Source organism: Brassica napus, chromosome A2 (genome assembly GCF_020379485.1).
Source record: "Brassica napus cultivar Da-Ae chromosome A2, Da-Ae, whole genome shotgun sequence".
NCBI classification, from domain to species: domain Eukaryota; kingdom Viridiplantae; phylum Streptophyta; class Magnoliopsida; order Brassicales; family Brassicaceae; genus Brassica; species Brassica napus.
This window is the reverse complement of record NC_063435.1, coordinates 8,877,513-9,005,704: the sequence shown is the minus strand read 5'-3', so window position 1 is coordinate 9,005,704 and position 128,192 is coordinate 8,877,513. Positions and strand designations below refer to the sequence as shown.

The following is a 128,192-nucleotide window of genomic DNA, read 5'->3' as shown; positions in this document are numbered from 1 at the left end:
AAACCCACCATTTACTAATCAAAAAGAGACTGTTTAAAATCACATATAAAAAATATATAATTATGTCTAAGAACTTGTATCATCATGTTTAAAATTAGCTAAATATATTATAAAAATATTAAATTGTATTTAAAACTAGGTTTCGCGTAATCTCCGAATACTCTCAAATTTTTCGGTGACTCGCTAGGCCCGGAGTTACTGTCCGGCTAGCACCTAACAGGGGCTAAAACAATAATTGTTAGCGACATCATGTAGCAACATGGCATCCTTTCACTTTCACGTTTTGTTTGCAGTCTAGGAGAAGAGTACATTATATGGTTACTTACTACAGTTGGCATCCCACTTGGATTAGATTTACTTACGAGAGATAGTAGATACAGTAGAAATTATTGGCATGATATGCTTAAATTATTCATTTAAACTACTCCGCAATTTCAGAGATATTTCTATAATATTATTTGAGAAGTCGGTTTCTAATGTGTCGCTCTCACATTAATTCTCACGATGGTTGATAACATAGATCCTTTTAATGAACTAAAAATATTATATTATGATTTATATTAATAATGTATTTTCTTTTTTCATAATAAGATTTTAGTTAACTTTTAAATTTAATTTTCCTTTTTAAAAAACACATAAATAAAAAAGGAAATATTTATAAAATATAAACATATAAAGTTTGATATATAATGAACTTTAATTTTTTTTTTCTAAATTTTCCTAAAACAGCATAAATAAAAAGGAAAATATATAATCTTTTAATACATATATATATATATAACGAAGCTTCATAAAAATTGTAAACATAAATTATTTAAATAATCTTCTTCTAAAAGACAATAATATTTTTTACTTTGAAATAAATAAATATTTATAAAATATAAAAATAGAAATTTTTATATACAAAGAAATTTTATTATATTTTTTTTTCTAAGTTTTCTCAAAAACCATTAAAAAATTAAAATATATAAACTTTACTACATGTGTATATATAACGTAGTTTCACAAAAAAAAAATTGAAAATATAAATTCGGTTAGAAATCTACTTATAACATATTATTCCCCTTTTTCATTTCATAAACTGTATTGTTAATTTGCTACCATCATGATAAATCTGATAATAATTTTAATTTAAATATAATAACTTCAATATATTTTATTGTTATTTCCTTTTTTCAATTAAAAATTTAATAAGCTCTTTTAACATAAATTTCCTTTTTACAAAAACACTTAAATAATAAAAAGGTAAATATATATAATAGAAACTATATAGATTCTATATATAACCAAAATTTTATTCTTTGTATTCGTTAAAAACATAAAGAAAAAATAAATATATATAAGCTTAAATATGGGGGAAATTACATGTTTACCACTTTTATGATACCACTTTTCATTTTTACCACCACTAATGAGACATTTTCAAAAATAACTTCTTCATTAAGTAACAAAAGACTCTTATGTCCTTGTTATTTATATATAATAAATTATTATTTAAATAAAAAAATAAAAAATAAAAAATAAAAAATAAATAATAAAAAAATAAATAATAAATAATTTTTTTTTATTTTTCGAAATATACTTTTTCAAATTCGATTTTTTTTATAAAACTTTTTTTTTTGAACTTTTTTTTTTGAATTTTTTTTTTCAAATTTCTTTTTGAAAAACGAAAATTATGTTTGAAACTATTTTTTAAAATTTTTTTATATATTTTTTAAGTATTTATATATTTATTGGAAATATAAATTTCACATTCCAAAAACCCTACCCCACCCCTCAACTCTAAACCCTAAGTCTAGATTAGTTAACCCTAAGGGTATAATTGTATTTTACCCTTCATTAAAAGTGAGGGTAAAAGTGGTTAGTGTAAACATGAAAAGTGGTACTATAAATGTGGTATTTGTGGCAATTTCCCTTAAATATATACTATACAAAATAAATTGAAAAATAAAATAATATAGATATCCTTATTCAAAAATAATAATTTTATTATAAATATATTTTATATAAAATGATTAAAAATAATTTTTGACAACAAAAACTGATTATATAAAATATTGTTTTTTCAAAAACCAAACAATTATATATTTGACTATGTTAAGGTATTTTAAAACCAAATACATATATTAAAATGCATGGCTAATAAACAATAAAAATAACATTTTTACGATGAATATTAGTTTGACTAAATGATTATAATTTCCAATAAAAAAATAATCATATAATATCATATTTTCTTTTATTTTATTTTAATAATTACTAACTTAAAACTGAATAAACAATTCAAACAATGTTGGAATGAAAATTAAACTTATTAATTTTGCTTGATCTAAACTGAATATAAAAACAACTTATGAGTTTTTGGTATAACTATCTTATGAATCAATAATCAGTACTAACAAGGTTATTCTTATTTTAGTCTAATTGTAATAAAATCTTTTGATTCATTTAAAATAAATAGAATACAATATACCAAAATATGAATAATCAAATCAACCAATTGTTATGATTTAATTATTTTATATATCCATAAATGTGCCTGAATTTTTAGAATATTACAAGTTATGTTTATTAATGGAATCTTGATTCAATATATTTTTTCCTATTTTTTTCTGAAACAACATATATCAAATATATAAATTTTACAAAATATATGTGCAAATAAAAGTTTATACCCGTGCATGAACACGAGAATATCACATAGTAGTAGAATATTTAGGGATCCAATTCATAAAACTCTAGAATTACACCGTAGATTTTTGTTTTAGAATTAAACTAAACAATAGAAATTATAATGAAGAAATGACAGTAAAAGAAAGATGTTTGTAAATTTCAAAGACGAGAGGCGCTAGATTTAGAAAAATTCACGGGTAAATCAAAATCACAGACAAGAAAGATTATTAGAGATTTAATTAAGAATCGTTATAGAAGTCAAAGCACAAAATTATAATCATTCATTTTTCTCTACAAAGATTACATATATCTAACTTCTATAATTTCAAATCTCTCAAATTCTAATAATTCAGATAAGCATTAAGAACATTTATTATTAGTTCACTAAATTCCTAAACTATTAATTTTTGTAATATTTCTAAGATTTTTAACAATATTTTTTTAATTTTACCGATTTGGATACAAATTTGAATACTTGTGGATATTACAATATATAGACGGATATCCGAAACACGAAAATCCAAAAATTACGAATACAAATACTAAAATCATGAATTCGACGGATCTAGATCCAAATATCCTAAAATTTCTAGATATCCGGATCCCTCCAACCTCAACCAATCAAACTTACTCTCTCTCTCTCTCTCTCTCTCTCTCTCTCTCTCTCTCTCTCTCTCTCTCTCTCTCTCTCTCTCTCTCTCTCTCTCTCTCTCTCTCTCTCTCTCTCTCTCTCTCTCTCTCTCTCTCTCTCTCTCTCATCAAACACATGGTGAATAAAGGGCATTTTTCATTCTATTTAACCTAGTTTGAATTGTAATATAATTTCATCTATATTTCATTTTTATTTTGCTATTGGATACAATTATATAGATATATATATCTAGGGATACACATATCTGGTCAGAAAAACAAAGTGACACATTATTATTTTCTTATCAACGCATGATGAATGAAGAGCATAACTGCATAAACTATTTTTTATTTATGGTTATTTCTTAATTTCATATGCTTTCTTATGTTAATTGATCTTAAATTAATTAAGTTTTATGTCTCGTAAACTAATATTAATTTACGATATAATAATAAATTTATGTAAAAGTACTTATTATTCTATCAAATTATATTGTATTTTGAATTATTAAAAGGGAAACCAAATTCCAACAGATCTTAAAAAGTTATTTTGATCAAAAGCCTACATTAAGTAAAATGACCAAAAACATTTTATTAAAGAGATAAATGACAGTTATATCTTCAAACACATGGTGAATAAAGGGCATTTTTCATTCTATTTAACCCAGTTTGAATTGTAATATAATTTCATCTATATTTCATTTTTATTTTGCTGTTGGATACAATATATATATATATATATATTAATACACAGATCTGGTCAGAAAAACAAAGTGACACATTATTATTTTCTTATCAACGCATGGTGAATGAAGAGCATAACTGCATAAACTATTTTTATTTATGGTTATTTCTTAATTTCATATGCTTTCTTATGTTAATTGATCTTAAATTATTTGAGTTTTATGTCTCGTAAACTAATATTAATTTACGATATAATAATAAATATGTAAAATTACTTATTATTCTATCAAATTATATTGTATTTTGAATTATTAAAAGGGAAAACAAAGTCCAACAGATCTTAAAAAGTTATTTTGATCAAAAGCATACATTAAGTAAAATGACCAAAAACATTTTATTAAAGAAATAAATGATAATTTTATCTTCATTTTATATCTATAAAAGTATAAATAAACATATAAATTTTAAAAAAAAAAATTAAAAAAAAAACTTAATAAAAATTGAAAATCACTTTTTTGAAAATGTTTTAAAATATTATTTTAAATCTTAATTATTGTATTTTTAAATCCTAACTCTACTTCCAACCCAAAACACCATGCACTCCTTTCAAAATTTCACCGCCTCAAATCTAAACTCTTAATCTAGATTAGTTAATCTAGAAATATAAATAGTTTTTTCCTTTTTAATAAAGCATATTTTAATCATTGTAATTAGGTTTGGGCGAAAAAACAAATAGAAAAATCTGAACCAAACCCGACCCGGTAAAAATGTATCTGAGCGGATCCAACCAGACATGAATACCAAATGGATCTTGTTTTACGGTACTTCAAATTATGAATTTTACCCGAACAGAAACCAAATGGATATTCGAAAAACCTAGAATTCAAAATCCAAAAAAAAACTTTTACCAAACATGATCTCAATTATTAATATGTATAAAAAACATTAAGCTATTATTGAGTATATAAACTAATTATCTATTATATGAATGATTAACTCAAATATCTAATATACATATATATTATTTGGTTAATATTAATATTTTTATGTTTTGACAATTGATTTTGAAGTTCAGTTATGAATATATTTGCTTTTGAAGTTTAAATAATTTTTTTTGTTTTTTTTTAAATATTTAAATAGTTTTTTTTTCTTATGTTTATAGAGTGTCTAGATGTTAACCCTAATTTATTTACGCTTCATTATGTATGATTCTTGTTCGTAGAAGGTTTTGGTTTTTCATGAAACATGATTTTTCTGGTGTTATCACGTGTAGTTCAGTGACGAGTCTCGTATTGTTGATAGGAGAGTCTTCCAAAATTAGTTTGAAGGACAACAATATGGTTTGAGAAAGCCAAGTATACAAATTTATTGATAAGATGGGAATATATTGAATTTAGTCAAATGTAGATGGGAATATATTGAATTTAGTCAAATGTAAATTAATATTTTTAGATGATAACCCGACTAATATCCAAAACCAAAACTATTTCGGATTCAATAGGATCTTGGAAATGTAATTTAACATAAACCAAACCAGACTAAATCTGTATCGCATCCAACCCAAACTTTTTTGACATTCGACTAGGACGAAACTAATGAATTCAAAAATTCAAAATCAGAATGAACCTTTACCGAAACCTTCCCTACTCTTAATTTTAATTCTAGATTTGTGGTAAAAGCATTTTTAGGGTATCTTAAGGTATTTATCTTAATAAACTCAAAAGCAATTTTATTACTTATCATATTTATTCGTTTTATTATAAAGTTAGCACATAATTCATTTTGGTATTTTTTTTTTTTGAGTGATGCAGTCAGACATGTATTCTCATATGATGATAGAATTATCAGCTGTAGAATTATCTATGTAATATTTCTCATCGTTGTAATAACATACTTAATCAGACGCTAAAAATTAAAACTAATGTATAATACTCAAATATAATATAACAAAGAGAAAGAAGTATTAAGTAATTTAAAGATAACTAAAAAGTACCATTATCATCCTTTCTACCATCTCCTACCGTCCCCTCCCTTCTCTCTCTCTCTCACTCTCAAAAGGGAAAAAGAAATCTAAAAGATCGATTTCACCATCCTCGGTAAGTTTCCTCTCTCCACCATCCATAAAATATTTCGTATTTGTACTCTTTGCCTCCTCTCTTTCTCCATTGTCGACGTATCTCTCTGTGCTTATATATTTATATATATATTTTTATTAGATCCCTCTGTTCCATATGCTTTGCTCTGCTCCTGGGAAAAAAAATGTTCAATTGCGAAACCCTAATAAAACATATTAACGAATCTAACGAAAATCTGTGGTCTTTTCTTGTTCAAATCCTTAAATCTGATTTTGGCTTTTTAGATTCACCTAAGCCCTTTTCACAAAATTGTGTTCTTGACAAAAAAAAAATTGGAATGTGTTTGAAACTAATCTTAGATTTTGCGAATGTGACTCGAACCCATGTGAAAAGTAAAGATCTTTTACCAAAAAAAAAAATTGTGGGTTTTGTTTGCAGAAGTTTCTTATAATGGATGAAGATGGGTTGAGCAACCGGAACTGGGGTTATTACGACCAGTCTCAGTTCAGACCAAGTTTAGGTTTTCAACTAATACCAAGTATTGTTGACCGTAACGAGAAGCAGTTTCTCTTCCCTCAGAACCCAAACTTCATAACCACCAATAATGGCTACTGTGGTGGTGGTAGTAGCAGCAGCAATGTCATGTCGTTTCCGCGCGATTACACTGCCTCTGATGCACCGTTCATGAGCTACAGCTGGTTAAACCAGCACAGAGATAGCAAGTTCTTTAACAACTTACCTAATAACCCTTCAAACCATCACACCCTTCTAGATCCCAGGGCTCAGCCAATGCAGCTTCTGCAGTTTCCTAAACCCGAGGCGGGCGAGGTTGATGAGTCTCTTAAGAGAAGGCAATGCGGTGGTGGTCAGAGAGCTGATCCCAAGGCAAAGAAAGAGAGGAAGCTGAAGGATAATATTGTTCCGAGAATGCAGAGGGAGAGAAGTCCTTTGAGGAAGAGCATAGAGATGGTGATAAATGGTGTTACAATAGATATTGGTTGTCTACCGGTTCCGGTTTGCTCGTGTACCGGGTTGTCTCAACAGTGTTACAGGTGGGGTTGTGGGGGATGGCAGTCTGCGTGTTGTACAACCAATGTGTCCATGTACCCTTTGCCAATGAACACTAAAAAGCGCGGTGCTCGAATCGCCGGAAGGAAAATGAGCCAAGGTGCATTTAAGAAAGTTCTTGAGAAACTCTCTGCTGATGGTTTTGATTTCTCAGGCCCTATTGATTTGAAGTCTCATTGGGCAAAACATGGAACCAACAAGTTTGTCACCATCAGATAGAGACCAAACCTCTGTCCTTTTTTTTTTGTTTTTTTCTTTAGATTCGGAATCAAGTTTTGTTTGTTTCCTAAGGCTATGTTGTAGAACTCAGAATCAAACTCGGCATGTAACTCAAAAACGTACCTCTTTTCTTGAATTTTTACTGGTAAAAAAATTGTATTATGTACAGAACCAGAACCAAGTGAAAAGAATCAATCTCATCCAGATTTGCTGCACGTTCTCTAGAACGTAATCAAATCTGGCATTGTGTAACAAACTGGCCGGTTCGATACTACAAGAGGCAGAGGATCTTGATGATATTCTTGAATCGCTTTTTCGCTGAAACAATACTCGTCGTCTTCGAAAGTCTCCCATTTGTCTGTTATGATCGTCTGCAATCTCGGTTTCTCCAACAGTACAATGGCTTTCTCTTCCTCCTCCACTACTTCTTCTTCATCTTTTTCGACGCGTTTGACCATTTTCTCCATTGCTTCTACTTCGGCCATCGGTATAGTAACAAACTGAGGCGTATCCCGCGCGTTTGAGACGCCAAAGCCTTTGCAGAATTCAAAGTACATAGCTAGGTCTTCTCCCTGAGACGTCGCCTTGTTGACGATCTTTAAACTCCTGGCGGCGTCTGTTTTGCCGGCCGCCGGGAGGATTTTGATGATTCCGCTGCATATTCTACCGTAAATGTTGATGCTCTCGAGGACGATGCAATCCATGGCTTCTAGGATCAACGCTCTCTTCATGTTATCGGCAATAGGACGTATCTGGAGAATCAAATCGAGAAGAGACTGCAGTTTTTGTATCCTATCAAGCTGTTGCTTCACGGAATCGACTTTGTCAGATCGTAGATTCGCGCGGGTGCGGATGATCTGATCGGATGTGAAGGAAGAGTAGCTGTTAAGGAAAGCGAAGTAAGCGCGAACGAAGATGTTGAACCCCCAGGTTCTGCTGAGAGATGAATGTCCGTCGGAGAAATCAGAGAGATCGAAAGGAAGACGACGAATCTCTCCTACGACGGAAGGGACTTTGCAGCTGACTACACCGTGGAGAAGCATCAGGGATTTGAGCGCGACGATCCAGCTTCGCGTGTGGTTGACGCGGGAGGATAGAGCGTGGTTTAGAGTTTTGAGGTTGAGAGGAGAGGCTTTGATCCATTTGTAGACGCGTTGAGCGTTCGAATAGTCGACGGAGGAGTCGTCGTGGGAGGTGGCTTTGATGATGGCTGCTTCGAGATCCGTGTTCCGGTATGAAGCTCGCCGTGAGAATCCGACGGCTATTAAGCTCTTCTGGTCTTTGATCGCAGCAGCAGCTCGTTTCCAGAGCTTCATCGTCGAGCCCCCTCCCTCCTCTCTCGTCGTATTCTCTGTATCTTTAGTCTTCCCCAAGAACAAAAAGTCATCTCTGTAAATCTTCTTTTTCCTATTTTGAGTTCTTTGGTCTCTGTATTATCCGTTATAACCGTTGAAGCCGCTCATTTAGAAAAGAAAAAACATTTTTAAATAGAAAAATAAAAGCTGGCATATGTGACCGGTTTGATTATGTTTAAACCAAACCAAAATCGCATAAATCATGATTTGGTTTTGTCTTTTTATATCCAGCTTGCAAATAGTAAACAGGGATCTCGGATTGCTAGTTTGGCTCTTCCATTTACACTTCATCGTCCAGTATAGTGTTATACAGGCTGCATGCCATCCAACGTTCATCTTTGCTGTGGCAGATATCTTCTCACACACTCAGGAGCGAATCTAGAACAAAATTTCATGGGGGACGTTTGTTACAAAACAAGAAAATGACACAGGAGAGAATCGAGATTAAGAAAGTTATGGGTGCCCAACACAACATTTACCATCACATCCAATAAAATCTTAATGGTTCTATTCACAAAAGCTTACATATTCATAAAACTATGGGTGCATGTGCCCCCATTCCGACTAAGCTGGCTACGTCACTGCACAGAGTGCACACACTAGCTTTAGAAATTTGTGAGCTTGGATCTGGTCTCTTTCATCTTATTTATGCGCTTAATTCCTACGTCAGGGAAATGTATAATATGATGTGGTATTACAATAGCCCTGTTCTTTTGATAGATGCTGAATCTAGCATCAGCGGCTCCGAATAATTCATCCTCAAGAATCTAGCGTCAACTGCAATAGATGCTGAATCAAACCGTAACCGTAAAAATAGTCGCCTCTGTGAGTCGTAACTGCCGCTAAAATTTTTAACGATCAATTAACATCCGAAATCTAATGCTGCTTCTCTTATAATTAAATATCGGTTCAATGGTTTCTCTGCAATCTTGCTTTTAAAGCAACGGAAATACAGTTAAAAAGAGACGTGAACGCTAGAGGCGGCGTTTGATAAACGAACAGGGGAATTATATTGGTTGACACCGAAACTACAACTACTAGTTGAACGGTGGTTAGGCGCCCGCATTTTTTACACAGGAAAATAGGAATGAGATGTGAATTTAGCTAGTGGTAGTGGATTTCAATATTACAAAACAAATAATAAAAGAATTTGAAATTGGACCCATACAATAATGATGCCAGACATAGCATGGTCAAAACATTAGTTAATATACGAGGATCGATCTGGATTGCATGGAAACTCTGTTTCCTGTTTCAGAAATGTTTCAGAGACAAAATCTCTTGAAAATCTATGGAAACGCATTGGAAACGCATTGGAAACACCTTTTCTAAAAATCTTATTTTGAAAACACGATTTTAGAAATTCGCAATTCTGATTTAGAAACATGAAATAATGACTATTTGTCATTTGATGTTAGTGATTACTTGTTTAATAAAGCTTACTATATTGTTTTATCGAAGGATAACATGTTTTTGTTTTCTAATTTTTGATTAAAAAGTTTATAAAATGTACAAAGAAAACAATATTTACTTTGGTTTTCTTTCTTAGAAAAATTAAACAAATAAAAAGAAGAAGCTCACATGTTGATTAATTGTATTTACATATACTAGATTTTTTTACCGCGCTACGCGCGGATAAGATATTATATGTATTTCTCAATTCTAAAAAATAATGTATAATATTGTATTATATTATTTAAAAAATATAAAATATGACTACATAACATAAATATATTTTTTAAATTTTCTTTGTGGAAATCATTATGTTGTTTGATTGTTGTACTTGATTCACATATTTGCATAGATATTTGTGATAGATGAATAACTATATTTTTATTATCAGTAAATAATATATATTTATTATATAATATAAGAAAAATAAAATTATTTACTTTTTAAACAAACTTGTCTCATGTTGGGGACTCGGTTATAGACATATCATATACGAATGAGACATTTTTACAGTTATCAATCTTCTTAACATTGAAAAAACAAATCTACATATCAAAACAATATCTCATACGATCTATTTGTGGAATAATTACTCTGAAGAAATTGAATTTAGGCATCAAAAAAGACTGAAAATGTATGTGCATATATGTTATCTAAGTCTGCTTCACAAAGTACTATTCATAGTTCATATATCATTAATGTCCATCCTATTTTTTTGTCCACCATTTCTTAAACATCTTGAAATAACTGATGATAGTTAATAATAAACTTTTTGCTGGAAAAAAAATCAAATTTGTCTAATTATCGCTTAAATATTTTATTAATATGGTCTAAGAAGCTTTTAAGTGATATCATAGTTTAATTTATTAGTTTTTTTGTTAATTTTTAGAGGTTTTTGTATTTAAGATTTTTTTCCATATTAAGCTTCTATTTCTTTCACAGAATTGATATATATATATATATATATATATATATCATAAAAATTACCATCAAATCAGTTTTACTTATTTATTATTTTGTTTTAACGAAAATACACTTTTTAAATAATTTAATTTAAAATAAAATTATATATTAATTTGCTGTATTTTAACAATTTCATTGATTTAATTAATTTGCTTTGGTGGATAACTTAAAAAGTTTTCATATGAATCGGGGAAAGTAAATTTATGTTGTTATATTATATTTATTTTGTGTATATAGAATCTATATATAATGCTAGTGTAATAAAGAAAGAACATTATTTTTTTGTAACTTCAAAAAGATACATTATTACAATTTAAAATGAATCAAAATTGAATAAAATGGTAATTAAATATTTGTAAATCTAATTGTTTAGTTGGATTCTCATGAAAAAATAATCGATTGGTTAAACAAATGTTTCAAAATTTGTTGTGGTATTGTTTTGTCTATAAATTATAAAATTTATTGAATTAGTATATTTAATTATTGCATCCTTAAATAATATTTTATTAAGACATTAGAAAAATATGTTTTGAGTTGTTTTGTCAAATTGTACAAAAATCTATGCTTTTTCATATTTGTAACTTCAAAAAGATACATTATGATAATTTGAAATTAATAAAAATTGAATAAAATGGTAATTAAATATTTGTAAATCTAATTATTATTTTTATCTTGTTTAGTTGGATTCTCATGAAAAAAAAATCGATAGGTTAAACAAATGTTTCAAAATTTGTTGTGTTATTGTTTTGTCTATAAATTACAAAATTTATTGAATTAATATATTTAATTATTGCACCCTTAAATAATATTTTATTAAGATATTAGAGAAGTATGTTATGAGTTCTTTTGTCAAAATTTTACAAAACTCTATGTTTTTTTCATATTTGTCACGAAAATTTATATGTTAAACTTACTTTTACAAAATTCTTAACTTTGTCACGAAAACAAAAATCTATGCTTTTTCATATTTGTCAACGTTCTCACACTTTCTAAGAATATATTAGCTTAGTCACTTATTTATTTTTTTTTTACAAAACAAAGTATCGGAGTCTTGAAAGTTGAATTCATATTATTGTAAATGTACATAAGAGTTTGTGATTATATACTTAGTGATTCTTGTATATGTTTCCAAGAAAGTTTCAATGGCTTAGTGGTAACTATCCTATATATATATCATACTAACCCGGGTTTGATTCTCACCTTCGCATTGTTTTTTTATTTTTTACGAAAAAAAATGAGATGACATGGCAATTTCGGGTTCTCTGATTGGTTGATTTTTCTATTCTATGTGGACACCCTCTCTATGGCTTATATCCCCCTTTTAGTATAGTATAGATATATATATTATAGACGCTTCTAAAACATTTTTATTTCTATTTTTTTAAATCATGTTTCAATGTTATGAAACGTTTAGTTTTCACATATCCGGTTTCCTAGATTCCATGCAATCTAGCAGTGGATATACTACACCAGTTTGTAAAGTAAATCATTTAACTGGTATTAAATGGCATTATACACGCTGTCTATTATCTTCTATTTGACCTCAATATATTTGACCTCTTTAAGATGATAGATATGACAATATAAGCAATAAAGTTTTTATTAAATGGCATTATATATGTTGTGTATTATATTCTATTTGACTTCAATATATTTAACCTCTTTAAGATCATATATGAAAATATTTAGTAACATGTTTTTATATCTTTTTCTTTTAAATAAAATATATTTTACCTCTTTAAGATGACAGAATAACACTATATATATGGTGAACTGACGATAAAACACACATAAAATACTATAAGAAAATAAGAATAAAAAGATCAGACACATCTAAGACAAACAAAATATGATTTCAAAGGCAACTTTCATATGCATATTGATGTTCTCCCTCTTTTCTCTACATCAATGTATGCATATATAGTTTTCTTCATACATATGTAACAACTTTCTCTTTATTTTTGACATCTTTAATATTTGGTAAATAATGTGTGGTTTCAAATGTGTAGGCGGGCAGATGGATGTTGGAGAAATAGATAGTTCGACCAAGTTCTATGTTCCAAAGTGTGTTAAACGGAAATGTGGATTTGGTGCAGAAATAGATTGTTGGTGCTGTCACAGAGATTCATCGCTATGTTATTACAACGTAGATGATTGCGTTGACGACAACAATTGTCCTCTTTAAGACTAAATTTTTAGAAATTAATATACCGCAATGTTTTTTTCAAATTTAAAAGGTTTTACTTCTTTTGGTAACAACCATATCAATGTATGACCTATTTTAAATAAATACTAGATTTTTCACTCGCACATCCGTGCGGGTAGATTTTCATTTTATAAGTATATAACAGATACCATCGCAAAACTTTCAAAGATACAATTTACATTTTAGTGTTATATATTGTGTAAATCTATATTGTTATTGATTAGGTTTCTTAGTCGATATTATTAATGTATCATGATTTGTTTTATACATTTACTTTATTATTATTTGTTATTATATATTAATATATTTTCGAGTTTGGTAAAATAATTCATAGTATGAAATAAACAAATTGAGAATCTCCTTCATTTTTTTTCTAATTTTTACAGACTGAATACAATACATTTTAAAATTTTATTTAGTTATACTATAGAACTGATATTTTCTTAGCATAATTTATATTTATATTTCTATGTTATTCATTTTAGTATATTGTGGGATTTTATAAGTAAATAGATTATAATAATACTATATTATTAATTATGAAATCAATTGGTGCATTAATTTAAAAATATTTTAAAATTTTATTAAGATTTTGTTAGATTTTTTCCAACATATTTTGTTATAAGTAAAAATAAAATTTAAATTTACAGTTAAGAATTATTTATTAATATCTATATAATTTATAAGTTTTTTTTAGAAATGTTATATATTAAATAGATTAACTTAAATAATCAAATAGATGTAATTGATGAAATGGACCTAGTATGCATTTTTATGGTATTTCTTTTAATAAAGAAGATATAGAATATAATTATAAAATTTGAAAAATAGCATACACTTTTATTTTATTTTGTTTTATAATAAAATCTTATTTAAATTAATGTATAATAGTATATATTATTAATTACGAAATTAATCAATGCTATTAATTTAAATAAAATATTTTAAATTTTTAGAAAGATTTTGTTACATTTTTTCTCAACATTTTGTTATAACTAAAAATAAAATTTAAATTTACAGTTAAAATTGATGTATTATTAATATCTTTATATATTTAATAGATTAATATAAATAATTAAATAAATGTAATTAATGAAATGGATCTAATAAAGCTAGTATGATATTTTTATGGTAGATAAAAATGGTATTTCTCTTTTAATAGAGAAGATTTCGGCTAATCAATCCAAAAATCCACAAATTTGTTTTCGCATCTAAATTAGATATGAATTTGGTCAACTTTCACTGCTCTTTAATTAGTTAAAAGTAAGCAAAACGAGCCCATTTGTAAGCATCAAAACATAAAAGTTCCCCGATTTTCATTTTTAAATCCCTAATTTGTTCTCTTAAATTTTGTCATTCCTCAGTCGTTTGTTGCAACAAATAACAGATTGTTCTTATGTTTCATTCTCGGGTTGTTTTCATTTTTTATTTTATTTTTGTACGTACAGTCGGGTTGTTTTCATAAGAACAGAATCCCATGTATTTTTTGATGATCGAACAGTCTTGGAAGTAGGTCGATCACATGACGTCTTAATGGAAACTCCAGCAGATACAAACTTTCAAATTTTGTCCTAGCTAGTAGAACAGAAAGACGCCTTCCAGTGGAGTTACTAAAGCACTTCTCCTTTACTGCCATAGAAATATTGATCTTTCGTGATCAAATTTTTTTGTAATGAAGGGAATTTGTTAAATTCATGTTTACTATGAGCTTTCAACTCAAAACTAATTGGCAATTAGTAGATTGATCACAACTTTTTATATATTACTTAATGTCCCATTGATTTTCAATGTGGGATACATATCCCTTAATACCCTCCTCGAGATGATGGTTTTTATCGGCCAGAAATCTTGGAAACTTTTTAAGACAGTTATACTCGGTCGAGCGAATCAATTACGACCTATATACCCGGTCGGGTACGGTTAATATTAATTAGGGGTTTAACTTACTAGGATCTGGGCTCTGATACCATGTTAGATTCGAGTTTATTATGGGCTTCCAACTCAAAACCAATTGACAGTTAGTGGATTGACCTTAACCCTTTATATATTACTTAATGTTCCATTGATTTTCTAATATGGGATACATATCCCTTAATAGAATTGATCGTTTTCCCAAAGATTTATCCTACTCATGACTCAACGTTATGACCTTGTCAAGCCAGTTTGTTCGTGTTATCCATTTGGTTCTTATCAGTTTGATACGAAAAGATGTAGCTACCTATATGATCTAATTATAAGTAACGTTAGTATTTATAAATATGAATTAATGTGGTATAAAAGAACACATATATAATTAGATGAGGTATAATGACAAAATCATTATATTTATTCTGTTAAAAAAAATATAATGCAAGATTTAATATGTGGTATACACAGAGGATTAATGAAAATGTAAAAATATAGAACATATGAATCTAAGATATGAATGGTTTATGTAATACTCCCTTCGTTTTATAATACATGACGTTTTAGAGAATTTTATTTCCAAATTATATGACATTTTTTGTTTAAAATATATAAGAAACTAAATGTGTGCACAAGACTAAAAATTCATGTATTAGGGCATTTCCAACCCAATTCTATTTTTCACTTTAAAATAGAGTTTATAATAAAAATGTTCTAATGTTACATTATTTCTCACTCTATAATAGAGTAAAGGTTTACTCTAAATATAGAGTAACTTGTTTTTTTTTCATCACTCTATCTTATACTCAAAAATAAAATACCATTGAATCAAACTTAAATTATATTATAGAGTTATTCTAATTTAGAGTAAAAAATAAAGTAAACAATTGATGGTCTGGAGAAAGTGCATGTAACTTTTACAAATAAAGTTCATATCTTGTTTTGCATGTCAATTAATATACAGATCATATACGTCAGTTTGGTAAAGTAATCATTTGACTAGTATTAAATGAAATTATATACGTTATCTATTATTTTCTATTTGACTTCAATTTTGTTTAAATTTGTAACTTTTTTTTTTTTGAGAAAGGGATTTTAATTTTTTTTAACTCTTTAAGATTATATATGACAATATAAGCAAGCAATTGTTTAATAACATAACCGCATTTTAAAGGTGATATATTAAAATGTAATATATTTTTCCTCCTTTTGGTCAAATATATTTTACCTCTTTAAGGTGACAATATCTGAGTTTTGATTTCAGTATAACACTATATATAGGCAATTTGACCAATAGAACAAACATTACATCTTAACTAAGATCGTCTAAGATAAACGAAAGATGATTTCTAAGACCATTTTCGTATGCATATTCGTCTTCTCCTTCTTTGCTCTACATCAATGTATGCATAGGTTTCTTCATATCTTTATTTTATTTTTTCATTGTCATGTCAGTGTTGTGTAAATGATGTGTGGTTTCAAATATATAGGCAACCAAATGGATGTTGGAGAAATAGAGAGCAAGCTCGTTATTCCAAAATGTATCCATAGAAGATGTTCAGATCAAGGCTTTTTCCAAAGAGATTGTTGGTGCTGTATGAAAGATCGAACGCTCCCTTGTTTCAAAGAACAAATTGATTGCGATTCAGATAGGCGTTGTCCTCCTATACAATTAAGACTTTAGAAAATCAATGTAATATTATTATTTTTTCAAATCTATATAAATGCCATTGTCCAAACAATAAACCAATATAAATGCAACTAACAAACTATGATTTTAGTCTATTTGAAATCATGAAACATTTGCGGTTCATTTGAGATGAATAAAGGCAATTTGTTCTAAAACGCGGCTGCCGTGACCGGCTTTGTGGCGTTTAAGGGCTCGATGGTTCCCGGACCTCTCGATTTGGTCCAAATTGGTGAACTAGGCGGAGTTAATAGAAAAAATCGTTTTTTGTCATTCTAAGGCTCCGAATGGTAACTGCGGTTTGAGCGGTGCGGAACAAGCGGTTTAACTGCGGTGCGGTTCTAACAGTTATAATAACGTGTAGATATATGATATATATAGAGATATTTGTTACTGTTAACTGCGGTGCAGGGCGGAACGGTTCGTAACATTCGAAGCCTAAGGCTTAAAATCTATTCATATATGAATAATATATGAGTTTAGAGGGTAAATTTTGATTGAAATGCAAAAAAATTAAGATAATGTGAATAATATCAATGGCGGCCATGGAGAATATTTGTAGAAACCCTAATCTATCAATGGGGAAGAGGAATATTTTATGGAAATGTCCTCCATTTAATAAATCATAAAAAAAGAGAAAATGTGCCGAGGGAGTAAAATATGAACTCGTGGACGCAAATCAGGGTACTTACCATTAGGGTTGGGATCAGGATATCCGGAAAATTTTGGATATTCAGATTCGGATTTGCATCCGTCAAATCTGTGATTTTGGTATTCAGATCCGGATATCCGCGAGTATCTAGATCCGGCTTCGGATCCGTAAAAAAATATTTTTTTCTAAAATACTAAATTTTTAAAACTAATATGTAAATTAAATATTTCTACAAAATTTATAAAAATGTAAATAAAATTATAAAAATTTAAAATATAATAATATAAGACTTATTTTATGTATAAAATATTAATATATCAACTATAATTATTTATAAAATTTAAAATTTAATATATTTAAAAAATTTGGATACGGGTCCAGATATCCGGATCTAGATTCGGCGAATCTGATATTTTACTATCTGGATCTGAATCCGGGCACTCTGGATATTCTATTTTTGGAGCGGATCTGGATCTGGATCGGATCCCGGATAATAAGTCTCAGCCCTACTTACCGCCAAACCATGTTTATATCATTGTTATGTATTACAAATACTTTAATTATATATACGTTTATTTAAAAATAAAAATAGACATAAAATTAATTTCTAAGTAATTCCCGATTAAACGACAACTTTTACATTAGGTGCTATTAGGGCTGTCCAATATGGTAAAACCGAACCGAACCGAACCGAAATAGACAATATGGTTTGGTTTTGGTATATACCATATAAACCGAATGGATATAATTTTATAAAAACCGTAGGATTTGGATATGGTTTGGTATATAATCGATTAAACCGAATAAACCGAACAAAACCGATTAAAAGTAGAAACATGTAAATATGTATCTATTTTATAACACTACATTAAAATCTATTTGTTACATAAGTTAAATTTGTGTTAATAACTATTACCTTAATTTTATAGTAATAAAAAACCTTAATTTGTAAAATACTTGAAATATAACTAAATAACAATACATCACAATTCAGACATCTTATTTTCTAAGTCTTTTTTTTTTGATATTTTTGTTTTATTTTAGTCTTTACTAAATTAATACGAAGATTATAAATTTGAGGGACAATAATTAATAGAAAATTTTCAATTGAAAAAACATGACTTTAATTAACACTAAATATAGAAGAGTGAAAAAACTTTTCTTTCATGTTTCTGTTTTGTTTCATATTTTTATTTTCAAATTTTCAAATTTTGATTTTAGTTATAGATTTGATTATTTTATTTGATGGTAGAAGCATTTTTACTTTTTTGTTCATTTATTTGAACATGTAATATATTTTTAATAAATGATTGTGTTGAGACTATGACTCTAAAATTCATATAATATGATCTCAAACAAAATAATTATGTTTTTTGGTATAAAACCGAATAAACCGAAAACCGACGGTATATATACCGAACCGAACTGAAGTAAATATGGATTTAGAATGATAGTCATATTTTACTAACCGAAATACCGAAAACCGAAAAAACCGAACCGAAACCAAACCGATATCCGGATTGAACACCCCTAGGTGCTATACCCAACCGGAGTGTAAGAATTAACGCCTAACGTATTTCCGAACGAGGATCTCATATATAACTAAAAATTTAGTGATCGATCAAAAAAGTTATAAGCAAAATCTTATATATTTTAAATTTTTCTATTTGTTGTCCATTCATATAAATTATAAAATGACTTGAAACTAATAAAAATGAAATAATATATTAATTAAATATGAACTTATATACTTATGAATATTTATACATGTGCAAGGGCACGTAAAAACTACCTAGTTACCTAGTAAATATATAAGAAATATAACATATTATTATACTTTTTAATTATAAAACGTTTTGTGGGAATTGTTTATATTGAAGCATCCATCGTCACATTTAACTGAACGAAACAGAGAATTCAACTCCTGAAACCAAGGTCCAATGTCCATTTCCTTGGCATATTTCATATTTGGCAAAACACATTTTCCCTAAACTATTCAACATCCACAAATCACCACCACCACCAACAAACAAAATCCAAAACAAGATCAAAGAAATACAAAAAAAAAATCAAGAAATTAAGAAGAAGAAAATCTTATAACTATCTTGTTTTGAATCTTATTGAAGACGAAAGAGAAAAAATGGCAACAATGAAAATACCAATGACGGTACCTTCTCCTCGAGTCGATGCCGAGCAGCTCTTTAAGGCCTTCAAAGGTATTATCTTTAATGGTTATAAACAAGGTTTCTTCCATCACATTTTAAATTATAATCTTGTGCAAATTTTCAGGAAGAGGTTGCGATGCTTCGGTAATAATCAACATCTTAGCTCACCGCAATGCAATGCAACGAGCTCTCATCGAACAAGAATACGAAACAAAGTTCTCAGACGACCTTCGCAAACGTCTCCAATCCGAGCTTCACGGTCATCTCAAGGTATGCCTTACAAGAAACGTTATTCATCTAGACATATGATTTAAACCATGCTCGTTTTTTTTTTGTATATGGATTACATGCTATTGTATCAAGATATTACATTCAAATATTATTCGGTTTTTATTTTATAATAGATTGAAAAGTAAAATATACTAGTATATATTAATAATGAATTAATTATTATATAGATGCTTTTTCTTGGTTTCAGAAAGCCCTTCTTCTGTGGATGCCTGAAGCAGTAGAGCGAGACGCTTCAATACTGAAACAAGCACTGAGAGGAGCCGTGACTGATCACAAAGCGGTCGCTGAGATTATATGTACACGCTCTGGCTCTCAGCTTCGTCAGATCAAACAGGTTTACTTAAACACTTTTGGTGTCAGGGTCGAACAAGACGTTGAATCTGAAGCTTCTGGAAATCACAAAAGAGTATGTATATGATCTGATGAATCCTTTTCACTGAGATAATGTTAGAGTTGACATGTATATAAATAGGTTTTGCTCGCTTATTTGAACACTACACGGTATGAAGGACCAGAGATCGATGACAAGATCGTAGAGAATGACGCTAGGGTTCTCAAGAAGGCGGTTGCGAGGAAGCACAAGTCTGATGACCAGACACTGATTCAGATTTTCACAGACCGAAGCAGGACTCACCTGGTCGCTCTTAGATCTACCTACCGTTCGATGTTCGGCAAAGAACTTGGAAAGGTAGTAATAATAATCAAGAACCAGAAACTTGTTTAAGACATTATCAAAAAAAAAAAGAACCAGAAACTTGTTACTCAAGAAACCCTTTATAGTTTAAGACATTATTTGATCTTGATAGGCCATTAGGGATGAGACACGTGGGAACTTCGAGCATGTCCTTCTGACGATCTTACAGTGTGCTGAAAACTCTTCTTTCTATTTCGCAAAGGTAAACCTAATCTCATGTTTCTTGAACCACAAGGCACAGTTTTTTTTAGAGGTTAGAGCAGTATGACAAATGAAACTCTGCAGGCGCTGAGAAAATCGGTGAAAGGGTTAGGAACAGATGACACGGCGTTGATTAGAATGGTGGTGACAAGAGCAGAGGTTGATATGCATTACATTGTTTCAGAGTATCGCAAGAGATACAAGAAGACTTTGTACAATGCTGTTCAGTCTGATACAAGTGGTCACTACAAAACTTTTCTCCTCTCTCTTCTTGGCCCCAACGTTTGATCTTATGTATCTATATATATATACCCAAACCTTCACATTCATTCTTGGAGTATTTTTTTATATATCTATATATCATTCAATAATTCTTGTAAAAATATCTTGAAAGGAAGATATAATATGTTCAACAAAGAGCAATTGAAAAGCTATGTTTTGCAGAATAGAGTAATCACTTCAAGGTTGGTTGTTAACTGTCTGATACATTTTCCATTGAGGCAAGGATGATAAGAGCTCCTTGAGTAGCTTACAAGTATAGTCTTCCCAAGAGGTAATCGCGGCTGATATATCCCTCAAGTCAAGCCGAGAAGTCTCTTCCAGTTCGAACTTTTTGGTTGATTCCTGTTCCAAATTCAGACCGATTCGTGTTTGAAATTTAGATTTGGTTTTAATTTGGATTTTCTGATCAGTTTCCAGATAAAGAAAGACTCTAAACCAAGCGGTTCAGCAAGTGCCGAAACTAAAAATTTCTACCAACTAGTCCAATCGTTGACTATCCAAATCTCTCTAACTCTATGATCCAACACATTCGTTTAAAATCAATTAAACAATTAACAACACTTCCCAATGAATCACCGATTCACCAAATCTTTTTTTTTTTCCAAAACAAAGCAGCTCCTCGCCATGTTGACCTTCAGGTCCTTTTTTTTTTTTTGAAACACACCTTCAGGTCCTAAAAGCTCATTTTGAGGGTTGTGTACGAACAAAACAAACCCCCAGATTCACTTACCATGTCTTCCTCTTCACCAACCATGTCCGATTCCACCTCACCTCTTCTCCGCTCCCGCCAATCCCCCCGGCGCCGCCAGCCCTTACTCGCGTCGCTCATAGGCCGAGCTTCGGGTCGGCGAGGAGCTTCGATGGTTGTGAGAGAGACGGCTGCACAGGAGCTCGAAGACAGACGAGCCGATTGGGGCTACTCCAAACCCGTCGTGGCTCTCGATATGCTCTGGAACACTTCCTTTGTAGTTGTCGCGGTGGTGATGCTTTTGATCTCAAAGGAGGAGGAGCCTAACGTCCCGGTTAGGCTTTGGATCTGTGGCTACGCGGTTCAGTGTCTTGCGCATGTGGTGCTTGTGTGGTTGGAGTTTAGGAAGAGGAGCATGCGCGGTGGGGATTTGGAAGCTGGTGAAGGTTCTGGTCGTGATAGTGATGATGAAGGTGGTGATGAGAGGATCCTCAGGTTAGAAACTCAATTTTACATTAGATGAATGCAAAAAGTTAGATACTTTACGACATTTATCCAGACCCGACAATGCTTCTTGTCTTTCTTATGACATGATTATATTGAAGAATACTTTTTAGCTTGTGTAAGAGAATTAAAAAAACATTAGTCTATAACTCTATATTGTCAAAGTTGTATACTGTGTTTGATCATGGAAGCTAAGAGCAAGCCGTTTCCGTGTCTTTTGTTATTCTTTAAAAAAATTATTTACTAATGGATTTTTCATTATCATATTTCTCAGCGCTAAGACTTGCGAATCAATGAACACCATTGGGTCATTTGTATGGTGGATTGTTGGCTTCTACTGGCTTGTATCTGGTGGTGAAATCCTTCTGGAGAATGCTTCGCATTTGTACTGGTATGGGTTTAATATTTTAAAAGTTTCTTTATGAAAAGTAAAAACTCTTTCAGCTTCTTTCGATCTCATGTTTCCTTTGTTTAGCTGATTGGTAATGACTTAATGCTTTGCAGGTTGACTTTTGTTTTCCTGTCATTTGATGTGTTCTTCGCCGTCTTTTGCGTTGTGCTGGCATGTCTTATCGGAATCGCCTTATGTTGCTGCCTCCCTTGTATTATTGCTCTTCTTTATGCTGTTGCCGGGCAGGTAGAGACTAGAACAGCAACCCTTCAAATCACAAATTAACTTTCCTAGCAATGGACAGCCCTTTGTGTGTGTTTTCAGGACGGTGCATCAGAAGCAGATCTTAGCATCCTTCCCAAGTACAAGTTTGAGATGATGAACGATGGAGAAAAGCAAAGTGACGGTGGAGGGAAAATGATACCCATGGAGGCAGGCACTGAGTATTCAGGAAACGAACGAGTCCTTTTGGCGGAAGATGCTGTAAGTTGTTATTTTAGAAAGTTATCTCGTGAAACTTCTTTTCAGAGCTTTCCTTTAACGGGGTTTTTGTTTGTTTGTTTGTAGGACTGTTGTATATGTCTGAGTTCATATGAAGATGGAATAGAGCTAGTGACACTTCCTTGTAACCACCACTTTCATTCGACGTGTATTGTGAAATGGCTGAAAATGAATGCGACATGTCCATTGTGTAAGTTCAATATTGTCAAAGGCAATGAACAAGACTGAAGTAAAAGACAGTGACTGTCTCATCTACTAAGTTCTCTTTAATCCGTGTTTTTTTTTGTATAGATTAGAGATACAGAAAAATGATCTTGTCATGCGTAAGTTGTAAAATAAATGTAACTTTGTTGTCTATCCCTTCATTTATCAAATATAGATAGATATATGTTTATGCCCAGTGAAACATTAGTTCGGTTTTTACATTTTAAAAAAAAAATTAATAAGATAACCGTATAACCTCTACATTCTTAAAAGTTAAATTTATTGTTTTTATTAAATTGTTTATATATACTATTAAAACATGATCATTTCTGTTTTTCTCTTTTTAATGAAAAATTGATTTACCTAAAATATCTTATTTTCTAAAGAAAATTTAATTCTCAATAATGATATTTTCATCTTTTGGTTTTGGTCTATGACTACAAGCTAGATTTTTAATCAGGATTTTCAAAACATGGAATATTTTACATTGTGAAAATCAAGTAAAAACGTATCAAATGTTTGCTAGAGATGTTAAAATTAGTAAACCGCCTCATTTAACCACTTATGTAGTTGCTTTGAAGACACTGCTCATTTCTACACACTAGAAAAGCACACCTGAGTACGCTTCCCCCTTTAAACTTGGCTTACCCATTTGTAACACTAATAACATCTATATTATTAAAACTGAAATACAAATAAAAATAATTTTCTTTTCAACAAGTTATTATATTAATTATTATTTCATTTTAACTCAATTTAACGGTTTCATTAATAATATTACCTTAATAATACATCACATCATTATTTATATTACCATCAAAATGTAAAATAACCAGATTTTGCATATGGTTAAAAGTATGATTTATTCTTATTTACTATTGTTTATCTTACTTTCAATCGGTGAAAAGCTACATAGCTGAACACATAATTTAAAAATATAGTTTATATGAACAAATTAATAACTTAAATAAAAATAATAAAAATGTATTACATACATTATTACTTTATTTTCCACACCATATAACTATTTTACTAAATAAAATACTCTTTTTTATTTCAGTTAATTTAGCTAAATACTTAGAAAGAAGTTTTTCTTTTTTACTGAATCAGTAGGCATAGACATTCGGCAACCCATTTAGGTACCGGATGTTTCTTTTGGGTATTGGATTTTTTTTTTTGGTTTTTGATATTATAAATTTATGTGTGGATTTCGATTTGGGTCCTCTCGGATTTAGATAGTTCGGTTCTGATATATATGAACCTAAAAATATCCAAATAACAAACGTATCTGAAATGGGTTCGGAATACTTGTACCAAAAAATAACTAGATTATCCGATTCAGTCCGGATCTTTCGAATACAATTAGTTATATGGCGATACATCTAAAACATATAACACTAATCATGAAAAATAAATATAAATTTATAAAAACGTAAGAATCAATATCCGTGCGGACGCACAGATTAAGTTTTAGTACACATTAAGTTTAAACACTAAACAGACAACAAAAAATCACCTTCATAAGAAAATTGAGTGAAAGATAGGTTGATGTACATTCATTTTCAACATACGTTATTATTTTTCTTTATATGTTGAATAGAAAAATATATGTTAGAAGCATATCCCCATTTTTGAAGATTTAATTCGTGTTCAATTATTATTGTTTGAAAGTTGTGAAAATCTTTGAGTAAATTGAAAATTAATGATATTAGTATGCTTAAATAAATTCATATCGTAAATATAATTATGAAAACTGAACTATTAATTATGTTATCATTTCAATAGTTAAAATCTCTACATAATCTAGTTACTATTCAATTATTATATTACAACTGAATATTGTATATTTTATTTCTATGAAAAAATTAATTGTTCTCATATTATTTTTGGGTGCAAATCTCCTAATAATAGGAAGGGGATTTGTTATAATGGATATATCTCTTTCTGATAATATTTCAAAACAGGTCTCAAAATAGATGCATTCTTAAGTTTATTATCTCGTTATTATGATTTATCAAAATATTTTTTAATTTTATAATAACTAAAACTATGTATATTTTGTTTTACATATTTATCTTATAAAAAGAAAGCATAAACCTATTATGTAGCATATGATTAGCGATCTTTAAAGGGATATCTTCTGTGGGAACGTTGCAAAGTTGTTTATATATGATTTACTTTGTGTATAATGTATCGTAGGGAATTTCAGCGATTTATCTTCTTACATATATATATATATATATATATATTTTCACGACAAAATATCTATTTTATTACTCAATTTTAATGTAGTCTGGATAATTACACCGAAATAGAACAACCAACAAAACAAAAAAATCCTATAAAAAGATTGAGCGGTTCTAGATAAGTGCATGATCTGCAGTTTTATTTTATCCCCGATGAATATAGAATATCATGAAATCTAGAAATCTTCTATTCAGTTTTTGTATCTCCTTCAACTCTGTCGAGGGATCAAGTCTTTGTTGTCCCTCTCAAAAATATATATTTGGGTCAAATATCAATTTTACATATATATTACATACATGTTATAGTGATTTGTCCCTTTTAAGGAATCTTGTCCCCATAAATCAAAACAGGCAAAAAAGTAAAACTAAAAAGCACATTCAAAACAAAAAAAGAATAATATACTTACATATAATTTTGTAAATGATACCGGATATATAAATAAATAAAATCGAAAAGTGACCCCAAAAATAAGTGTCACAGGATCGATGCCTAGGAGGCTAGGATGTATAGTGAATAATTGATCCTCACGGCTTCTTAGTCTAATCTGTCATTCACATGTTCATCTTCTACAGGATAATTCAAATGGAAACATATATGTCTTGACTTTTTTTGTTAATGGTTTTAACTAAATATGCTGTTTAAACTAAATATTGTCCTTTTATTTCACCCAATAGCCATTTATAATTATGCTTGGGATTTTCCTTTAGTTAATGGTAATAAGGGGTTTTTCCTTTAGGTAAAGGTATATTTTATGCTGTTTAAACTAAATATTGTCCTTATATTTCACCCAATAGCCATTTATTAACTAATTGTTAAAGTAAGTATGATGCATAACTATTCTCCACACTTCTGTTTGAACCAAAAACTGTCCTTATATTTCACCTAATAGCCATTTATTGACTTATTGCTTAAGTAACTATGATGCATAACTATTCTCCACACTTTTGTTTTTATTTGTTTATATTAATTTTTATAGGTCTATTAAAATATGGTTATTTATAATGTAGGTCAATTATAAATATATTCGGGACCACCTTCTTTATTTTGCCACAGGACCACATTTGTTGTTGTTGTTGGCAATTGGCATTCACAACTCATACAAACCTATAATTGAGTTCCGACCAAGTTATGATACTGACTAGACTATAAGTTTTTATCAGTCACCTAACTAATTGGTAATTTATCCACCAAATGCATTACGTCAAACTTTTGGTAGAAAATCACGTTAATCTGCTTCAGTTTGAATTCATTACGTCAATTTTTTGTTGTTTTATCAAAAAACGATTGATTATTATTAAAATAAAATTTTGTGTGTAAATGACCATGAAATTATCATAGTTTAGTTTAAGAAATAAAACGTTATAAATCAATGCTATTGGAATTGAATTACACAAATGCAAATACTTAGAAAAACAAACATTTCATATTAGCGAAACACACAACTGTATACCCAATATCTGACCCCTCTTCCGGATTAAACCAATCAAACCATTAAACAAAACACACACATACAAAAAAAAACTTGTCAAATAAAAATTCATTTTCTTTTCAACGCAAAGAATAACATGACTTTCTCACGGTAACTAGATTCAACCTTCTCGGTGAGTCCGACGAGCTTGGTGGTGAGACGGTCGAAGATGTCATCGAGGAGATGGTCACCGAAATGATTGATGAAGAGAGATCCCATTGTGGCCTTTATGCAAACAATCCATTGCCTCACATCCTCCACGTCCATTGGCCGTTTTAGCCAGGCCGTGGGGTCCATCAGCTCCATAAATTCGACAGTGAAGCAGCCATTTTTCTCTACCAAGACTGCTACCTCCTCAGGCGACGCCGAGTAGATCGGTACGTTGAACGTATCCACTTGCTCTTCGCTGATTAAACCCTACATGGCCATCTCATTAAACTCGATATACAAACCCATTATTGGTAATAGACTAAAGAGATAAAATATATATGTTAAAAGTTTCAAAATTAGCTTTTATTCATGTAGTAGCACAAAAATCAAAATAAAAAAATTGTACAAGTTTTTGTAGGACTGTTTCGGTTTATATACATGCATACGTCATGTGAAATCTATGTTTTGTCAAAAGAAAAAAAATTCTTCCCTTTTTTAAATACGGATTCCAGTTATATTAACAAGAAAATTGTTTTTTTGGTGTTTGAATTGAAACTATATTTACTTACACATGTTAAAAACGATATTGTGTCATATCCAGGAACCGGTTGCTTGGAATACTTCTTTGCAGAATAATCAACACTTTGTTTTGTATGGTGCATTAAGTAAATCTAGTTATGCATCACCTTTTTTTTACAATAATACACGAATGTCATTTATAGAGACTTTCTACATATGTTTGAGATTGTTTATAAAGAATACCTGGGATTGCATTTGAATGAGAACATCAGCCATGGAATTATACATGATACTGTCGGCAAGATTGGAGAAAGGCATTCCTAGAGGAATTCCACACATTCCAACAACCAAAAGACCTCCACTCACGATTTCTTTAGCCCTAGCTTCTAGAAACCTTTCCATGTCCCGACCAAACTGCTCTTCATAAGCCTTGACCACTTCCTCCGAAGCATTTGAGTAGTGAACCTTTCCTTTATTCCACGCCTTGGAGCTTTTGTCCAAGACCTCCTTAGGAACACTTGAAAGCCAGTGTGTGGCCCCCACCGTCAGTACAATATGAACGGAGGATTGAGGAAGAATACGGCTATAGAACGAACCGGGGACACCGACCGCAAAGTAACTCCGGTCTGGAGGAAGAGAGGTGAAGAGAGTGTTGAAGTCGTTACTTGGGAGGTCGTTAAAGAAGACGAGGAAGTCTGGTTTTGTGGAGTTTGATTGTAAGCTGGTGTCAACGGATTTGATGATGTCTTCTACGAGAAAGAATGTGTTTGGTCCAGTTGCACAACCAAGATCGGCTATGTGGAACGTGTTGGTGCATGAGATTAGGGTTCTTGCATCAATTTTTTCCATTATCAGTTTGTCTATTGTCTCTCTCAACAAACTCGCTGATCTTCTCTATGCACATTGAAAGCAAACAATATGATTTTAGTTTGATAAAATTTCGTATTTAATTAAAATGTTGCATTCCAATTGAGAACCTAAGTGAATCACACTTTATGTCCGAAGAAAAAATGCGTACGTCACTGGAAAACAGAATACCGTAAACCAAAAACATTTTTTAAGTCATTTACTTAATTGATATTAGTTTTGTCGAAAAGAATATAATTTGAAACAAGTTTTTCATTAGAATTGGAACCAAACCTTTTCAGACTAATAAGCTATAAAAGTATTTTGCTACACGGATGAGATGAGATCCAAACCAATAAAAACCGATGAATAAAAAATAAAAAGTCATATTTTTCCTAATAACATAATGGTACCCTCGAGCCTAGATTTAGTAAAACTAATATAGTTTCCTTCATAGTTAGCCAATTAACGATTACACCTCTTCGTAGGACAATGAAGCCTCATAGAAATGTTTTTTTTTTGTGGCTCGCTGAGTTCTGGATATTTTAAAATCTTTCTTTAAGTTTCTCTAACAAAGTACATCTTTTGATTAGAAAATGTCATGCAAGATATTATGAAAATGAAGTCAAATTTTAATTTTTCCCTTGAAGTAATGGCCCTCCAAGTGATCCGAATAGCCAGCCAAGTAATATTTCTATTTAAAATTGACTGAATTTCTAAAATATTAATTCCAACATTTGAAATGATTTTATATTAAATTAAATAATTAGTAGAGCTAAAAAAACTTTCAACTCTTTTATTTTGTTTTGGGGGAGGGGGGGGGGGGGGGGGGGGGGGGGGGTTTCCTACTAGCTAAATCACTATATAATTGTAAAGCATGATAGATTGATAGGCCACACATTCATTTTATAAATCTATGAAAATCTCATAGTTATTCTTCGAAAGTTTTCCTCAGCAAGAATATTTTAATCAATAATTCTGCTATTTCCTTAAATTAACTGACAGACCAATCAAATCTAGTGATAAAAGTAACAAACCAATTAAGAGTATAAAATACGAAGAAGAGCAAAAATTAAGTGAAAAGAAACCTGCAGATGGGAATTCTTAGAGTAGCTGTCAGGGCCATCTCCTCCACTCATAGGAAGTGAATTAAGAACAATCTCTACTTGCCCCATTATAATTTTTGGTCCTTTTCTTCTATACTTTGGGTGTAGACTCGCTGCTGCCTATCAGTTATATAGGCAATGCACTTAACACCCAGTGCTTACATTGTATCCTTTTTTAACAATAACTGGAATACTACATAAGAATATAAGTTCCCACATAGGAACTGGAACATAAATAATACTTTTTAAAAAAACTGTACCAATTCACTTATCGACAATTGATTTTAAATTGAAAGTCTATAAAATATCTAAATTTAAAACGGTATCAGAATCCGGGAATACTCTGCCCAACTGTACTGAAATCAATATGACCCATCGAAAGAAGCCTGATCAATCTTAAACCAGCATGGTTCAAATGGTCCGACGGTCTGGCCAAATTGAATCCTACACTAAGATATTGTCGAGATTAACAGTTATAAGAACTATCATCTCGAGAGAAGATGCGAAAATATAAACTCCCACATCGAAAATTTATTAAATGAGACATAAGTAATATTTACAATTCAATCAATTTATCACGAGTTAGTTTTAAATTGGAAGTCCATCACAAACCGAAATTTAACATACTAACACTTTATTTATTATTAGTTTAGTGTCAACCTCATTCTTCCATAGGGAGAGAATTAATTTACTTTAGTCTTGATTTACATCTTGAAAAGATTATATTCCTAAGACCGAAAACACTTTTTGTCTAAACAAATCACTCCCTTTTTGTGGTCATAATACAATGTTTCATTTTCTATTAATTTTCCTGTATATATAACTGCAACAGCAACATAACATTAACACTAATTTTTGTTTTAAGTTTCTAAATGGAGATCATTGACATATAAGAGATAAACTAAGAGATTGAAATTACAGATAGAAAGAATTAAAAAATGAGAAACCCTCTAAAACTGAATAAACCACATATAAACAATTTTTATCAACGACGTATATAATGTGGATTTAATCAAATAAGTGATATCTAGATGATAATAACACAGACCACTATGTTATATGTTCTGGTCATCATCCAAAAAAACATAATTGGTAAGTTTGTAACCAATTTTAGATGTAAAAATCAATTAAATTTCTTCTCAAACCACAATGGTCATATTTCTAAGAAATGGGAATCTGAGTATATATTATGAGATTCAGACTAGGCAGCATCTTCACTGTAGTGAAATAAAATAACTTTTTTTGGTAATTATAAATACCCGATGGTTTTTAAACTAATTCAACTCAGTAACAAACTAACCTCTCTACTACAATCAATCATTCAATCTCACTCACTGAGCAGCAGCTGAGCTCAAACACTTCCGTTTTACCATATTCAATATTCAATGGACATCTACTACATATATGTTTTATAAATATTATAAGCTAATAATGAATATCAGTGATTATTATTACAGTGGTCCTAGTAGGCTATCTACTACTTTTAGAAAACTACAATACATGTGGTACTTTCTTTTTAAAAGTATACTAATTCAACTCAGTAACAAACTAACCTCTCTACTACAATCAACCGCGCGGGTGTTTGTTTTCACTTTTCTATACAAAAATTATTGTTTTTAAACATTAGTGGTATATATTTTTAACGTTAATCATATACTTAAATGTTTATATAACTATTTCAAATACAATAGTTTTATAATTTACATATTATAATTAATCAATTGTTTAAAATTGTATGTATTTTAACTTCTTATTATATATTTATCTTATTGTATTTGCATTTAGTTAATAAGCATATTAATATATTCATGAGAAAATATATTTGAAAATTATTTTGTATTTAATTTATACTAAATTCTAACCCGTGATTCAAAGCTGTATTTCTTTTTACTAATATTTTTTTATGCTTATTTGTTTTAGATAATATATTATTGTTTATACAAAAATTTAAGATATGTTATTTTTTAAGACATGTATTATATGGTTTGCTAATTTTAAGCCGTTCTATCATCATATTATATTTTTAAAATAAATAATTTATATTTATGAAAATAAAATTTATAAATCTATCAATTGAATATAATTTTATCATAATTATTTAAGTATAATAATTGTATTTTAACATGATCATGACTATAAAGTAGATAAAATAGGATATAATTTATTTATTTTTCATTTTATAAACGATAAATTATAATACATTAAATTATTGTTAAAATATTCTTACGCTGATTTATTAGAATTTTTATATTATATTTAAAATGAAAATATATTATGATTAAAGTAGTTACAAAGATTCTATATTATAAGCTTTAAAGAAATACAAATTAATTTTTATACATGTATTATATAGTTTGCTAATGTTAACTCATCTTACCAATGTATTATATTTTGTTTTTGAACATAAATATTTTATATTTACGAAAATAAAATATATATAGTTTATAAATTTAATACAATTTTATTATATTTAGCTCAATATAATAATTTTTTAATATGATTGATTATGATTATATAATATATAAAATATTACAGAATTTTTTTATTTTTCATTTTATAAACGATTAATGAATTTATTAATGTATAATAATATTTCAAACTAATTTCGAAATTAGTAAAAATATTTAAATATAATTTCAAAAATAAAGATCTTGTAAAAATTTCTTAAAACAGATTTGTTAGAATTTTAAAATAAATATATTTATATTTAAAATGAAAAGATATCAAAAGATATTATGATTAAAATATTTTAAATATTTCATGTATTATTAGTCTTAATAAAATACATTTAATAAGATTTCTAAGTGATGATCCAAATTAAAAAAAAAAATCACACATGAAGGAGGTCATAACTTCTATTTATAAATAGACAAACACCATAGATTAATATAACACAAATCGATAAAATAATAACATAATAATTTTTTTAGAAACTTTTATGTAAATCTATGGTCCCATTAAAATTATAAATTAATAATTTATGTGTATATACATTTTATATAAGTACAACTCAATAATTATATTATTTTTTATATTCACAATGAAATTATATTTATATTTTCTTAACATTTAATATATTTTGATGAGATTTAGTAAAATTATATCTAAAAAATATTTAAATTCTAAGAAAAATATTTTATATACACCAAGTAATATAATAAAATTTATATAAATGTTGAATTTTGAAAATTTAATTAATGTATATACACTAAAATAAAATAAAAATCTTATTTTAGAAATAAATTTATCTTAAAATAGAAAAATCTAAAATGAATTTTTTTTACAAATTAATAGCCCTATAAATAATAAAATACCAAAGTCCTAACATTATTAATTTATAGAGTTTGTACTAATATCCAAGAATAAATCAAAAGATGCCAAAATATATAATAAAAATTTTAAAATTAGTTTGTTTATATCTCAATCAATGTGCATCTACTACTGATTCCTTTTTTTTTGCTTATATTTCTGTCAATGCCTCTAATGGAATTTAAGGATAGAAGATAGCTACTAAAATAGTAGAACTAAATGAGCACATAAAATGAATTTTTTATTGACAAAAGTTAAAGAATTTTATAATTTTAATTTAACAAAATCATTAAAATATATTTACATATATTTTGTTATTATTTCCAAAATATTTTTAAAGAAACGTCTATTTACTTAACAATTATTTAAGAAAATGTTTTATTCCACTCAGGGCGGTTTATGTTTGTACACTTGTCTTGTTTGATCAGCTTATTGAAACATCCAGTGAGAATAACCTTGTAAGGGGCAAGAAGGTATGCGAATTGATTGCAAAGACACTGATCAAGTTACATCACAAATGGCTGATCCAGAACCCAGTTGGTCATGGCCCTTAAGATGAAGCTGATGAGATAAGTAGACCCCAGTCGTCTCTTGAAAGAAGAGACTAGAGATTTCAAAATGGAAGTGATGGTCATGTGTCAAGTCCCTCAGAGAATAGATACCGATGCATTCAATTCAAAGAGAGTGAGATCCAGTCATGGTTCATCAGACCTGTGTTGTGGATTCACCGCCTGTTTATGATGATTATGCTGGAAATTTCAAAGTTGTTATCTAAAACCAAAGATAAGGAATCACGGGATTATAGGTTACAGGGGAGCAGATCAGAGCTTCCCAATATCAATTGGTTTAATGATATATCAAGAACTCTGTCCAGTCGAGCCAGTTAAACATAAGAGAAACTGACCTACAAGCTTTTGTTTTAACTGAGATATTCGAGTTCTTGTAGATTCTTCAACTATTTACTTGCTGAATCACAATGTATACAAGTATACTCAGAGACTTACATCAGTAAGAATATACAAAAAATGAGCTGAAGTGATTTTAAGCAAATACACTTTTTGCTGAGGCCATGAAAACATCCATAAGGTGGATCCATACTCCGCACCAAGAACAATAGAAGCACATAAGTACAAGAATGCCTATCAGCCCAGCAACATAAATGGAAGACCATCATGTCAATGTCAGCTTCTTCATCATCTTATCATGTATTTAAGAAATAGATGATAAGATGTGAAGCAAAATAGAAAGAGTTGGTGAAATATATCTCACAACACTAGCTTTTCTACTATCTTATTTTTAAGAAAGTCAACTTTGTCTGCATTTAAGATTTTAGTTAAACGAAACAGACATCTTATTGTTGTGAACAAGTAAATAATGATGAGATCCAAGAGCATTGTTTTTCTCCATTACAAATGCAAAATGCTAATTGGGAAATAGGAGATATATAATAATAAGGAATAGAGAAGAAACAAAGTAGAGATTTTAAAATAGAGTTTTGAGTTCAGAGATTGAGGGTTAGAGCATGCAAAATTTTACAGTGATGCTGATGCTCAGGTAGAGGATGAGGAGGATCGATACTCGTGACTACTTCAGACCACTCAACCTTCCCCCAAATCTCTCCTTTCTCTTTGCGCCTTTGTAAAGATATCTCAGCACACCAAATCTCCAATTTCCCAGGAGCAAGCACATCCCAGAAAAGTAACATGTTGGGACCAGAGTTGCTCAGTTTGTGACCCGGAAGCAAATCCTCAAGTTTTTCTTCCGGCAATCCCCAACCATAGTTGACCAGTTTGGAGGCACATAGAGTGTCCTTTAAATCCTTCAATCCCATCACCTCTCTCCACTTTATCGCATTCGGCTCGTGCAACTCCGATTCGCTTGCCTGACACCACAGTATCCTCCCACCAGTTACACAACAGTACATGACATTCTCTATCACATGCCAACCCCTTCTAGGACTGTACGCATCAGACTTCCCTTTTTTCCATATGCCTTCACTCGGAACGTAGAGCAAACCATTACCTTTCTCATTCAAAGCCAAAACAGTCTTCTCCTCCCTCACAACGCTTTCGTGAATAACGGAAGAGTAAGGTTCCTTCGGCCGCTTTGGCAGTACATCCCAAGTCTGCGTCGTTGGATCGAAAACCTCTCCCCATTTGTCCGAATACGGTTCCTGGCACCCTCCAAAAACGTATATCTTCCCATCCACCACTCCCGTGGCAGCATAAGCTCGGGGTACACCCATGCATGGGAGATTGCTCCACGTATGAAACCGACAATCAAGGAATAAGACCCTTGACGATGGCCTCCCGCCAATCCTCCCACCAATTATATAGATCCCGCAACCATAGGCCACCACGGAGGATGCTTCCTGAGGGTGGTACAAGTGTGGCCGGATTGGAACCAACCGATTATTTAGAGCTTTTGGGTAGAAGGCGAACCAGCGTACGAACGGGTCTGAAGGGATGCTTAAACATAGGAAGATGCAGTTTTCGGTACGTCCCATTAGTGATCGTTCTTCGTAGAGCTCAGGGGAAAGCAGTAGAGAACGTAGCCACTTGTTGACGAGAGATAAGGACGCGTGGTCAGATCTTGAGACAGTGGCGAAGCAATTCAGAAGGATGTCGTCTGGTAATAACGATAACGCACAAGACGGAGAAGAAGACTTTTTCCACTTATTCGTACAATTCCACCACATCGTGTTTTGTTTTGCTTTGTTTTGTCTATGTCTTTGATCCCGTAGCACTTTGCTGGAAATCGACATCGTGTGATGTTTCCTTTATGGGTTTAAGAGAGAATAAAAGAAGCACTAGCTTCCACAACTCCTATGTTATATATATACACAAAAATCTCGGGATCTTATTCCTAATCTAAAGTCGATCCGAGTAAGGTGTAAGGAACAAATCTACAACATATTTTTTACCAAAAAAAAAGGAAAAATTGGAAAAAAAAAATAGCATGGTTGTCTTTTTGGTATAAAACCAGTTTTTGTCCATTTTGTCTTTCTTTTACTTTTTTTTATTTCTGAAACTTAATAAAATAAATAATTTCATGAATCAAAAAAATTATTAAAAATATAAACAATTAATAAAACACTTATATACACAAAATAGTATTTTTGTTTAGTTGAAAAACTTAATAAATAAATTTTTTAAATTAGGTTCTACAAAAAGTAGATTTTGTCTTCTACAGAAAATTGGTTAGTAGAAAATGATTTCTAGATTATACAAGTTCGTCTACTTTTTTTAGAATGAACAATCAATTTTTGATTAAAAATCTAAATATAGAGAATGCGAATTCTACTAATTGTAAATATATTTACTTTTTTCCACATTTATGCCTCTTTGTTAGTAAAACTGACAGTGCTTAGTTTTGATCTCTAGGATGTAAGGAGTTTGATTTCCTTGTTTGCATCAAAAATATGTTTTTGTCATGACGTTTGATATGTTTATGTATGATCATCACTTATAAACTTATTAATTGTTCCAAAAAGTTATAAATTATTACTGTTTTTTATACTTTCAATAAAATTATTATATGTAGATTTATATAAATTTTGGCTCAAATATTCTTAGAAATTAAGAAATAACTTACACAATCATAATTTAAAAATCAATCTGCCTTATGAAGTTAATTTTATCAAATTATGTGAAGTATAGTTCTAAGATATATATATATATATATAAATATATATATATATATTATTGAGACTCGAGACAAAAGAAATGATTCAGTTGGCAACCTTGAAAGCAGAAGCAATGTGAGGAACAACAATGGCGTTCTTCATATCAGCAAGCCTGGTTTCATGAAAGACTCTTCCTGAAATAAAGTTATTTAACAAACACTTGTAACAATAATGATTATGTGTTAGGTTAATCATGATATGAGCACACCTCAAACACATCAAGACCAATTCGGAACATTTGGCGCTCTCGTAGATGATCACCCTCTACTGCATTTCACAAGAACTGCTTCCTGAAAGCTACTAAATTCAACCAGAACAGAGTTCAATAATAAGAGGGATCAAGAGAAACAGAAACCAATGTCACCTTTTTCATCATGGCAAGCCTCTCTTTGTTAACAAGATGGTAAGTGGTTTTGTCCAACACAGGGTGAAGACATATCTGTTTTTTTTTTTCAGACACAGACAGTTCAGTTTCTAGCTTACACTAACAAAGTAACAATGTTGCCAAAAGAAGTTCAGTTGCCAGATCAGCCTCTCGTAACACCTTTTCCATAGACGAAGCTCGTTTCCATGCCTCTGATTGTTCCCCGTTTTCTTTCAAAAAATTGTCCATAAGCTGCAAATGACCATTTCCTTTTGTTTTGTTTTCGGTAAGAGTTGAGGGTTTCAGTGGCTAACAATTGTTGATCAGTGACAAGAACTGCTTTGTATTATGTTATCTGAGTTTGGACCTTATGTTTCTTGAAAACGATGCGATTATGTCAAAAGGCAATTCAATATAACATAAGATTAAACATGTAATCTGATTATATTTACAAACAGAAATTATGTCAAAAACGCAAATCAATATTCTTTCATCTTGTTTTAAACACAGGAGCGCATGTTTCTACACTGGAAAAAAAACTAGAGTTGCAAGTTCAGAAAAAAGGGAAAGGAAGATCAAGGTTTCTTCTGCTGCTTCTCTATATCATACAGTACACAGACATCTGCAGCTGTTTTCATCTGTAAGAATCCGCAAATCCAATTAGATACCAAAAAAAAAAAACAGCTTTCAATGTAGGGGTTAGTGGGCAGATTTGGGAAAGAAGCTTTACCTGAATGATATTGACTGTTTGTTTCATGGACCAACCGAATATTGTCAAAGCCAAAAGAAGAGAAAGTGGTGAAATCTGAGTCAAAGTGGAAACTACGACCTGTAATGAGAGGAGCCATGCTTAGTAGTTGAGTAGGAAGTAAGAGCTAAGTGAACAAAAGGGAAAGAGGAGACTACATTCAGGAGGTTCTCGGTTTGGTTCTTTGCAATGAGAAGAAGGATGATATACAGAACCTGCAGGTTTGAAAACATTTTGCTCCTAAGAAGGACATCATTCAAAGGAGTATTAGCATGGAATTAAATAGAGACAAATTTCAATCACCTCGCAAGACACACAGCAGTAACACATAAAGATCCGGTTTCCATAGTAGAGTCTGAAAAGCCAGCTTGTGCTGTCTTTCACATCCTTATGGCTGCTCTTCCCTGCTAGAAACGTACTGCAGAGTAGGCAGTATTCAGGTTTAAAAAAAACTGCGAGTTTAGAGAAGATTTCAAGGTGCAAACAAGAAAAGAATGTACCTGTACATCTGCAGCCAGTGACTAGCAATATCTAAAGCCAGTAATGAAAGGAAGACCAAGCTAGGCCTGTTTTTTAAGATGGTAAGAAGAAATTAGTCTACTCCTTCCTAACTCCAGAGATGCTATGAGAAATAAAATATCCTCACCTGTAGACTTGAGAGAGAACCACGAGTAGACAGGCCGTGCTAACTCTATAATAAAGCACATCCCCCAAAATTGTCAGAATTTATTAAACACACAAGTAGATACATGTAGAAGAAGAAGATTCACCTATCTGTGACCATGTCGAGAACAGCTCCAAACGTTGAAACTGAGTAAGAAACAAAGAAACAGAAGCGAGTCAAGTTCTACCTTCCTACATAGTATAGTAATGGCATGTCTTGTCTTACAGAATCACAATGAAAAAAAAGGAGTCTACTACATTGAATCTAAACACTAGCAACGATACAGTCCCAATCTTGATCAGTGGTAGGATCTTTTTGCAAAAGAAAAGTTGAAAAATGAGTTTACAGTAACAGGGAAGAAGTTGTTAAACCTTGGTTGAATCTACGAGCGCACCAGCCATCAACAGCATCACAACAAAAGCTGTATGTAGATCCACATTGATCAAAAAGAAGACACCATAAAAACCATTACTGAAAACATGAACAATCCTTGATTAAAAAAAATAAAACAAAGTTGACCTGAAGAAATAGAGGAGGGAGAAGAGTGTTTTGTTAGAGAAACAGACAGCAAAGGCAACACAGTTCAAGAGAACTCTCATGTACCCTGTAGCAATTCAACAATCATCACTCTCACACTAAATTAAAGAAAAAAAAGACAGAAGCTTTTGTCTAAATCTCGAAAGACCCACCAACAATGTTAGGTATATAAAGGTAAACAGACAACTTCTGTGGTCTAGGTCTCTCCTTCTTCGTCATTTTTGACTTGATACACAATCAATCTCTCTACCCGATTCAACGATCCACCCTACACAGAGCAAAAGGATTAATCTTTCTCATCCGAAAATGCACGGAGACTCGAACCCATCTCCGGTAAAACCCAAAAATCTGAAAAATGGGTACAAAACAAAACCAAATCAAAGTCGAGATCGTAACAATCCTCTTACTTGGAAACAGGTTAGAGTTGTGGCGATCTTCAAGTGAGAGAAGAAGAGATCTGTAGAGAAAGAGAGAGAGGGAGTCAAAAAGAGGCTCTCAAGTTCTTCAATGCAAATCGAATCGAATCAGATTCGAAGGTATTTCTCAGTTTTGTCAGCTTTCGACATTCAAAAAAGTGGAATTTTTCTGATTTGGAATTGTCAAATAAACCCTCATATTTTTAACATTCTCAATTTTATTCCACAAAGATATCAATATATATATATATATATATTTGTAATTATTTTCTTGATATATTCTTGATGTTTCGCCGCAATAATTAATCTTGAACCGGCAATTTTTTGGTCAATATATAATTTGAGACTCACACAAGTATTTGTTTTACTGTAAATATATAACTGATATGTTGAAATATTTTAAAAAATATTTGTTTTCTAAATTATAGACTTCAGTTTATATGCATAATCACAATTTTCTTTTAATATTTTTTTTTTTAAAAATTTGCGGCTTTATTAGAATTTTGTAGTTACAAATACGCCTGATAGACTGGATCCAACAATAATAAGATTAATAGCAAGAACAATAAGAAGCGTTACGCAGTTATCTTCAGGCAACGCAAGAACGGTGGTAAGAAAACACTACAAGAATTAAGGTTTAACGAGCTTGAGAGTGTTTATAATCTTTAAAAGCATCGATATATAGAAAATAAGAAACGTACATCCAATTCATCACATAAGTAGATAAATAAAAAAATGCAAACAATACTAGTTCTAGTGCGCATTCAGGGATCGAACCACGCATCATCTATTTCTTGTGACCCTTAATCTCACCCGCTTTACGTCCCCAACACCTTGGGAGCTTCCACTACAAGCAGAAGCATCGCCAACATCTTGTAAGCTTCCGCTTCTGTAGATAGGTTTTTCTCCAGTTGCTAGGCTTTTCCAAATCCACACTTCACTTACATTACAAAGTAGCGGCCTTGATGCTTCATGCCTTCATCAACAGGGTGTGGTAAGTTCTCAGGCTGTGCTAAGAGGATATTGGTATTTAACGATCTCAAAATAGCCAAGAAACTTGACGTAAAGTTTGTCTCCTGTTTTTGTTCCTGAGATGAGCATCACATTCGCTCGTCTCTCCTCTTTTTTTCTGGCGTATTCCCCAGAAAGTAAGGTCCTTCAAGATCTTGTTTACCCTTGTCTGTTCTTCTCCTGTGAATACGCACTTGATTCCGCCCGTTTCAATATCTTTTGGGTTATGATATTCTCATCACCGTAAGTAAATATTGACAACTTACCATAGTAACCCATATTCTTAAGGACTAGTTTGATATTCTGATAAAAATTTCTGGACCGAGACCACCAGGGATGGGACAATAAGCAATGTCCCAGAACACACCTGTATCAGCCACGACGAACTCGCTGATCGGGTAAGATACAGGCATGGTTTTGGACGGAGAACGAAAAAAATAGAAAGTGATCTAGTCTCAAGTTTTTGGATGGTTACTATCAAAATCGATATTAGTCCCCTTTTATAAGCAAACTAGATAATAATCTGCGCTTTACGCGGAATATAATTATTAGTTTCGTTATTTTTAATAAAAAGACATTAAATCTATATAATCTGGATATCGGTTCGGTTTTAAGTTTTTTTTAGTCTCCTAAAATATAACTATTATTTTAAATTAATATTTATTTTGTTTTTTGGTTTAAATACAAAAAATGTTTGATTTTTTTGTTTTTTTCTGGTAAAAACCAAAAATTACTATTATTTATTTATTTTCATGTTATGAATTTTAGATAGTCATCATACCGAACCAATAGTTTTATATTATAGTTTCTAAACAAATAATAGTTCAAAGAAAAAGAAAAAAAATTATTAAGACAAATCATTTCACTATAATTTGGTCGGTAGTTAAAGAAGCATTAAGAAAAAAAATATTTTCAACCTCTAAAAAAATTAGATACTTCAGTTGTGGTGAATACTTAGTTACAAAGTGCTCACATCAAGGTGCACATGTATATGTATGTAAAAGTATATAAAAATAGTTGACAAATATAGAAAGATAGTGTTAATTAATATTAATGACATTTTTGTTCAAAATAATATATGAAAGATAAAATTAAAATTACTTAAAAATAAAAAGGCCTTGACATTAGTGAAATTTTTTCATATAAAGAAAATAAAATTGTATCTGTAAATAGGGGTGGACACAGATCGAATATCTGGGTATTTGGAGACATTCGTGTTAATTCGATTTTTAGCCACCTGGATATTCGGTGACTTGGATATCCAATTTGATCCGTAAATAAAACAAAATTTTAAAAATAATTGAAAAATTTACTAATAACATTTTATTACAAAATAAAACATTATTTAACTTTTAAAATTCTAGTACCTAATATAATAAATTTAGTTCATAACAATATTGTAAAACTTATATAAACTATAATATATATATAATGTATATATATAACTCTTTACATATATGTATATATATATGCATATAACGGATCGAATTAGATATATATGTTCCTAAAAATATTGGTATTTGTGATTTGTTTCCTTTTTTAATATTGTATTTTAGTATTTGATTTATTTCGTAGAATTATGGATATCAAGCTTTTTTTGTTAAAATCAAAACGAATAATAAATCAGATCAAAACGGATAATGGATCGAATTAGGCTTTTGATTTGTTATCTGTTTTGATTCGAATCCAAAAATCTAGAGTTTAAAAGAAGAAATTTTATTAAAAATACATATATTTATAAATATACTGTATATATATAAAGACATATTTTCTCATTTTAATACGCCAACGGTAAGCCGTTTGATGGGGAAAAAAAAACTCCAGCGGTGGATCCGCAAGCGGGACTATTCTTCTAATTTAAAAACTGGTTATGGGAAGAAGATGTTGGGTGATCATCAATCAAACACACTATTACAACCAAATTTCATATCAGAAAAACAAACGACGATAAGTAATTATTGAAGCATCTAACAGTTTTATTCCTAACTTTGGTCTTAATATTTAAATAGTCTTTTGCTCACACAAGGCGTCTGCATAGAGTGACACCATCTCCAACGGAGATCTGAGAGATTTCCACTCGAGGATCCAAAGCCAATTTCTTATTAAATTCTATTAGAGCCGCTCTTGATTCCCTCATAAACTCAGGAACGCTCTCTTCTTCCTCAACCACAAAACTAAACCACAAGGTGTTGTCGAATGCAATGATTCCTCCAACCTTCACCAATTTCAGAAATCTCTCAAGGAAGTTGATGTAGTTTGGCTTGTCAGCATCAGCAAATATGAAATCAAACTCCTGATTCTTCTTTTGTCAATGTGGGGGAATTAATATGTATGATCATTAGCCAAACAATAGTTAAGCTTAAGGAGTAAATTATAGGAACACATGTTTTTCACTTACGTCGTTAACCAATTTGTCTAAGACCTCCATACCATCGCAATAGATGAAATTGATCTTGTGATCAACACCTGCTTTCTTCATAAACTCTAATCCCACTTCATAGGCTTCCTTGTCAATATCAATTGCAGTAATCTGCATCCAAATTTCATTTAACCTTAACCAGGACCGTTGTTCAATCTTAAACAATTTGTTGAGCGCCTACCCAAATTTTGTTTTTCTTTTTTTTTTTAAGAATGTTAAATTTATTCAAATCAAAAAAAAAATTTACATCAAGTGTGGCTATGTTTCAGAGTTTGTGTAAGAGTAAACTGAATTTAGAAAACAACTTAACCCCTCACTCTGACAAAAAAAAAAAAAAAACTTAACCCCTCACTAGCTTCTTGTATCAAACCAGACCTCTAAAGCTCTGGAGAATTTCGACACCCTCCCATTCTCAAAGAAGATATGCGATTTCTTACTCCTTTATCAATGAATTCTAGCAAAAAATTTTAGGAATTTTTTTTTTTCAAATGTAGTTAATCCTGAAACCATTTTCTTGAAAAGAATTACATGTCTCAATTTCTAATTTTATTTAAAACTTGCTTCAATTTATATTGAGGTAAGTTTAATAAACAAAATAAATAAATAAATATATATATATAGTTGCACATGCTAAAGTATGAAAGATGCCAACAATATGATTATTAGCAAGAAGAAGAAACATTACGCGACCATCTTCAGGCAAAGCAAGGGCCGTGGTGAGAAGAGAGTAACCAGTGAAAACACCGAGCTCAAGAGTGTTCTTAGCGTTTATGATCTTTAAAAGCATCGATAGAAAAATGCCCTCATCCACTGGAATCACCATTTCGATTCTGCGTTTTTTCATTAAAACAAGAAAAATGAAAGTATAAATACAACTACTTGTTGACAAAAAAAAATACAACTACTTAGTTATATCTATCTAAAATGGAAAAACTTTTATTATTTGTATTAAAAAAATAAGAATATTTTTTATTCAATTCTCACGCTATTTAAATAAAATTTAACAAACAGGTTATACAGTAAATCTATTAATTAATACAATTAGTTAATCAATACAGTAAATTAATAAAAAAATATCCGTAACATGTCGGAACACTATACAATATGACATAACACGATAACATAATAAGATAATAATATTTAAAATATTATTAAAAAATATATGGTCTCAATAAAATCATAAATTGATTATTATTAGATATATATTTTTGTCAACAATTATCATTATCATGTATACAAATATTATATAAACATAAAAAAAATATTTTATAATTTATTTTTATTTAGAATGAACTTCTTATATACTTTTAGTTTTTATTTTAATATTTACTGCTATTTTCTTGAATAAAACATGTATAAAATATATTATATAATCGAATAAAAATTAAATTTATAAAATTTAATCATTATATATAATATCATAAAGTATATTTTAAAAATAATTTATTTTATATTTATCTAAATTGAAATTTTAATAAAATTAATAATTCTATAACTTATAATTTTCTATAGTCCTAATACTATTAATTTATAAAGATTTTGTTGTATGATCCTATTGGTTAAAAAGACGTACAAGTTCCCAAATTTCTCTTCTGTTACTTTCCTAAGCTCCTTGAGCAGCGCATGCTCTCTTGGATACGCTGACGTCTCCATGATGTACTGTGTCAATCGAGCACAACCACAACCACATATATCAAAGATCTTCTTTTATCCAGACAACCAAACTTTGCTGATCAACAAAACTGTTATGAAATATTTTTGAAAGAAATTATAGGATTAAAACAAACTTGTCTCAGAGCTTCGCTCTTGAGGATCCCTTTCGGAGGTATTTCATCCGACATCTCAGTCTCGTGATTGTGAGGAGTCTTCTTATAGGTGTCTTTGTAATAAAGAAAAATGTTACGCTTTGGTCATTGGCTGGTGTGCATATGCATGTGTTTTATAAAGAAAGATTTGAAAACACTTGTGTCATATCCTTTGTGTGGATATGTAATTTAGGCAGAAAATACTGAGCTGAAACACGCTAATATGCATATATTCTATATAAAAAATGTGAAACACACAAATTACACATGACCTCGAAAAGCTGAAGAAAATAAAATCTATTGGTACATGATCTTCCTTTTTTTGTGCACGTTGGTACATGATCTTCCATAATGGACCCTGTGAACCCTAGTGACGAATTTCTCGGAAGCCCATCTCCACAAACGTAAGAAGATTTATTGAGCTTGTAATAGTCAAAAGATCAATGATGTTTAATAATATTCAACGTTCATATTCATTATTTAGGTTACTTCACCAATTAATAACTACGAATGGGAAATTAAGGGAGGAGAAGACTTTACATGATGAAATATTCGAAGGAAAGAAAACAAATATAAAAGGAAAGAGAGGTCATCAATGGAGGGGTAACTCCATAGAAACACACAATTACTACACATTTACTATGTTCTACCAGTTCATTATACAAAAAGAATTTCCGCTCAAACTTGATTCTAAAATGGATGCATAGACAGTTCGAATCCCAAATACAACTATCAAATATATTTATATTTATTAGACTAAATTTTTAAATGCATCATGTATTCTACTCTAGATCAAATATATTTATATTTATTATTTATATTTATTTTCTCCAAGCTAAGATAATGTGCATATTTCTACTGTATTTTACTCTCGATTTGATACAATTCATACACATTTTCATATTTTTGCTTCTAAATATCTATCTTTTATTTTTTTTTCCACAAGCAAATTCAAATCTTTTTATTTTATTTTATATACCAATATTTCGGTTGGTTAAATTTTTAGTTCAACACAAAATTAAAAGTTTGTTTTCTAACGATCATTGTTCAACAGATGACAGATGAGTATGCGAAGAAGATGTGGTGTGATCATCAATCAAACACACCATTAAATGAAAATCAGTGATAAAATGACGAAAAGTGATTATTGAAGTATCTAACACACCATTAATTTATTCCAAACTCTCAAACTTTAATCTTTATTCTTAAGTAGTCTTTTGATCATATAAGGCGTCTGCAGAGCGTGACACCATCCCCAATGGAAATCTGAGAGACTTCGACACGAGTATCCAAAGCCAATTTCTTATTGAACTCTATAAGAGCCTCTCTATATTCCCTCATATGATCAGGAACTCCCTCTTCGTCCTCAGCCACAAAACCAAACCACAAGGTGTTGTCAAACGCAATGATTCCTCCAACCTTCACCAATTTCAGAAGCCTCTCATGGAAGTTGGGGTAGTTTGACTTGTCAGCATCCGCAAATGCGAAATCGAACTCCTGATTCTGTTTTTTTTTTTTCAAATGTGGAATATGTACGTACGATCATTAGTCAGAAATAGTAAGTTCAGCTTAATTACTAAATAATAGGAACATATTTTTTTAACGTACATCATTCACCAATTGGTCTAGGGCCGTAATACCATCGGAATGAATGAAATTGATCTTGTGATCAACACCTGCCTTCTTGATAAACTCTAGTCCCACTTCGTAGGCTTCTTTGTCAATATCTATTGCAGTAATCTGCATCCAAAATATTGTTCTAGAATGTTGGACAATCTCAAACTATTTATGGAGCCTATGTAAATTTTGTTTATCAAATAGATAGTTGATCTGTCAAAAGAATTACTTAAAAAGGTTATGAGTCCCAATTTATATTTCTTATTTAAAACTTGCTAAAGATTTTTTTTTCATCGTTTTAGTTCCACATGCTAAAGTATATACTATGTAAATAATATAAACGATTATAGCAAGAAGCAGAAACATTACGCGGCCATCCTTTGGCAAAGCAAGGGCTGTGGTGAGAAGAGAGTAGCCGGTGAAAACACCGAGCTCGAGAGTGTTCTTAGCGTTCGTAATCTTTAAAAGCATCGAGAGAAAAAGGCCCTCATCAACCGGAACTTCCATCTCGCTTCTGCATTTTTATTAAAGAAAATTCAATTAAAAATCAATAAAAATATAACTGGTTTAATTAGGATCCTATTGATTAAAATAAGAAGACTTACAAATTGCCATATTTCTGCACTGTAGCTTTACGAAGTTCCCTGAGCAGCTCATGCTCTCTTGGATATGCTGACGTTTCTAAGATGTACTGTGACGGTCGAACACAACCAAACATATCAAAGATCTTTTCTTATATCCAGACAAAACCAAACTTTGCATATTAACAAAACGTATATGTCGATCATGTAAAGTTTTGAAAGAAAATTATAAAAAGAAACAAAAACCTGTTTCAGAGCTTCGCTCTTGAGGATCCCTTTGGAAGGTATTTCATCCGCCATCTCTCAGTCTCGTGATGGTGAGGATACGTTTGGAAGGTGTCTTAGTTATAAACAGACAGATTTACACTTTGGTCAGTACTGGCAACTTCTGGTCAAACTAATTGTGCAGCTAAGGGTAAAAGAGTCTAATGCGAGAATTAAGGACCAATAGCTATGGATCTTATCTGTTGTCAAAAAGAACAAAAATATGGATCTTATCGACGACCTTTCAATCAAGGCTTAGGTATAAAATTCAATTATTTGGTTCGTTTTCGATGCTAATATACTTACGTTTATTTATTTTTAAGCTAGAAGTGTTGAAAGATGTTGTGGGGTGGGGGGAGTACTAGTGGATGACCAATCCACAATGTATTATTCATTGACTAGTCTTATAAATTATTGGCTGTGATGCGTGACTTTTTTGTTTCCTTTTTTCTAGAAAAAGTTATATAGCAATGTCATTAATTTGAAGAATTCATCAATAGATAAAGCATTGTTTTCTGTAGATTATGTATTTATATTGTATGTACAGTACATCATTGTAAACTTTATCCTTATCTACAAGTAAGTAATAAAAAAAAACAGAAGCTTAATCTCGATATTAATCTGATGAGATGAAACCACAAATTTGGTCAAAGTATAGTTTATTCAAGCAAACTATTAAACTAACAAAACATATGTACATCAGAAGTAAGGGAAACACTTCATCTGTATAATACACATGCATAAACCCTAGCCATAACCAAAGTACGACCGCAAGTCTTTGTATTGTACTTATCACATTCCACGATGATGTCCAGTGCTGACGAGTTTCTTCAACCGACACAGAAACTTACTAGCAGTGGATATGTGGCGACGTATGTCTGCATTGGATTTGGCCTTCTTCAAACTGTAGCTCTTCAGATAGATGCTACGACGTCGTCTATAATCATCGTCTTCCTGACTAAATACAAAGTCGGCACTCAGTTTTTCTGAAGTTACTTCTTCATCACGTATTGAGTTCTTTGGGTTTCCTTCTTGATCCCAAGCTTTTCCGTAGATCCAATTCTCGGTTTCCATCATCGATAATATAGCAGATTTTTCTTCTAACTAGCTCTCTATGTAAAGAAAAAACTGACGGATAAATTAATTAGTGGTAGAGTATTAGGGTATATATATACACAGCCTTATTTTTTTTCCTTTTTTGAAATATCAAATATACTGGATAATCAGAGAATTTTATTTAAAAAGAAATATATATATATATATATATATATATATATATCCAATAACAAAAAAAGGAAAAAATAACTCATTAACATAAACCCTCACACAGAACAGTAGAGAGAGAGAACTCTACCAGCCGCCAGAGAAAAAAAAAGAAAGATTTCTGAGTTCCCCTCTCCGGCTTCCAGGAGTCTCGTAGGTGTCATAAGAATGCTTATAGGTCTTGTAGTAGGTTCATTTGGTCGATATGAAGCTTTTGTTGTTTTTTGGATGGTATCGAGAGGTAGTTTAGTTCCGTTGTAGTCCTGGTGGTGTGCTTGTTGTCTGAACAGATCCGGATCTTTTTCTGGTGTGCAGTATAGTACTAAGCTGGCTCTGATGTGGTATGTTAATTCTTCTGTCGGATTTGTTGAAGCGTTTCACAGGTATGTCTCTGTGGATCAGCGATTTCATCAATCAACCTCTTACCCTTCCTGTTCGGTTAGTCGAAGGTTCTATCAGTATAAATCTCATCCCTTGGTTCGTTATGTTTATGGTTTCTTGGGTCTGTGTGGCCTTCAGTTTCATGCCTCTAATTCTATGTTGCAATGTAAGCCTCTTAGTGGTTCTAAGTTAGTGACGGGTATTGGTTCAAGTCTTGACCCCGTGGTCTTTGTCATGTATCATTGGTGTATTTGTTTCTTTTGTTTTATCACTTCTTCGTCAGCTTTGGAGTCTTACTCTTGACATCGCGGTTTGTGTCACCAACTTCCTGTCGCTCCATCTGTGTATTCGATGGTTTCCCTTCAATGATTGAAGAGGTTCCGTGCGGTGCATTATTCCTCCTTTGGAATGGTTCTGGTTTGGGTAAGGGGTTCCCTGTGATCCCATGGGTTTGGATGCTCTTCTTTGATATCACTCAAGCTTTAACAGTATTGGTTGGTCCTCTTTTGAAGTCGTTTCCTCGGTCTTGATCCTAGCTTCCGGCTTCTTTAGAGTTCTATGAGGATGTGGCTCCTCTACGCTGAGCTGCAATGGCGGAATCGGTTTGGTTTCCGTTTCTAATGTGATGCTTAATGAAGGTGTCTCTTACTTTATGTTTATCTAAGTTTGGTTATGTTGGAACTATTTTTTGAGCATTAGGAAAAATGTATTCATATGCTAAAAATAGAGTTAATGTGAATAAAAAATAGAAGTTCAAAGTGGGTTGATTATAAATCTTAAAATGACATTTGTAAAATGTCCCACATTGAAAATATGAGGAAAAAATCTTTTATATTTAAAATGGAGAAATCACAACAAAGCTCAAAGCTTTAATATAGTTAGTACTAGGGTCGGTCCGACCTACGGGTGGGAAGTTAGAAAAAAATTATTTTATATGAATTTACATTAATTTTATAAAGCATTTTTTTAGGAAAAATATAGATTAAAAACAATATTATTAACAAAAATAAATAAATAGAATCAAGAGATCATGTTGTTATTTTTAATAAATATTTTTGGACTGAATTAAAGAGACAGTAACTTTCATTATTCTATGAAGAACAATCTAATATAATAAGATTAATGATGTCCGCATATAATTATGCAATGATCATGCGAGAAAAATATGTTAAGGAAAAGCTTATATTATCTAAACCAAAACAACATTTTGTTAGTGTGAGTAGCTTGGTCTGTGTATGTTTTAATTAAAACTAGATTTTGATCCGCACGGGCGTGCGGGTGTATTTTTTTAAAAAATATGATGTTATTTGCTGTTTATGTCACTATTTAGGGTTGGACAAAAAACTCGAACTCGAAGAATTGAACCGATCCCAATCCGAAGAAATAGTACTAAATCCGAACTGGAATTGATTAAATATCTGAATTATTCAAATTTTGGTATTTGAAGAACTGAAACCTAATCAGATCCGAAACGAAGTATTTTGGGTATCCAAAATAGATTTATATACTTATATATTTTAATTATTTTTACATTTAAAATATATAAAGACATCCAGAATATATATGATACTTTTAAGTTTGCATAAATGCTTGAAAATATATACAAATAATCAAACGTAAATATCTTAAATAGTTAAAAAATACTCAAAACTCCGAAAATACGTAAATAATTATTAATTCTCTATCCAAATATTTAAACCAAACCTATTTAAATTGGTTATCCAATTCCGAACCAAATCTTCAAAGATCTGAACTCGACACGAAATCCCAAAAGACCCGAAAATGAACCTGAACACCCACCCCTAATCACTATTGTATATATATATGTGTGTCATCATAGGTTACAAAATACGTGTTATCATATAATTAATCGTATTTTATATGTACTATCAAATAAGTTTTCTTATAATTAATAATATTTTATACGTATAATCATGTAAATAATCACATATATTATATTTTAAAATTTAATATGAAATATAAAAACCATAATCTAAGTTGGTGTTTGAAATTGGGCTTCGTATTGTATTTTTGTTATATATATTGAAAATATTTTTATAATAGTTATTGGAAAATATGTTAGTAAAAATCAAATTTTGAATATATGTATATTTTTGAATGAATTTTTGATATAAATTAATATTAAATTGTTATTTTGATTTGAATATATATATATATCAAGTAACATAGACCCATTATTTTTTAATATAATGTAATGGACTTTCAAATTTTTAGTAGCATAAGCCCATTATTCTTTTTCTTAACTTACTGCTATCCATGTTTCCAAACATAATTATTTTTTAACTACTATCCATATTGCCAAACAATCTCAATGTGTACTTCAACTTTAATAATATAGATGTGATAGTTTTCTCCTAATAAAAGTCATACTTCAACTTCCCTGTCACTCTTTAAATTGAGTACAATATATCGTTATTAAATAAGTTTAGAATTTATTAGATAGGTTTTACTATTAATTCAGAAATTATTAATACTGCAAACTTGCATTATAAATTAACAATATATTTAAATTAAATGATAATATTGCATGAATTTTTTTATAGCATACATGCTCGTATGTAATAAAGAGTTTATGCTGCAGATGTGTGTAATTATCTTGAAAAATATATTTTTGCATTGGTGTATTAATAGTTTGAAATAAAACCGTTCACCGTACAAAGGGAATCGTTCAAAATTTTCAAATATCAGTGTTCGTTTATTCAAAGAGCTAAGTAAGAGTAATATATAATAATATGGTTGCGCTATTGTATGAAAAAAAAAGAAGAAGTTAGGAGCACTATTTATCGTGAAATCATGAACCTTAAAAAATAAATTGATGTACATGGGTAAAGCAAATAATTATTCCTATGTTTTGTTTTGCTAAAACATTATTCATATGTTAAATGCTTAGTATATGTATATCAAATTAGTAAATTCAATTTTGTATTCACTATATAATGTTATTCATTTATATGTATGTTCACTAATATACTATAAACCTATTGGTTCATCTAGTTTTTTTTGTTTTTTACGGGCTATTTTACACATTAAAATAAATAAAAATATTTTATTGTATTTTCGACACATGTAAATTCAATTAAAATTATCGTACTCGGTTCGTCTGTTGATTTACATTAATTTTTCATACCAGTATGATCGGATTGAATATCAACAATATCATAAGAGCTGTTTTATGACGTATTCATAAGACGAAGAACACGACATTATTTGCTTACTAAAATATAAAATTATATTGTTAAAAGTATTATTTTTAATTTGATCTAAAGCCCACACGAAAATATTTTCGCATGTTTATGAGTTACACCAAAAGCCCACACGATCTCCAGCTCCAAGTTAATGAAACACCGTGTTTTGGACGCAGACACGTGTCGGCTTCTCAAGACTCGAATTCGTGACATGTCTGCCTAGGAGGAAAGCAAACCCAATTTTATATATACAGGTTTATAAAATGGGATATAATAGGTAGTGAAGGTAAAATTATAATGATTCTGAATTAGTGAAGGGAAGAATTCCCTTTTTAAGTTGCAAGTTAACCTTCCTAGTGAGGAAAAGATTTGAAGTGCCAAATATTCAGAGTTATAGTTCTGTTGTTGATTCTTGTTATGTTTGTGATGCACAGATTCTTGCTTGTGAAATATTGTTCTTATTCTTTGAATGTTATAAATATAATTATACATTAATGCAACAAATTATCTCTGACTATATTTGGCGAAGTATGAAGCTCATGTTTTTATTTTTCGTGGAACCGTAATGATTAAACAACATGTCACAAATACATCAATTTATTTAAACTTAAAAAAAAAATTTAAACATCGTCTGAACCAAACATAGCAAATCCAAAGGGATGGAACGAAAGAAAAAAAACTCGTTAAGCAACATAGATATGTTTGCATTATTCAAATAGGAAATACTGCGCTCAGAGTTCTCGTTATCTTCACTTGTGCCATTGTGCCATGCGTGCTTTCTCTGCCATCTTCAAAGATGCTCAAGCCGGAGGCTTCTTAGTGTCAAGATCACTTGGATCAGCTCATGTAGTTGGTGCTCCCTCAAGAGTACTACCGCCAACGTCCACCTTAGCAGAGACTGAGTTCATTGCAGGCATATCATCGTCATCATTGCCAGTCTGATCAAACCTAGTGTCTTAAATTATTTCATAACTAAGCAGGACGACTGTGACCAGAAAAAAAAAGAGTTGCCTCGAAAATAAAATAAAACAATAAAAAAAGATCAAAGTGAATCAAAAATCAGAAAATGGAACATCACATCGTTGGAAATCACAATTACCACTTATATGTGGAAGCATAATTACACTGCAGATGAAGACTTGAACATTAAATTTTTCTGTAATTAATTATCTTATGATCTTATATAAAACAATATATTCATCTCTCACCAGCAAGAATTGAAACGCAAAACACAACACAAACTTGAAAAAGATTAAATTTAATACCTTGAGTCACAGGAAGGCCAGGGAGAGGATGCTCCATAGACTGAAAACGATGTAGAGACTTAATAACTTTATGATAATTTAGCCCATGCAGCACAAGATTCTCTCTCGCCATGAACGTAACACTGTATGCGTCCAAATAATCAAATCTAACTTTCTCTGAAGCTACCATTTTTAGTCAATAAATCTTCACCTTATACACATTACTGTGAGTAACTTTCACAATCTATAATTTTTAAAACATTAAACCATTCATTACATCAAAAACAAAATATAATTAGCCAAATTAACTAATTTAAAAGATATCTAAAGCTAAGAAAACAATGTGTTTAGGGTCGCTACATACCAGAGGACACCAACAACATTAGCATTGTTGGAAGTTTTGCAAGTAAAGGCTGAGACAGTCCATTGAAGCTCCTTAGTCCACCTGGAGAAAGAGACGTAACAACTGTGAGATAACAAGTTAAGTCCCACATCGGATATTAGACAAAGGAAAGTCTAATATATAAAGAGAAGTCCAACTTTAATAGTACGAGGCCTTTTGGGATGGAAACCAAAAGTAAAACCATGCGGGCTTGCCTAAGGCCCAAAGTGGACAATATCGTACTAATCGGATAATATAGAGTTGGACACGGGATTTCACAATCCCAACAATTGGTATCAGAGCGGTTTGACAAAGAGATGCAAGAAGACTAAAATACCCTTTAAGTAAGAACGGGTAGAAGAAGAAAGAGAAAGTATGTTGAAGAAACGTCAGAAGATCATGAAACCTGTGATGTGTAGTGGGAGAAACATTCTCAAAGAAAGCTTTGCGATTACTGGTACAAGGTGGTGCCGAAGATGATTCGCCGAAGGAAACATATGAGATGAATGTGGTCCTTAGCTTGAGGGGGAGAATGTGAGATAACAAGTTAAGTCCCACATCGGATATTAGACAAAGAAAAGTCTAATATATAAAGAGAAGTCCAACTTTAATAGTACGAGGTCTTTTGGGATGGAAACCAAAAGTAAAACCATGCGGGCTTGCCTAAGGCCCAAAGTGGACAATATCGTACTAACCGGATAATATAGAGTTGGACACGAGATTTCACAATCCCAACAACAACTAACAACACCCTTTGTCCTTCATGCCGGTGGAGCAAGACGGTTGACATTCACGTTGATTGGCATGAGTGTTGACTGCAACACATGTATAAAGAAAGCATAATCAACAAACGGGTCCAACATTTATCATTCAAAAGAGTTTGAATAAGGATCTTAATACAGAGTTTTGGATATTTATCAGTTTAAAAGCAAGAAATAGTTTAAAATTTAGTTCATAAGGTTCAAGAACGGAATACCTCAGCATCAAGGAGGATCCTGTCAACTCCCGTTTCTGGCTTCTCAGATCTGAGCAGCCGCAAGGAAGTGGAAGAACAACGTCGGGACTTCAAATCAGTAAGTAGAACAAACTGTTTAGTCGTTATACTTAGAAAGAAATACATATCGAATCCTATTGGAATTTTGAAGTTTTGCTGTTTAACCATGCTGATAAGATGATTGTAGGAGGAAGAATACTGACCTATTTATACTCTGCAGATACACCTACTCCGACTCCAAAAAGCGAAGCAAGCATTCAAGGCTACATCGTGGTTGAATAATTAATAAAGATTAACACGAAGAAGTAATAATCAGAAGCGTTTCAGTGGTAGAGATGATGAAGATGAGAAGTCGTCGTACAACAACGAAGAAGTAAACGATGGGAGTTGCTTAGGATTTACCTTATTCAGGTTATGGGTCTTTAGTAAAATTAAGTGTAGCCCATTACTTTCGCAGCCCATACACACAGCAACAAATAACATAGACGAAAAGCCTAAATCACGATGAGCATATACGACTTAATGAAATACATAGTTTCATTTAAGTGGATACGTATCAATCTGTTGGAACTTGACTTTGTAACCTGGATGCTGAGGTGGCTTCACCAAAAAAGAGATAACTCTCTTTTATATATATATAGATAGATATATTGTGAAGAGGAGATATCGGTATCAAGCTAAGGGTTTGGATTTCGGATTTGGTAACTTGGCCAATTGATTAAATGGTTAATCTTTTGATCGAAGTTATTTTTTTTTATTATTGACAAAGTCAAAATAAGAAAATAAAAATATCTCCTACTATTATGATGGTGATGTGATTTAATGGTATTTAGTGCAAAGTCAATTTGATTTTGTAACCTAAAAAATTTATGCACAATCAAAAAAATTATTATGATAATAATTTAGTCTTCATGTTTATGGTTGCACGTTAGAAAACGTTGAACCATAAACATGGAGACTAAATTATTATTATGATAATAATTTTTAGATATAATTGATTTCAAATTTAAAATTAAATATTGTAAGCAGAAAATAAAAGCTAAAATTAATAAAAAAAAAAAATTTTTTTTTATTTCTGCACATGGTAAAGAAAAACACATAGTTTTAGAAATAAAAATAGGAAAATACATCTGATGTACTAGATATAGAAGCCTTCTACAGAATCTTGGAGTTTCATGAGTAATAAAAAAAAACAGATGCTTAATCTTCTATACTATTCTGATGAGATGAAACCACAAATTTGGTCAAAGTATAGTTTATTCAAGCAAACTATTAAACTAACAAAACATATGTAAATCAGAAGTAAGGGAAACACTTCATCTGTATAATACACATGCATAAACCCTAGCCGTAGCTCGTCTTTGTATTGTACTTATCACATTCGACGATGATGTCCAGAGCTGACGAGTTTCTTCAACCGATACAGAAACTTACAAGCAGTTGATATGTGGCGACGTATGTCTGCATTGGATTTGGCCTTCTTCAAACTGTAGCTCTTCAGATAGATGCTACGACGTCGTCTATAATCATCGTCTTCCTGACTCAATACAAAGTCTGCACTCAGTTTTTCTGAAGTTACTTCTTCATCACGTATTGAGTTCTTTGGGTTTCCTTCTTGATCCCAAGCTTTTCCATAGATCCAGTTCTCGTTTTCCATCATCGATAATATAGCAGATTTTTCTTGTAACTAGCTCTCTATGTAAAGAAAAAACTGACAGATAAATTAATTAGTGGTAGAGTATTAGGGTATATATATACACAGCCTTATTTTTTTTCCTTTTTTGAAATATCAAATATACTGGATTAATCAGAGAATTTTATTTACAAAGAAATATATATATTTATTTACAATAAAATAATTATGCGTTTTTATATCACGGATAAAAAATAAGTTTTGCGAAAGAAAGAAATGCATGTCTATAGGCTAATAGTTATTGATCTTGTATATAACGTTTTCTGTCAGCAATTATTCCTAGCTTTAAAGGATTTAATTTCGCTAATTTATAACACGGTGTATATACATTAAGGGGATATGATTTGATGGTTCCTATCAAATTCGAATTGGTTTTTTGATGTTTCTATGCAAAGTAATAAAAATCAGATGTGTCTGTTAGGGGTGGGCACTTTACCCGATATCCGAAGTGGCACCCGAACCCGATCCGAAAAAACCGAACCGAAATCCGAACCGAAGTAGCAAAATACCCGAACGGGTATTGAATAAGGAGAGATTGGATACCCGAACCCGAACGGATAATACCCGAACCCGAATGGATATCCGAATATAACCGAACATATGTATAATTAACCTTATGTTTCTAGTTTATATCTCTCATTTTATATAAAATATTTATATTGATACTACACATAATTTAAGTTCATATGATATACATACAATTACGGAAAAATGATTTGCTACTCACTTAAAATGCATGTCAAGTTTTTTATTTCAAAAATTAACAAAAAGTTATATCCAAAATTAAAAAAAATAACTAAATTAGTGCCTTTTTAGTTTTAAAATGTTATGTCCAAATCTATTAACTATTCAATCTATTAAAAATAAAAAATTAGTTAACTAAAAGTTATATTTTTAAATACAATAAACTTGAGAAATGAAAATTTTAATTTTTTTTTCAAAATCTAAATATCCGAACCCGATCCGAAATAACCGAATCCGAACTAAAAATACCCGAATCCGACCCGAAGTACAGAAATACCCGAACGGGTTCTACACCTCTATACCGAAATACCCGAAAATCCGAAATACCCGATCCGAACCCGAACGGGTACCCGAACGCCCACCCCTAGTGTCTGTCTATAGAAAAGGTCGGTTTATGTAAATATATCTAAATAAGCCTATAATAAGGGAGAGAGAGAGATTGGGCCCGAAGGCTTCAAAACTATCTTAACGATCTTTTAAAACAAACAAAAAAATCTAAAAGCTTGGCGACAGATCCTCTCTCTCTCTCTCTCTCTTCATAGCAATTTCCTTTGATTAAACAGAGCGATCCTTTGGTTTGTAAGAGGTCGAAAGGAGTTGCTGAAGAATGTTATCCGGAGGAAGAATGTTCAGAGTAGTGACCATCAGAGCAAAAGAGCTTCCCAAAAAGAGGAAAGTACTTGTAAGGAAGATGATGATACTGAGAAGAGTGAGCTGTGGAAAGAAGTTGATATCTTAAAAGGGGATAAGAAGGCATTGGCGCAGGAGCTTGTCAAAGTCAGGCAGTACCAGGAGGTTACCGACACGAAGATGCTTCACTTGGAAGACAGAGTTCAAGGAATGGAAGAGAGTCAGCAGGAGATGTTGTCGTTTCTGGTGATGGTTATGCAGAATCCAAGTCTCTTGGTTCAGTTGCTTCAACCAAAGGAGAGTAGCTGGAGAAAGGCAGAAGGAGGAGCAACGATTTTGGAAGAAGTTATAGATGAAGGAGACTCAGACTCAAGTGGTCTTCCTTTAGTAACATACCAGCAGCCACCATCAGAGGGAACAGCAGCAAAGTCAAGCTCGATTGACGTAAATGACTTCTTGAGAGACGCGGACATGTTGAAGTTCTGCTTGGATGAGAATCACGTGCCGTTGATCATACCTGATCTGTATGATGATGGGGCATGGGAGAAGCTTTTGTTGTTGAGCCCTTCAATGAAGAAGAATGTGAAGAAAGGAAAGGATGATGCAACATTGGAGGAGGAGGAGGAGGATGAAACCATGAAGGTGATACAAGAAGAAATGGAGAGAGCAGATGACTTTGATTTTGGACAGCTTACTCCAGAGAGGTCTAGGAATCTTGAGATTCTAACACAGCAGATAGCATTGCTGGCTTCAAATGAATAGAGAAAAAAGGATGAGTTTTTGAACATATCAAAACTTTGTTATGTAGTGAAACATTATAAGTAGGCTCTGGAGTATTATTTTTTGAGCAGAGTTTTTCTTAAAGATATGCTATATATAGGCTATAGCGTCTTACTAAAGAAAACATGGACTCTTTATCTACTGAGAATTTTACTTTCTGCTCGGTAAACATTAGTAGCATTTTGTAAAAACAACACTTTTTTTTCTCTACAGAATATAGGTACCGATCTTTGCTCAGACACATCTTATTAGTCAAAGTTGAATATGTTGAAAGAATAAATAAAAATTGAATAATAGTCCTAGTGCGCCCATTGATGGCACAATTATCGAGCTAAGATTATTCTATCATGAACCTCTTATTACGTTGTCTATTTAAATTACATTAGTGATGTAAATCTGCAATATCAATTACTTTGGTCGTTCTAGTAATCTCGTTTTTCTTTTGAAATCATGACATATATATATAATGCCTCTGACGTGGTCCGGAGATTTATCGGAGTAGTCAAAAATTGTTTTACCATTTAAGAACTACACCACTAGTAAGCCTACCACTATGCATCGTCGGCTAAGGAGTCCTGCTCTCGGCCTTTTAAAAGTGATCTTACCTGCTCGTCTTCTTCCTCTCTTGATCCTCGATGTGTTAGAGCAATATAAAGAAGTTGGGGTCTTTGGAATGTTGTTGAAGGTGTATCTGAGAGTAGGGGTTTATTTTTGTGTGTTGTTTCTTCTCGGTTCTATGTCGTGTTTCTCCTTGTGTTCTGGCTCGCTCGTTGTGAACGGGGATAATAATGTGTTCCTTCTAGCTTTTTCTTTAATCTCAAATATGTATTTTATCCAGTTTATTAATCAATCAGTTCATTAAAACATGTTTGAGACTTTAAGATTGGCTTTCGAAAAGTTAAAGTGTAACAAAATGCTCAAATGTTGTAAGCATAAACAATTTTTTTTTCAAATTGCTCATCAAATTGAAAAAAAAAACACTCTAAGATGATGCCTTCTAGCAAATCTGATGGTGCGTTGCGAGAGCATCTATTGATCCGCACATTGGAAAATGTGTATAGCAAACATTTATGAATTGATTAAAATGAATTCTAGATAACTAATCCGCGGATACCAAAGTTGTTACTATGTTCAGTAAATTGTTGATATGTGATGTTTAAAACCTTGTGGATGGAGTTATTGTTAAATGTGGTCAGCGATATGTGTGGGAATGTGTGGCCACGCGTGGTGCAGTCAGCGAGTATGTGGTCGGATCGATGTGGCTGCCTGACATGTGGATGGTAGAGTTGTCAAACGAGTATGCGGTTGGGATTGGTGTCACTGTGATGACGTAAAACTCAGAAGACGAAGCTTAGCTCCGGTTAGTAAGCGATTACATTTGTTTTTGGGATCACCTAATTTCCAAATATGCACAAATATATGTAAAACTATAACAATGGCAATCACTGAAATATATTTACTAATAACTAAGGGGCAATTTAAAACTTCATGTAAGAGTGACATGAAGTAATGACATGTCGGCATAGAAAATATGTAAATAATACACCATTTAAAAGTTACTAGAGTTTTTAACCGCGCTACGCGCAGATAAGATATAATATGTATTTCTCAATTTTAAAAAAATAATGTATAATATTGTATTACATTATTTAAAAAATATAAAATAAGACTACATAACATAAATATTTTTTTTTAATTTTTTTTGTGAAAATTATTATATTATTTGATTGTTGTACTTGATTCGCATATTTGCATAGATATATGTGATAGATGAATAACTATATTTTTATTATCAGTAAATAATATATATTTATTATATAATATAAGAAAAATAAAATTATTTATTTTTTAAAAAACCTTGTCTCATGTTGGGGACTCGATTATAGACATATCATATTCGAAGAAGACATTTTACAGTTATCAATCTTCTTAAAAGTCAAGAAACAAATCTGAATATCAAACAATATCTCATACGATCTCTTTGTGGAATAACTACTCTAAAGTAATTGAATTTAGGCATAAAAAAAGGACTGGAAATGGATGTGCATATGTGTTATCTAAGTCAGCTTTACAAAGTACTATTCATAGTTCATATATCATTTATGTCCATCCTATTTTTTTGTCCATCCTTTCTTAAACATCTTGAAATCATTGATGCTAATTAATAATAAAATTTTGGCTGGAAAAAAAAATTAAATTTATCTAATTATCGCTAAAATATTTTATTAATATTGTCTAAGAAGCTTTCAAGTGATATCATAGTTTAAGTTTTGTTAGTTTTTTTTGTCAATTTTTAGAGTTTTTTGTATTTAAGATTTTTTCCATATTAAGCTTCTATTTCTTTCACTGAATTGATATATATATATATATATATATATATATTGATATATATATATATATATGTCATAAAAATTACCATCAAATCATTTTTACTTATTTGTTATTTTGTTTTTAATGAACATACACCTTTAAATAATTTAATTTAAAATAAAATTATATATTAATTTGTTGTATTCTAACAATTTGATTGATTTAATTAATTTGCTTTGGTGGATAACTTAAAAAGTTTTCATATGAATCGGAGAAAGCAATCTTATGTTGTTATATTATATTTATTTGTGTATATAGAATCTATATATAATGCTAGTGTAATAAAGAAAAAACATTATTTTTTGTAACTTCAAAAAGATACATTATTACAATTTGAAATTAATCAAAATTGAATAAAATGGTAATTAAATATTTGTAAATCTAATTGCTTTTTTTTTATCTTGTTCAGTTGGATTCTCGTGAAAAAAATCGATAGGTTAAACAAATGTTTCAAAATTTGAAATGTTTCAAAATTTGTTGTATTATTGTTTTGTCTATAAAATAAAAATTTATTGAATTGATATATTTAATTATTGCACCCTTAAATAATATTTTATTAAGACGTTAGAGAACTATGTTTTGAGTTGTTTTGTCAAAATTGGACAAAAATCTATGCTTTTTCATATTTGTCACGGAAATTTATATGTTAAATTTACTTTTACAAAATTCTTAACGTTGTCACGAAAACAAAAATCTATGCTTTTTCATATTTTTCAATATTTTCACACTTTCAAAGAATATATTAGCTTAGTCACTTACTTATTTTTTTTTACAAAACAAAGTATCGGAGTCTTGAAAGTTGAATTCATATTATTGTAATTGTACATAAAAGTTTGTGATTACATACTTAGTGATTCTTGTATATGTGTTCAAGAAAGTTTCAATGGCTTAGTAGTAACTGCCCTATATTAATATCATAATAACCCGGGTTCGATCCTTTCCTTTGCATTGTTTTTTTATTTTTTACGAAAAATAAATGAAATGACGTGGCAATTTCGGACTCTCTGATTGGTTGATTTTTCTATCCTACGTGGACACCCTCTCCATGGCTTATATTTGCCTTTTAGTATAGTATAGATTTTCGAAAAATGTTTCTCTTCTAATATATATATATAAGGGATGTGATCGAGAAATTACCTAACTAAGACACCATTTTGTTTGAATTTGAAAATTCAAACCATGAAATCAACTAATTCCATACAAAATAGTTTGACTGTTGACAAAAATAAAAGTTTGGTTTAAGTATTAATTTTGGGATAAGTAGTATATGCATTACCTTATAATACCCTATAATATTTCTTAGATGATCATGTGTATTAGTCTTCTCAAACAACATATATCAATCAACGGTTTATATAAATAATTACATGTCTAGTTCACTATAACTTTTTGACCCATATGTCTCGATCATCAGTACATGTTTCATATGCAGCAGTACCAATGGTTATTATCATGACGGTTTTATGTTTGTTTCTAGCAAATAATGTGACCCATGCCCGAAGGCAAGCCACTTACTATGTTGGAGGCGTGTATGGTTGGGACACGATTATTCCAATGGACACTTGGGCACGAGGCAAAATCTTTTATGCTGGTGATATTCTCGGTATGGGAACGATGCTAAAAATCATATTAATCTTGATTGATAAACAAATGTTTTATTAGATTAATTGAATAAGAGATGACTTGCTGGATAAATCATCTAGGTTCGGTCCAAACCATGTATGAAAACCGGATTAAGGTGTTATGATATTGATCCACTCCAGGCTTAATTTAACTCCGAATGGTTTTACTCATCTATTTTGGTTCATCGAGCCAACTTTATTAGAAAGGGTAAATATTTGTAAACAATAAATTTATATTGATATAATATGGTGTTGCATTGCAGAATTTAAATACGATTATTTGACAAGCAATGTGATGGTGGTAAATCGTACTGGCTATGAAACGTGTATAGCAAACGAGGGTGCGAAAGAGTACACATCCGGCGACGATAGGATCAGCCTTCCATATGGTCTTAGCTACTACATCGGGACATATGATGATGCTGATTGCTCAGCTGGTTTAAAGATGGCCATAAGAGCAATTAGTTGAAATAAGTAATTAGTTCATAGTGAAATTATTAATGCATGTTTTTTTGTAAGTAAATTCACTCAAACTCTCATATCAATAAAAAAAATTCTATCATAGCTTTATCATGTTTTATGTCATTTCGTTCTTTGTTATTCTCCAAACATTATTCAAGAATTTATTTCCCCAGATTTGTTAATGTGCGATCGTGACATTCATTTCCTACAAAATAAAAAATGGCTTTTGAAAATAATGACATAAAATCAAATTAACTGTGTCATGAAAATTTTATATAGATTTATATTTTAGCGAGATTCTAAATATGGAACAACTCACATATATATTATGCAAATTTAAAATAATTGTATAATCACTATATAAATAAATTGAGAAGTATTTTCTCAAATTTATATGGACAATCTCTAAATATTTATATTGACGCTAATGGTCAGTTTATGAGTGAATGTAAAATTATATTCATCAAAATCAGTTAGTACATCTAGTGCATACCTGTTTTTGTGTTGCATCACTTTACAAACGAGATAGTATAGATTTAGCATATACTAGCGAACCAACACAAGAGGAGGGAACCATATCTCTTGTTGTCTGATTTCGTCAGCAAACTTAGCCAATTCGTAATGTTTTTATCAATGATTTTCCCAAGATTTTGTGGTTGAGTCGGATATTCACCATGCTGCCGCTGATTCTTCTCCCTCCAGAGTTAGTGTATTGCAATTTGTAGAGCAGATCTGACTCAGAATCTCGAGTGGACATTGATTGTGTTGTCTGAGATGATCTCTACTATGTCTGGCCAGCAAGATGAGTGTTTCATTTAGGCCATTGCAATTTGTAGAGCAGATCTGACTCAGAATCTCGAGTGGACATTGATTGTGTTGTCTGAGATGATCTCTACTATGTCTGGCCAGCAAGATGAGTGTTTCATTTAGGCCATTGACATTCTTGGAAACACCTGAAATAGGATCATGTCATCGTTCTACATCATCTCTACACGAGAGGCCCAGACGAGTTAGAGTCACAAATGCAGAAGAACAGACTGAGTCCTAAGCAGCACTCACTGTGGCTTGATAACCAAAGAGAGGATCAGATCTGGAAAGGGATAAAAGTCACATTGGATGATTATGCAGTGAAGATCCGGTCCAGAGAGGAGAAAGAGTTCAGTCCAGTTATTAGCCTCTAATGCTTCAAATTGTTTGTGTTTGTTTCTTTTTTTTTATTAAAGGATTTTGAGTTCTCTTGGCAGATCGAGTCAATACGTATATTTTTTGTCTCAATGAGTTTTGTTCATTTATATCGACAGTATCTCTCTCACATACATGTCATGTAAATCCAGATTTATACATCGAACTGTGCAACTATACATCGGTCATATTTAAGCCAAAGCGTAGTTACATAGAACATATACAAGAAAACGCAACGATTACAAAGGCAAACGATCATTAGTTGCCAACGGAAATAGATCTCTCTCCTAAGCCGAGTGGTGAACGTGAACGTTGACTCCTCTTGATCTCGGAAAGGACCCTTCTCATCTCCGGTTGATGCAGCGATGGCTGACTTATCTTCTCAAATTCTCTCTTTATCTTCACCACTTGGCTATGTTTTGGACCATCCTCGTTTCCACGATTGTTCTTGTTCTCCATTTTCACCCTGCCCACAAACCCGAGACAAACAAATAAACCCTTTATAATAACTATGTCCTGTTTTGAAAAGACGACACGAGTTGTGTGTGAAAGTAGAAGAGAAATCAGGTGGGTGAGCAACGCCGATATGGTTTGATAATATTATTATACAGAGAGACGACTACTACTCTTTCGTGTGTTTATAAGCAAACGTGAAGAATGAGACAAGGACGGTGTCTTCGGAAAGACCAGGAGGCTGCCATGTGGACTCAGGTCGTTGGTCAACTAGAAGATTCTAGAGGATATGCTTTTGATACCATTACTTCTCTAATCAGTCGTTAATAATTATCCAAACGCATTATTCTCGTGTTACTTTTTTGTCATTAAATAATGTAGAAGGCTTAGACGTTTTGTTCATTTTCTTTTTCCTTTCATCTTCACTTTTCTCCATACCGAAATATTAAGCTTTATTTTTGACGTCTATGGAGTTGGAGAATCTGGGTGTGTTCATACGGTTGAAGTTTTTAACTGAGAAAACATATAATTTTAAAACCTTATATACTCTTTCCTATTTCATCTAAAATGATGTTTAAGTATATAAATTAAGAAATCAGATAAGATAAATTTGTGTTATAGGTGTGTTAGTGGTAATATTAAATTTATTACTGACTTTTTATGTATTTATCTTGACTGTAGCTATAATTTTTGCTGAGATATAATAAAATAAAACAGGATTGGTAAAATAGAAAATATGTGATGTACGATAAAATAGCAAATTTTATTTTAGTTGATATTTTTATTTTGAATTTATCAGTAGTTCAGTACTCAACAATATTATAGTTCTTACATTCCAAATTATTGGGATACAATTGCCTACGAAATCTTGGAAAATAAATTTTCTTTAGACTGTACGTTTTAAAAAATGAATCTACATCATCATCATTGAAATTTAGTATAATTTTTGTTTTGAACTGAACATTTGGTGTAATTCTTTAGTAAATTTGGTATAATCTACATGATCATCATTGAAATTTTCTTTAGGTTTCAATTCTATATATAAAATATGGGTACAATATTTCATTTTTTTTAACATTCAACATTTTGAAGTAAATATGAATGCATGAAGAATAGTTGAAAATAGAAAGAGAACAAAAATCATACAATTACAAAGAGATGTAGGATTGTATTTTTTTTTGTCATCAGGATCGTATATAATTATTGAATGAGGCTCCACCGATTGATGGGGCCAAAAGTTGAACACAAGATTGAGCGTTGAGTTATAATTTATGATGTGATTTGAGGTTATTCTGTAGGTGAGATGATTAACTGACTTCCATATGCAAATTTTCAGGCCGAAACTTGATTTTTTTTCACTCGACATCCAATATGGCTGTATTTTTTTTTGTTTCCCAAATTGCCATCTCTACTGCCCGGTATGGGTTTTCAAATAATATGGACTTTAGCCGAGAGGAAGGGACTGGCTGATGCACTTCTTGGCAGGTGCGATTCGGTCTTTCTATTCGAAGATTCATAAAAGTTCCCTAATAAAAATTGATCCATGGTGTACTAACCAAATAGATAATAGACTAGTCCACAGAGGCGTGACTACCATGTTGCCAAAACGCCACAGGTCCCACTAATATATTAACATTTTGGGGCCCCCATTTTTGTATATGTTTGGTTTAATATAGTGGTTTTAAGAGCAATTTTTAATGTTTATATCTCAAAATTGATTTTTTTTTTTGCTTAACTGTTCTTTTTTCTGAATTAGGCATTTCTAATACGAAAACTGCCTTATAATCTATGGGGTCATATATACATCTGGTTTGCGATAGGTTTATAAACAAAAAGTATAACAATTTTTATTAATAAAACTTTAGTTTTAAAATTTTGCCTTGAACCCCTATTAATCTTCGCACGGCACTCCAGTTCTTTTATTCAAAGATTCAAAAAAGGTCTCCAGTAAAATTGATTGATAGTCTACAAACAAACATATGATCACTCGAAGACCAAAATTTTGGGACTTCGATCGGGTTTGAGACGGCATGATATTTTACATGCTTAAGCCCCTTGCTAGACTTTTCAAAAGTGTAAGTTTTGATTTAAAAAAACTATGAACCGTAGTTATTCTGTGAATATTTTCTCAAATGGAGTTTATAGGGTAGGTTCTGATACCATGTAAACTAGTAAAGAGCTTTGGAAAAGTATCTTGTTTCACAGAGAAGACCTCCTTATATACATATACCTACAACGACTCAAGATAAAACCCAAATAATGTGTGTACTTATCTAAATATACATGGCATTATCTCCAATATAATAGGAAGACTTATCTACTTCTAGATCCTATCTCAACAGATTTCAAAGGGAGTTTATCTTTAGGTTATCTTCATGTAGGTTGTATTGATTGCCGAGTTTGATATAAAACCAACACCCGTACGTAATACATAGAATTAAAGTAGGTTTAATCTCAGTTTGATTTTTTTTTGTCCGCCTAAAGGTTTCATTAGTAAAAGCCCAAAGGGATATTACAAACTGGTGTCCAAATATTATTATCCTTCTATTTGTATTCGGACAATTTAGAATTCGAATTTCTCACGTGGACTGGATTTATTAATTAAAAATACGAGTGGAATCAGAACAAACATGTCTACTCAACTTTCGGTTTGGTGGTTGTAGAAAAGGGAATAAGATTCAGCAAATTAACATGATGATTAAGGAGTAATTTACAGAGGGAATCATATCAAATACTATTTCAAATCAACACTACACTACATGATTTGTATATATATATAGAGACATCAGAAAGATTTTAGTTATCCATATCAAAGAACACTAAGAGTATATAAAGAAAAAATGCTTGACAAACTTATCGGAGGGTATGGGTACGGCCACCACGGGTACGGCCACAAGAATCACAGAAGCAGCGGCTACACCTTCGAGGAGCACAAGGAGTTCATGTCTTATGAAGAGTCACAAGGAGGCTACTTTGACCGTCAATCCCGCTACGATCACCACATGAGGCTTCCGGCCAACCACAACCGTCCACCCATGGCTCACATGCCTGTCTTTGACGAAGAAGATTCAGACTCAGAAGGGGAGGAGTTCTATAAGAGCAGTCAGAGCCACCACAAAACAGTGTTGCCACATCACGGAAACAACCACCACCAACAGCCACCTCATATGAACTTCATGCCCCCACCTCCGATGGCTCAACCTCACCACAATGTAAGCTATCTTTTAAGGTGTTGCAATCTATCTAATCATGGTATGTTGTAGATATTCTTCCAAAGTGTCTTGGAGCATTTTTTTCTGTTAATAATATGCATTATGTACATGTTTTGTCTGGTGTCTTGCAAACATAAAAGTCCTGAAGTTATGCTGAAATTTTATTATATAAAATTATAATTTTTTATTTGTAGAATCTGATTTATAAATTATGGGATTTTTGTGACATAATGCCATATGAAAATGCACCAAGTATCCCTCTTGTTAAACAGTTTAATAATTGTTTTTGTACTTTCAACCCATTGGTAATTTTGTTAATTATGGCTTGCAGGGAAAGATAGGTAATGGATGGCAGGGGATGCATGAAGATGCATACTATGGAGGGCACGGGATGCAGCAACACGGTGGGTATGGGATGAAGCAGCACGGTGCGCAAGAGATGAAGCACCACGACAGGCTTATGGCTCCTCAGGTTCCACCACATCATGTCTACATGAACCCAAGCCATGCTAGTGGCAGTGGGAGTGGGCATGCAGTAATGTTCAAGGCTTCGGAGAACTGGCGAGTCAGCACCAATAGCAGCGGCCACCACAGGGCAAGATGGGGGAATAGGGGACTCTGACTGCACGCAACTACTCTGCCGGTTCAAAAAAAGAAGTAATGATTATCTTATACTAAATAATAAAATTATAATTAAGATGTGTGCGTGATGAATATTAATCAGTATCGTACTAAAACCAAACATGGGACTTTAACAAAAGAAAGTTCTTGTTTGACGAACTTATGATAACCAACGAGTGTTGTTGTTGCTGTGTATGTTAAATAAAAATAATGTAAGTATTATCATTTATTGTCTCGTGTCCGGTGGAGAGATTGATTGCATAAAAATTAGGGTCTAAGAAAATATTAGATCACCTCCAATCCAATAGTGTTTCATTAAGATTTAATTTGAGATGATCGATCATGTGTTTTTTTTTTTACGTCATCGATCGATCATGTGTTAAATGGATATTTTTTACTTACAACATTCATAGTAATTAACAACAATCGAAACTATATATATAACTTCCCGAATATGCTTCACGCAGTGTTTTGAAACCCGACCCGAACCAGCGGTTGAACCGGTAAACCCGGTGATCCAGAAAAAATCCGGTTTGGGTTTTATGAAAAATCTAATATTTAAAAACCCGCAAAAAACCGTAAAAACCCGCAAAAACCCATTAAACCCGAGAACCCGATACCGGTTAAACCGCCGGTTGAACCAATAATATAACTTTTACTCTTTTTTTAGTTTTTAGATTATGTTTTATATTCTAAGTTTTCAATTAAAAATTTAGATGCTGACAAAAAAATGTTAGGTTTTCCCTTTTCAGTTTTATATTTGTAATTTTTAGATTTTGATGAAGATTTTTTACTATGCCACCTAAAAAAATGAAGTGGACGATGATAAAAAAACCAAAATTAGTTGATGTGATTTGGTGTTAGTTTATTTCTGTTATTGACAACTTATTACAATGATCTTTTACTTTTAGTTTAATTTGAACTAGATTTCCACCCGCACAACCGTGCGGATATATATTTTCACATTTATATATATATATAGATATTTGTTTTACATAATTATTATATATTTTTAATGTTACTCACATATTTAAATGTTTGTATAATTATGCCAAATATAATAATTTTATAGTTTTCATGCTGTAAATTAAAATCATCACATATATATGTTGCCTATTATATATTTGTCCTATTGAATTTGCGTTTGATTGCTAAACTAATTTTTAATGCATGAAACAACATATATGAAAACAATTTTATATTTAATTTATTATAATCATGATCCGTAATTCAAATCGGTAGATTTTTTTAGTAATTTTCAATGTTTATTAATTTTATATAATAAATTACTGTATATTAAAAAATTTAAGATAAGATAAATTTTTATACATGTATTATATAGTTTACTAATATTAACCCGTTCTACCAACATATTATATTTTTAACTTAAATATTTTATATTTATGAAAACAAAATATGTTAACTTATCAATTTAAAATAATTTTATCATATTTTGTTCAATATAACATTTTTATTTTAAAATGATAGATATTATTATAAAATTAATAAAATAGGATATAATTTTATTCTTTTAGTGACATTTCATTACTAATTACAAAATTAGTTGAAAATATTTATATTCAATTTATGACAATTAAGATCTTATTATAATCTTTTTCAAGAGATTTGTTAGAATTTTATTTTTTTCTTTAAAAATTAAAAGATATAAAAGATATTATGATTAAAGTAGTTAAAAATATTATATATATTAGCATTAGTGATATACATTTAAAAGAAAATTTAAATGATGGTCCAAATAAAAATATCACTCATCAAAAAATCATGATTTTTATTTTATTAGAAAACAAATTTGAAAAAATTAAAATAGAAATAAATATTTATTTCTAACAAAATCTTTTAAAATTATTAGTAAATGTATTTTTGAAATTAATTAATTTCATTTTATTTAAATTTTCGTTTATAAACCAAAACTATATTCAATTTAGTTTCTAATTATATTTTATGATAATTTAAATTAAAACTAACTATTTTTCGAAAGTAAATTTTAAAAGATTCTAAGACGATTTTAAAAAGATTTTGTTTGAATATTTTAAATATATTCATTTGTATTTCAAATAAAAAGATAAAGATATTAAAAGATTAAATAATGAACTTATGTAAAATATCATATTTTCTTGGAATGGTCCAAACTAAAAAAAATCAGACATGAATAGAAGTCATGACTTCTGTTTTAATATATTGGATTTAAAGTTAATTTATTATTCAAATTAGATATTTAAATATTTGTGAGTTTTATATCTTGATTTTTTAAGATGTCATAACTCTTACTTTGTTACACAAAATTTTAAATAGTCTAAACTATTTTTTTTATATTTTGCATGTCAAATGAAAATAAAAATATAAAAACTAAAGTTAAGTATTTCTTAAATACTTTTTAAACAAAAAGTATATATATGTCCAAACTATTATTTTATGTTTTAAAAAATATTTAGAAACTATTAAACTTTAGTTTCTATATATTTATTTTCATAACTAATATATTATTATATAATAAAATTAATTCATTTATTAACCCGCGGTTCACCCGCAGTCGACCCAATGACCCAGTAACTCAGTAAATCGTCTGGTTCAGTGTCCGGGTCGGGTTTAAAAACATTGGCTTCACGTGGATTCACCGTTCATCTCCCTGGAGTATCAACATAATAAATAAATAAAAATTGCAAACCTTTAGTCAAAAAAAAAAAATCGATAACATGCAATATAATCTGCGGATTTGAATTCAATTGACGCAGATATTGATTCTAGTTGTGTCAACTGAATTCAAATCCTCAGATTCGATATGGCTAGTTGTCGAACTTTTAACAAATTATTCACTGTTCATATACTTTCCAAGAAACTATTAAGAAACATATACAGATATCAGACTATTCAACTTGGAGGCGTGACTAACTTGTTGACAGAGAAATATTTGTCTCAATAGTCGTTGATAAATGTTCAATCTGGAATTTGGATTAATATTTTTTTTTGCTTTTTTAAGTTATAAATAATAATATTCAAAATACAACCGCATCTGTTAAAAATGCTTTAAATTGGACTAACTTTCAGTTTGGGATAGTGTTTTAGTGAAATATATCTTACTTTTTTACAAAAAAGTGTTTAAGATCAATTTTCCTTTATTAATTCGGTTTGATTCAACTGTCAGTTTTTTTCAGATAATAAAGTAAACTGTATCTGGAAAAACTGGATAGCGTTGGTGAATGCGTGGTTAAACAGCCATTGATAACATTTTTGGAATCTCTTAAAAGATGATATAGTTCTATAAACTGTGTAAAGTAAGTAATAACCTGGAAGAAAAAGAGTGATAACCTGAATATATCACTAATGCAAAATAGTTGGTGGCATTTAATTATACCGTGTAGCAAATAGCAATAATCTTAATTTTTTTTTAAAAAGCAATAATCTTTTTTTTTTTGAACTAAAAATAAAAGCAATAATCTTGACTCCTGAGGAATATCGAAGTTGACTTAAAGTCTTCATAAAAACGATGGATCAAAGAGCCACCCTCAAGCGTACGTGTTCTGTGTTAAGGGAGAGTATTCAAACTTTGCAAGTATTAGATGCAATTTCCAACAACATGCATGATTGAGGAGACCATTCTACAACGAATATGTTCCTTAGATAAAATGAAACATAGCCACATACTTTTTCTTATGATCTTCGCTAAAGTCTAAAGATGCGGTCAAGACACACAATGTTGATCAATTATTTAAAGCACATAATGCCTCGAAAACCAACACTTTCTTTTGTTTACCATTTGTGGCAGGTCTTGGCAAAATATTTGTATAATTTGATTTGATACGCAATCTGTTTTGATGCGAACCAAAATTTTAGATATTCGTAACTCTATGACGGAAAGCAAATATTACTGTGCAATATTTTAAAAACAAAGCAAATCACAAATACTAATATTGTTATGAAATAATATTTGATATGATTCGTTATATGCAAATATCTAAATATATATAAATATATATGTACATATTTATGTAAGTTTTATAAAATTTTCATTTATTAAATTGTATATTTTAGTTAGTAGAGTTTTAAAATTAAATATTTTTGTAATAAGATATTATTACTTTTTTATTTTATTTAAAAAAATATATTTTATCTGTAAGAATCAAATCAAATATAGTTAAAATATAAAAATTTCCAGATATTTGATATAGGTCTATATCGAATTGGATCGGATAACTCATACTTCTAAAAATCCAGATATTTGATTCTTACATAAGCATACATACCTTAGCAAGTAGAATCTATACTCTAATACCATTGGCAACCTTCTTCAGTTTTTCTATGTTAATTTTTTTATTCCTTTCTGCAATGTGCAGAGATCTTAAAGATTATCGATATCTACAGTATAGCCTCTGGCAAAATTTTCGGTCTTCTTTGGGTCTAAATTTGATCAGGAAACAAGGCAAGCTATTGAACTCATCATCGGTATTTCAAACCCCAATAACAAATAAAAAAAATTTAAAAATACAAAACTAGAATTAAAGTATTCATACAAACGATAAGAAATTAACTACACCAAATTAAAATTAAACTAGAATTTAAAAACAACTATTATAGTTAAGTTGGATATTTTTAAAAATCAAATATGGTAAAACATCACAACTAAATAACTAGTAAGCATTAATCTTAACTAACATAAAATATAAAATAAAATAAAACAAAAATAATTATTAATAAACTCAATAACTCGTAAATATTCATTCTTACGTATAGACGCGGATGAGTCACATAGTATATGAACAAAAGATGTAATCTTATACTATTTTATAAAATGGAATATATTGTCTTCCCTTCAAATTTGATACTTCTCTTTTTTGTCATGTTTATTAATATATAACTATATATCATGTTATATTTCATTCGATGCTTAAAAAAAGATTCAGTCTTGTTTGCAACTATAGTTTACAAATTTTATGTGTTGGTTGTTATTTCATGTTTCATTGATATGAGTTTTGTATCGGTATGTATATGAGTTTTATATTGGTGTGTATATGATTTTTAAAGAGAAATAATATAATTAAACGTAAATGGAATAGAATTCATTATGTCATCAAATAATGTAGAATACAATGTGATGTCGAATGAAATAATATTCATAGGTTATATTTGGTTTTATAGTTTACTGATTAAGGTTTAGATTTAATGATTAGGTGTTTGGATGTAGTATTTAGTGGTTGTGTGAGGGTTTACCGCGTAGGGATTAGAGGTGAGGTTGAGGTCCTATACTATTTCAACAGTTATAGATCATATTTGGGTTTATAATTTACTGACTACGGTTTAAATTTACTAATCAGGGGTTTCGGTGTAGTATTTTGTGGTTGTGGGAGGGTTTACTATGTAGGGGTTAGAGATTAGGTTGAGGTCCTATACTATTTCAACTATATGGAATAGAACACGCGCAACCTGTCAAACCAAGAGAATGTGCATTCCTGATTGTTTAGTAATTAGGAGTTTGTCTTGGGTTGTACTATTTAAGCGGGTGTATATGGTTTAATATTTATGGTCCAAAATATAGCTGATACATTTTAAAAAAATATCAGAAAATTATTTATAAATTATATTTGGGTTTATATTTTACTGATTAGGGTTTAGCTTTAATAATTATGAGTTTGGGTATCCTATTTAGCTGATGTGTGAATGTCTAATCTGTAGGGGTTATATGTTAGGTTGGTGTCCTACACTACTTCGTCAAAATGGAATAAATCTGTAAGCTTTCAAACCCGAAAATGTAAACCGTATGCGGTTATTATTGAATATGATGTGGTTTTCTTATATTCTCTCATATGTAAACAGTTTGCTGTAAATATTAGCCATATTTCACTTTATCTATGTTATCTATACATCTCTCTTACACCTGCTATTTGTACGAAAGATGGTTAAAACCGGATCAGTGAAAACATAATCGTTATTTCCCTAATTATGTCAAATCAATGTCATGTATTTAATTTCTTTTGCAAACTTAGCTATTTTGCAAATTGTTCTATTTTTTGGATTTTATAAAGATTTTGTCCTTTTTAAAAAAAAAATTATTTGACTTTAACTTTGTCATCCCATCATATTTGTCTCTGTCTCATTTTTCATACTGGGTCGCGTCATAGACTCATAATGGTTGTTTCACATTACCCACATTAACCTCGAAGATGAAATTAAGTGAACTATGTTAATGTGAGGAAGAATGGAAGTTTCTTAGTGTTAACTGAACTACAAATGTCTAAACCATGGTTTTGAGTTTTTAACTGAATCAAGAAATTCAGCAAGATCTTTAAAACCACTGATACTTTCCTCAATTACGAACTCACTTGAAGTATCAATTAAACCCACCATCTTAACTATTTCATACATCATAAGCCACTGGATGCAGAATTCCTATTTAATGGATCAAGATTGTGACATCATCATTTTTTTTTGTTTATTCGATGGAAGATTTTGTTGTAAGCTAATAGATGAGTATCCACTACATTATCATATACATAACTCTATATGTAAATCCAATACAGTGTGTCAGCGTCTCTGGCCTAACTATTTAACAACTCTCCTATTAAATGGTGGTTGCTGTTGTATTGGAGGAGCCTACAACTTGTAAAGATTTGAAATAAGCCTTCTCTGCGTTAGCCATTCTACTCTGGAACATGGTCCATTCCTTTTTGCATCTGTCCCTCACCTGCAAGACACACACAAACAAATAAAACACGTTACAGTTGCTTGTTACAAAAGGTATGCGTCTTTGCTCATATCAAACAATTACAACACGAAAGAGAGAGCTTAGAAAAGTTTGTTACCCCTTGCCATGGCGCTTTTCCATCTACTGCCTCACCCTACAGCAATCAGAAGAGAAAGGGAGTTTGAGCAAAGACGTTAATGTCAGATGAAGAAAGAGGAAAAAAGTGGGATACAGAGAGAGTTTACTTGGCTGCCAAGGGAAGGGACAGTTTGATGAACGATCCACTGAGAGTCTACTACACCTATCTTCTCATGTGCAGGCTGCATTTTGGTGTAAAATATACACAGATTCGTCATCATACAACAAAGACGTAACTAAAGTTAAGTAAACCAGTCTTTTAAGAAACAAGCCTCATGTGTTACTTTCGTACCTCAGCACATCTTCTGAGTGCAAAGTCAAGTCCCCAACCGTGAACCAAATCATTCTGTTTATAACAGTTAAGGTAAGGCATATAAGTAAAGACTGACATGGAGACAGAATTAAAGTGAGTTAAGAATGAACAAACAGATGATGAAATAAGGAACAACCTGGATCATATGCCACACGCATCTCCAGGCGTCTCTTGAAAATACAGGAGCCATGATCTCAACGAATCTGCAATTGTTAATGATACAAAATATAGAGACTGTTTAGTTCCTCTCAACTCATAAAAGGCAGAAAGAAAGGCTTCTTCTACGTACGCAGCACATGGAGGGAGGTGAGGATCTGAGCACCATCCAGGTTTTTCTTCTGTTATCCTGATTCAATTCAAAGCCCAAAATTTTGTAAAGATCATTATGAAGAAAACTAAAGATGGCTAGAATATAAGGGGGATTTTGGGTCCATCATACTTGTGGACTTCAAGATCTCCTCTTCTCTTTGTCATCTGCCATGTTAACCCCTTGTTTGGTTCCAAGCCAGGTTGAGAAATCTCCAGGCCATGCTTCTTCACGAGCTTTATGTACCTTAAAAAAGATAATCCAAAGATGATCCCAACAGTTCAAAATGAACCCATGTGAAGGTTTATAAGAAACTTACTCTTCGGCATTAAAATGCTCGACCCCAAGGTCTTCATCCCAGATGAATATATAATCATATCGTGCTACAATATCAGGGTGCAAGAACCTCTTTGCATACCACCTAACATATTTCAAGGTGCCAAGAGAGTCAATAGCCATAAACATCACCACAGAGTATTAAAACTAAAACGAGGTTGATACCATTTTGTTTGCTTTCTGACACTAATGTGTATAGCAGTCTTGGACCATTCAAACTCATCCCACTCAGTTACTCGGCCGTCATAATGAAACAGGAGAATAGTGAAGTTCTCTGAAAACTGTTGACAAGACTTTTGATAAATCATATATGGCAAATCAACAAAAGTCAAGGGAATGAACTAACCTTTTTGACACAAGCATCGATATTTTGTTTCTGTTTAATACCAACAGTAAACGTCACGAGGTATCTTGGTTGCCTGGTCAAATCCTAAAGAAGCAAATAACATACCGTATTTGATCAGCTAAGACTTTAACCCAACTAAAAATAATTGTTTGTTGATATATAAGACTAATGATAATATTAAAAAAATGGTTTATGAGCGCATACCTCATGAGGTAAGCCCCATAATCTGCGCAAATAGAAGTCTGATTCAGCAGCAACTATACCAGGTGGCAATCTCTCAGCACCACGAGGATTTGAAGGAACCCATATCTGCTCACAAGTCAGAAATAAAGCATGAAAACATGGACCGTTAACACATACATCTTTGGCAAGGTGAAATCTAAATGGCTTAAAAATGGGTTATCCATGAAAATGATAACCCAACTTGCAAGAATAATGTACTCAACGTCTATAAATAAACGGTGTAGAAGAAGCATGCCTGTGATTTGTCGATTGGAGCAGATGAGCTGGTATCGTTACTCTTTGATGAAGACCAAGATTTATGACTATCTGGAGTTGCAATGGCCGAACCCTTTTCCTCTATGTATGAGAGATCGTTTGAAGCAAGAAATTTTGTTGGGAGATTCACCTGGAACATATGAGATGAAGATCTTCCTAAGATTAAAAAAAAATAAAATGATAAAGCACAGAGAGCAGAAAGATAAAAAGGGTTTGATGAAACAACCTTAGTGATTGACAATGATGGAAAAGATATTCCAATGAGAAAGCCAAAAGTTACACCAAAAAAAGCTGCTGCAATGATCTTCATTCCATCTTTTGATTTCCGACTATTCGAACTGAAATAACAAGAACAAAAAGTCATGAAGAGAAATTCATCACATAGAGCTCTTAAAAGAAAAATAACGAGATGTTTACCTGCGTGAAAAGATTCCCATATCTTCTCCAAAGTACCAGACTCTAATTGTAGCATGCAACTGCAGGAGTGAGTCACTGGGTTTCTCTCTGGCCTCCTGAAAGTGAAGAAGCCAGGAACCTGCTATGGTTATCAATACAGTGAGTCATTATCAAATACACATGGTCAAACAGAATAGGATGTTCTATGTTCTTTAAACGGCAGATTTGGTCATCAAATACAATTTTTTTTTTAAAAAAAAATGGAATTCTATGTTCAATAAAGTAAGACATTATCGTAGAATCTAAACATGAATAGAATATAGTGATTCTAAACCAGCAAAGTACCAAACTATTGACCAAACCTATAATGAGAAAACAAATATCTAATAAAAGTCAAAAGACACACGTTTACTTGCATAGTTGAATTAGATCGCTCTCAATTCTATAATCACAATTACAAGAAAAAAGCTATCAAACAAGCAAGAAAGCATGTGCTTCCCCTATTAACAAACGCAACAAAAACTACAATCAGAACGCAAAAAACAGAACACTTCACTTAGATTGCAAGACCGACAATGACAACTAAACCAAAGCAGGTAAGAGAGACAAAACGCAAAAACGTAACCCAATTTCCCAAACCGGATAGGCTAAAAAAAAAAAAGGCAAACTTTAAAATCGAAACGAACCTGGGGGGAATCAAAGAAGGCACGAATGAGATCCCTGTGACAAAAAAAAATTGAAAGCACGAGAAAATGGCTTCTCACCCACACAAAACCCAAACCCTTCTTCTTCGCACAGGAAACAAAGAAAGAGAGGTGTTAAAACCCGCGTGATCGCCAACAAAACACGTGGGGGAGAAAACGGAGGACTTTGCCTTTTCTTCCTTAAGAAAATTCAAAGCAGCGTAGGGGGGTCTTGGTTTGGTGGCGACCCCTATGAGAATTGTTTTTTTTTTTCTGGCGTTTATTTTAGGTGCAGGGAGAAACCCAAAAAGCTCAAAACTCAAAGCTGATTCCTTTGAAAATTATTGTATTGGAAAACGAAATTAGAATGGTGAAACTGAAATGTCGAAATACCAAACGACGGCGTTTTAATGTAGATGTTTGTCATGGTTTGGTTGGCTTTAACTTAAATGCGCGAAAAAGTACGCACAACAATAACAAAATTCTTAAAGGACCGACACCGGCACGCATCTCCTCGCAACAAACATGTCAATGTGGATGTAAACAAAATCTACTAAAATTAAATTTTCAAATTGCAACTTTTGGCATTATCTTTGTTGCCAAAAAAAATATCAAGTTGCAAATTACTAGAAAGCCTGGGTTGGGAGGTCTCCAATAATCACGCCAGATCTTTTACTATTTTAGAAGATAAGATTTTGATAGAAGAAAAGAAACCAACAAATCCAGATACGTTGTAAATAGTTAATGAAATTATTTATTTCTAACCTTGTATGAATTTGTTGAATAAAAACTATATATTTCGGCTTTGTATTAATAGAGCTTTAGACTTTATGATACTATATATCTATACTAATAAAGTTGATTAGCCTTTCTTTTCAATGCATCATCTCAACAAAGGATATTCCAAAACTTGACACATGTACACTTCTCTTTAACAATCTCGAGGTGTTCTTTCGCTTTCTTTCACGATTTATTTTTACGTTTTTATATTTAAAGCACCTTCAATGAAAGAAAAAGTGTTTTATCCATTGGAGTTCTAAAGATTCATATGTGTATAAATATATGTTGTATATGTGTACGTAGGTGTGGATTCATTATTTTGTGGAAAACCTGCTCTTAAGATTCTTAAAATAATGAACTCCACACCTTCATATACATATACAACGTATACTTATATATATATATATGAATCTTTAGAACTCTAATGGATAGAATTTCTATTAAAGATGCTCTTAAGTTTTAAGGCGCATTCTAAAATTGGCATCATTTCTAACTTCCCGTCTTCGCTCGCTATACCTTCCATCATACCCTAAATATCACCTCCCAAAAACTACCGTTACTATTAGAATTATTATTAAGCTCACAGCAACGAACCAAATAAAGGTACGCAAGGATGATGAATGGTCCTTTCTTACTCTTCTTTTTCATAGTTTTCCATATCTTTTTTATCTACTTTCTTCTATGGTCATCTCAAGATAGAGCTTCCGTTTCTGTCATCATCATCAGCTCTATTCGTGTGTTATACTTTAGTGGATCGTAGGAATTTTTTATGGGGGATGATGAGTACTTATATGTATATCTGGTTGTGTTTTAGAATTGATCTGATAAGTAAGTGACGTTTCCGATTCTTGGATTTTTCACTAACAAGTTTATGGAGTGGTGAATGCGAAAAAACAAGTTCTAACAGAGATGATGCATCATCTGACTCCGGAGATCATTGAGTATGGGAAGAAGAAGCTTTACAAAAGTGAGGGTGTTGAACTTCAAGGAATTTCAAGAGTTCAAGCATGTCGGTGATGATTCCCCTACCATTAGTCCCTCATATCATTGGTGCAAAGATAGTATGAATATATAAATTACATGTATTTTTGCAAGCTAGAGATTAATCTTAAGAAAGACTGATTAAGAAATAATTTTGTTTTGTGGATCAGGTGGGCATGGATCTGGATGGAGTCAAGTTCCAGGAGATGATCCAGAAGTGCAACATGTTTGCTGATGATGCTGTTAAGACCGTACAGCAACGTAACATGGTTGTTATCATGATGTAAAGACCATCCAACAGGTATCTTAATTCTTAATCATTGTTCCCTTATGAACTTCAAGATTTGTACCTGCTAGCACTGAGATGCGGTCAGTTCACTCATATTCAACCCCAATCTGAAGTTTACTACTAATCTGCACACTGATTTTAGTACATCACTAATCAGTGTTCGACAACGTGTTTGCAAAAATTCATCTTATCAAAGACGTTAAGAAACAATTGGATCCAAATCGGTGTACTTACTTGGTGACTGAAAAATTTACTAGTCAATGAAAAAATTTAATCGGTGTACAATGCATCTAATATAATTTTATGACATTTTATAATTTTTATAGTCATAATCTATTTTAATAAATTAAATTATTATATAAAATTAAATATGATAATATGATAATAAAAATAGAATAAACCTATTTTATTTTCATTTTATGCATTCATTAGACTGAAAATAAATTAACTATCATCCACTGTCAAATTTTTTAAGAATAATTAAATTATATGATAAATTTGTACAAAAATAGAATAGTTAACATAATTAAAAATTTAACATTTATAACTATATAATCTAAAAGAATAAAAGAAGAAATTAGATTTTGTTAAAAGAATCTTGCATTTTTTAATGCGGGTCATATTCTTAGATTTTAATCTAGTTAAAAAGATAAATGTTAATATTATGTTGAATTAATATTTTAGCAGTTAGATAATACAAATAAAATAAAATAAAAATTTGTAACAAGTAATACGTTTTATTTTCCATTCAAATACGAAACGCAGGCATGCACTCTACGTCTATACACCAGAAGCAAGTACCATTAGCCTTCAGTTTTCACATTCAACATCTACAAATTGTATCTGGCAAAACAAACTAAAGATGGTGCTTCTATTTGTTAATACATACATACATATAATAAACAGTGTTGTTCAAGTCCGCGTTACAAAGTCTAACCTATATTGTTGTCACAGGTGCATAGCTACTTATTTACGTTACAACACCAAGTCTATCCAGGCCCGGCTCAAACTTTCTAATGGTCCGGTGCCAAAAAAAAAATTTCCAATAATTGTTAAAAAATTTTGAGCCTTTTTTTCTGAATTAAGGGCCTTAAAACCACCTAATTTTTTTGAAAAATTTGTTGGGTCATGTGCTTTTGCTCCACCAGCACTACGTTAGAGCCGGGCATGAGTTTACCTATATGTATATTTGACTCTTTGGGTTATGTACATATTAAGTTGTTATTACACACTGAATCACTACTAAATAGCAAAATAGACTTTATACATTGGTTTCACCACACAAAGGCAAGCAAAACAATCGAGGCTAAGAGACGAAAAATGAAATCTACGCTTTCATTGGCTTCAGATACTGCTGCCGTGAAGGTAGGGATCCAGAGCTCTACGATAGTACCACCAGCTACTAGGGCTGTATAGGTATGAGAGGTGATACAACCTGATCATGCATCCCTATAACTTTCTAGGAGCTACTGTTTAACCCGTCACAAAGTTCCATGCCATATTATCTTCAAACATGTTCTCCGACATGAGCTCCAAATGGTGTTAGCGAATACATTTGCGTCTGCATAGATGTAACACCTTTATGGTAAGAAGCATTAAGGTGACTTTTGACCACCATCAGTTTTGTATTAACCCCGTTTCATACATAAAAGGATATGAATTTAATAGCAGCAGAAGATAGGTTTTTGATCTCGTTTACCATTAGCGCATATCAGGGTCATCATTAATCTGTTTCCCAACTTTCATTTTCTCTTTGGTGGGGTAGTATGTTTTTTTCAAATTTCATATATTTTTTGTTTGTATCTCCAACTCTATTATTTGTCATTTCAAAAAAAAAACTCTATTATTTCTTTTAGAGGATAAAGTCCTCTGACTGAGTTGGATGCTTGAAGCTAGCTATCTTATCTTACCTTTCTTAGCATCCTTCATTACCTCTTATTCTTCTTCGTTACCAATATGAAGTCAATCATATATTCATTGTTTGCTCTCTCTTTACTTTCACTATCATCAGCCCATGCTCAATGCCATTTCCCAGCGATCTTCAACTTCGGCGACTCTAACTCCGACACCGGCGGTCTCTCTGCCGCTTTTGGCCAGGTAGGTCCTCCTCACGGCATTTCCTTCCCCGGCTCACCCGCCGGGAGGTACTGTGACGGTCGCCTCGTCATTGACTTCATAGGTAATATTAACTAAAATATACTCTTATCAAACTTCATTCCTTTGCGTTAGCGTTATAGTGATTATTTGTTTTTCTCTTTTTGACGCAGCGGAGAGTTTTGGATTACCGTATCTAAGCCCGTTCCTAGACTCGGTCGGTTCAAACTTCAGCTATGGCGCTAACTTTGCGACGGCGGGATCTCCCATCAGAGCTGTCAACACCACTTTTCGTCGAACTGGATACAGTCCATTTTCACTCGATGTTCAGGCCGTACAATTCTCCAACTTCCACAACAGATCCCAAACAGTTCGCAGTCGTGGTACGACCCTCTCACTCACTCATTGTATCTATGAGATAAGATCGAGATAACGTGTTTAATTGATATGTTACATGAGTTACATAGTATATCGTCCAGTATGAATTAGAGGGTGGGTATTGACCCAAAAAAAAAAAGAGGGTGGGCAAACAAACCAGAACCTAAAATTTGAACGAACCAAACCAAAAATATGAATCCAAACTGAATGACAAAAATACCCAAAAGGATCTTATTCTGCACTATTTCAGATTTTAGGTTTTACTCGAAACCTAAAGATATTCAAATATCATAATGAGTATCTAAAACTAGTATATAAACCTAATAAGTAACTCGTAGGGTTGGACAAATAAATTGAATCCAAAAATTTGAACTGAACCCGATCAGATAAAAATAAACTCAAACCATTCCGAACCTGACATAATATTGAATGAGTTTTGTTCTATGGTATTTTAGATTATGGGTTTTACCCGAAGCCAAATGATATCTGGAAAATCCAAAAATTTTAAAATCCCAAAGAGAATTTGTACCAAATCCGGTTCCAGTCCCTAATATATATATATATATATCCAAAATATACTTAGATATTACTGGGTATGTAAAATATTTTAATTATCTATTACATGAATAATTAACTCAATACTTAGTTTAATATGTATTTTTGGTATTTAGTCAATATATATTGATGTTTTTTATGTTTTGACAAGCATTTGTAGTTCAATAATACATATGTTCGCTTTTGAAATTTAAACATTGTTCTTTAAAAAAAAAGTTTAAATAATGTCTCCTGTGTTTACATAGTTACTAATTGTTAATTGTAATTTGTTTACGTTTTCATCAAGGTTCTAAAAATCGGTCTAGGCGGTGCCTAGGCCCCCGCCTAGACGGCAACGCGGTCATATCCGAAACGATTTTCTTAAAATCTGATTTATACCTATTTATACGATTCAAATTGGTTTAAACTATTCTAAATCGATTAAAATCGGTTTAAATCGATTTAAATTTGTCTAATATTATTACAAATCAACAAATTTGTCTAATTTCTTATATTTTGTATATCTAATTTCCATAATTCTTCATAATAATTTTATAATTGAACATAAAAACTAAAATATGTCATATAAATGTATAATATAAATAAAATAAATCAAGAATTTGCTAACGCTTAGGCTAGATTTCGAATAATCCGACTAGTCGCTAGTTTTCTATAAAGCGCCTAGTAACCGCCTAGCGAATTTTAGAACATTGTGTTTCATTATGTATGATTTTCGTTTATGCAATGCTTTGGCGTTGTTGTCATGTATAGTTCGAGGATGGTAATGTATGGTTGATATATATTTAAGCTTTAAGGGAATTTTAATTTTAAAATATTTGTAGATAACAAGTCTCAAATCCGATTCGAATCAACAGAACTCCACACCAATCCGATATTGATGCATAAATATCCGAATACTCACACTCCTAAACCAAATAAATTAACTTAAAGGTTCGGGTGGTCAAAAATAGCGTTTTCATACTATATAAAGGGTGAAAAATTGTTTTATCATTCACCACGTCGTCAAAATGTCTCACAGGAGGAATTTATGCGAAGATGCTGCCTGAAGCCAACAGTTTCTCTAAGGCGTTGTACACTATTGACATCGGACAAAACGATCTCACCGCTGGTTACTTCGCCAAAAAGACCGTACAAGAAATTGGAACCACCGATGTTCCTGAGCTCATCAGCCAGTTCAAGACTGCTGTCACTGTCAGTTTCTCTGTTTTATTCTCTGTTCTATTTCATGTTTTTGCTTAAAGGTGGTTATCGTAGCTTTGTAGTTTCTTTTCTTTGGGTAACAGAATATATACAAAGAAGGAGGGAGATACTTCTGGATTCACAACACAGGACCCATCGGTTGTTTAGCGTATGTGATCGAGTGGTTTCCTCTCCCAGAATCAGACTTTGACGCACACGGATGCGCCTCTCCCTTGAACCATTTGGCTCAACAGTTCAACGACGCCTTGTCACAAGCCGTGACCGAGCTTCGAGCTTCTTTGTCTGAAGCTGCCATTACTTACGTAGATGTATACTCTATCAAATACGAGTTGTTCGCTCACGCGCAGGAACATGGGTTCAGTAAGTCGTTGGTTTCTTGTTGTGGCTATGGAGGGAAATACAATTACAACAGGAAGACTGGGTGTGGGAAGAAGATTATTGTGGATGGCAAAGAGGTTTTAATTGGCAAATCGTGCGATGAGCCTGACAAGGCTATCGTGTGGGACGGTATACACTTCACTCAGGCTGCTAATAAAATTATATTCGATAAGATCGCAACTGGGCTGAGCATGGCCTGTCACAAGCAGTTACTATAAAAATAAACTCAGAGAAATTTTAGAAAAGCTTCACTTGTTCTTGTAACTGCTATGTTTTGGCTGTCGTTTTGAACTTTTAAGATTGGCAATAAGGTTTTTGGTGAGATAGGTTCATAATAGTCAACAAGAATTTACAATAATAATCAAAGGATATGAAACAACATAGAATACAAAGCATAGGTATGTTAAGGGTGATGAGGCTGTTCAGCATTTGTAGTGGTTGAGATCTACAATCACCACTGTGATATCATCCATACTACCTCTACTCACTGCCAGGTTCACAAGCTCTTTGGAAGCTTCCTTGGCCCAAGAAGACTCAGACTTCATCTTTATCCGCTTCAACACTGTGATCTTCCGTGCCTTCGAAGGTGGACTCCCCATTTCATGGTAGTAGGGTGACTCATTCTCCGAGTGGTAAGGAGATTGAACTGGAAACAACTCCTTTTGTTGCTTAACAAGCGAAACTCGCCGAAGTTTTGAAGATGGACTTACATTGACCAGCCCTTTGATCAAACCCTCGTCCTCGGTTTCTCTAGGTGTCTTTCTCTGAGCTTGAACGCTCAGTACAGTGTCAACTGCTTCTTGGTTACTAACCACATCCCAAAGTCCATCAGAAGCTAAGACAAGAAACTCCATATCTTGTTCCAACTCTACTATTCTTGTCTCCGGTTCAGCAACCACCCATTTCTTCAAGTGTGCATCCCCAATGCTTCTGGAGATAGCTAGTATTCCATGAACTCGCCACGCCCCTCGATGGAACTCCACATAACCTCCCTATAGAAGCAAAAAAAAAACATCAAATCTACTCTCTCTCAAAGCAAACTTCTTCACAAAAACTTACCTGATTCTCAATTCTTTTGCGCTCATCGTCTCTTCCAGCTCTGTGATCAGTTGTTAGAGCCTCAGCTACTCCTCCACGGCAAAGAACAGCTCTACAATCTCCCAAATTAGAGACAATCATCTCCTGGTTTTGTATCAAAGCTGTAACACAGCAGGCACCACTCACTACACCCTACATTAAGTTGTTAACTTGTTACCTCTAAGTTCAAGTAGATTGTAGTTTTTAACTTGTTACCATTACTCATACCTCTTCTAGGAAATCAAGATCAGTCCTCAAATAAGCAGCTTTAAAGGCTTCTTCTTTCTCATTGCAACCCTTCAGCATCTCAAGAACATTCTTGTGCAGATTCTCAGCTACAAAGTCTGCAGCTTTACAACCTCCATGGCCATCATAAACTCCAAAGAAGCTCTGCCCACCAAAAACACCATCAACCCAAAACATCTCCCACAAGTAAATTCAAAGTGAAAGAAAAACATTACAGTGTCTGAGCTTCCGACAGAACAAGGAGCAACTCTGTGACTGTCTTCCATGAACTTCTTCTTCCCCTTCCTGGAGACAACGCCGAACCCGTTTCCTCCGGAGCACACGGCGTCGTTTTGGTGAGCAGAGTCTCTGAATCTGAGGTCATCAGATTGAATTTCTTGGAGGATGTTGGGGATTTCGATCTGGGGAGGTCTCTTTCTCTTCAAAGACGGAAGCTTTGGGACGGAGAAAGGGGTGCTTAGTCTAGTTTCCATGGCAGAAGAAAGAGTCGCCCGTTTGTTGTTCTTCTTCTGTGCTTATTAGTGTGTAAACGTATATTGTGAAAGAGTGAGCAACGGCTACAAAATGTGGGGCGGAAAAAGTCAGTGGTAAAGTCAATGGACGCCTTTAGGGTTTTGGCTCGGTCAAATACGAAGAAAAGTTCATTTTCAAACGTTCAAATCACTTCAATTTGTGATAACAAAACAACTTGCTGTATATTGTTGTTTCAACAAAAGAAAAACAACTTGTATATTGCAAATTTTGTAACCGAACACACACACATATATAGAATTCTTTTTAAATGTATTACACAAATAATAAAAATATTTAAATAAATTATACTTCCTCCGTTTTTTAATATAAGTCAGTTTTAGAATTGTGCACATAGATAAATTATTAATTTTTTATATTTTCTAAACAAAAACATCATTAATTATTTATCTAACAACAAATCAACCAATAATAAAAGGAAAATTAGGTGAGATGACACTACAAAAAAGTATAATTGATTGAGTAGCCAATTATCCTAACTTTTCACTGTTTCACATGTCTTTTATATAATATTGCTGTATTACCCCTGCTTGAAACCGGAGAAACCTGCTAGAAAAAAATAAAATTAAAAATTACTATTTTGCAAAAATATGTCGTGTCTCTTCCAGATTCACACCCATTTGAATAGTTTCACTCCAGATTCTCTCCACCGCGTTTTCTCTGATTACAATCCCTTGCTGATTCGCATTCACATTCCAATTTGTGTTGATCCTTGCCGAAAAGACCTGTGTAGTGGCGATCACCTCCATCTATGCAAACGGCACCATCTTCCGTCACCACCGTATGTTCTTCTCTTCTATTTACTGTATCAACAACAAAATCTGTCTCTCTGATACGGTTATATGTATCATCTCCACTGATGTTGCGAGATACAGTTACATTTTTTCGCCGAGGATGAAGTTGATCGGAGAAGATAAACAGTGTCTGTTTATTTTGTTCTATTATATTCGCATATGGAATAGAAATGTAAAACAATATGTGTTATGTTTGTTCTATTCTATTCGCATATGGAATAGAAATGTAAAACAATATGTGTTATGTTTGTTCTATTCCTGTTATGAAATGCGATAAATTCTGCTACTCTTCTATTTTATCATGTTCCATCCCATTTGATGATTACTAAAGAGTGTTTTATTTTGTTAAGAAATATAGTTTTTGAACAAGTAAATATCGTGCTATGATCTAGATTGTGTAGTTTAATATTACATAATATAATTTAATTTTACATAATATATGTAATTTTTTAGACTTTTATTTGGGTTTAGGATTTATATTTGGGTTTAAGGTTTATATTTTGGTTTAGGGTTTAGTGAATATAATTTAGGGTTTAGTATTTAGAAGGTGAGGGGATATGGTTGGGGGATCAGCATTAACTTCTTCCATGAAACCATAGATATTTCATCATTTTGTTCCATTCGGGTTTAGTTTATGAAAGATTGGGGTTGACATTGGATTAGGGTTTATATTTCCGTGTAGGGTTTATATTTAGGGTTTAGGGATTAAAGTTTAGGGTATAGTTGGGTACAGTTGGGTCACATTAACCTTTTCCATGAAATCATAGATATTTCATAATTTCACCAATATATATCATGCTATTTATTTTGTTACATTTTATTTGGGTTTATGGTTTATATTTGAGTTTAGGGATTAGTGAATATAGTTTAGGGTTTAGTATTTAGAAGATGAGGAGGTATAGTTGGGATCAACATCAACTCCTTCTACGAAATTATAGACATTTCATAATTTTACCAATATATACCATATTATTTATTTTGTTTCATTCTATTTGGGTTTAGAATTTATATTTGGGTTTAGAATTTATATTTGGGTTTAGAGTTATGTATTTGAGTTTAGGGTTTATTGATTAAGGTTTAGGGTTTAGTATTAAGGGGTTGGGGTGGGATTTGGATAATGTTTAGTATATATGGGTTAGATTTGGGATAATGTTTAGTATTAGAGTATGTGAGTGAGGTTAGAAATCTGTTTTATTTCGGTGATGTGGAATAGAACACTGAAACATATGTATGTGGTCATAAATATGTGACGTGGTTCCTTATATTCACTCAGATGTGATTTAAATATTAGCCATACCTTAATTTGTTTACGTCATCTAACTTTCTATCTTTCACCGGTTACTTGCACCAACCAAGGTATTACCGGATCAAATGGGTCTTAAATGTTAGTTACCCAATTACGTCAAAATCAATGCCATTCTCTTAATTTCACTTCAAATTTTGGCTATTTGGCTAATTGACCCATAATAAAATAGAAGATATATTATCATTTGTCATATAATATTAAATGTTAATAAATTTTACATAGAAAATCGAAAACGTCATATAATCCGGAACAAATTTTTTTTCTAAAACGACTTATATTAAAAAATGTAGGAAGTATATATTAGATATGTAAGATAATATTTTTTAAAGATTATTGTTTGTTTCAAAATATTCGTAGTTTCATATTTTTTAAGAACTAAAAATTACAACTGTTTGACTAACATAACTGAATTAGGAAAATTTTTGAACTAATGAGAAATTAAAAGTAAAAATAACAGCAAGCACAATATGAGAAATAAGAAATAACAATTTTTCTAAACTATAAAAAGACGTTATGAACAAGAGGATTAGTGTTTGACAAAAAAAAAAAAAAACAAGAGGATTAGTTATCATTGCTGCGGAAATATTCAAGAAATAGTTGTTTAAAAAGGTATTCAAGGTTACATTAGCTTGATCTGCTTTAGATTTGAAACTTGAAAGAAGTCCTTAACAAATCTTTCACTTTTGAACACTTAAACGGTAGAAACTAGGCCTGCGACTTCGGTTAACCGAAGTTTTTAAAAACAATTCTGAAATAAACCGAATAAAATTTCGGTTCGGTTCGGTTGTCGGTTTATTTCGGTTTTCAATTTTATTTCCGAAATTAACCGAATTTTTAAATTTTCGGTTAATTTTGGTATAATTTTCCCAAAATATTCGGATATTTTCGGTTATATTCGGTTATTTTTGGGTTATTCGGTTATTTTCGGTTCGGGTTTTCGGTTATTTTTGGATATTTTCGGTTATTTTCGGTTTTTAAATTTTTTTTTGTTTTTTTGAAAATCAAAAACTGAACTGAACCGAACCAAAAACCGAATTAATTTTCAAAACCATACCAAACGGAACCGAATTAAAAACCGAACCGAACCGAAAACCGAAAAAAACCGGTTCACCGGTTCGGTCCGGTTCGGACAAAAATCCGAGGCCTAGTAGAAACAGAGTTAATGATATAATTTTACTCGCTTAGTAATATTGATTTTTCACTAAAGGGGTGTTAGTGAGACTTAGATTTTTATAGAGTTTGTTGATTTTAAAAATTGAGAGATTTGTTGAATTTGGAGAGAGTTGCAGAGACTTTTGTATATTGTGAAAATCTATGAAAATAAATAATATAATGATTCTAAGAATTCAAAGGAAACATGTAGTATTTTTGAAATCTTGTTTTGTGAGTTAATATGTTAAGAATTCAATTCTCAATAACAATTACTTTAATAGATTTGTAGAATCATTAAAATCTAAACTATTTGAATAACAAATAATTTTCTATGGAATTATAGAATCATCAAACCAATAACACTAAATTTTTATGAGAATGTGAGAATCTATAAACTAATAATACTAGACTTAAAATTTTTAAGACTAGTTATAAATCCAATTAGGTAATTAATATGTACTACTATTGAAATTTCATAATTTTTATTTTTATATCTATAGATATTCGAAATCTTACTGCATTCATTCTAAAATGGACCACAAAATATTTTTCACATATCAATGTATCAGAAAGTAATTAATGGAGATATACATGTAATATATAAGTTTACCCATTACTTCTAAATATACCAAATAACTAAAAAAATTCTTTTCAAATGATACTTGGGCTTCTTCACCAGAGCGGAAAGCACAATTTCATCTTCTCTTCTTGGTCTATTCAGTTCAGTAATAATAATAGCTGAATAAAAATGGTTAACCTGCATGTGATAAATCATATTCACAACTTCGGATCTATTACCCAAAAGAGCTCCTTAAGGTTATTATTACCAATTGTATTCAGCTTTATATATTAATTATCCACAACTTTATTTTTCATGTTTGTTTAATCAACTTCATTGTGTTGTAGATGATAGTGTCTAAGTGGCTTAATCGATTCGCCGAAGACGGAAGACGGGAAGAGTCACCGTAAAGTAGGGATTTACTGGAGAGATTTTACGGGAACGACAGAAGAGCTAGTTGACAGAAACAAGATACAGTCTCCTGTTCCTCTGCAGAATCGGAATACAGAGCAATGAGTTTTGCGGTAAAAGAAGTTGAGTGGTTGGTTAATCTTCTGGCTGAGTTTGGATGTCCTCAACATCAGTCTGTTGCTTTCTACTTCGACTCAACTGCTGCAATTCATATTGCCAATAACCCTGTATTTCATGAGAGAACGAAACATCTTGAACGTGACTGTCACAAGGTTCGTGACAAAGTCATTGCAGGTTTGATCAAAACTCTTCATGTGCGTACGATGGATCAGCTCGCCGATGTGTTCACAAAAGCTCTACATCCGGGTCACTTTCATTCCATTATCAGCAAGATGTCATTACTTTCAATATACATGCCATCTTGAGGGGGGCTATTGGAGTATAAGTATGAAGTCGGTTTAGATTGGTTATGTTGTTAATTCATTTCCGGTTTAAGACCGTTGATTCGGTTTACTTTGTTCTATAAAAGTCAAACCTTGTAACTGAATCTGTAACAGAAAATGAATGAAGATTACTTTTTCATTCGATCACTCTCTAAACAGTAATAGTCTCCGCATAACAACCCTTCAAAGAGATTAAGACGATCCCCAACACACTTGAGAAAAAAAAAAATAAGATTCCCATGCTTTTTTGTTTGGGAAATTTAGCAAACTTGGCAACAAACTGGCTTTCTCCTTTACGTCTGACAATTGCGATATGTCGTGTTAACTAAAGGTTAGAAAGAAGCACGAGGCTTGGTTCTTGTTTTCTCTGAATCCAGTAATGTATTCGTTGAGAGAATCTGTGATTATTATAGGAAGCTCGTTAAGTTCGGAGCTAGTGACATCAACAGCAAGTTATTTGGATAAACCATAGTAATTTTGGATAAATATTTTGTTAACCGGTTATCTTCTTGTTGGAAATTTAGTTGTCTATTTTACTTAAATTGTTAGAATACAGTTGTTGCTTGCAGACTCATGTTAACTGCGACCAATAGATTTGGAGGAACAAACAAAATGAATCGTTATTGGTGTGAGCAGACAAATTAAATAAGATGATGAGAAGGTCGGTGAAACTCATTACTGAAGAACACAAATGTAGAAATTCAATTGTTACCGGTGGAGCAGCCAAAGATGATGTTGACTGGATGTGTGAAGAGGCAAGAGGAGAGCAATGCAACGTAAAACCTGCAAACCTTCAAGCACCAAAGAATTTGTTGTACCTAGTGCTGAAAATGAAAACCGTATCAGCTACATACATGTCCATTATTAATTGTATACATTCAATTGAAAGTTTCATTTCTAGTTTCCCAATACCAAATAAAATGGGATATCAGTTCTAAACTTGAATGAATGAAAGACGAGGTTGCTAGTATCATCACAGAGATACTCGCTAAATTTTGTATTTACCATTATTAATAATGTGAGATTTTATCCCACTATCCACAGTCTACCACCAATTTAATATATAATAATAACCATCAATAAGACATTTAGCTGATAATCACGTGTAAAACTATCCAAAAAGTTAAATAAATTATACGTGTAATTTCAGATTTCACTATAATTCACAAAAGCAGTTACTAATAGCTATCCAAATTGTTAATAATCGTCAATGATGCGGTTAGCTGCAAGTCATATTACATAACCTGATATATAACAATTTTTTTGCTAATGAAAACAATTTTAACACAAAAAGTAAAGATGAGTTAAAGAGCACTTTTAATTGTCTATGTAATCCATGATAGATTTTCCATGACACCGTAACTTTTACTATGTGCATCAAAATTGTTTAGTGTTCTATGTGGACGCCATTAGGCGAACACACTTGTATGAGTTGTTCATATGGACGAAATTTGGTGGACAGATCCTATATGAGTTATCAAGTAATCTAACAATTATAAGGAAACAAAGATTGAAAACTTAAAAGTGGGAAGAAAATTTAGAATGAGCAAACAAAAGTATTTTAAAAGGATGAGGCTTTGGGGATCACCGCCATATCATCTGGAACAGAAAAAGAATCTGATAGATTAGATCTATATGCTTGAGGAAGTCACGAAATTCAACACCTGCTCATAAGCAGGAACTCATGAGTCCATATAAACATATCACACCAACAAGACATCAGTACAAAAAAAGCGTATATTAGTTTGTGAGATTCAATGGGAAGTGGGAACATCTTAATTTACTTCATAAGCTCTCTTCATACCAAATTCATCATACTATTTCCATGAAACTGTAGTCAATACTAAGTTTCAACAACACAATAAGCAGAAATGAAAAACAAGCCTATCAGAAAAAGAAAAATCTCAAATATTAATGGAGCTTGATGCTCATGATCAAAATAATAATGTCATGAAAAAGAGAAATCAAACCAACAGGAACCTCATCTCCGCAGAAACCCTACTAATTTTCTACGCATTTGTTCATCTCCAAATCGTATAGAGAGAAGCCATCAATTAAAAAAAAACAATTATTGTTCATTTTGTCCTCTTATCTTTGGTAATTTTGATAAAGAATTATTTAAAAGAAAACTTAAATCCGAATCAAAATTTCATCTATTCCATTTTATTTTGCATCCATAATCAAAACAGGTACCAAAAATAAAACTTATCAAGAAGTTGAAATTCGTAATACTTTGGTATATGCATATAGATAACTAAACTTAAAATTTACAGAATACAGAAACACAAACTTTTAATTTATGTTTCAGAAGGCTTTACAACAATCCACAGAAAACACCAAAACATTCATATAGTGAAATCATAATACAAAGGAAGAAGCGAAATGGAATATTCATGCTGACCCTCGGAAGATTCCATGTAACTTCTTCCATTAGCATAACCAAACAAAAGATCATGCTGATGGGGTGGTGCTCTGCCTCTTCCTGAGTGCCCCACGTCAGCATCAACAACAAGAGCCATGGTCCGTTTTTGCATACTCATCAACACGTTGTGCCACGTGTTAACCCGTGATTGAGCCTTCCCGTGAACACCGACGTTCATCTCCGCCAAGTCCTCGCCTCTCACGTTCATCACTTCCTCTGGTTTAGCACCGTCGAGGATCCAGATAAGACAAGAACAGAACCCTTTCGAGATCTCTGAATCGCTGTCTGCTCTAAACCTCATCCTACCTAACTCGTCCATCTTGATGTCTAACCATACCTGAGTCGTGCATCCCGGGACTCTGTTCTCCGGGACACGAGCCGAGTCGTCGAGTGGAGCTAGATCCATCGCGTAGTTCAAGAGACGTTTGACTCGGTCGATTGGTTCGGTTAAGGACCGGAACTCGGATACAAGGAGACGAAGCATGTCGTCGGCCGATGTTGTTCTTGTTGTTGTTGCCAGGGGTGCTTCAACGGAAGCCGTCGCGAAAGAAACGGGAAACTCGTGGTTTGGTTTCGATTTGTAACCGAAGTTAAGATTGATGTTAGAATCTTGCATGCATCTGATCCTTTTAGGGAGTTTAGGAGAAGATTTAGGGGCAGAGAAAGCTTTTAAAGTTGTTCTTGGAGTAGAAATGAGAGGAGGAGAAGCAAAGACTTTCAACGGCGATGAAGTGTTCATGTTCCGTGACAGGAGGGATCGAGAAAAGATGGAAGGCAAGAGTTAGGAAAAGATGAGGAGGAGGGAGAGAGATACTTAAAGATGATCAGAGGAAATCTTTTTGAACTACGCGACGGAGACAGGATAAAGATTAGAGAGTATGGAGTTTTTTTTTTTCTATAGAACGCGCCAAAACTAGTGTTCTCTGTTATTTGTTTCTAAATGTGTTATAAATGGAGTAATAGTGAACCAATTAAATACACTACTTTTTTAAGCCTCAATTCTACTTTGACGACAAAAAAAAATGCAAAATAGTGACGTTTTTTTGGCAATAATTGGCATAATTCTTCTAGAAACTTATTTCAAAAACTCATCGCAGAGTGTTTACAAAAGTATAGAGCTTTCCATAACGCGCCAAAACTGTATGGATTTCTCTTTTTAGTTTTTTTTTGCTAAAAAAATAAATATTCATTAAGGAAAATGAAAATCATACAAGATTACAAGTTGTTTAAGTCCAAAAAAATAGAAAAAGACTTAAAAGAACAATACATTAGAACTAACAATTGGAGGAATAATTTTAGTGCTAAAATATCTGATCTACAACCATCACACCAAAGTGAATAATAACTCTGACGACGCCAATTCACATGAATCCTAGACTCCCGACGACACTTCAAGGTATGGCTCCCGACGATGCTTTAAGTACAATCAAGTCTAGAGACTGAAAAGACTCATCACCCGAACTCAGCAGAGACTGACAACACCTATCCTAGCACGAACCCAACAAAGACCGACGATGCTTCATGACACGAACCTAACGAGATTTTAAGACATTCAAATTCATGATCCGAACCGTGTACGAGTAACCCAACTCGACACTACCAAGACAACTAAAGCTAAAACAACGGAAAAAGAGATAGCCGCAACAACAATCGACAGGTCAACAACCCTGAAAGCGAAAAGAAAAATACCAAAGCTACCATATCATGGTCAAGCGACCGGAACAATAGAACCGGGATGCTGCGGTCTAACGGCAGCGGTCCACAAGAAAATCTGGAACCTATTGACCACCACAAGCTCATGGAAATCTTGGCTGCAGTTGTATCCGAAAACCGGATAGATAGTTCTGAAGCTTCCCAGCACTCAAGCTTCACTTAAGACCTGCAGTAAAACGAAACCAGAGAGAAGGCGCAACCTGAAACAGAGCAGTTGCCCATACCAGAGAGCGAAAAAGATAGGGCCAACATCCAGGTTAGCGACTGGTACGCCACAGATGCCACCTCAGCCAAGCATAAAGGAAACCAACAAGTGCAAAGACCAGAGAGAAGGAAGAGACACACGAGACCACCTACTCGCTGCGCACCACGCCGGAGAAGAAAACGCTGATGCCTATCCTGACCGAAGAGAAGAAGAGAAACTCCACCAAAACACCAAGGGGAGGCTACGAGATCTACAACTCACCACGGCCCAACAAACAGGAGAACTGAGACTCCACACCACGTGAACCCTCAGGAGACCATGAGAGTTAAAAAGCTAAACCAACCATGCGCTGGTCTCAAAGGCGGAGGAGAGCAGAAACAGATCTGAAAATTCACCACCACCGTAATCCCTAAAAGCCGGCCCTACCACACACAGACCACTGACGAGACTCGCTGACGCTCCAATAGAGAACATGAGCCACCGGATCCAGACCTATGGCACCGAGATCTAGGTCATAATCCGGGGCAAGCCAACCACCATATAGAAGCCGAGCATATCGAACCACTGAGGGAAGGAGGGCAGAGGAAAGATAAGAGAAAGGAAGAAGGATCGAGGCCTCCGGCACCAGCGAAGGAGCCAGCCACCGGGGACAGCAGCGCACAAAATTTTGTTTCTTTTTTTTTTTTAGAGAGAGAAAATGTCTTTTGAATTTGTTTACAGTTTTTATTTTCAAAAGTTATTAAAACGCATCGAACTCTGGGCTATGCGCTTTAAGTCAACTTCTGAAACCACTAGACTATTGTAATCTAGTGAAGAATTGAAAAATAAAAAGGGTGCAACACGAGGACTTCTCGGAAGGTCACCCATCATAGTACTAATCTCGCTCAAGCACGCTTAACTTCGGAGTTCTGATGGATCTGGTGCATTAGTGCTGGTATGACCGCACCCATCTTTTCTTTTTAGTTTTTACTAAAACCTTTTCGCTATTCCTATTGACAGAAAATGTTTCACATTTAAGAGTTTTAACTTCTTTTAACATTTGTTTTATTACCTAATATAAAGAGAAATTGCCAAAATACCACATTTATAATATCATTTTTCATGTTTACACTAAACATTTTTTACTCTCACTTTTAATGAATGGTAAAATACATTTATAAACTCTAAAGTTAACTAATCTAAACTTAGGATTTAGAGTTGAAGGGATAGGATTTTTGGAATGTGAAATTTAGCATTCTAATAAATATATAAATAAATACTTAAAATATATATATTTAAAAAAAAATAGTTTCAAAAATAACTTTTGATTTTCAAAAAGAAATTTTGAAAAAACATTCGAAAAAAATTTAAAAAGAAATTATAAAAAAATTTGAATTTGAAACAGTATATTTTTTATTTATTTAAATAATTATTTATTATATATATAAGACAAAAATATAATAGTCTTTTGCAACTTAATGAACAATGTATTTTTTGAAAATGCCTCTTTAGTGGTGGTAAACACGAATAATATTATCAAAAAATAGTAAACATGAAAATTTCTCATATATAAATATTTGATGTATTTCAATTTTTGGAAAGACGTAAAAAATAATTAAGCGAACCACTCCATAAAACTTAACTAAAAGACTCCACTCTAGTTACTTGAATTCTAAGTGTACATAAACTAAAAGGTAGGTGTTGATATAGTGGACTGATTTAAAAGTGGCAAAGTGAGTTTAGTCAATGATTCAAACACGACCTAGTCAACTGAAGAACCATTTTCAAAGAGAGTGGCCTCAAACTTGGTTAACGAAATATATTGCAACTTTATTGATCGTTGATTGAGTAGAGAAGATACGATGAACCAAGTTTGAGGCCACCTCTAGAGTGACCAATCTAATTGGCACGTGCATCGATTTTTCTTTCGACCTACCTCCTCCAGTTTCCACGATGACACACTCTTTTTTCGAGTTAAATATGATTTTCAAGGAAAAAAAATATCAAAAGCATATTCGATTCGAATACTGATTCTTTAGAGCCAATGATGTCGGAAAGAGACTTAGTGAAATTCATATTTAACTAATTTAAAGTAGTGTCGTTCAAAAAAAAAAAAACTAATTTAAAGTAGTTTTATTTCGTCATAGCTGACGGTTACACTCTTTACTCAAGTGTCCCGGGCAAAAACAGTTTTATTATTTGTTATTTTTCTGTATTTTCATGATGTTTTCTTTTGACTATTCGTACCAGATAAAGAAACAAAAAAACACTGTCGTTACAAAAAAAACACTACACATAAGAATAAGATCAAAAGTTAATAGTTTTTAAATGAAGTTAATTTAGTAGCTCGTTAGTTATCTTTGATGCCCATTCTTTCCCAGCAACAGAGATCTTCACTAACGCAATAGTAGCAGCGAGAGAATGGCAGAATGGTCAAGTTAAAGCCCCACAAAAGCAGAGGACAACCGACTTGTCACCAGTGAACGTAGAAAATACTATTTTAATGAGATCTGATGCTTCTTGGAAGGGAGATCGCAATGTTGCAGGTCTGGGATGGGTCATCTATGGAGAGAATGGACCGATCAAATTCTCAGCAGTAGAAGAGCATGTCTCCACGCCCCTGATGGCGGAGAGTATTGCGATGCGAGCAGCACTTGTGAAGTGTAAAGAGATGGGAGTCCATCGGATCAGGTGTGAAGCAGACTCTAAGCAACTGATTGCTTGTATCAGGAACGAAGAACCAATGCCAGAGATCTATGGAATTGTATCAGATATTGTAGCTTTAGCTTCTGAGTTTGAGACCATCTCGTTTGGATGGATCTCTCGGTTAGAAAATGTTATTGCTGATGGCCTTGCCAAGCAATGTGTTGTAGTAAATGAGGATGTTAATTCCCTCACCTAACGCTAGTTTTATTAATGAAGATCGTTAGTTGTGTTCAAAAAAAAAAAGTAGCTCGTTAGTTTTTCGGTTCCATTCAACAAATTTGCTAAACACTAGACTAAATTCAGCAAACTTTACAGCTTTCAATCACCTTCAACAATTTTGGGGTTATGCATGTTTACATTCAGGTCTATTATACTCTCAGTTTTTGGTCCATCAAAAATAATCATAAGATAAAAAGTCAAAAGAAGGAAAAGACCAGCTGATGAATTGATTCTAATTATAAACTTAATCTTCAAGATTAGTATCTTTTTTTTCTACCTGAAATTATCCACTTAAATTATAATGATCAAATTAACTAAATTAAGATCCATGCTATTGATCACAGGAAGTAGAAGGCATGATCGGCAAAACCTTCTACGATACATACACAAACCAGAAACAACTTATTAAAATACTAACAGACGGCTCTCTAAAAACATGAACAACACTCTGAAACTTAGCTGATATGCTTGTCTTAGTGCATAAAGTAGTAGATGCTTTGAAACACTGTTGCATCGCTCCATCCACAATGCTTGTTTAGAATTACTCTGTTTTCAATTGACGAGCTTAAGAAGTTTGCTTTACCGGAATTTTGGAGAGTGGTCAATGAACCGCACAGAAAGGATGTACACCCTAACTTTTTTTTTGGTGCAAATGTTAAATGTACACCCCAACTTGCAGTAATCATTGACAGCTTCAGCTTGAGCCAGCAATCAAAACACTGCAATTTGCATCAAAAATAGAATCTCGATCTATACCAAATAAATCACTGCAAAATTCAGTTTACAAGATTTTTCGAGACGATTCAACACGATGAAAGGCTATTTGGCGGTTATTATCAGGGAGTTTGGAAGAAGGACTTCCCCAAAAAAATATAACACTTTATGTGGCTGTTATTATCAGGGAGTTAGCTACTCGAAGTAACCTCCAACGACGGCACATTACAAACAATGCTCAATGCCAAAGATGTTGTCAAACAGTGCTAACAATATTGAGAGCCTTGAATATCTCAAATGTAACTCTTAATGATCCCTACACAACGCTAGACAAAAAGATAGATGCATGTCTTCTATGTTGTCCTTCAAGTAGCCTAAGATACCTACAAGACTTACCTCTTTGGATATTGTGGAGATTATGGAAGAGTCAAAATATACTCATATTTCAAAGAAAGATGACACCGTGGAGATATCTACTACAACAAGCACGAGATGATGCAAAAGAGCGGTATGAAAATGCTTTCGTAATGGAAACCCATTCATGTTCAGTCTCATCCACATAATAGGAATTAATGATTCTATGAAATGGCAACGGCCACTAGAAGAGTGGATAAAATGTAATGTAGATGACTCTTTCCTAGATGCAAGTACACCTAGCCAAGCAGGGTGGGTCTTACGTGACAATTATGGAACCAAAATAATTTGTGATGGGGAATCGGATGCTTTGCAAGTCTGTCAGCCACTTTGTTTCTCGACTTGTTACTGTTGACCTTCACAATGACTATGCTAATTCACATCAAATTAATACAAAGTAGATGTTAAAAAACATTTGCCAAATAATTTTTTTAGAAAAATGAATATGCAAAATAGTATATAAAATGATATATAATTAAATGTGAATATAGTCAAAAATATACATACATACTATGCGGATTCAACTCTAGTTAATAGTTATGTTTAGATCCTAAATGTGCTATAAGCCGAATAATAATTTTAAAAGAATTTGTAACAACCCGGTTTTGTTAACCGGAGTTGGTTTGATTTTTCTAGGACTGAACCAAACCATTTCCTAAACCAAGCCATATATGATCGTATATATCATCTTCCCTAATAGAAAAGCCTTAGCCGTATGCCTATGCAACAATCTCCATCATCTTCTCCGATCTCTCCCATTTGTAACTCATTCCCTCTCTTGGCATCTTCTTTTTCTTCTTCTCTTATGCTTTGCTTATTCTTGTCGTCGTGTTTCTTCTCGTTCTCATGTCTTCACCGGGTGCGACAAGACGCAACCACCTCCCGAGTCATCGCCGGTGAGTCACGCCATCACCACCTTCTTTTTTTTTTGAATTATACAGAGGTATGATGGCTCCACAGAAGTGATCCAGACTAGTCACGTGTTGCCATTTTCTTCATTCACTATGGGAGTAATCGTCAAAGGGATATGTCGCGTACTCGCGTTATCATGTGTTGTTGACATGAAAAACAAGTCGAGAGGGAGAGAACATGCTTTCATGAACCGGAGCCACCGTGTTCTTCACCAGCACCGGTTTTGGATATGTACTGCCGTGAGCTGTAAGTCAGTGGAGGTGCAGCCCATGTCGCGGAGGTTGTGGTTACGTCAAGACGAAGTGGTCGGTGTTAAGCATGCCTTGCTCGTTTCTTGCGCAGCAAGCAAGCTATCATCGAATTTCATCCTCACGTGACGTGTAATACCAACTTAATGTGTCAATTATTCTTTTTGAAAATTTCAAAATATTTTTTTTTTTATCTCTTATAATGGTCTCGTGTATCATTGGCAAGAAATCGAGTTTCAAGGTGATCAAAGTTATATCATGCTATTTTCCGATCTACTTACAGTTCTTTCTTATTGGATAAGATGAGAGCTATTCTATAATATCCCTTAGAACTATTTCTATGGATATTTTAGTTTCTATGCATGTTCTATCTCTATGAATCAAGTCTTCATGAGAGTCTTGTTTGGTTATTATTTATGCTTGCTAAACTTGATATGGGGTTTTGGAGAATTCAACAATCGAATGAAATGAAATGAATAATGTTAAAACAATTATATGTATGTATAAACAGGAGTTCATTTATGAGATTGTGGGTGCAAATAAACGTTTGTGTAAACCGCCTTTTGTAAAGATAACAGTTATATCTCTATGAATCAAGTCTGCATGCGAGTCTTGTTTAGTTATTATTTATGTTTGCTAAACCTGATATGGGGATTTAGAAAATTCAATGGTTGAATGAAATGAATAATATTAAAACAGGTATATGTATGTATAAATATAGTTCATTTGTGGAGATTGTGGGTGTAGAGAGACGTTTGTGTAAGCCGCCTTTTGTACAGATTACATATGCAAAAAGATGTTCTGTAAGCCGGCTTTTACGGTGATTGTGGGAGTATAAATCTATATTATTAATACTGAAGTATTTTTTGGTACTGTTTGGAAACATGGATAGAAATATAAATGAGAATTGTTTCCAAAAACAAATATCAGTATATTAGTACTTTTTTTATTTACATTTAGCCATTACATTTACAATAAATTAAATACTTCCTTTTTATATTTCTTTTTATTTACATATCATGCGACTGCATTTAAAATTAATTTAAATTAATTAATTACAATTCTTAAGCTTATCTAACCAAATCGATATTCTTATGTTACATCAAATTGCATCAAGTTATAAAATTTATAATATAATATTACGTACAAATAAAAAAATTTATTATCAAACATCTATATTATAAAATAATATATTCTACTCTATATGTAAATTACAAAACATAAAAATATACATTGGGGATTTTTTTATAAAACCAGCGGGCGGGGGCGCGTGTCAAGTTCTAGTATGTTATTATTAGTCGCCGACGGGTTGATTTCAGGGGTACAAAGACGTTAGTATCAGTCGCCAACGAACAGATTGCGGGGTACAAAGATGTTTGTCGACGAGGGTGGGAGGGGGGGGGGTACAAATACACATATATTCTTATGAGAAAATTTAGTGTGCAGAGAGTGTCTATGTATTATCAGCGGATTGGTTGTATGAATATGTGATAGACGCATTGGTTGTTAAGTTGAGGTAAAATAGGTACCGTGTTTGTTTCATGTTACAGCTAGACTCCCATTGTGGGAGTTCTATTATTGATGCATTAGTTTGCATGTCTAGCATCACATACATCACTCAGTGATTCCCATTTTATTCACCCTCTTTATTCTCTTGCATGTTTTATAAACTTTTATATCTACAACTACATATTATTATTTTTTTGAAACGCTCAACAATATATTGTTTAAAAAATTTTATATACAAAAATATAATAGTTTATAACTAACCTTTAATTCATATACTATTTAAAAATATGTTATTAGAAAACTATGAAACATTTATTTAAAGTATTAATGACAAATCAATTTTTAATTATAAATTTAATATTTATATTAATTATAAAAATATGCTGAGAGATATTTAAAAATCTTACCGAAATTAAAATTATTTATAAACAATAAGGTACTAATTTAGTAACAAAACAATTTTGAAAATCATATAATCTCCCACCTCAAATATAGTTGTGTAATTTTCCAAACAATTTTGACAAAATATAAAATTTTAAAAATAAGTATGCAAACTTAAAATGATAATGTTTAAAAAATTTAAAAAGGTAAAATCCTAGATAATAAAGAATAACTTCTTGAAATGTAACACGAAAAATAAACTATGTTATAAAAATTAAAGTAATTTGATATTTTGAAGTCTTAATTTAATAAAAATAAGAAAATTTAATATCATAACATCTAAAAAATATTCTATATCAATAAAATTTGCTAAAATAATATGATGGATGCTACCATGTATACAGTTTACTAAAATAGTAGGTTTATATTCACAATATATATCACTAAATTCAAAATTATATACTTAAAATATTTATAATAAATCAAAAGTATACATTTATAAAATAAAAAATATCCGCACAAATGTGCAGGTCAAAATCTAGTTCCGTTTTAATTTAGACAAGAGAAAAATTCCTGATCTAGAGATAACTCTTGGAGATATGGGTCTAATCTTAACCACTGGAATTGCTCATGGGATGCCTAAACATATGGATTCAATATTCTTAAGAAAATAATATTTTACTAACGACCAAAGTAAATAGTTTCTCTTTAATAAATAAATATGTACATCTGAACAAATCTTAACAAGAACATAAAAGACACCTAAGCTAAGTTCAAAAAAAAAAAACATAAAAGACACCTTCTTGGCTTGTAGATTATTTGTATTTTCCTTTTACAATTTAATAAATAAAGTTGGTTGTTAAAAAAAAAACATAAAAGACAATAACATCAGTTTGTTATTTAAAAAAAAAAGAAGACAATGACATCAGCTTAACGTTCTCTAATACGTTGTCGCTTTTTTTTTTGAATTTAGAAACCAATTTTTGGAAATATTGAAGTCGAAGGAAGAGTTCATTATATTCTTCAACGGTTCCAGTCTCATCTGCCAGCACTTTTCCACACCAATCACACGTCCTGCAAATTGTTTCAAATCCATATTACAAATTTAAAATTAGAAAAAGGAATAAGAAAAGAAAAGAAAAGAAATAATAAAATTGTTGAACACATACTTGACGGTACCGGAGTTTCCTTCACGGCGGATGGGAGTTTTAACGCCGCAGTGACCGCACAGCATCCTTTCGTTTTCTTCACAAGTGGTTGAATTTGTCATCGTGATTCCACACAATTTAGTAACTAAGACTTAGTTAGGGTGTACAGAGAGAGAGACCAAGTCGTTTTGATTAAAACAAAAGGAATCGTAAAGAGTAAATCGGGAGATGTTTTTGTTATTTCTTTTTGGCTGTCCTTCAATTGAGGATTTAAATAAGGTTACGCTTTTGGTCTTTCGCTTGGAGAGCAAGGATTTTTTTTTTTAATTCTGCTAGTCGGACGGTAATTCTCGGCCTAATGAGTTATCGAAAAATCGGGGAGTATTCGGGTATTACGCGGAGCTTAGTTTTAAATATACTTTAATATATTTATAATATATATTGCTAATATTAAATATGATAATACATGTTCTTAGACATAATTATATAACTTTTTATATATAATTTTAAGCAGCCTCTTTTTGATTCGTCGAACATTAAGATTATAATGTGTTTGGTACAAAAAAAATTCCTAAATACTGTAATTATATATTTGTTTTGGGTTTGATAGCTAATTGTAATTATTTATTAATTAATAATTACAGAAAATCTGTCAATGAGTAAAAAATAATCAACTGTCTTTCAACTTTACATGGACGGGAAAAAAAACTTAGGCGGTCAATCCGGAAATTAGGCGGAAACTAGGCGGTCAACACGGGAATTAGATGGTCTTACGTGGGTCAATGCGGATCAACGCGCGTTGACCCACATATGGCTATACCGATTTAGGCATATTCGCCGCGGTCAACCTCTGAACAGTGCCTACGCGGCTAGGCCACGTTTCTGAACTTTATATTAAAATTTTGCGGACAAACTGTAAATTCAGACCTGACTATGATATAATTGTAGGACAAATTATAATTGTTAATCTAAAAAAAAAGATTGTCTGTGTATACTAAAAATTATGAGTGTTGTTTGGAAAAATTGTTCTTGATCATCCCAATCTATCGGAAGGTTTTCAAAATCTTTTTGGCCAAAAACCGTACGCATTTTGTAACCTGTTTCCAGTCTTTGTTCTCTATGTAATCTCTCAGAAGCGGTTGAAACCATTTGTCCGTCTGACTAAATTGGTAATTTGTTGGGAACAATTTTGGAACAAAGAAGGTTTCGTCGAGAAATTTCCCGACTCCCTAGGTTTCCTGGGAATAATTTCTCACGAACGAGGTTGAATTTTCTTGACGACTGAATTTTTTTCGCGAATAAGCCCCGACGAGTTTCTGAAAGAAAATACATAAACCTTTAAATTCATAATTAAAATAGAAAATGCAAAAAAGTTTTCATAAAAGATAAACCAAATCCTAAAAGTTTGAAATAACAAAAAAAACGATCTAGAGATCATCTAGTTTTAATTTCAGATTCCATGAAATTTTTGTGTTCGGCCAACTGAGCTATGGTTTCTGCATTTTGGTTTCCAACACTTCGATCCAGTCATCTTGTTTCTTCAGCTGCTCGACAAGCTGCGGATCAACAGTGTATGGAGCTTACATGGATGGAGAGGATCGTGTTCCACGGCCTACCCCGACCACGCGACTTTTCTTTTTGAAACAAAAATGCGAGGAAAAAGAAAATAAACTAAAATAGTTATATTTTAAAAATATAAGTGAACTGAAATATTATAAACGTACCTCATTAACGAGATTGTTGATTTTTTCTTAGTCAAGCTGTTGGAAGCAGAAGATTCAGACACCAAATCATGTGTTGATATGATGTTATCCTGTTGGGATTGGACAATCAAGATGACTTCGTTGATAACATAATCCTGAATTAGATCTCTTCTTGTTGGTGTGCGTCCTTGGTAGAAAATCCTAGAATTAAAGCAATGGTAACATTAAATCTCATATTGCAAGAAATCCTAGAATTTTTAGGGGTAATAGTAGCATGCAGAAGTAAAAGTGGTTGAAAAGTCCTTGTTTGAAACAGAGTAAAACGACCTGAAATACTAGGAACTAATCCAAAATCACCTACTTGATTGACAAGTACAGTTTTCGTAGCTGTTTTATCTGCATGATGTTGTGTTAACCAAAATAAATTAACAAATTTAAAGCAGGGCTTACTCCCTCCTATCCCATGAATAATCGAAAATAAAATTTTCAAGTCACTAACATTGAAAAAGAATGAAAAAACAACACAGAGATAGAGAGCTGTGCGGATAAAAAAATAAATATACATTTACAAAATTGAATGGGTTGAATTGGAACGAATTGCTTATCTTTCTCTTACGGTATTTCTCTTATTATAGTTTAACATTTCTATTTACTTCGATTTGAACTTTCCAATTCTATAATGTTATTTAGTTTCTTTTGGACCTCCAATTCATATTTTATTAGACATTAATTCTTGGACTAGAATTTACTTCCCAACATATATATTGTGTTTATTCTTTTATATTTCTCTATTTTTGACTTCATAATAATATCTTATTCAAAACATAGAGATGTAAATAAAAATCTAAAAGATTATTGGATGATATCATTTATACAAAATATAATTTTACATTTACTGATGACATAATAATTGATATGGCACTGACTCGTTAATCAGATGTTTCATGTGTTGTGTGACCATGATTTTGAAATTTGGGTGTGTAAATAAAAAACTAAATATGTTAATATGCACGGTCAATTCGATATTAATTGTTGCATTTGGTTCTGGCATTAGGATAATTTATCCAGAAACAGAAGCACCAGTTCAATAGAGTAATGGAAATGATAGCGAGTTTCAGAATCCACGAGATCCTTCATTAGTTTCTTGATTGAACCATTCATGTAAGAATCTGCTGCAATCACTGTTTTCGTGATAAAGATTTATAACGACATCACCTTCAGATTCAGATAAATGTGGATACCAATCTCTCATACATTAAAAACAACACATTGTCTCTTTATATTCACTACAAATGAATCTGATACTCACAAAGTTAATGACTGTAAATATGAATGATCAAGGGTAACTCCAACCATGATTCTAATTTGGTATAATATTTTAGTTTTAACAACACTCGAGACCTTTGACCAAAGAAAAAACAACACTTGTGACCAGTGACATATCTATAATTATTTTTTAAGAGAAACTAGATTCTACCCTCTTTTTAATTTTTATATTTGTGTTTTTAGTCATCTTTGTGTTTTTCTTTGTATTATATATTTACTTACAAAATTAATAAAAAGTTTTAATAATTGTATTAAAATAGTTGGACCACACGTATATCAATAGGTCATGCTCATGTTTGAATAGAATAGATATGCTAAGATAGCATTTAAAAGTTTTTTTTTCACAAATATATCATACAAGAGTTAAAATGACTAAAATAAATTTCATTAAATAGGCAAAAGACATTTATACTCTAGGGTGAACTATTATAGAGTTGTTGTTTAGATTTGGGGATGGAAATTTGGAGGGGAGTGGAGTTTATAATTTTTTTATAATATATAAATAAATATATATATATATATATAGTTTTAAGCTTAAAATTTTAAAATAATAATTTTAAAAATATTTTCAAAAATGAATTTTGGGATTTCAAAACAAAATTGAATATAAATTTGAAAAAGGTTTTGAATTGAATGAAGGTTTTTTCGAAAAAAACATTTTTAAATTTATTTTAATTAAAATAGTTATTTATATTTATACATCTATAGAGTAAGGATATACTTGTAATGTACTTCTTTAATAAAACATGTTTGGTCATTTTTTTCCTTGTGTATTTTTTTGGTCAAAAAAATCTTGTTATTTGTCTTTTAAGAGATTTATCATATTTTTAATTTGATACAATTCAAATTTTTGAATTAATTGAAAGTATTTTGTACAGTTTAAGCTAATTATAAACGGGGCATGTGACTCCGTTTATCGTCAAGTGCATCTGCCTTGTGACCGAAGTGGGAACCTCTCCTTCTTTGTGATGTTGCCATCATCTTGAAATCATTCTAACTACTTATTCGGTTCTTCCCTATCCATATCTTCTTAATTTTTTTTTTGTTAACATTCTTAATTTCTACTTTGTATCTTTGTGACTCCAGAAATCTGATCGACATCTTCAAAATGTTCCACTTTCATAATTTCAACTAATAAAAAAGTAGACTGATATATAAAATTAATAAATTTTGTATTAAAATTTAAAAACAACACTTATTTTCAAAATATAATTTTATTCTATAGCAACAACTAAAATGAAAAGGAAAGAGTATTATTTTCGGTCAACTATTTCTAAATGTTTCATTAGTCTAGTGTTACTGTTAGTGAAATTGGAACCGATACATCCTTACTTCAAACTCGAACCATGGGTTATGGTTATTACCAGCCTTCTTAAAAAAAAGCGGTACTCCATGGAGACAAGCGAAAAGTGAAACACATATCCAACAAAAGAGAAATTTTTTTTTTAGATAGTTTTTTTAGTTTATTTTTATAAAAATAAATTTATAATAAGGAAAATGACCAAAATAAATTTTATTGAACGGTAAATATGCATTTATAAGATTAATTAATCTAAGAATTAGGTTTATAGTGAAGAGATTGAGTTTAGAGAATGAATTCAAAAAAAAAATTAAGTAAATATTAAAAATATTAAAATAAAAAAATAAATATTCTGGTCTTTTTATTTTTTAGGATTATTTTGTGATAAAAACTTAAAAATTGTTATCCAAAAGAATTGATCCATGAGAAATGATAAATTTATCCGACTAACGCCACGTGGCAATTCCACGAGTAGACGATCGGATCGATGGTCGCAACACAGTAGTTAGTTGTATCTTTCCGCACTAGATCACTACCCCCGTAATAACATCCAGGCCTTCTTCTTCTTCCCGATCCGCGACTCATCTTCTCGAAAAAGCAGCGGAAGTAGCTTACGGCGATGGTGAAGGTGTTGACCTACTTTGGGATGACGTTGGCTGCTTTCGCCTTCTGGCAGTCCATGGACAAAGTCCACGTCTGGATCGCTCTTCACCAAGACGAGAAGGTTTCATTCTCTTCCTCACTCATCCCCTAGGCTATCGAATTTGATGTAATTATCTTCAGATTTGATCGATTGTATGAGATGGATCAGATTAGACTTTGATAGTTTTATGATTTGATGATGATGATGATTAGAACCTAAGCTTAAGTTGTGTGTTTGATTAATTTAATGCTATGTGAAAGCACGTGTAGAGATTGTGAATCTGTGATTGTAGTTGATTAAGTGAAAACAGCTCACTGGTTTGCACATGTTGAAGTAGTGATAAGATAATAAAAGAAGGTGTTTATGTGCAGCAAGAAAGGATGGAGAAGGAGGCTGAGGTCAAGCGGGTTAGAGCTGAGCTGCTGCGGAAGGCTAGAGAGGAGGATCCTCTTGCCTGATCATCATCTTCAGTTGTAATTTGGATTTCTAACCAAATTTGAGTTTTTTTTTTTTCCCATTGTTATGGACCCAAAATGGAGTTTGCATAAAACGACAATATCAAAATCCTCTTTGGATATGGATATGCTATTGAATGTGGGAATGATGATCATGAATAAATAGCTTCCTCTTTGTTCTTCTTATTCTCAGCTAATGAAATACTAGTGCAAGAGGTATCAGCATCTAGCTCTGCCCTTGTCTTCCATAACCTTTCTATCAAAGTAGAAGTATAACCTGTCAAGTTTCAAATGGTATTTAGAAGTTAAAAGGGAAGAGTTTTGAAATTACATTGGTTTTTCAGACTTTTGAAATTTTAGTAATCTTTTTTTCTGATCGTTCGTTCGATCGTGTTTACCATTGCATGTATTAATGGCATTAGCCAGGAGATAAATGGCGATTTTGATATTATAGCAACACTAAGCAAACTGGCCCGAACAACGGACGGTCATTGAAGAAAACAGTGAAAACCCATCCTAACTTTCAGAACCAGTAAATTCATAGTATTTGTCACTATTTGTGAAAACAAACACACCATAACCTCACAATTTATAAAACGCACTCTCGCCTCAACTTTGTGCCATTGATCCCTATCCGACTAAGTTAAGGCATCACGACCTCAAAACCTGCACAATGATAGAGCATCGTCATACCAAGTGAAACATTAGTCTCGACTTTCCAATGGTATATAATTAATATACAAAGATTTTATGATTTTCAAACTATAAAATATAATTAATTTGTTTTTTTATAACCATGGAAATCCAAAGGATTTCTATGTCCAAATACGTCCCACGAGACTTTATATCCGATACGCAACTAATTCATGGCACAGTTAAGTGGCCAAGGTGAATTGAATCTAGAGAAGAAGTTCCAGCTAGATATTTGCTTCGTATTAAATATCTAAGTTTTTAGCAGCTTTTTAAACTAGAAATGGTTAACTACTTTTACTTTTAATTCTTCGGGAAAGCCACTATGTTTATTTTTTTTCTTTCTTTCTGTTCATATTTTTGTTTCGTTGATAATGGAGTAGGAAGACAAATAAGTTGATGACGGAGATTTTAGGTACATTTATCAAACCAGCAGCTAAAAGATCTATGAAACTGGATGCATATGTGGTGTCCAAGACCAAGGTCGCAGCCAGTGCCGGTCAGCAGTTGGAAGCAAATTATAATTATGGGCCTGTATATTAAAAATTAAACACATAAAATAATAATTACTTCAAGGGAATCGAACCAGTTACCTTTCATAAACGCATTCTAATGATTAACCAACTAAGCCACTAAAGCTTTGGAATAAAACACGGCCGAAAGCACATGATTCTGCTCAGGGCCAGTACTGGTCGCAGCCGCACAACCAGAAAACAAAGTCACTTCCAAACATAATCATTGATGTGTGTGGAACAACCGTCTCAGCATCCCGCAAGATGGACTTTTGTTGGACCGACTATTTTGGCATATCAGCATTGATATATTGTCTTATCTTAGTAACATATGTGTCGCTAATTAGATGACGAGATATTTGGCTATAAGAGAGTTTTAAACATAAAAGTTAATATTTTTGTTATATAGTGATATAAGTATATGAGTATAGTGTATATATATAATTATAAATACATGGTACACAAGTTGAAACAACATCGATGTGTCTTTTGTTTAATATTCGTTATAATAATAGATCCAATATATGATTTTGAAGAAGTAACTAAGTTTTTTTCTAGTTAAAAGAGAGAAATCCGTTAAAAAACTATGATATTTCAAAATGAAGCAAAAGAAAATTTTATTTAAGCTATTTTAACCTTTAATTTTAACAATTGTCTAATTTAAACTCTTTTTTGTTAACCATTTCGTTTTTGGATACGGAAAATTCAACCGATAAATTTTTTTAATGTTGACATTTTATTATCCAGTGGAGAATCCAGTAAGGTGAATGGGGTGTTACATGACACCCTTTGTGGGTGATTGATTAGATTTTTATTGATGATTTATTGGACTGTAACTGTAAAAAATTATTGTTGACTTTGGCCATAGTATTTTTTGATGTAGGTTTATCTAATGTAGCTGTAAAATGAGAAAATAGTAAAAATAAAAATATTCCAACAGTAATATTTTTTCACTTTAGAAAAAATATCCTACATCCATTTGTTCATTTTTGGCTTTAGAGTTAAAATACATATAAACTTGGTAATTTTTACGGTTGTATATAGAAACTAAAGCTAAAGACATGCTACAACTTAACAAATCTCCCCTTTTATCTCTTTTTTTCTGCTTTATTTATATATTTAAATCATCAAACTTTACTGATCATGATATAGTTTATTTTTATAAGTTAAAGCCTATATCAAATCTCTACTAACTCTTACCAGTATAGTTTATTTTTACTTTATTTTAAACGTTAATCCAAAAAAAAAATTAAAAAAATCCTTTCTCTTATGTATTTTAGGCAATAAGCCCTATATAAATTTCCATTTTTATCACTGGTTTGACCCCAGTTAAACTGAGTTTTGTGTCTGCCATTGTATGTATCTAAATCGGCATGGTAAATACGAAAGAGATTAAAGTGGAAGTTTACAAAAGTTTAAAGTGAAAATGGTGTAAAAGAAAAATTGAGTGTTACTTTTTTTTTTAAATGTAAATTGAGTGTTTTTTGACGATTTTATCTATGTTATAACTATCATGCAATAATGCAACATAAACACATAATGCTCACTAAATATGTTTAATAACATCTATTGTTGGTTAGAAATAAAGATATCGCTTTTAACTACAAGAAAAATTATGATTAGAGAAAATAATTGTAGCATTTACGGCTAATGGATCTTTCATGTCCACTCATTCGGTTTGTGGGTTATATTCCGTGTGACGAGTGTTGCGTTAATTTTTCTGAAAGTTTGAAAGTCTTGTTTATCGTCTTTGCATTCACTACATGATGAGTAATTTACTCGTGCTCTAGCTTCACTCGCACAATATTGCGAAGCACTTCTCGAAGGTCATTCATCATTCCACGATGAAACACGTTTAGTTCTAGAATTTTTTTAGATGTGTAACTGAAAAAAATAAGTGCATATTAGTGATATAAGTAATCAAATCAATTCTATTAAACTTTTCACCATATACCCAAATTGAAATGTTACATATTTTCCCACTAATTTAAAATAGAGGGAAAATTTTACTTGTGAGTTGGTTTCACAAAGGTAAATATTTTATCAGTAAATGTAGTATACTAGTATGTATGCAATTGTGCTCCAAGGTCCGAATATTCTACAGGCCTGGGAAGACTCTTTTCCTAGGTCCCATTAATGGAGTTAAAAAATCATTGATTTGTAATATTATCTCAATGGTTTATTCAAAATAAAATAACTTTATAATAGAGTTGAGTTTTATTCTAATGGTATATTATATTTTAGAGAAAATAGAATGATAAACAAAGTGATAAATATTCTAATAAAGTGATAAATGCATTACTCTATGTATAAAGTAAATTTATTTTTTACTCTGCTATAGAATGAAAAATAGAATAGGGTTGAAATAGTTTTATTCTAAAAATTTATTTAAAAGAAAAATAGAGTGTAGTTAGAAATGCTCTAATAATTTGGTATTTGTAACTTTGGTGGATCGTATTTAGCAAAAGAAAAAACTTTGGTGGGTCGTCTCGAAGTTTTACTGGCTTGAAAGTCAAATAACGTTCTGTGTCTTTTGTCCTCTGCCGACAATGTTCATGAGTGTTCGTTTAGCTTTCTTTGTTTGTTTGGTTAAAACCAATTTCGATCATTTGGATCTTAGCACTCTTAAACATGAACGAGATGCGATGAGAGTGAAGTGAGACATGACTCTTTCTGTTTTTTTCTTCTTTTACATAGGAACAAGTAACGACGAACGTGAAGGTTGTGTCCCATTCTAAATTCTAAAGAAAAAAAAAAGCAAAACTATCACATGGTATCACAATTAGTGAATTTATTCCAAATTAGTCTACAGTCCCCAATTAACAAAAACAGAAATAACTCTCCACCGACAAAGTTTAATCCCACAAGGAGAAGGTATATGGTTCTCATTCAAAATTAAAATTGAAATCTATGAGTAGGTGACTTTAAACTTTATTATTTTAATGATTAAACTGTTTCTGAATCCAAAATCTATTTTCTAAAAAGAATTAAACTACCTAATATAAACTTTGTCATAGATATCTCAATGACAGTTTATATTATGTAGTTTAACTCTTTTTAGAAAACAGATTTTTCGAACACAATTTAAACATAGGACTTCTAATATTTCCACTAAGTAATGTATATCATGTAACTTAACTTTTAGTTGGAGAAAAAAACATTTCTCAACGCGACTATAACTTGTGACTTCCAGATCATCTAGTTTAACGTTTAAAAAAAAAAATTAGTCACATGATTAGTTAGATAGAAGCAAAATTTATTGTACATAGATCTTTTTACAAAAAAAAAAAAAAAATTTATTGTACATCCTATTTCACGTTGAAAAACTGCAGCTCTTCATTGGATTTTTTGGTTACTTCTCCTTTTATTGCAACTAGATCCTTTCTCCGCGCTACGTGCGGATAATATATTTAAATTTGTTACATTTATCATTTTTATTTGTATGTAAATTTTTCTATATTAAATTATATATAACTAATTTTTAAATTTGATTTTTTTTATATTTTTAGTTTGAAGTAAATATTTCTATTATATGTAACACAATTAACTAATAAAATATGAAGAATCAAGTCTGAGATTTTAGAGTTATGTAAAAAAAAATATAGTTATGTATAGAACACAAATTATCTTAATTTAAAAGATCGGAATCTCATCTCGAATAAATTTACGAAAAGAAAAAGTACTCCAATAACCTACTTAAAATATAAAACCTCCATTTAAAAAAAACGTACTTAATAATATTTTTTTACGTATAATAGTTGAAGACTGACAATTGAATATCGATCTAGAATATTATTTTAATATATCTAATGTTAAATATTAATTGTAATAAACAAATTTTGAATTTTGTAATATTACATGAATTAGAAGTCTTTAAAATTTAAAATCTATTTTATTAACATACTATATTTTTTATTCATTTATTATTTTGACGTTACAAAATATTGCTTTAGTTTTATTTGTATATTATTTTTTGAATAATTTAGTTTCTTTTTAAGTAATTTTAAAATTATCAAGAATATAATATATTTAAAATTATTTATTTAAATATATCCAAATATGATGTCTCATTTTTATGTGTGTTTGCGTTGAGCATATTTAATTTGTAATTTGTATATTTAATAACACCTTATTGTGTATCGTTCTATGGTTTTAATAAATGTGTTGTCATCTCATTTTTATTACTACTAACATGATTTTTTAGTGATCAGTGATAATGTATTTTTAACGTTATGTATTATATTTTATTGTATATTTCTTAACTCTTCGTGCTGGCACTTTTTTTAGAATCACTTTAATTAGATAATAGGTTTCAAGATGTAAATAAAACTGTATATGTTGTAAATTTAGACTTTTTAGTGTAGCTGAGCACTATCAATTGGAAATTATATTATGATTTTATTTTATTAAATCTTTCTTTCTGTGTATTTTTTTGTTTTATTTTGTATTTTTACAATTTTATTGTATTATTCTTTAAATGCAGAGAATTGATATTTCCAATTTTTGTTTCATATACCTTAAAAGTCTTCGGTTGATTTTTGTTTGTTTTCTTTCTCCAATTATAATGTACAGTTCGACCGTTTCTTCTTTTTTTGGATCAAACTACTAATATAATCAGATAGAAAAACTTAAACTCTAAGAATGGAGTGAGTGTTTGTGCTAGAGAAAACTGATTTAACCAATAATATAGAGATATATTATAATATTAGAAGATATGGAAACTCTTCTATGTTGTCTTACGCTAGACATAATTAAGTTGTTGTCAATTGATTCTATATTTGTGATAACTGGAAATACATCTTTATGTCTTCCTTACATCATCCTTTATTGGTTTACGGTTCGATTATTTCTAATATACTGAGAGTAACATAAAATTAGATGTTGATTATCTCCTCCCAATTAGGAATGCACAGAATGAGATAAATTTAAGATGAGACCAGTTTACAATTTTGTCATCATATCTATATAGAGTTAGTTTATAGATTACTCTATCTGTTTCAAAATATAATCAATTTTAATTAAAATATGTAATATTAAAAGTTATTACTTTAGAAAACTGTCATTTAATATATAAATTTAATCGATTACACAGTAATTTACATAATTTAATTGGCTACACAATATCCAATAAATATAAAGTTACATTGAAATATAAAAAAAAAATTATATAATGAAACAAAAAATACTTTTAAACTATTAATAGTATAAAACAAAGAGAATATTCAAATTATATTGAACATTAGAATAGTAAAAATCAGAAAAGCTGAAATCTCAACGTCGATCATTTACGTTGGCTATGTTATTAACTTTGAAGATAACGTGAATGATCAAGAACAAAAAGATTAATTTTAGCTTCAGTATTTTTTTTAATCATTTTACCAAAAAGAAAAAATAACAGGAAGATGACTAATAAAAAAAGATACAAACAGAGTACTGTAAAAAGGTGTTGATCACAATAGCAAACATTATAGTCTCAAAAATAGTCAACTTTGTATTAAATATTAGTCAAAATAATAAAATATATAATATTAATAAATTTCATTTTAAATATAATTTAACTTTTAAAAAATTTATTATTGCACATGGTGCAGAAAAATACCTAGTATTATTTGAATTTCAAAAACTATATGATGCACTAACTTTTTGTGACAAATCAAATTTAAGGAACTGAGCAAGAGATTGAGAAGAGGGATGTGGAGAGGTACAAAGAGTCTTCACTTGATGAGTTATAATGTAGTATTGAAGTGCCATTGTTGTAGTCGTGGAGTTACACCGGTGAAGTTGGGTAGACGAACAGATTTGGAGTTGTTGGAGACGTCTGAGGCAAGTAGGTTAAAGAAAAAGAAGCTATAAGTTATACAATGGGCTTGGATGGTTTGAGACCCATCATCTAAACATTCGCGATGACGTGGCAATTTGATTAGTAGAAAATATTTTATCCTATGTGACACTCGTAAGAAGCTTCAAAATTAATAGCTTTTATATAGTAGGATAGTTGTCCAACGAGAAAATTTAATTTCTCCTCACCTCGGGAACGCAATAGCAAGAGCAAGATCCAGATCTGGTCCAATTGGTGGAGTCTGTTTTTTTTAGTTTTGTCAGATTCACAAAACCACACTGACCTCTCACTTATTACAGATCTTGCAGACAAATTTAATGTCATCCCAAAAATTAGATATGCCCATGTTACGCTCCAACCGAGATAACTATATGAATATATTCTATACAAGGCAATAATAATTTTACATTTCAACTACAATATGCAACGGTATACATTGATCATTGTTATAAACAGTTAATTTACCGACCATGTGTAGTTATTACGTCTTTGTTGCCTCGACCATCAAAAGTCAAACATGTGTAATGCGAAAAAAAAAGACGGTGCTAATTTTACATGTAATTATGCTAACACACGGACGTTGATAATTAAGCTGTTGATTTCATTTTTATTATATATAATCAACAATCTTGCATCACTTGTACACATCCCCACCACAACAGACACTGGTCCCTACTCCGAAAAAGTTTATAAGAAACCCATTGGTCCAAAAGGAATCCATACAATACTTTAGTATCCACATCAAATCCAACTTACAACTTTAACCCTCCCCCATAATAAAACTAAAGGGTAAATTAAAAATTGACATAGGAGGCCAACACATCTTTTTCCTTGTTTAATTAGATGGAATATAATTTAAGTAGTTGGGTGGGATTAACATCGAGATCCTTTCTTACAGTAGAGAGCACCAGCATTGCCCGTGACGGAAGCCACCAACGAGGATGGTCTAGCCGACAAACTTGAAGCCTTAGCGTAGCTCGAAGAGGCTCTTCCACCCGCAGGCGTAAAGAACGCACCGTTTAGGAAAAGGTCACCTTCTGATCTCCAGTTCCACTTTTTCCATTTGCTTTGTGGTGCATCTTCGTATTTAGTCACCTTTTTCAAATCAAATACTTGTAGTTCAATATTCTCATACATATATGACTAAATTAGAAATATATGTATTAGAATATTAGCTCTTAATTTACCTCTTTGAAGACATGGTCATTGGGAGCAAGAAACCTATTGCCTTGACTGTTTATAGTTGGAGCTGCACTCCCACCAATTGCATACATTTGCCAATGCGTATAATCGTTATTTACCACATGAAAATATCCATGCCTACATCTGTATAAATCCCAAAGTTAAAGGGCTTTAGAAAATAATATAATAATTCAATGACATATTTAGCAAAACTCTACAAAAGGTAACTTTATTTACCTGGGCATTCTCTGAACAAGCCCTTCACCAAAATGATTAAACGCAATGGTGACTTGCATGTTCTTGTCTCTCGTGTACGAATCACTGTGTCCCAAAAGCATCACCTTGTTATGGTGAGTCAAGTAGTTATTAGAGATCGTAATAGCCGTAGATCCATGAATGGCGTCGACCAGCCCGTCCGCGCAGTTAGACAACGAGCAGTGGTCAACCCACACGTGGGACCCTCCGAAAATCGAGATGGCGTCACCGTCAGATGCGGTCCTCCACCCGTAATGCGACGGAGAATCTCTGACGTAAGCATTCCCTCTCTTCTTGCAGTCGTGGATGTTGATGCCGTGGATGATGATGTTGGTCACGTACTGGGCAGTGATGCACGCGCCACCGGCGATATGGACGTTCGCTCCACGGCCGTCAATGGTCTTGAACGAGTTCATGAGCAGCTCTTCTTTCAGTTTTATGACCATGTCACGTGCGAAGATGATCCATAGCGGCTCGTCTTGGATCACTGCGTGTCTTAGGGTTCCCGGTTTAGGGTTAACCACGTCTTTGTCGCTAGGGTCGGTCACCACGTAGATTTTGCCGTCACGGCCGCCTATTGCGTGTTTGCCAAATCCAATGGCACAATCAGCTAGTCGTTGTCGGTTTTTCTCCCATTTCTTGTCGCATCTCCAACAATCATCGATAGGGTTTCCTGTCCCACATGAGAGGAGACCAAGATTCCTCCTAGACGCATTAATCTTCCTGTAAATATATAACACACAGCACTGTTAAAATGCTGGATGTTCAGTATGCAAATACGAGACGATGTAGGAAAAGATTACTCACTGGTTTACTTCTTGAACTACTAGTTCGGGGTCGGAGACATGAGCAGAGTCGATGAAGGTCGGACCTAGGACAAGGAGGAGACATGAGAATAGGGAGAGAGACAAGTGAAGAAGTGTCATTCTCCTTATTGTCTCTCAAGAGATTTTTATTTATTAATGTGTTATGAGATTTGAATGTTTTTGTTTGGTGATAAGATAAAATGGTGAGAGAGGCTTTAGCTTCTTATATAGGAAAATCTCTTACCCTTAATTTCTGAGTTTTTAATTTTATATGAAGGGCCCACTCTTTTCAGATTCTTTAATTTATACTATTTACTAAACCTACTTGTTGATTAGGAATATGATAGAGGAAAAAAAATGAACACTAGGCTCTTTTTACAGTTATTTATGGGAGCTCTTGTGAGCATCTGTATTTTATTGTTTAATAGCTTGCTAAAATCTCTAGGTAACTTTCTCTGTCAACCAGCGTTGATTATTTCGTATTGATTCCAAAATATTACTGCGTTTAAAAATTAAGTATAAAACATACCATCGTGTTTATATGTTTCTATTTCGCTGTAATCACTATAAAACATTGTACATAAGAAATGGACTGCAAAATAACTTTTCATATACCAAATTCAATTATTTATCTCGGATATTTTGACCTTATATATATACACATGTCAAGTGGATAATATAATATGCACATTTTAAGAATAATGTTTTGACAAACAAAGGTGGTGCAATTCTTAATATGATGAGATTTTTTTTTGCATTAAAATGCTTAATTTGTTACAATTTTTTGGCTAAAATAAAGGGACGTGATGAGAATCCATTTTGAAAATAAATATACAATTGTGAAGTGCGTTTCGCGCAATCAATAGGTCATTTTGTTTTGAAGTCATTACTCGAAGAGAATGGATACATGCACTTTTATACGATAACATGAGTACGTGCCTTGCCTACGTATTAACACCTAATTTTTTTTTTTTTTGATAATCGAGGTATCCGGACCTCTCACTTAGTCCAACCAGAACTGGTGAGCAAAGTCTTGGAGGCCAAACGGAAACTATGTTAAATCCGCTGTGGCCGGGGCTCGAACTCGTGATGGCGGACACCTCAGCCGAGGTTCCTTTACCACCAGACCACGAGGCCCAGTTTATTAACGCCCCCTGTTCGGAAACTCGCTAGGCGCTACGCGTGCGGCACACCTGGACCTAGCGATTTATTGAAAAAGCGGAAAAAAATCGGAGAGTACGCGGGGCGGAATTTTTTTGTATTTTTATACATATAATACCATATTTTTATACATAAAATTAACATTTTAAGATGCAGTCGTTATATAATATGGTTTCACAATTGTACAGAGAATTTACGTAGCCAAAGTAGTTTTTGATGCATTGTAAATTGAAGAAGTGAAAGGTTTGATCATTTTAAAATCAGATCAATAAAAAAAGTTATCTTGTAAAGGTCTTATATTTATACGTTTATAAGTATACAATGATTCTCTATAGCGTAATTGGTAAGTGTGCATTAGAAATTTCGACCTGGACAGGGTTCGACGCCCACTGTATACTGTTATGTTACTTTTACGCATTTATTTAGTAAGGGTAAAATCGTAATTTTGCGTTCGTCTTCTCTCCAGACCTTTTTTTTTTTTTCTGTTTGCGGCCGCCATTGTTTCCACTCGAGGTTTTGACGACTTCATCATATAATCAAATAGATTTAGCATTTGCATTGTAAAACAAATACTAATCACGTGTTTCCACTCCAAAATTAACAAAATATGAGCTTTTTCTAGTGTTTACATGATTTGGACAAAGCTGGGTTTTATCAATTCGACGTCCGCGTTTTCTTATTCTACGCTCTAGTCGGAAATTCTGCGTGTTACTGTACAATACAACCGAATCAAGCATAATCGCCACGTTCATCATCCGTAGAGCGTGTAGGCGGCCGCAAAATCGGTAACGCGGCCGCGTTTTTGAACAGAGTTAACGCCTAATTTTCCTTAACGTAGCTAGTAGTTACTAACTACTGATGCTTTTTTTCTGCGACCTGAAATAATTAACTACAGATGCTTTAGTAAAAAAAGATTACCCTTTTGTGAACATCCGATTGTTTTGTTTTGCAATAAAGTGACTTTTTAATAAAACGAAAGTGTTGATAGAAAATAAAAATAAAATAATGATAAACTTCTAACCAACCGATCTTGCGGCCAAATCTTCAATTGATGAAAGCATATATACATGTTCTTCTTAATAATATCAACATGATAATTTTACATAGAGTACGTTAGGACTAGGAATTTTATCTGCTAAAATTTGATTAGATTCCTTATTCGTTTCAGTCAAAAAAATCCGGATATCTGAAAATCTCTAAGGAAAGCAGATATTAAATATCTATTAAAAATGAAGCAAACTATAAATGCTAAAAAATTAAAGATAAAATATTTGCTCCGTTCCTTTTTACACTTTTAGAAGTATATGTACAATTAAATAGAGAGTTGTAAGTGTAAAATTTTATATAAATATTATTTTAACATATAATCTTAATAATTTCATATATAAAATTACATATTAAATTAAGAAAAATAAAAAATCTTTAGAAAAACTACAATTTTTCTTAACTTTTGTGCTTTATAAAAAATTAATATATTTTTATGGAACGTATAATTTCACTAATTTTTACTTTTGTTTTATATTATGTAAAATATATTTTTTGAAAACAAACTTGTATAGTTTTTTAGATTTACTTGTATTGAATAAAGTGGACGAAATATTCGTAAATATCCATAAATATTTAAAAATATCTGTAAATTTTTCGAATATCCGAAAACCTGGATGCTAACAGTTTTCCGAAGCAAAGCAAATTGAAACACCAGATATCCATAAACTGCGAAGCAAATCACAAATACTAAAATTGACATTATATCCGCTCTGTGCCCACACCTAGCGTATGTAGTCGATTTGCTTGCATATAGGTTTGTTACGAAGAACTTGTAAAATTAAAATGTCATATCAATTGCCATATATTTTATATATTGTTTAATGTCATGATCTTAATTTTTGTTCATTTTGTCTAGTTGATCATGGATTGAAGTTCATGAGACAAAAATTTTAGACACAATTATTTATATATTTAAAAGACACTAATTGCAGGGGTTTTAGCACATTTTTTAATTCATCAAAAGCTTCAAGCTTGGTTACTACTATAGCAAGAGATAATTATCTATGTTTTTGACAAGAAACATAAACTACAATAATTGTAGAAGTTAAACAAAATAATTCTTCATATAAGGATGACTACAAATTCGAGCCAAAGCTTAAATGCGTCAATGGAGTCTTCACGACAAAGTCGGATAACTAAAATTTAGTTATTTTTTCTAACATTGAATACCAACCCTCACCTACGAGAATCACACACACATGTACTCTCGTTTGCATCTCCTGGTCCCGTATAGACCGATACACAAGATACCAAAATGGTGGATAAACTGAAATGATCGCTCGGTAAGAAAGGCGAGAGGACATCTTATGTCATATAAAGGAGATATAATGGTGATGAACTCTCCTCTATAAAAGAGAATGATGGAAGAAAAACCCAACCTGGCGAATCCAACAGTAAAATCTTCATAAAAGAAGGATATACATTAAGCTTTAAATACAAACCCACTGAATCCACCAGAAATCTTAAGAAACTATAGATATCTTAATGAGTCATGCCAAAATTGTTGGAATTGCTAGCTCATCATTAGGCAGCCAATCAAACGGATAAATGACGGAGCAGAGATGTTTGCTGGAGATAGAGGGGAAGTCACCGATAAACGGGTAGAATACATGAAATTTGGAGAACTGGTCTTACCGGAGCAAATCAGACTCAACTAGGTGAAACAGCGAGCCAAGCTAACATGTAACTCTTTCCGGAACCCTCAGAGAAAATCTCGCTCTGATGGTCTTAAACCAATCTTTGAGATGACTAAAGTCTTAGTAGAGGATGCTAAAATCCAAAACAGAGCACAACAGTTAAGAGAACTAATGCATAGAACAGAAACATGAGCAGAACACTGAGGAAAAACACACAAGAGGAGGACAAAAGAGATGCCGACAAATATATGTGTCACCAGCCTTGAAGAATGAAATCAGGTTTAACTCCTCAATAGTCGTGCTAGAGAAGGAACTAGGGCTTTTCGAGTTGAATATGGTTCTAGACTTAGTTGTAGGTAAATCTTTTATTTTGTTGTAATTAAAGGACATTAGTTTTACGCGTTTTAGTTTTAGACATCTTGTTTTTTTTACAGCAAACAGTTATTCTATTATTCAAACTTATACATCATGTTATATGATTTATTAATTTAGAAATAATAATCTCATGACGCGTTCGCTGAATGTTATATGGGGTTAAATGTCACATGAACGAATAAATAACTACATCGGATGTTAACTGTACAACGCAACGTCTTAGGATAAACCTTCTCCTCTTTTACAACACCTTTAGAACATTTACAGTCTTTTTATAGTTCAACGAACTTCACAAACCAGTGCGACGTATATACATTCTGTCACAACTTCATTGTTTTCTTCTTTTGCTACGTGTATATTACCGGTAATGGCTGTTTACTTAGTTTCTGATCACGTCTCTCCATCTTTCGTGTCTTTTACTTTCGCACCATCTCTGGTTAGATTTAGAAAACTTGGAAACATTATACAGCTTTCAAATACAAAATCATAAGCATTTACATTTGTCGGTCTATTTAATAATCTCGAATTATGTTTTCCGAAATTTCCTTTGTTGAATGATTAATGAGTAAGGAGTGAGGACAATGGATTAATGGGCCCCGCCCATTTCCCCACCAATTATTGCTGCCTCACAAAATTAACACTAATGTGAACTTAATTATTTTCAGACAAAAAGTACGGTGTCGTAGTAGGACATCATCGGAACCGGTTCCAGATCCAATAATCGGAAACCATTTTGGTTTTGGATTAGAGACAGTGGCTGACGTGGTAAATCACATAAAGGTCACGTTCGTCCATGTGAGCCTTGTCTGACAACACTCCTGCATTCATGGGTCGTATCTCGAACGTTCATCACTAACATGCCCTCCACCGTCAGCCCTCCGATCTACGATGCACCGGTCATTTTCGCGCCACCAGTTTTTCAGAAACCCGTAGTTTAATTTGGCTGTATGCTCCTAATTTCTTTTAAAAATATTTTGAACAATATTATTTTTTCTTTAGCCAGCGTGATCACTCACAAAATAACCATATTAGAAAAGCGAGACGAAATATTCAGAATGAAAGGGTAGAGTGAAATAACCATATTAGAAAAGCGAGACCAATGTCCGATCATTATATTGCTTACTTATCACCATGATGCACGAAGAATTAACAAAAACCAATTGCCTAAATTAAAGGATCTAACGACATCTTGATACGATAACTTAAGATACTCTATCTCAATAGGTTAGCCATTTATAATTCGGTTAATCAGTTTGCAATCAAGCACGTTAAATTTAGTCTTCTTTACTATATTCTTATATTGTCTTCAACTGCGGACTATTAGTCTACGTCCACGGTCCATACGTACGCGGAAAGCGTTGGCTTGGAGACAAGCGGACGAAACAAAATATTAAAATACAAGAAAATACATTCGAATTATTGAGAAATACAAATGATTAGAGCAATACTCCGATACTGAATAATAGAATGTTAAACTCTGTTCTTACATTAGTCATCGTAACGAACTATTTTAAAATCCGAACCATTAAATATGTAGTATGGTCATTATTTATGAATAGATAAGAGCCCTGAAGAATTGGTGACAAAGAAAAGGGAGTCACTGAGTCACATGGCCTTTTCTGAAGCCATGTGCTCATCATAATCATTGATCGCATATCGCTATTGACATTTCTTACCATCCTTTTTCTTTTTCCGGCCTCCCTAAATATAGTAGTATTTTGATAGAATATTATATAAGTGTTGTCAAAAGATATACTACTAATAAAAGTTTAATAGCATTTATAAAAAGCATCTATTTGGTTCTTGTGAGTGTTTAACGACTTGTTAATTGTAGTTGCCCATTGTTTGATTATCAAAAAGTCAAGCATTTAATTTGATGAGTTCTTATCAATATTTGATCACATATGTACTTGATAATCATCACGAGATTGTCCACTTGAATCTATATTGGGTTTCAGTGAGAGTTTTTTTTTTTGGTGTAAATGTTAAGGTTTCAGTGAGAGTTTATAACGAAATTCATGTGATCAAAACGTTACATTCTATCCAGGTTTCAGTATACAATTCAGTTTTAATGCTAAAACTGATTTCTATGGATCAATAGAATTTTGTATAAAAATGGTATGCGGCAGATTGCTAAAAAGTTTACTAAAGGAAATGCCAAACCCTCAAATGATTGGACCATGTCTGATTCAGTATGGAATCATCAATACAAAATTATAGTCACGCACTCTAATGATGAAACTAAGAGAAGAATTAAAGAGTAGCTCTTATTTTTATTTCTTTATCTTATGGTCACAAAATCACATCTTTAAATGATATGAAATATTTCTGTTCGTGTCATCAACTCCTGTTAATTAATGATTCGGCCTATCCTTTGAGTAACATATGTTGTTATGAGATTGTGAGTGACACGATAGATCCCCAATTGTACAGATCCGAATAGACCAAATTAACATATGGACTCTTTTAAGTTAATCTAAAAAATAAATAGAGTTCCTAGAATCAGAAGTTAAACAAATCTAATGTTACAAATGTTTTTTTTCTAACAAGTAGGATAACAATCACCTAATGTTTTTTTATTCCTGAACCACTTACTTCAATCGACCTTGTACTCAACATTTTGCCGGAGCATTCTTATGTATAGGCTAGTTCGAAATTGTTGGTGGATAGAATATTGCAAAAGTCCATCCTCCTAATTTTTATCCACACCAGGGACGGGTAAAACCCCAATACCAAAAAAGTAACGGATAACTGATAAACCAAAAGGACAAGAAATTAACAGTACACTTTTAGCTAATAATCGTGGTTTTAGGACAAGAAAATACAACAAAGTAGAGATTAAAATAAAGGCATGTAACCGTGGAGAAGACTAAGAATGCATATTATCAACCGTCGCTTGTCAAAGTTAAAGCCAGAACCACTATACCAAGTGTTGTGATCACTGTGGCACACGCAAACACTGTCATTGCCCTCTTGGAGACAACTCCACTCTGCTTCTCTTCCCCGAGGCTTACCTCCATCTCCTCCACAAGTCTCCTAACACTCTCCATATCCGAATCCTTGGCAGCGTGAATAAGCCCGTTCTGAATCTTCTCTAGTCTCACTGTCTGCTTCGACTTCCTCTTATTAGACCAAATAAAACCAGTCATTTTCCAAAGAAGGATACCAACGTAAATCGCCACAACGCAGTCTACTGAATAGTGGTGGCGCTCTCTTATTTCCCTCTGTGCGCTGTGTGCCACAAGCAACCATATCAACGCCGAAGAGAAACCTCCATAAGCCTCCTGTTGATGATTTTACCACAGACAGAAAGGTTACAAAATTAGCTGAAAAGTGGAATGGGAGGAAGAAAAGGATAAATATATATATATATATATTTATATACCGTCCAAGCCATAGCGGTTAGGACAGCTACAAGCATGTGGCCACTGTACAAGAGGTCATTACAACCACCTCCCGCTTTCTTTAGTAAAGCAAACCAGGAAGACCCTTCAGAGTAACTCGGTCTCAAGAAGTCGCTGAGGAAGCTCATTGGACCCCAGTCAGCTCTGTAGTCACCAATGTAGTTTCCAGGATCAGCTGTTAATACAACAAAAATTGACTTTAAAAATCATTTAAATATATATAAATAATAACAAAAAAATTCAGAGACTAAATCATTCCTTTGTTCCATACAGTATTTTGAGAAGAGACGTTACCGTAAGCTGCATCCCAATGGAGGAGCTGGCGAATAGCAGAAGGGTCTTTAGCATAAGGGACATAATACTTCTGAGCCCAACGATGAGGATGAGAAGGGACGTTGTTGAATCGGGATGAAGCGCACCAAGGTCTAGCTGAAGGTAAGATGGTAGAAACGAAGGTTATAGCTCTTAAGAGACGGCCCAGTCCCATGGTGAAAATGTATCGTGCCCCTAATCCTAGACCCGGAGCTTTCACTGAGTCGAACACTACCGAGAAACCCAGCATTACAAACAGCATAAGAAAATGGTGCAATCCTATGATATGAGCTCTCAGGATTTCCACAATTGTCTCGGGAAGGCTCTCGTTTAGTGCAAGTAGGAACCATTGGCCTGTGTCAGGAAGTGGAGACGTATCCCTGTCAAAGATTACCACTACTATTATTTTTCATACTGATAATATATAGTTACAGAAATACATAATATAAACATTAATAAAAGATTACTGTAATGTTAACGTTTCAACTGAATATAAGAATAGTAACTTATAAAAGACTCAGATTGATAATAAAGTCACAGAAATACAAAAAAATTCAATCAAAGATTACTGTAACTTTTGATAAAGCTATATTCAATTTTCACTTGATTGTTTAATTAATTGGATAATAAATGAATATAAACTTAAAGATTTCTAGTTTATGTAGTTAATATAGTTACAGAAATGCATTAACCGTCCAAGAAAATATTACTGTAATAACGATTAAGCTACACTTATTTCCACCATAAATTGAATAAATGACTAGAAACTTAAAGATTCCGACAAAATATTGCTCATAATGACAAACACTCAACCAAAGATTACTGTAAATCTATGATACTCAAGTCAAACACATGTTCTACTCAAATCAGATCCAGAAACACCAACAAGGTCAACACTCATAACTATCAACTTTTGAGGTAAGATCGACGCAGATCTAGTTTTACCGGTGCCAATCTAAGCCAAGAACGGCGGTGACAGAGCGAACACAAAGAGCTTCGAAGAGAAGAGCTCCGAGCAAAAAGAAGATAGAAGCGAGGAAAGGGATCGCTGCTCGTAGCTCTTTAGACCAGTGCTTGTAGAAAGGGACACGCGTAACGACGGCGAGAACCAGGACCGACCAGAGAACTGGCTGAAGACGAGAATGCCCCCACGGTGAAACGTATCTCATGTAATCGACCGCCACGTATGATATTGCAGCGATCCCAAGTCCGGCTCCGGACATCTGAGAAGGCGATAGTCGCCGCATCATGCTGGCTTTGGCGGATGAAGAGTGTGGCAAAATGGAAAAGTCTTCACTCTTTCTTAGCAAGACCATGTTTGTCCGAAACTAGCTACTTATTTGGTAATGCAACATTATTATTTCCCAAGTGAATTTTACAAATTGATTATATTTTTCAAGAAAAAATTAATTTTGCTTACTTAAAAACTATAACAGTTTATTTTGTGAGTTTTAAATATTTGAAATTTTACTTATATTTTATAGTTGTTAAAAATTGATGATTAAAGTTCATTAAGTGAATGCCGATTATTTTGTTAAGCTAGTAAATAAATCAAAAGTTTATCGAGTTGTTGTATCTAAACAAAAAGAAATCCAATAAACA

General features: G+C 32.0%; 21 protein-coding genes, 1 long non-coding RNA gene and 1 other non-coding gene across 27 annotated transcripts; 10 read left to right on the top strand and 13 right to left on the bottom strand.

Moving 5' to 3' along the window:
- Window positions 1-5,455: 5,455 nt before the first annotated feature.
- LOC106419723 (protein BASIC PENTACYSTEINE3-like) lies at window positions 5,456-7,485 on the top strand. The gene is made up of 2 exons (XM_013860542.3): window positions 5,456-6,083; window positions 6,501-7,485. The coding sequence occupies exon 2, from the start codon at window positions 6,513-6,515 to the stop codon at window positions 7,347-7,349; it is 837 nt and encodes a 278-aa protein (XP_013715996.1). The 5' UTR covers window positions 5,456-6,083; window positions 6,501-6,512; the 3' UTR covers window positions 7,350-7,485.
- On the bottom strand, window positions 7,457-8,801 carry LOC106419696 (putative clathrin assembly protein At1g68110). Its single transcript, XM_013860509.3, has one exon. The coding sequence runs from the start codon at window positions 8,663-8,665 to the stop codon at window positions 7,571-7,573; it is 1,095 nt and encodes a 364-aa protein (XP_013715963.1). The 5' UTR covers window positions 8,666-8,801; the 3' UTR covers window positions 7,457-7,570.
- Window positions 8,802-16,009: 7,208 nt separating this feature from the next.
- LOC125585726 lies at window positions 16,010-16,972 on the top strand. Its single transcript, XR_007322710.1, has 2 exons — window positions 16,010-16,633; window positions 16,721-16,972. It is a non-coding gene; the product is annotated as an uncharacterized LOC125585726 (long non-coding RNA).
- Window positions 16,973-19,152: 2,180 nt separating this feature from the next.
- Window positions 19,153-21,377, top strand: LOC106419675 (annexin D5). Its single transcript, XM_013860488.3, has 6 exons — window positions 19,153-19,785; window positions 19,859-20,004; window positions 20,213-20,431; window positions 20,498-20,713; window positions 20,832-20,921; window positions 21,005-21,377. The coding sequence occupies exons 1-6, from the start codon at window positions 19,710-19,712 to the stop codon at window positions 21,206-21,208; spliced, it is 951 nt and encodes a 316-aa protein (XP_013715942.1). The 5' UTR covers window positions 19,153-19,709; the 3' UTR covers window positions 21,209-21,377.
- A 367-nt stretch (window positions 21,378-21,744) lies between these two features.
- LOC106392350 (E3 ubiquitin protein ligase RIE1-like) lies at window positions 21,745-23,686 on the top strand. The gene is made up of 6 exons (XM_048755331.1): window positions 21,745-21,840; window positions 21,873-22,385; window positions 22,669-22,785; window positions 22,899-23,031; window positions 23,110-23,268; window positions 23,353-23,686. Exons 2-6 carry the CDS (start codon window positions 21,934-21,936, stop codon window positions 23,512-23,514), a joined length of 1,023 nt encoding a protein of 340 aa, XP_048611288.1. The 5' UTR covers window positions 21,745-21,840; window positions 21,873-21,933; the 3' UTR covers window positions 23,515-23,686.
- A 3,455-nt stretch (window positions 23,687-27,141) lies between these two features.
- LOC125585725 (loganic acid O-methyltransferase-like) lies at window positions 27,142-31,450 on the bottom strand. The gene is made up of 3 exons (XM_048755340.1): window positions 29,809-31,450; window positions 28,118-28,768; window positions 27,142-27,622 (listed from the first exon to the last, which is right to left on the bottom strand). Exons 1-3 carry the CDS (start codon window positions 29,893-29,895, stop codon window positions 27,275-27,277), a joined length of 1,086 nt encoding a protein of 361 aa, XP_048611297.1. The 5' UTR covers window positions 29,896-31,450; the 3' UTR covers window positions 27,142-27,274.
- Window positions 31,451-33,808: 2,358 nt separating this feature from the next.
- On the bottom strand, window positions 33,809-36,168 carry LOC106409589 (F-box/kelch-repeat protein At4g39560-like). Its single transcript, XM_013850197.3, has one exon. The coding sequence runs from the start codon at window positions 35,897-35,899 to the stop codon at window positions 34,637-34,639; it is 1,263 nt and encodes a 420-aa protein (XP_013705651.2). The 5' UTR covers window positions 35,900-36,168; the 3' UTR covers window positions 33,809-34,636.
- Window positions 36,169-37,576: 1,408 nt separating this feature from the next.
- On the bottom strand, window positions 37,577-39,734 carry LOC106392341 (CDP-diacylglycerol--inositol 3-phosphatidyltransferase 1). Of its 2 annotated transcripts, XM_013833166.3 has the most exons (11): window positions 39,541-39,734; window positions 39,286-39,401; window positions 39,116-39,200; window positions 38,968-39,017; window positions 38,703-38,742; window positions 38,579-38,623; window positions 38,433-38,498; window positions 38,236-38,350; window positions 38,091-38,147; window positions 37,915-38,013; window positions 37,577-37,822 (listed from the first exon to the last, which is right to left on the bottom strand). In XM_013833166.3, the coding sequence occupies exons 2-11, from the start codon at window positions 39,350-39,352 to the stop codon at window positions 37,760-37,762; spliced, it is 687 nt and encodes a 228-aa protein (XP_013688620.1). In that variant the 5' UTR covers window positions 39,353-39,401; window positions 39,541-39,734; the 3' UTR covers window positions 37,577-37,759.
- Window positions 39,735-42,428: 2,694 nt separating this feature from the next.
- Window positions 42,429-44,903, bottom strand: LOC106392328 (putative caffeoyl-CoA O-methyltransferase At1g67980). Of its 2 annotated transcripts, none has more exons than XM_013833146.3 (5): window positions 44,767-44,903; window positions 44,553-44,638; window positions 43,665-43,809; window positions 42,959-43,090; window positions 42,429-42,862 (listed from the first exon to the last, which is right to left on the bottom strand). In XM_013833146.3, the coding sequence occupies exons 1-5, from the start codon at window positions 44,818-44,820 to the stop codon at window positions 42,578-42,580; spliced, it is 702 nt and encodes a 233-aa protein (XP_013688600.2). In that variant the 5' UTR covers window positions 44,821-44,903; the 3' UTR covers window positions 42,429-42,577. The 2 variants fall into 2 exon arrangements, with proteins under 2 accessions (XP_013688600.2, XP_013688608.2); XM_013833154.3 differs by having other exon boundaries at window positions 42,429-42,859; window positions 44,767-44,902.
- Window positions 44,904-45,870: 967 nt separating this feature from the next.
- Window positions 45,871-47,459, bottom strand: LOC106392316 (putative caffeoyl-CoA O-methyltransferase At1g67980). Its single transcript, XM_013833136.3, has 5 exons — window positions 47,229-47,459; window positions 47,007-47,092; window positions 46,771-46,915; window positions 46,393-46,524; window positions 45,871-46,287 (listed from the first exon to the last, which is right to left on the bottom strand). Exons 1-5 carry the CDS (start codon window positions 47,280-47,282, stop codon window positions 46,006-46,008), a joined length of 699 nt encoding a protein of 232 aa, XP_013688590.1. The 5' UTR covers window positions 47,283-47,459; the 3' UTR covers window positions 45,871-46,005.
- Window positions 47,460-57,454: 9,995 nt separating this feature from the next.
- LOC106419656 (heat stress transcription factor A-8-like) lies at window positions 57,455-58,732 on the top strand. The gene has a single exon (XM_013860468.3). The coding sequence runs from the start codon at window positions 57,964-57,966 to the stop codon at window positions 58,543-58,545; it is 582 nt and encodes a 193-aa protein (XP_013715922.1). The 5' UTR covers window positions 57,455-57,963; the 3' UTR covers window positions 58,546-58,732.
- A 3,395-nt stretch (window positions 58,733-62,127) lies between these two features.
- LOC106419647 (basic blue protein) lies at window positions 62,128-63,114 on the top strand. Its single transcript, XM_013860461.3, has 2 exons — window positions 62,128-62,536; window positions 62,819-63,114. The coding sequence occupies exons 1-2, from the start codon at window positions 62,332-62,334 to the stop codon at window positions 63,022-63,024; spliced, it is 411 nt and encodes a 136-aa protein (XP_013715915.1). The 5' UTR covers window positions 62,128-62,331; the 3' UTR covers window positions 63,025-63,114.
- Window positions 63,115-64,335: 1,221 nt separating this feature from the next.
- Window positions 64,336-64,822, bottom strand: BNAA02G13420D. The gene has a single exon (XM_013860452.3). It carries the CDS (start codon window positions 64,656-64,658, stop codon window positions 64,458-64,460), a length of 201 nt encoding a protein of 66 aa, XP_013715906.1. The 5' UTR covers window positions 64,659-64,822; the 3' UTR covers window positions 64,336-64,457.
- A 2,577-nt stretch (window positions 64,823-67,399) lies between these two features.
- On the top strand, window positions 67,400-68,714 carry LOC106392308 (histidine-rich glycoprotein-like). The gene is made up of 2 exons (XM_013833125.3): window positions 67,400-67,864; window positions 68,196-68,714. The coding sequence occupies exons 1-2, from the start codon at window positions 67,493-67,495 to the stop codon at window positions 68,484-68,486; spliced, it is 663 nt and encodes a 220-aa protein (XP_013688579.1). The 5' UTR covers window positions 67,400-67,492; the 3' UTR covers window positions 68,487-68,714.
- A 6,163-nt stretch (window positions 68,715-74,877) lies between these two features.
- Window positions 74,878-78,583, bottom strand: LOC106392291. 3 transcript variants are annotated; one of them, XM_013833114.3, is made up of 15 exons: window positions 78,203-78,583; window positions 77,538-77,658; window positions 77,347-77,458; window positions 77,101-77,250; window positions 76,827-76,931; window positions 76,623-76,706; window positions 76,442-76,557; window positions 76,260-76,361; window positions 76,073-76,186; window positions 75,923-75,979; window positions 75,770-75,836; window positions 75,613-75,666; window positions 75,428-75,502; window positions 75,301-75,336; window positions 74,878-75,182 (listed from the first exon to the last, which is right to left on the bottom strand). In XM_013833114.3, exons 2-15 carry the CDS (start codon window positions 77,555-77,557, stop codon window positions 75,060-75,062), a joined length of 1,215 nt encoding a protein of 404 aa, XP_013688568.1. In that variant the 5' UTR covers window positions 77,558-77,658; window positions 78,203-78,583; the 3' UTR covers window positions 74,878-75,059. The 3 variants fall into 3 exon arrangements, with proteins under 3 accessions (XP_013688568.1, XP_022557775.1, XP_013688560.1); XM_022702054.2 differs by having other exon boundaries at window positions 77,538-77,655; window positions 78,281-78,583; XM_013833106.3 differs by having other exon boundaries at window positions 77,538-77,655; window positions 78,203-78,582.
- A 3,484-nt stretch (window positions 78,584-82,067) lies between these two features.
- On the top strand, window positions 82,068-85,180 carry LOC106392281 (alpha-L-fucosidase 3). The gene is made up of 4 exons (XM_013833095.3): window positions 82,068-82,428; window positions 82,517-82,726; window positions 84,295-84,467; window positions 84,560-85,180. The coding sequence occupies exons 1-4, from the start codon at window positions 82,206-82,208 to the stop codon at window positions 85,070-85,072; spliced, it is 1,119 nt and encodes a 372-aa protein (XP_013688549.2). The 5' UTR covers window positions 82,068-82,205; the 3' UTR covers window positions 85,073-85,180.
- On the bottom strand, window positions 85,155-86,801 carry LOC106392261 (probable protein phosphatase 2C 14). The gene is made up of 4 exons (XM_013833073.3): window positions 86,393-86,801; window positions 86,160-86,321; window positions 85,914-86,084; window positions 85,155-85,846 (listed from the first exon to the last, which is right to left on the bottom strand). Exons 1-4 carry the CDS (start codon window positions 86,648-86,650, stop codon window positions 85,277-85,279), a joined length of 1,161 nt encoding a protein of 386 aa, XP_013688527.2. The 5' UTR covers window positions 86,651-86,801; the 3' UTR covers window positions 85,155-85,276.
- Window positions 86,802-93,595: 6,794 nt separating this feature from the next.
- LOC106392272 (sufE-like protein 2, chloroplastic) lies at window positions 93,596-94,737 on the bottom strand. The gene has a single exon (XM_013833083.3). It carries the CDS (start codon window positions 94,532-94,534, stop codon window positions 93,719-93,721), a length of 816 nt encoding a protein of 271 aa, XP_013688537.2. The 5' UTR covers window positions 94,535-94,737; the 3' UTR covers window positions 93,596-93,718.
- A 1,806-nt stretch (window positions 94,738-96,543) lies between these two features.
- On the bottom strand, window positions 96,544-96,661 carry LOC125589416. Its single transcript, XR_007325613.1, has one exon. It is a non-coding gene; the product is annotated as a 5S ribosomal RNA (ribosomal RNA).
- Window positions 96,662-98,195: 1,534 nt separating this feature from the next.
- On the top strand, window positions 98,196-98,594 carry LOC125584138. The gene has a single exon (XM_048752068.1). It carries the CDS (start codon window positions 98,196-98,198, stop codon window positions 98,592-98,594), a length of 399 nt encoding a protein of 132 aa, XP_048608025.1.
- A 10,142-nt stretch (window positions 98,595-108,736) lies between these two features.
- On the top strand, window positions 108,737-109,549 carry LOC106419632. Its single transcript, XM_022702042.2, has 2 exons — window positions 108,737-108,996; window positions 109,287-109,549. Exons 1-2 carry the CDS (start codon window positions 108,892-108,894, stop codon window positions 109,371-109,373), a joined length of 192 nt encoding a protein of 63 aa, XP_022557763.1. The 5' UTR covers window positions 108,737-108,891; the 3' UTR covers window positions 109,374-109,549.
- A 7,442-nt stretch (window positions 109,550-116,991) lies between these two features.
- On the bottom strand, window positions 116,992-118,864 carry LOC106409544 (probable pectate lyase 5). Its single transcript, XM_048755299.1, has 4 exons — window positions 118,656-118,864; window positions 117,831-118,571; window positions 117,599-117,737; window positions 116,992-117,506 (listed from the first exon to the last, which is right to left on the bottom strand). Exons 1-4 carry the CDS (start codon window positions 118,772-118,774, stop codon window positions 117,285-117,287), a joined length of 1,221 nt encoding a protein of 406 aa, XP_048611256.1. The 5' UTR covers window positions 118,775-118,864; the 3' UTR covers window positions 116,992-117,284.
- A 6,740-nt stretch (window positions 118,865-125,604) lies between these two features.
- Window positions 125,605-127,952, bottom strand: LOC106392243 (protein PHLOEM UNLOADING MODULATOR-like). Its single transcript, XM_013833052.3, has 4 exons — window positions 127,536-127,952; window positions 126,573-126,970; window positions 126,260-126,453; window positions 125,605-126,158 (listed from the first exon to the last, which is right to left on the bottom strand). Exons 1-4 carry the CDS (start codon window positions 127,904-127,906, stop codon window positions 125,760-125,762), a joined length of 1,362 nt encoding a protein of 453 aa, XP_013688506.2. The 5' UTR covers window positions 127,907-127,952; the 3' UTR covers window positions 125,605-125,759.
- Between the last annotated feature and the right edge of the window lie 240 nt (window positions 127,953-128,192).

What these genes read in the sequence shown, in the direction of transcription:
- LOC106419723 (XM_013860542.3), top strand. Translation starts at nt 6,513, where the DNA reads ATGGATGAAGATGGGTTGAGCAACCGGAACTGGGGTTATTACGACCAG.
- LOC106419696 (XM_013860509.3), bottom strand. Translation starts at nt 8,665, where the DNA reads ATGAAGCTCTGGAAACGAGCTGCTGCTGCGATCAAAGACCAGAAGAGC.
- LOC106419675 (XM_013860488.3), top strand. Translation starts at nt 19,710, where the DNA reads ATGGCAACAATGAAAATACCAATGACGGTACCTTCTCCTCGAGTCGAT. An exon ending in AGCTTCACGGTCATCTCAAG is followed by an intron (nt 20,005 to 20,212) that starts GTATGCCTTACA and finishes TCTTGGTTTCAG; the next exon opens with AAAGCCCTTCTTCTGTGGAT. An exon ending in CTTCTTTCTATTTCGCAAAG is followed by an intron (nt 20,922 to 21,004) that starts GTAAACCTAATC and finishes GAAACTCTGCAG; the next exon opens with GCGCTGAGAAAATCGGTGAA.
- LOC106392350 (XM_048755331.1), top strand. Translation starts at nt 21,934, where the DNA reads ATGTCTTCCTCTTCACCAACCATGTCCGATTCCACCTCACCTCTTCTC. An exon ending in GGTGATGAGAGGATCCTCAG is followed by an intron (nt 22,386 to 22,668) that starts GTTAGAAACTCA and finishes CATATTTCTCAG; the next exon opens with CGCTAAGACTTGCGAATCAA. An exon ending in TTTATGCTGTTGCCGGGCAG is followed by an intron (nt 23,032 to 23,109) that starts GTAGAGACTAGA and finishes GTGTGTTTTCAG; the next exon opens with GACGGTGCATCAGAAGCAGA.
- LOC125585725 (XM_048755340.1), bottom strand. Translation starts at nt 29,895, where the DNA reads ATGGGGCAAGTAGAGATTGTTCTTAATTCACTTCCTATGAGTGGAGGA. An exon ending in CTAAGAATTCCCATCTGCAG is followed by an intron (nt 28,769 to 29,808) that starts GTTTCTTTTCAC and finishes CAATGTGCATAG; the next exon opens with AGAAGATCAGCGAGTTTGTT. An exon ending in TCATTCAAATGCAATCCCAG is followed by an intron (nt 27,623 to 28,117) that starts GTATTCTTTATA and finishes ATGGCCATGTAG; the next exon opens with GGTTTAATCAGCGAAGAGCA.
- LOC106409589 (XM_013850197.3), bottom strand. Translation starts at nt 35,899, where the DNA reads ATGTCGATTTCCAGCAAAGTGCTACGGGATCAAAGACATAGACAAAAC.
- LOC106392341 (XM_013833166.3), bottom strand. Translation starts at nt 39,352, where the DNA reads ATGACGAAGAAGGAGAGACCTAGACCACAGAAGTTGTCTGTTTACCTT. An exon ending in TTATATACCTAACATTGTTG is followed by an intron (nt 39,201 to 39,285) that starts GTGGGTCTTTCG and finishes GAATTGCTACAG; the next exon opens with GGTACATGAGAGTTCTCTTG. An exon ending in CACTGGCTGCAGATGTACAG is followed by an intron (nt 38,351 to 38,432) that starts GTACATTCTTTT and finishes CCTACTCTGCAG; the next exon opens with TACGTTTCTAGCAGGGAAGA.
- LOC106392328 (XM_013833146.3), bottom strand. Translation starts at nt 44,820, where the DNA reads ATGTCGGATGAAATACCTCCGAAAGGGATCCTCAAGAGCGAAGCTCTG. An exon ending in AGAGCGAAGCTCTGAGACAA is followed by an intron (nt 44,639 to 44,766) that starts GTTTGTTTTAAT and finishes CGATTGACACAG; the next exon opens with TACATCATGGAGACGTCAGC. An exon ending in CTTTGCCTGAAGATGGTCGC is followed by an intron (nt 43,091 to 43,664) that starts GTAATGTTTCTT and finishes ATTTGGATGCAG; the next exon opens with ATTACTGCAATTGATATTGA.
- LOC106392316 (XM_013833136.3), bottom strand. Translation starts at nt 47,282, where the DNA reads ATGGCGGATGAAATACCTTCCAAAGGGATCCTCAAGAGCGAAGCTCTG. An exon ending in AGAGCGAAGCTCTGAAACAG is followed by an intron (nt 47,093 to 47,228) that starts GTTTTTGTTTCT and finishes CGACCGTCACAG; the next exon opens with TACATCTTAGAAACGTCAGC. An exon ending in GTGCAGAAATATGGCAATTT is followed by an intron (nt 46,916 to 47,006) that starts GTAAGTCTTCTT and finishes ATAAAAATGCAG; the next exon opens with AAGCGAGATGGAAGTTCCGG.
- LOC106419656 (XM_013860468.3), top strand. Translation starts at nt 57,964, where the DNA reads ATGCTTCACTTGGAAGACAGAGTTCAAGGAATGGAAGAGAGTCAGCAG.
- LOC106419647 (XM_013860461.3), top strand. Translation starts at nt 62,332, where the DNA reads ATGTCTCGATCATCAGTACATGTTTCATATGCAGCAGTACCAATGGTT. An exon ending in TTATGCTGGTGATATTCTCG is followed by an intron (nt 62,537 to 62,818) that starts GTATGGGAACGA and finishes GTTGCATTGCAG; the next exon opens with AATTTAAATACGATTATTTG.
- BNAA02G13420D (XM_013860452.3), bottom strand. Translation starts at nt 64,658, where the DNA reads ATGGAGAACAAGAACAATCGTGGAAACGAGGATGGTCCAAAACATAGC.
- LOC106392308 (XM_013833125.3), top strand. Translation starts at nt 67,493, where the DNA reads ATGCTTGACAAACTTATCGGAGGGTATGGGTACGGCCACCACGGGTAC. An exon ending in TGGCTCAACCTCACCACAAT is followed by an intron (nt 67,865 to 68,195) that starts GTAAGCTATCTT and finishes TATGGCTTGCAG; the next exon opens with GGAAAGATAGGTAATGGATG.
- LOC106392291 (XM_013833114.3), bottom strand. Translation starts at nt 77,557, where the DNA reads ATGGGAATCTTTTCACGCAG. An exon ending in ATGGGAATCTTTTCACGCAG is followed by an intron (nt 77,459 to 77,537) that starts GTAAACATCTCG and finishes TTGTTATTTCAG; the next exon opens with TTCGAATAGTCGGAAATCAA. An exon ending in GAAAAGCGCCATGGCAAGGG is followed by an intron (nt 75,183 to 75,300) that starts GTAACAAACTTT and finishes TGTGTCTTGCAG; the next exon opens with GTGAGGGACAGATGCAAAAA.
- LOC106392281 (XM_013833095.3), top strand. Translation starts at nt 82,206, where the DNA reads ATGAAGTCAATCATATATTCATTGTTTGCTCTCTCTTTACTTTCACTA. An exon ending in CCTCGTCATTGACTTCATAG is followed by an intron (nt 82,429 to 82,516) that starts GTAATATTAACT and finishes TTTTTGACGCAG; the next exon opens with CGGAGAGTTTTGGATTACCG. An exon ending in AGTTCAAGACTGCTGTCACT is followed by an intron (nt 84,468 to 84,559) that starts GTCAGTTTCTCT and finishes TTTGGGTAACAG; the next exon opens with AATATATACAAAGAAGGAGG.
- LOC106392261 (XM_013833073.3), bottom strand. Translation starts at nt 86,650, where the DNA reads ATGGAAACTAGACTAAGCACCCCTTTCTCCGTCCCAAAGCTTCCGTCT. An exon ending in ATCTTGATTTCCTAGAAGAG is followed by an intron (nt 86,085 to 86,159) that starts GTATGAGTAATG and finishes AACTTAATGTAG; the next exon opens with GGTGTAGTGAGTGGTGCCTG. An exon ending in GCAAAAGAATTGAGAATCAG is followed by an intron (nt 85,847 to 85,913) that starts GTAAGTTTTTGT and finishes TTGCTTCTATAG; the next exon opens with GGAGGTTATGTGGAGTTCCA.
- LOC106392272 (XM_013833083.3), bottom strand. Translation starts at nt 94,534, where the DNA reads ATGAACACTTCATCGCCGTTGAAAGTCTTTGCTTCTCCTCCTCTCATT.
- LOC125584138 (XM_048752068.1), top strand. Translation starts at nt 98,196, where the DNA reads ATGAGATCTGATGCTTCTTGGAAGGGAGATCGCAATGTTGCAGGTCTG.
- LOC106419632 (XM_022702042.2), top strand. Translation starts at nt 108,892, where the DNA reads ATGGTGAAGGTGTTGACCTACTTTGGGATGACGTTGGCTGCTTTCGCC. An exon ending in CTCTTCACCAAGACGAGAAG is followed by an intron (nt 108,997 to 109,286) that starts GTTTCATTCTCT and finishes GTTTATGTGCAG; the next exon opens with CAAGAAAGGATGGAGAAGGA.
- LOC106409544 (XM_048755299.1), bottom strand. Translation starts at nt 118,774, where the DNA reads ATGACACTTCTTCACTTGTCTCTCTCCCTATTCTCATGTCTCCTCCTT. An exon ending in GTAGTTCAAGAAGTAAACCA is followed by an intron (nt 118,572 to 118,655) that starts GTGAGTAATCTT and finishes ATATATTTACAG; the next exon opens with GAAGATTAATGCGTCTAGGA. An exon ending in ATGACCATGTCTTCAAAGAG is followed by an intron (nt 117,507 to 117,598) that starts GTAAATTAAGAG and finishes GATTTGAAAAAG; the next exon opens with GTGACTAAATACGAAGATGC.
- LOC106392243 (XM_013833052.3), bottom strand. Translation starts at nt 127,906, where the DNA reads ATGGTCTTGCTAAGAAAGAGTGAAGACTTTTCCATTTTGCCACACTCT. An exon ending in CCATTGGGATGCAGCTTACG is followed by an intron (nt 126,454 to 126,572) that starts GTAACGTCTCTT and finishes TTGTATTAACAG; the next exon opens with CTGATCCTGGAAACTACATT. An exon ending in TAACCGCTATGGCTTGGACG is followed by an intron (nt 126,159 to 126,259) that starts GTATATAAATAT and finishes AATCATCAACAG; the next exon opens with GAGGCTTATGGAGGTTTCTC.